The sequence below is a fragment of the Apodemus sylvaticus genome, chromosome 19 (assembly GCF_947179515.1).
Source record: "Apodemus sylvaticus chromosome 19, mApoSyl1.1, whole genome shotgun sequence".
Taxonomy (NCBI): domain Eukaryota; kingdom Metazoa; phylum Chordata; class Mammalia; order Rodentia; family Muridae; genus Apodemus; species Apodemus sylvaticus.
In genome coordinates, this window is record NC_067490.1 from 909760 (window position 1) to 1051730 (window position 141971).

Genomic DNA, 141971 nt, shown 5'->3' on the forward strand with positions numbered 1-141971 from the left:
GGTGATCCTTCTTTCTAAGCCTCATGAGTGCTGGGACTGTAGGTGTATGCCACCAGGTACAGCCCAGACAGTTTCAAAGTGTGGCTGAAATGCAGTCTGACGAAACACATTACATAGATGATTCTGGCTCCAGGTAGAGAGCAGATGGGTGGGGGTGTGAGAGAGCAGAAGGGTGCGCAGGCTGGACTGTGGGGAAGCAGAGGGGGAGGAAGGGAGTGTGTGACTCTCACCTGAAGGGGTGGCTGAGTGGTGGATCCCTCCTGACTGGGGCATAAGGACCACACAGCACAACTGATTATTTTCAGATTTTGAATAGAAGAAGTAATATGTAGAAATAAATGTCAAATAATTTGGAAGAAGTAAGTAGAAAAGCATAGCAATTCTTTCAACACCTTTATCTGATTTGGAGTGGTTTTTTTTTTTCTTTTTTGCATTAAATTCTCAGTTCGTAACTATCAGAATTATATTAGTAGTCTCTACTACTTTAAACTCTTTCATCTGATTTAGGGTGTTTTATTTTTTTGTTTGTTATTTAATTCTCAGCCTGTAACTATCAGAGTTATATTTTAACATTAGCCCTTTCAATTTTCACCATTATTGATAAATTCACTTTTAGGAAAGATATAGTAGCCATTAAATTAAGAGAAAATTATCTCATTTAACTCACAAACATTTTCCCATCCTCATTTTCTTACTTTTTTTTTTTTTTTTTTTTTTTTGGTTTTTCGAGACAGGGTTCCTCTGTGTAGCCCTGGCTGTCCTGGAACTCACTCTGTAGACCAGGCTGGCCTCAAACTCAGAAATCTGCCTGCCTCTGCCTTCCAAGTGCTGGGATTAAAGGCGTGTACCACCACTGCCCAGCCTCATTTTCTTATTTAAAGCTGTTTCAAAAGCATGTGTATCTATTCTTAATCATCCATATAAACACATGAAAAGAAACAGAAAAAAAAGTCCTTTGAGACCTCAACCAATTGTTATTCAAGAAGACAGTAGTTAAAGGAGACTTTCATTCTTCCAGTTCAAATTCCTTATCAGTGAATACACACATTAATTACTCTCATAGGCTGGGCAGTGGTGGCACACGCCTTTAATCCTAGCACTTGGCAGGCAGAGGCAGGTGGATTTCTGAGGCCAGCCTGGTCTACAGAGTGAGTTCCAGGACAGCCAGAAGTACACAGAGAAACCCTGTCTCAATGCCCCCCCCCCAAATTACTCTCATAGTTAAAAAGAATCCACACAGTAATACTAAAAGGTAATTATTTCACGTGGCTCACAGATTTGAGGAATTTATTCAAGGTTTTACAATAAGCGAATATATCTGATTAAACATACTTTTAGATGTGACCCTAAAGGAAGAAAATCCAGGGCAAGAAGACCTGAAAAAGGAATCCAGGAGTGTGTGTGTGTGTGTGTGTGTGTGTGTGTGTGTGTTTAGGGAGGTATGTTTGGAGAGCTTCAGGAGACTGAGACAGGAGTTTGAGAGCAGCCTGAGGTACGTAGCAAGACTTTATCAAGAAAGAAAGGAAGAAAGTAATAAAGAAACAAAAGAAAAAGAAACAAACAACAAAAAATAAAGAAGAGAGGAAGGAAGGAAGGAAGGAAGAATAGAAAGAGAGAAAGAATTAGAGGGCCAAACTTTGGTTAGAAAGGAATAATGAAGACAGAACAGCAAACAGCATAGCTGTTTGGTTTAAATGTTAAAGGACACTTGAGGATTATACTAGGGAAAGAGTCATCAACAGTCAAGAGCACTGCACGGAAGGGTGACAGGTCATGGCCCCACATCCTTAGGGAGCTCAGGAGCCAGGCATGTGCCGGCTGTTGATTTACCCTACAGTGAGTCACGGGATCCCTGAAACTGACAACCAGGGTGAGGTCACCACCCCACAAGACAAGAGGCAGAAACAAGAAGGCCCTCTCAGACTGAGGAGATGAACCTGTCTGGTCAGAGGCCACGATCCCAAAACCAACAAAGAATTCATATCTGACAGGTTTTCCTTGGGGCTCAAATGAATAAGTAGGTCTGGGAGTTACTGGGAGCTGTGACAAACAACTTTGCCAAAAAGATAAGCTACAGTCTGCCCTGGGAGAACAAGACATATTAGGCAGGAGAGGTGGCCAGGTTACAGAGCCAGCAGTTGTAATCATAACCTAGTTTCCACAGCATCACCTGAACCCTTTCATGGACAAAGAAGTGGTGACCTTGGAGATTGAAAGTGTATGTCCTTGGGCTGGAGAGACAGTTGGTGGTTGGGAGCACTGTTTGATTTTCCAGAGGACCCAGGTTTGATTCTCAGCATTGACATGGTAGTTCACCAGCCATCAGTAATTCCAGACTCATATGCAATAAATAAATAAATAAATAAATAAATAAATAAATAAATAAGGTACCCTGATTCCGGGAACATGCCTTTAATCCCAGCACTTGAGAGACAGGCAGGTTTCTGAGTTCGAGGCCAGCCTGGGCTACAGAGCAGAGTGAGTTCCAGGACAGCCAGGGCTATACAGAAAAGTCCTGTTTTGAAAAAGCCAACACACACACACACACACACACACACATTTAAGCAAAGAAAATGTCTGGCCTCTGACATAAGGTTTTATCGCCATGTTGGAGAGTTCTTACAACTGAGTCAATTCTACAAGTATAAACACATATGTCCTAACCACATTAATTCATTTCCTCATCTCCCCACTGAAGACTCTGCTATTCAGAATTTGGCTGAGGAATAGCAAGGTGGCTCAGTAGAGAAAGATGCTTGTTGCACAAACGTAAAGACTGAGTCCAATCATCAAACGCCCCTAACTATTACTACTATTACTAAATAAATAAAACAATTTGTTTTTCAAAGAAGGGGAATGACAATCACCTTAAGCCCTGTCCTCTTGTACATAAACTCTCCTATATAATGCTAGTCTTGGACAAGCTTACTCAGAGACCAGAATACAGTCATAGCAAGGTCATGATCACATGATTAGTGATCCACACAATAAGTACCAAACAACTCTCCTCTCAAACCAAAGGAAAATAATATTTTGACCAATTTTTAAAATGACTGCCACCTTTATTTCTTAGTCAATTATAACCTTACCTTCATTATAGTCTTCCCTATGTATAGATGAAATTGCTTGAGATATTCATTCTCATAATCTATGTTGTTTTCTGACAGCATTAATCTAAAGCACTCTCTTCTCATGTTTAGACCCACCAGAAAATCACCTGATTCACTCCCAACTCTAGGACAGGTTCTTACACTTACTAAGACGCCCCTAATTTCTAGTGAAGTGTAGTTTTATTCCCTGTAAGAAACACTAAAACCAGCTTGGGGAATCCTTCGCTGAGGACATCTTTCATACCCATTATTTTTTTTAATTTTCTGGGATGCGCAGAGAAGACCATGCTGGTGGGAGAAGATGGTACTAAGCAGGGCGTGGCGTCAGAAGAGACAGAGAAGCCATGGATTCACTCAGTTCATATTTACAAAGTTCTGGTGTGAGCCATAGACATTCAAAGTGTCAACGACAATAGTAAACATTGGCAAGATTCCCAGCTTTTAAGGATGTACTCAGTTGTGGTGTCAGGAAGAGACATATAAACAGATCATTGTTGTTTGTGGGCATATGTCACTGTGCCTGGGACACTGTGCCTGTGTCTCCATGCTCACCTAGGTAGGATGCTCACCTAAAGATCTGTGGAGAAGGAGGCAGGATCTAGGAAGGGTTCTCTGAGGAAGAAGAAATAGGAAGTCAGGTGTGATCAAGCACACACGAACTCTCATCATTCAGGGGTTGGAAGCTGGAGGATCAGGAGTTCAAGACTAGCCTCAGCTACACTGTAAAGCTGAGGCCTGGCTTTATAAAATTCTGCCTCAGACACAAACAACAAAACAGTAGGAGGAGGAACACACGCAGGTCAAGGGGATATTAGATATTTAGCAGTGTAGGGGATGAGCATTTGGTGCGATATGGTCTCTTAAGGTGAAGAATTGTAACTAGGCAGAGTGAATGATTAGGCTGGAGACACTTACAAACCCCAATAAGGACTGAGACCTTATCTTTTAGAGAAAGGAGATGTTAACACAAGCCCAGAGAATCCTGACATGATGACATTAGATTATAAGAAATCATTTTTATAATCTCTTTATACATATGGTTAATTTATTGCTGCTTTTCTGGGCCTTTGGACCTGCCTGAGCTCCATTTCACACACTCAGAGTAGAGAATTGAATTAGCCATGTCTCAGGAAAGGAAGAAACAGGCTTGGCCTGAGGACTTCCAGGACAGGATGGGGATGCTCTGTCCTAAGACTCTGTCTTCCTCTGCTTCTTTCAAAAAGCTTCAGCCATTCTTGTTCTTATCACTGAACAATACCTGCCAAAACCAGCTCACGAGAGGTCAGGCTTACTTTGACTAATCATGGTGGAGAAGACCCTGCTAAGGAGTTCATGGTGGAAAGATCGTGTGGCCGGGACTCCTCTTGGCCAACTGGAAAGCAGAGAAGGGATGTACTGGCTGGTTTTGTGTGTCAGCTTGACACAAGCTAGAGTTATCACAGAGAAAGGAGCCTCTCTTGAGGAAATGCCTCTATGAGATCCAGCTATAAGGCATTCTCTCGATTAGTGATCAAGGTAGGGAAGGCCCATTGTGGGTGGTACCATTCCTGGGCTTGTGGTCTCAGGTTCTATAAGAAAGCAGACTGAGCAAGCCAGGGGAAGCAAGCCAGTAAGTAACATCTCTCCATGGCTTCTGCATCAGCTCCTGCCTCCTGACCTGCTTGAGTTCCAGTCCTGACTTCCTTTAGTGATGAACAGCAATGTGGAAGTGTAAGCTGAATAAACCCTTTCCTCCCTAACTTGCTTCTTGGCCATGATGTTTGTGCAGGAGTGGAAACCCTGACCAAGACAAGGAGGGATGCCTCTGCTCAGCTGGCCTTCTTCTTTCTCTTTTTATTCAACCCAGGACCCCAGACCAGGACTACCACCCACATTAAGTGTGGATCTGTTTTCTTCAATGTAATAGTCTTTTAAAGATTTGTTTTTATTTATGTGCATGTATCTGTGTGAGTATATGACATATGCATGTTAGTGCCCAAGGGGCCCAGAAGAGGATGTCGAGTCCCTTGGTGCTGGCATTATAGGCAATTATGAGCTTTCTGACATGGTTACTAGGAACTTAACTGGGGTCCTCTGGGAGAGCAGAAAGTGCTTTTAAACTGTTGAGCAATCTCTTCATTCCTATTTAATAAAAAACAGTGTGTGTGTGTGTGTGTGTGTGTTGTACATCTGTGTCTGTACCCATATACGTAAGTACAAGTCAGAGGTTGAAGTCTCGTGTTGTCCTCGGTTCCTCTCAACATTGTTTTTTTTTTTTAAATCAGGTCTCTTACTGAATCTCGAGCTCACTAATGAGCCTGACAGGATAGCCAGCAAGACCCCAGGATTCTTCTTCTGTGTTTATCTCCCTGCACTGGCATTACAAGTTCAAAAGCTACCCCAGTCGCTAACATAAGTTCTTGAGTTCCAAACTCAGGTCTTCAGGCTTGAAAGGCAAGCACTTCACCCACTGAGCTATTTCCCCAGGCCCTCTGTCCCTCTGTGTAACTTTCTTTCTTTCTTTCTTTCTTTCTTTCTTTCTTTCTTTCTTTCTTTCTTTCTTTCTTTCTTTCTTTCTTTCTTTCTTCCTTCCTTCCTTCCTTCCTTCCTTCCATCCTTCCTTTCTTCCCCCCCCTCTCTCTCCTTCTTTCTTTCTTTTTTTTTTTTTTTTGATTTGTTTTTTTTTTTTTTTTTTTTTTTTTTTTTTGAGACAGGGTTTCTCTGTATAGTCCTGGCTGTTCTGGAACTCACTCTGTAGACCAGGCTGGCCTCACACTCAGAAATCTGCCTGCCTCTGCCTCCCAGAGTGCTGGGATTACAGGCGCCACCACTGGCCTGGCTCTGACTTTCTTTCTTTGTTTTTCTGTTTCTTTCTTTGTTTCTCTGTTTCATTGTTTGTTTGTTTCTTTCTTTGGTTTTTTTTAAGACACAGTTTCCCTGTGTGGCCTTGGCTGTCCTGGAACTCACTCTGTAGATCAGGAAAACCTTGAACTTACCCTCCCAAGTGCAGGGATCAAAGGCATGCACTACCACCACATCCCTGTACAACTTATTTTAAAATGCATGGAATTATTTGATGTACTAGGATAAAGGATTGTACACATGTGGTACACAGACATACATGCAAGCCAAACACTCATTCGTCTAAACATAACTTTAAAAAGCAGAAGGAGAAGGAGAAGAAAGGCATGGTGGCACGTGCCTTTCATCCCAGTGATCAGGAAGCAGAGGCAGGGGAATCTCTGTGAACTGGAGGCCAGCCTGGTTTATATAGTGAGCTCCAAAACAGCCAGGGCTAAATAGAGTGACCCTGTTTCAAAATAAAAAGATGGGGCACAGTGACACATACCTGAAATTTCAGCACCCAAGATGAAGAGAGATTGCTACAAGCTGGAAACCATTCTGATTTATATAGTAAGTTCATAACAGCTCTCTCACAAACAATTACAACAGAAAAAAGAAAAAAATGACAAAATTGGGAGGTGCGGATAGAACTGAGAGAACAAGAGAAGGAAAGGAAGTGCCTCATATCTGTTTCAAATCTCGTTTGTATTTCTCTGGCCCATAGCCAAGAATCAAAGCACATTTGATTAAATTAGGCTGCTGTTACTACGCTTATAGAACCAGTATTCTTTTCTCTGAGATGTCTCCAACAAGCATGCTAAAGACATCTAATGCACCCGAATAAAGCCAAAAATGACCTTCAACTTAACTTTATCAGCACTTCTCTTTCATACCTAGGAGTAGCTGGCACAGAGTGGTTGTAGTATAAAGGATCCAAGCCCACTTTCCGGTTTGAAAAAAACACCAAACCCACCAATCCCTGAGCTCAAAATCTCACCAGTCCCTGGGCTTGGCTTGAAATCTCACCAGTCTCCACCCTGAGTTTCTCCACCCAGGAAAACTCCTCTCCTAACAATTCCTATATAACTCTGCCTCCTGCTCAGTTCCCTGCCCCTCCTCTCTGCAGAGGCAACCACTCTTCCTCCCTTGTGGCCCCTAATAAATCTCTGTGAAGCTTTTTGTGCGGTGTACCTTACCTTTAGAGCTGCAACATATACATAAGGGGAACTTCCACCTCAGACAGAGCTGCAACACTTCCAATGTGGAAGCCCTCCCACTAGAGCTACCTCTGCATTGGGGACGCCTTTTCCTCAGAGCTGTAACACTTAAAGTGGTGGCACACACTGTAATCACAGCACTTGGAAGTTGGAGACAGGGAAAATCAGGTTCCAGGGCACCCTGAGCTACATGAGAACAAGCCTTAAAAACAAAACAAAGCAAAACAAACAAACAAACAAAAACAAAAACAAAAAACAGCTAGAGAGAGAGAGATGGCTCTGTGATGAAGAGAGTATACTGTTCTCTAGTTTGGTTCGCAGCACTCATATCAGGCAGTTTATAACCATCTATAGCTCCATGGGTTTTGATACTTTTTGGCTTCTGTAGGCACCTGTAACTCATGATCCTATGCCCATACAGAAATACATAAACACATACATAACTAAAAACAAACCTTAAAAATAAAACCCGTTGGGATAAACAATGTGCTTTGTAATGCAGCTTAAGGTTTCATTTACAGGTTTGCCTAAGAGAAATAAGTAAAGGGGCATTGAATCAGTTCGGTGGAGTATAGGCATTTGGAACCTGATGACCTGAGTTTGATCCCCAGAATCCACATGGTGGAAGGAGGAGACTGACTCCTCAGAACTGTCCTCTGACCCCTGCGCAAGCACAGTGGTATTCGATTGAACTCCCTGCCACATACCGAAGTAAATAAATACATGTAAAAACTAGTAAAAGGGAAATAAGTAAACTACGTCATTTTTAAAACTTAATTTTAAAGCTTTGCCTGACCTTTGGACCTGGTTGAAAATTATATCCTTTGAGCGATGTAACTTCAAAAGCCACAAAATCATGCACATAGCCATTGTTCAGACAGCTAGGTGTGTCTCTTAATGGCTGCACTTAAAATCTGAAGCATTATTCTTTCTTAATAAATCCCAGCCCTGCTTCATGCTGACTCGTCATCAATTCTTTTTTGTGGTGTAAGTCAAGATCCAAGCTTCACATTCATAGAGGTCCTTAAGAGAGGACCTCCAAGGGTACAGGTAATAGGGCTGAGTCTCTCCATACAGGAGTCCCTCCTGCAAAGTCCTATTTCCCTGAAGAATATCACAGCAATTCACCCTGACAAAATGAATAGGGAACAGGGAATCAAGAACAGATCTGGGCAGAGGAACTAGGTGACTTCAGGGCTTAAGAAGTCTGTGGGAATTCTGGGCATCTGGTTCCACATAGGGCCCAGCACTATGACCCTCTTCTCTTGATGGTTATACCAGTTTCCACCGGCTTCCTCAAGAGCAGGAGGGCTCCTGTTCACTCACTGTTACCCCCTTTGGAACTTACCTGCTTAATCCCACCATGCTGGTTCCCCTTTGATTGTAATTGCCTACCGGACAGGGATGGATATACTCCGGAGAGACAGACTCAGGCTTTCAGACTATTAAAAGGATGGACCCCAAGAATCTCCTGCTAAAGAAAAAGAAGTCTGAAGTTATGGGAAAGAAGAGGAAGTTGTCTCCTGCAAAATACTGACAACTTGTCAGATGACCTTGCTGGGGAGACTTAGGGTTGGGGACGACATTCTGAATGGGAAGCTTAGTTACACAGACCTCTTGCTTTCTGATTCAACACCATGTCAGGAATCTGGAGATGGGCGGGCTTAGGGAGGTGACTGGATCTCTGCCTCTCTTTCCAATATAGTCAGAGTGAATAAATCGACCTTTTTCTGTTTTCTGGTCTTAATTTGGTTCTTTTAATTGGCTTATTGAAGAAGGGAAGCTGAACATGGTTTGATGGGGCACAGTCTGTGACCCCCAAGTTAAGCAGCAGCATATTTTTCTACAAGGGAATGAATGTTAGCGTCATACAAGTCCCACACTGATATCGGTTGTAGCGGATCTGATAAAGATGACTGTTGTTTTGTTCTACAGCACTCAGACACTTGTGTTGGGGTCACAGAGGTGTGTCTTGATGGTCAGTTTCAAGATGGCTTTCACATATATGTTTTTGGAGAGTTTGGGGGATATTTGTGTGAGGGTGTTGTGATACCTAAACCTTCCAGAAGTGGTGAGGAGGAACAGAATGATGTCTCTGAAACACTTACTAAACTGCTAAGCCCTATAAACAAATGGCCATGTGGAGGAGAGGGGGATTCCCCCATGTTAATTTCCAGCCAAAACCCCGATGAATTGCTGTGATATTCTTCAGGGAAATAGGACTTTGCAGGAGGGACTTCTTCCCCACCCAGAGGGGTATCATGGTTCATCTCTATTCTCAACTTGACTGGATTTAGAGTCACCTGGGAGATTATTGAGAGACCCATGGCTACATCTGTGAGGACAATTGTCAAAGACAAGGAACTGAGATGGGCTTGACCTATGCCAAGTATGAGTGGCACCCTCCTGTCCTTTGGGGTTCAGGACTGGCAAAGGGTAGCTTGGAACAAGTGAACCAGACAGTCAACATGTCCCTCCCTCTGCCTCCTGGCTGTTCTATTTCACCACCACGGTGAACAGAAACTTCTGAAGCCCGGAACCAAATAAGCCTCTTGGATTTTGAAGTTCTTTCCGTCAGATATGTTGGCCATGGAGATAATAACAGTAAACAATACAGAACCAAGAATGTAGCTCAGTTGATAGTGTTAGCCTAGAATGCGTAAAGTCTGGGGCAGACTCCCCAGCGCTCCATAAGCAGGGTGTGGGCTGCAGGCCTGAGATCCCAGCACCCAAGAGATAAAGATAGGAAAATCGGAACTACAAAGTCTTCCTTGGCTACTCGGGGGACTGAAGGTCAGCCTGGACTAGAGACCCTACCTGGAAAATAACCAGGCTATCAAGATGGCTTAGTGGTTAAAGGCCACCAAGATTGACTGCCTGAGTTTGATCTGTTGGGCTCACATGATGGAAGGACAAACACTCACAAGTCGTCTCATGACCTGCACTTGTGTCCTGTAGCACGTATACATACAAATTTACAAATAAAATAAAAGTGTTTAAAACAGCAAAAAGGAAAAAGGAAAAAGGAATTAATACAGAGAAGTTTTTGTTCAGGTCTTGCATGGAAGACTTTTACATTAAAACAAGGTGATATCTCATTTTTTCTAGCTCAAACTCTCCACTGCAGGAGAAGAGGCTCCCTCTGTCTTCAGGTCCCGAGCAGACTTCCCAAGTACTGCCTAGTGAGGGCTGGCCTCAGGAGCTTGGGAGCTGCACACTTTACTTCAGGAAGGAAGCCTTCTTCCTGGGAAGGGTTTTCTGGCCCAAGATAATGGAGAGGGATTTCAAAGATCCTGGCCATTAGTAGCAAAGGAGAATTGGTATATGGTTTCATTGTTGTGTTAATCAACACTTCATTCACCGGGTGGGGATGGGTAGAGAACGGAGAGCTCAGGGTATTGGCCCACTGAGGTCCTGATACCAGCAAGGAGGCTAAAGTTCACTACTGCAGCCCTGAGGATGTACCTGGGCATTCAGACAGTCAGGGGGTGGTGCTGGAAGAGTTGTTTGCCAGTCTGGGCCTACATATCCCCAACCCAAGGCTGACCCTTCAACAGGCAAGTCAGGGCCACTTATGTAACCGCCACACCTTGCAGGCAACTTGGGGAACTGGACAGAGGAGCCTGGCCAGGGGCTGACTGAACCTCCTGGAATCCATACTCCAGGGCGGGCCTCCGTGCAGACACGCGCGCACCAGGCAGCCAAGAGGTCCGCCGCCGGCCACACCCCATACAGCCCAGCCACCGACCTAACCTGCCTCCCTTTAGCCCGCCCCTCACCGTCAGCCTAAGGGAATCTGGGCAGAAGGCAGCTTTGCACCCAGTGCTTTTGTAGTCCCTCCGGAGTCACCTTGATTTGCCATTTGCTGGAGGTTGAAGGTCGGTGGTAGAATCTTACCATTTTACTCTTTTGTGGACTCACCTAGAGAACAGGGCAGATTTAAATTAAATTCCCAGACTCACATGACAAGCTAGAAATAATGCAGGCTTTGGGAGTGACTGAGATTTCGGGAGAAAGCACACAGCCCTGGGAGAATCATTGGGTTCTAGTATGAGAAGGGAAGGCAGGTAGGTTTGCATTTAAAAATGAGCCAATTAGTCCAATCCATTCCAAGTGAAAATCAACCTTTGATGATAGCCAAAATTGTACCAGCATCTCTGAAAAGATGTCTGGGTTTTGGCTCAAGTTCAGTTTCAAATATTGGCTCTGGGAGACTGCGCGCGCGCGCGCGCGTGTGTGTGTGTGTGTGTGTGTGTGTGTGTGTGTACATGCATATATGCGCATGTGTGTGAATTTCTATTATGGAAAACTTCAAATTTCTCTATACATGTAGAGAAAATTGGGACTCGGTAGAAAGCTCAGCAGTTAGGAGGGCTTGCTGCTTTTTTGGAGGACCCAAGTTTGCTTCGCTGAACCATTTTGCATGCGCAGGCTGGCTGTGAGGGCTAAAGGGAGGTGGCTTAGGTTGCTGGCTGGGCAGTGCAGGAAGTGGCTGGCCGACCGACCTCACTGGACTGCCCAGCTCCGGTCTGCACAGAGGCCTGCCCCGTATCTGCCCAACCTGAGCACGGATCCCAGGAGACTCCCGTCAGCCCAGGCCGGGTTCCTCTGTGCATGTGCATGCAACATGGAGCAGCGAACTGAACTTGGGTCCTCTCTGCACTCCCCCCTCCACACACACAAATAACAACACATACATCTTTATTTTATTTGATTATAGAATTACAGACTTATTGAATACTACTTTCATTCCAGAAATTGAGAGGTAGATCTAGAAAGATTAGGAGTTCAAAGACAGTCTGGATTATATGAGACTGTGTCTTTAAAATCCTTTAAAACAGCAAACAAACAAACATCAAAACCCAACCCAGCCAAATCAAACCAAACCAACCAACTAAATACCACTGAGATGCATGATAAATAGAAGAATATAGTTGGTGTTCCCTTTTCATGAACCTTATAAAGTCGAATCACAATTCATCGTAGGGAGGCTCAAACAAGTTTGCTATTGCTTTTGGTTAGTTTATCCTTCCATATCTTTTAATTCGTGCTTCCTGCAGCAACTTTTTGTTTTTCTTCAGATGGTTCTCTGTCTTTATGAATGAACATGCCAAAGAGCTAATTTGTTTTTACAAAAATGTGAGCTTTATTGCAAAACATGTTGCAACCTTAAAAAAAAAAAAAAAAAAAGCACACCTGGGAGGCAGAGGCAGGTGGATTTCTGAGTTTGAGGCCAGCCTGGTCTACAGAGTGAGTTCCAGGACAACCAGGGCTATACAGAGAAACCCTGTCTCAAAAAAAACAAAGAAAAAAAAAAGCACACACCCAAATTAACCAGACTCAAACACTATATATCTCCATGAACTTCTATGCAGTTGGATAGTCATTTGAAACAGATGTTGTAGAGCTTCATTTTGGATTTTATGCTTTTAGCTACCAAATATATGTTAACACTTATCCACCACAAAAAAAAAATGGGAAAAACCATGACAGAGTTACAACTACAAAAGCAATTAATCTTATATTCTCTTTAGTACATCTATTCAGTCCTTCCTCAGTCCCTAATTATTTAGCATTTCTTGGGTTTTTTTCTACATGTTATACTGTACACACATGTACAAATAAAGAAACTTTAGGGCTAAAATACACCATGGATGAACTGGACTTAATATATGTATATAAACATATATTCCACCTGATGGACAGATATTTTCCTCAACAAACATGATTTTCCTATTCAAGTTTAGGGTAATTCATTATGCATAATTTATTTTCTTTTATGTAATATTTGTTAGGAAAAAAGTCCCTCATCTTTTAGGTTAAGAATCCTGGTTTTTGTTTTGTTTAATTTTTGTGTTTTGCTGTTTTGTTTTGTCTTGTTAGGGTTTCTCTCTGTAGCCCTGGCTGTCCTAGAACTAGCTCTGTAGACCAGGCGGACTTCAAACTCGGAGATTCACCTGCCTCTGCCTCTCGAGTGCTGGGATTAAGGCGTGCACCACTACTGCCTGAAGAATCCTGAGTCTTACTGACAGTAAGAACTCATTAAGTGGCTTGACGACATGGAGCAGTTAAAGACACTTTCTGCTCTTGCAAAGGACCCTGGTTCCATTCCCAACACCCACAGGAGATCTGACATCTCCAAAGGTACCTTGTAATGCATATATATATATATACACACATTAAACTCATACACACATTAAAACATCATTATTTGTTTTGTCCTACCATATGTATGTGTATTGGGCATAATGGTGCATAAGAACAGCTCCGAGAGCCAGCAAGGTGGTACAGCAGGTAAAGACACTTGCCACCAAGCCTAACAGTCTGAGTTCAACCACTGGTACTCTGGCCTCCACACCAGTGCCGTGGCTCGCACATAGACACACAAGTAGTATTTTTTTAAAAGAACTATACTAACATTATTACTATTGTGATTGAAAAGTTAAGAACTGCAATTGCTTTTATTTATATCTCATTAAAGATGTAGCATCAAATCTGTACATTTTAAAGTAACTTTTTTGTTATTTGGTGGGGTTTTTGTTGTTGTTATTGTTTGTTTTTTGTTTTGTTTTCTTTTGTTTGAGATGGAATCTCACTTTGCTGCCAAGCCAGTCTTGAACTTGTAGGTTCAACTATATTCCTCTCTCAAACTATTTGTGTAGCTGGGATTGCAGGTTTTCAAAAACCTAAAGTAATTTTAACTTCGCTCTGCTGTGTAAGCAGCCCAATACCCAGATAGGCTAATTTTGTCTCACGCGTCTACCCATGAGACAGTTCCTGGTTTTGTCTTTTTTAATTATTTTTACAAAATGATGTGAATATTTTACATTAAATCAGAGTTAGAAAGCTGGTTAGCAGTTAAGACTGCATATTGCTTTTCCAGAAGATCTGGGTCCAGTTCCCAGCATTCTAGTTGGGGTCTCAGGATCAACTCCAACTCCATGGGATCCAGTGTTCCTGGTGTTTGCCAAGAGCCAGCACCCATGTGCACACAACCACACTGGCACATAGATACACAATGATTAAAAATAAAATAAAATAAAACCCTTAAAAGTATCTATATGAAATCAAACTTTAAAATACCAAAGTAGATACATCTAAAAGCAATGAATTTCTCTTCTACTTAGTTTAATATTCCCTATAGGTAACTTACTAGGTTTTGGGTTATCCTTCTACTTACATAAGAGGCCTGGAAGGGATGTACTTCTGTTTGTAGAGAGCTTTTGTAGTATGCACAAAACTCTGGGTTTGGATTCTGCACATCTGTAATTTCAGCCATCCAGGAGGATGGACTGTAGCCATGAACCGAGTGCAAGGCCAACCTAAACTACAGGAGACATAAACAGCATGCCTATGTATATTGCTTTTCCTGTGTGAAAGGTGTAAAATGCTTGTCTGTTTCTGTGCCTCCTTTTAAAATTATCTTTAGAAGTTGTCTCTTAGGTGTATCCAATCTAACATTCAACAACAATAATAAACTTAACTAAAAACATTATGGAATTTGAGGAGAGGGGATTTTAAACTCAATTTTCCATTTCTCCAGGGTAAATGTTGCAGAGGACAACAGTACTTTGCAATGTTAAGAGGTTGCATATCCCTTAGGATGTCAGCACAGCCAGAGCTACTTGTAGCTACATTGTAATCTTTGCTCATCTACAAATTATCTTTAGCATCTTCCAGGTTGTCACACAGACCTGAAGGTTTTCAGGTCTCAAGAAAATATAGGGTCCAGATTGACCAATACCACACCCTCGGGGCTTCTGGGAAACAGGGCAGAAAAGAAAGGGCAAGGACAGCTGAGGTGCAGCCAGATTTCCAACGGCATCCATGTCTTCTTCACCCATAGCCTGTTGAAGTTTGACTGCTTCTAGTCATGTCCAAGAATTCTGAAGCACTGTGGTTAAGAACCTTGTGTTTAGAGTTGGGTGTGCTGACTTTAACCTGAGCTCTTGGGAGGCAGAGACGGGGGATCTCTGTAAGATTGAGGCCATCCTGGTCTACATAGCAAGCTCCAGGACAGCCAGGACTACTTGCAGTGGTTCTTAACCTTCCTAATGCTGTGACCCTTTAATACAGTTCCTCATGTTGTGGTGAAATAATAAATTATTTCATTGCTACTTAATAACTGAAATTTTGCTACTGTTATAAATCATAATGTAAATATCTGATACTCATTTGGCTCCCAAAGGGATTTCAACTCGTGGATTGAGAACTGCTGGCTTAGTCCCTGACTCTTAGGTATGTTTGTTTGTTTGCTTGTTGGTTTTTGGGTTGTTTTTTTTTGTTTGTTTGTTTGTTTGTTTTTTTCAAGACAGGGTTTCTCTGTAGATCCCTGACTGTTCTGGAACTCATTCTGTAGACCAGGCTGGCCTCAAACTCAGAAATCTGCCTGCCTTTGTCTCCCAAGTGCTGGGATTAAAGGCATGCGCCACCACCACCCGGCTGCTTGTTGGTTTTTTAAAAAGAGGCAATGGATATAGTGGTGTAAGCCCAGCCCTCAGGAGGCAGAGGCTGGTGAATCTCTTTGATTTCAAGGCCAGCCTGGTCTACAGATCAAGTACCAGTGAGTACCAGTACAGCCAAAATTATTTAATAGAGACACCCTGTCTTAAAAAGGGGGGGGGGGGGGGGGGAAGCAGCCTGGTGGTGGTGGTGCATGCCTGTAATCCCAGCACTCTGGGAGGCAGAGGCAGGCAGATTTCTGAGTTCGAGGCCAGCCTGGTCTACAAAGTAAGTTCTAGGACATCAAGGGCTATACAGAGAAACCCTGTCTCAAAAAACAAAACAAAACAAAAGCCAAAAAAACAAAACAAAACAAAAAAAAAAAAGAGGGGGAGGAAGAGGGAGAGGGAGAGAAGAACTTTCGTGTTTAGTCTTTGGGGCATTCAGGTATTAGTTTTCTTCTTGCCTAAAAGGCCTTTGTTAGGTCAATCCTAGAACCAAACATCTTCACCTGCATCATGAGGAAAGATGGAGGGCGTGGCAAGGAACCAACCAACTCCATAGAGTTGGAGAAGGAGAGGGATCAGGGTGATCTGGGTACTGGAAAAAGGAGGGAAACGACCTGATTAAATAGGAGTAAAAGGTGTATTTGTTTATGGTGGTATCATGAACTTTCCCACAGTCATGAGCCACTTAAACGTCAACTTTTTTTACGGCTGACCAGTAGGTTCTCCCAGGGATAGCTGTGAGTGGCTGTCATTTGGAGCCAGAGTTGTGAGCCTAGAAGCCATTCAGAGGCTTCACTTTCAGATGACAATTCAGAGACCACGCCTACCACGTAGGTCCCGCCTACTCTTCTTTCCCCAAAACCCCCAGAGCTCCGCCTCCCAGACCCTGTGACTAAAGGAGCTGCCTAGAGACCCCAGCAGGTGGGGCAAGTGACAGCACGGGGAGTCTAAGTATTTCCCTGAATCACCCTGATGGACTGACTGTCTTTAGGTCATGAGAGAAGATGAGGTCTGGAAGGGCAGAGGCTACATCCCAGGATTAACGGGGACTGAAGGAATATAAAGAAAAGGGACAGTGTTAATCCCAAAGATGGGGAGAAGAAAGACCACTACCCAAATTATCATAGCCAAATTAATTAAAGCAAGGAATTAATTAAAGCAAGCTGCTTTGTTTGTGTACATGGGCTGCCTGCCTCCAAGGCAGGGTTTAGTGGTCTGCCGTGAATGTGAGGAAGACACGCTCAGAGATAGAGGATTTCCAGTAGGTTGGATTACAGGAGCAGAAAGTAAGCACAAGTTAGTCCCCACCACCCCCACTCCCTAAAACAGAGACATGGCTTCAGGGTGGGCACAGTGAGGTAGTCCTGACAACAGGTCGACATAACGAAGTAGTCAAAGGCAGTCACATAACTTTCTGGAACAAAGGCAGGGTTGCAAGATGGCTATAAATAGCTTTTAAAAACAAACACAGGATTTTCGTCCTAGAAGAGACAGGACAGAACCATTTTCAGTTAAGGTTACAGGTGACATGGCCCAATCCTTGAGAAACCGAGGTTTAATCATAAACAGGAATCTCCTTTGTCTTTACCGTAAAATGTCTTTACGCCTAAGATGGCTGGCTGGACCTTCAACAACCCCAACCCTCCACCCCCAAGTCTTTAGTATTTTACTTTTCTGTGTTGTAGCTGGGGGTGTGAGAGAGCGGTTTGGTTTTAGTTGTTGTTGTTTTGTTGATTTCTTTTTGCTTGTTTGTTTGTTTCAAGTCGCAACCCAAATCCCATGGAAGTATTGCCCCCCTCTCCCAGTCTTAAAGTTTTGTTTCCTTGTCAGACCAAAATGGCCTAGAACCTGCACAGCTAATGATGACTTTGGACTCTTGTCCTTCTGTCCAAACCACTGAAGTGATAGGATTATAGATGTGGGCCTCCGTGATCTACCCACCCTGACACTTTAAAATTAACCTCTCACTTTACCACTCGCTGTTGATTGTGTGGCAGCTCCCCCTGGTGGTAGTGTGATAAAGCTGGGTGCTGCCTTCCTCACCCATTGCCTCTCACTACTGGTCACAAACAAGAATGGAGGTTGGGTCTAATTTTCTAAAACGGAGTTCCTCAAACATAAGGATGATGGGGTTGGGGGTGGAATATGCAGAGGAGTACTCAGAACCTGCTGCCCTGTCCCATCCTTGTATTAAGGGCCCAGACATTGAATGAGAGGACAGTTCATCAAAGTTACAAAAGGCTCCATCTGTCTCTTACAAAGGCTTGAGCAGGGCCTGGAGAGACGACTCAGCGGTTAAGAGCACTGACTGCATACTCTGAAGCTAATAGAAAAGAAACTGGGGAAGACCCTTGAGGACATCGGTATAGGGAGAAAGTTTCTGAACAGAACACCAATAGCATATGCTCTAAGATCAAGAATTGACAAATGGGACCTCATAAAATTACAAAGTTTCTGTAAGGCAAAGGACACCATCAAAAGGACAAATCGGCAACCAACACATTGGGAAAAGATCTTCACCAATCCTACATCAGATAGAGGGCTAATATCCAATATATATAAAGAACTCAAGAAATTAGACTCCAGAAAACCAAACAACCCTATTAAAAAATGGGGTACAGAGTTAAACAAAGAATTCTCACCTGAAGAACTTCGGATGGCAGAGAAACATCTTAAAAAATGCTCAACTTCATTAGTCATTAGGGAAATGCAAATCAAAAAAAACCCTGAGATTTCACCTTACACCAGTCAGAATGGCTAAGATTAAAAATTCAGGAGACAGCAGGTGTTGGCGAGGATGTGGAGAAAGAGGAACACTCCTCCACTGCTGGTGGGGTTGCAAATTGGTACAACCACTCTGGAAATCAGTCTGGGCACCTCACTTCCAGAAGATCCTGCTATACCACTCCTGGGCATATACCCAGAGGATTCCCCAGCATGTAATAAGGATACATGCTCCACTATGTTCATAGCAGCCCTATTTATAATTGCCAGAAGCTGGAAAGAACCCAGGTATCCCTCAACAGAAGAGTGGATGCAAAAAATGTGGTATATCTACACAGTGGAGTACTATTCAGCCATTAGAAACAATGAATTCATGAAATTCTTAGGCACATGGATGGAGCTAGAGAACATCATACTAAGTGAGGTAACCCAGACTCAGAAGGTGAATCATGGTATGCACTCACTAATAAGTGGATATTAACCTAGAAAACTGGAATACCCAAAACATAATCCACACATCAAATGAGGTACACGAAGAGTGGAGGAGTGGCCCCTTGTTCTGGAAAGACTCAGTGAAGCAGTATTCAGCAAAACCAGAACAGGGAAGAGGGAAGGGGTGGGTGGGAAAACAGGGGGAGGGAAGGGGACTGATGGGACTTTTGGGGAGTGGGGGTCCAGAAAAGGGGAAATCATTTGAAATGTAAATAAATATATCAATAAATTTTTTAAAAAAAAAGAGCACTGACTGCTCTTCTGAAGGTCCTGAGTTCAAATTCCGGCATCCACGTGGTGGCTCACAACCTACTGTCATGGCATCCGTTGCCCTCTTCTGGTGACTGAAGACAGCTACAGTGTACTCATGTATAATAAATAAATCTTTTTAAAAAGGAGGCGGGGCTTAAGCAGCAGTGCTCCTGGCTTTGCTAAGGTTTAGAAATGTGGGCTCAGTTTAGCTCCACGTTTGTTGTTCCATCTCCATCTTGGCTGCAAGGCTAGTTCTCTCAGGTTGGGGCGGGGGTTGGGGGGGAATGTTGGGAAGATGTGGTGGAGCCCATGATCAGGTTCATAGGATGGGCTAGGGTTAGATTTATACATGTCTTACTCTTTTCTTTAGGAACTTAAAAGTCCAGCCTGGGTTATACGAAAGCCTATCTCAAAAGGGAGGGAGGGGTGTGGTAGCTCACACCTTAATTCCAGCACTAGAGAAGCAGAGGCAGGTGGATCTCTCTGAGTTCAAGAGCAGCCTGGTATATATAAAGAGGTCCAGGTAGGGCTACATACTGAGACCCTGTTAGGAGCAAACAAACAAACAAAAATAGAGGGAGGATGGTCAGGTGGCTCAGCATTTAAAAAAAATAAAGCAAATCTGATAACCATAGTTACATTCCTCAGGAACTGGTTCCTGCAAAGCAACACACACACACGTGAACATACAGAAGGAAGGAAGGAAGGAAGGAAGGAAGGAAGGAAGGAAGGAAGGAAGGAAGGAAGGAAGGAAGGAACAAAGGAAGGAAGGAACGAAGGAAGGAATGAAGGAAGGAACAAAGGAAGGAAGGAAGGAAGGAAGGAAGGAAGGAAGGAAGGAAGGAAGGAAGGAAGGAAACCAGGCTAAAGGGCTCAGCAGTAAATGTGCTTGCTAGCAAACTTGGCAAAATAATTGGAATCCATATGGTAGAATCTATATGGTAAAAGGAAAGAACCACCTCCATATATACACTGTAGCATGAGTGAGTACACACATATACACACTCATACGCACACGTGCATGCACACTTGCACACACACACACACACACACACACACTTAAGTGCAATATTTAAGACAAACAGAAAATAAATAATAGTTCCTCCCTGGCCTTCACGAGCTTCCCCATGATCTATGCTGATCTGGTGGCAGAGAGAAGCAGCCACCAGCTGTTCATTCAACAGGTCTGGGCGTGGCCTTTCCATAACCCCCATCCTCCAGACCCTCCCACTGAAAGCTGTGCTAACTAACGGAGTGGCTGTATCTGCAGAAGAGGCCCCAAAGAGGAGTGGAATGAAGTAGGGCGTGGAGTAGGCAGCGTTTGGCCACCTCAGTTTAGCTGATCCCTCTCCGCTAGAGGGAGGAGGAAGGAAAGGGGAGAGCTCTGTCACCACGGAGACCAGCTCTGGTGTTTCCTCAGGGAGATCACATTTTTGAAGCAGACGAGGTAGGATACCTGCCCCCATCTCTTGTCTACCCATCTCAGTCATCCAATGTCTGCAAAATTATACATCTCCTTTTTCCCGGCTTCTCCTCACTTAGGCCTCTAAGCTCCTCTGTGCTCCTTCTTGTTCTGGCCAGCTAAGACGGCATAAGAAATCAGAGTAATCATTCAATTCTGGGTAAGGGTGTCCCACAGGTTAGGAAGATAATGCTTCAGTCTGGCCTTCACATTTCTTCTGCTGTGTCAGTGCTGTGGATGGACAGAGCATCTTGACCTGAAGACCTGGAGAACCCCTCTCTTCTCTGCAGGAAGACCAGTGTGCTAGGGAGGATTCCTACCTGAGGACTCCACATCTTATTTTTCTCTGATAGCTACTCTAAAAGATGGAGAGAGAAAACGAATTTTGGCTTGAGAAGCAGAGTTACAAGCTAAACATGCACACTAGGCACCATGGATGACATTGCTGAATGGACCCAAGTGGGGTGCATCCTTTATTCATTGGGAAGTGTGGGGAACTGTTTGGCTTCCTCGTATGGCTGGTGAAGGGGGATTTCCTGAAGGCTCACAATACTGGGATGTAGGAAAGTAAACCTTTCCACAGAAGGGAAACAATGGCATGCAGTCTCTAGCAACTCTCCATGCACGGGAAAGCTAATGGAGGGAAAGAAGCCATGAATCTTCTGCATTTCTTCTGCAATGCATGATAAAGTTTCTAACTATGGAATAAACGGGTTTTCTTCTTTTCTTCCTTTTTCTTTTCTTTTTAAAAAGCTATTTATTCTCTCTCTCTCTCTCTCTCTCTCTCTCTCTCTCTCTCTCTCTCTCTCTCTCTCTCTCTCTTTGAGACAGGCTCTATGTAACTCACATGGCTGGGCTAGACTCTGCTTTGTAGACCAGGTTGGCCTTAAAACTGCAGCAATCCTCCTGCCTCTGCTTCCTCAGAGTTGGGATAACAGGCATATAGCACCAAGCTTGCAAGGCTGGATAAATAAATTCTGGTGTTTTCTAATCATCTTACAACTTGAGAGATGTCCCTCTCCTCCTTGGAGTTACGGGGGTGGGGGTTCACTATGAACAACTGATAGCAATCTCTACGTTGAAAGACAGTTGTGGGGTTTGATATTGGGTGTGTGATGCTCAGCACATAGGAGCTCCATAGAAAATAGCACTCTAGGGCTGGAGAGATGGCTCAGCAGTTAAGAGTGCCGTCTGCTCTTCCAAAGGTTGTGAGTTCAAATCCCAGCAACCACATAATGGCTTACAACCATCTGTAATGAGATCTGATGTTCTGGGGTGTCTGAAGACAGCTACAGTGTACTTAAATAAATCTGAAAGAAAGAGAGAGAGAGAGAGAGAGAGAGAGAGAGAGAGAGAGAGAGAGAGAGAGAGAGAGAGAGAAAGGAAGGAAGGAAGGAAGGAAGGAAGAAAGAAAGAAAGAAAGAAAGAAAGAAAGAAAGAAAGAAAGAAAGAAAGAAAGAAAGAAAGAAAGAAAGAAAGAAAGAAAATAGCACTCTGGTGTTACCGCCGAGTGGCAGTACGGTGGCTGCTCCAGCAGAATGGAGGTATGTAATACTAAAGGTAAACACTTGTTTTTCACTTTGGCCATCAATCTATTGGCCTCAAAGACCTCTTAAGAGACCTCTGAGAATTAAAATTTCCTCAGGAATTCCATGCTGAGGAGAGGCCACAGCCCCGGTTCTTGCCTCCCTGGAAGAGATTTCACTTGGTTCTGACAATTCATCAAATCACCTAACAGGACAGAGCAAAGACTGTGATGGCTCAGAGATGGGTTTAGCTGTGAATTCCATGTCTTCTCTGCTTAAACTCAAACCTCAAGTCAGGACCCCAAGGATGGACTGTGGAGTGACTGTGTCCCTTGTTCCTCTTTCCATTGCGTTGAGTTGTGACTGTCTCTCTGATTGGCATATTGGAGATTGCTGAGCCTGACTTGCTGGGACTGGCTCAGGAGGAATGTGAGACTCAGGGACTTGGTGTTTGAGCACTCTCTCTGTCTTCTTGCCACAAGAGAGGACACTATAAGGAAGAAAACACCAACACCCCAAATCTCAGAGGTAAGAGAGACAACCTGACCTGACCAGAGGGTCAAGACTAAATTCAAAATGGATGACTAGCTTTGTTTGTCTTCTCTAAGATGAGTTCTTTAGCATGCTAAGTCATTATCTTCTAAGATTGCTGGCTCTCTGATTAAAACACAGCTTAAAGATTTGATCCCTGATTTTATGCATATGACAGACAGATAAGCTATGAACACACACACACACACACACACACTCTCACAAAACAGAAAAAGTTGGGATGGAAAAGATGGCTCAGTGGACAGGAACATTTGCTGTTCTTACAGAGGACCAGGGTCTAGTTTCCAGGGTCTAGTCCACATGTGGCTCACAAATAGGTATATGCATGGTGTGTGGACATACAAACATCAAGCAACACACACATATATAATAAAATAAACTTTAAAAAATAAAACAAGTCTGGAAACTGCTCAGTTGGTAGAATTCTTGCTCATTATTAGTAAACCCCTCAGTTTGAACCCCCTTCGGCTCTACATGAAACTGGACTTATGTCACCAGCCTATAGTTCCAGGGGTCCTCTGGCAGAGGCAGGAGGATCTGAAGTTTAAGGCCATCTGTTTCGTGTAACTTTATGCTGCCCCATCTATGCTCCAGGAATGGGCTGTAGCTACCAGCCCCTGCCAAGCTTCCCTAGAATCCATTGATAAAAGACATATACACAGTTGTTTATTTTCAACTTGCCTTCTTGGCACAATTGCTGGGCACTAGTATCTCCCGCCTGGAAAACATACCCTTATCATTACTCTTAGCTCCATACATCCCACCTGTCCTAAATTTTAGTGGCTTGTCCCATCTGTCCCCTACTAGATGCCCTCTGACCACCACCTGTAGGAGCAGCCTATGTGATCATTCCATTTTGAGATCTTACATGGCTCTTCAACTTTTCTCCATCAGAAGCATGGTGAAACTGTTTCTCCTTCTTTGTGGCTCCCTTTTCCTCCAGGGACCTGGAAGTCCTGTCTGTACCTTCTGCCCAGCAATTGGCCCATAGCATTCTTTAATGTCAGATCAAGGACCAACTGGGGAACAGGACCTTAGCATCAGAACTGCCCCTACAGTCATCTTTAGCTACATATTAATTTCCATGAAACTTGGGCTATATTGTACCATTTAAAACAGTATCCTTCTTATTTCAAGATGGCTTCTCAACTTAAACTCTGCCCTTACATCTAGCCTCTTAGACTTACCAAAACAGCAATGAAAACCAATGACTCCCAGCCACCCAGCCCCAGATGCTGGGAGGTGTTGGTTAGTGTTACAGGTCATATCACCTTTGCTTTAGATTTATTTTTATTATTTTTAAACATGTGTATATGTGTCTATTTGTTAGCACGTATGCACATGAGAGCATGTGCCCTTGGAGGCATTGCATGCCCTTGGAGCCAGAGTTAGAGGCAGTTGTCAGCTACTTGATATGGGTGCTGGGAATTGAACTCAGGTCCTCTGCAAGATCAGTATGCACTCTTAACTGCTGAGCCTTCTCTCCAGTCTAATGTCTCTCATTTCTACTCGGGAATGTCTCAAGTTAATACCTGGAAAGGGTAAAGCATAATTTGCAGGCCTGTGCTTTGGGTTCGCAGACAGTGTGGGCTTCCTTACAGTCCTGTGGTGGCTGGAGGAGCAGAATATCACCCATGCTCTACTGACAGAGCAACTGGAGCTCAGAATAAGCCCAGCCCAGCCCAGCACTTCCTGCCCCTTTCTCAGATGGTGTCCTGGCCATGGTGTCACCAGGACTTTGTCCTGTTCCAAGTTCCAATCTCAGTGGGACAGGGGTCTCTAGTGGCCTGAAGATTTTGCTTCCAAGGAACAGCAATGAAGTGGTTCTTACCCTGAAGGTCTCAATCATTTGTTTGACTTGTGCATGCCTGTAGTCAGAGCACTCTGGAGGCAGAGGTAGGAGGATCTCTGTGAGTTTGAGGTCAAGCCTGATCTAATTTGTGGGTTCCAGCAGAACCAACTCTAAATAAGAGAACTTGTCAGGAAATAGAGATATCATATATTCACTATGTGCTTTTCTTTTTATTTTATTTTATTTATTTTATTTTTTTAATTATTTTTTATTCGATATATTTTTTTATTTACATTTCAAATGATTTCCCCTTTTCTAGCCCCCCACTCCCCAAAAGTCCCATAAGCCCCCTTCTCTCCCCCTGTCCTCCCACCTACCCCTTCCCACTTCCCTGTTCTGGTTTTACCGAATACTGCTTCACTGAGTCTTTCCAGAACAAGGGGCTTTTCTTACATTAGAAATAATGACTATATAACTCTGACTGTCTACTCTGGAAATACCACATATTCAACATATTAAATAAATAGCATCTTGGAGAAAAACAGTATCCTATGAGGCAATATTATCTATTTCATTATCTAGATCATTTGTCACCTGATTTCCAAGAATTGCCTCACTTTTTTTTCTGGGCACTTTATCCTAAAATGTCTAAGTTTCCTCTTGAACAAGTAATTGTATGCTGCACATTGACTGACAGTTCCCTGGAGCCAGTGCTGACAGCCTGGGTATAGGATGGGGTTCACTGAAGTACATAACTGCACAGCATTTAAAACCTCACGCTAGGTGTCACTGGCCACAATTGTCTGTCATTTCTGTGCCATAGCATTACTTTTTTTTTTTTTTTTTTTTTTTTTTTGGTTTTTTGGATTTGGTTTTTCTCTGTGTAGTACTGGCTGTCCTGGAACTCACTCTGTAGACCAGGCTGGCCTCGAACTCAGAAATCTGCCTGCCTCTGCCTCCCAGAGTGCTAGGATTACAGGCTTGCACCACCACCGCCCAGCTGCCATAGCATTACTTACAGATGTATTTTCTTCTGTGGTCCCCCTGCCCTTGCTAGTTCCTCTAAACAAAATCTTCAATTATGTCATTTTCTTTCCTCTTACCCCACAACATATTTCATGGATACCTAGCAACAGATATTTCTTGGCCTGGGGAGTTACACTGCCATTTTTTTTTCATTTTGTTTTACATATATATATGTATATATATATCCATCCATATATTTTATAATAAACATATAAAAACCAAATTAATAATTATTAATATAGAACCATATATTAACATTAATAAACATATAAATAACTATATATTTTATAATAAACATACACACACACACACATATATATATATATTTGGTTTTTTAAGACAGGGTTTCTCTGTATAACCCTGGCTGTCCTGGAACTCACTCTGTAGACTGGGCTGGGTTCGAACTCAGAAATCTGCCTGCCTCTGCCTCCCAAGTGCTGAGATTACAGGCATGTGCCACCACTGCCTAGCCCAGTCTTTTCATTTTAAAAAAACTGTCAACATGAATTTAAAAATCAGAGATGGGACTGGGATGTAACTTAGGTAGTTTATGTTTAGCATACCTAAAGTCCTTGGGCTCCCTGAACCACATAAACCAGATGTGGTGCCCAGGCCTGTCAAATAAACATTTAACAGGCAAAAGAAAGTTCAGAAGTTCAAGGTGTATATGTAGCTGTCTAGGAAGAGGGTTCAAGGCCAGTGTGGGCTGGGGAGAGTGGATAAGAAAACAGACATGTCCACATATATTCCTTTTTTTTTTTTTGAATAAGAAATGGAGCCAGTGGGGATGACTAAGACACCTGCCACTAAGCCTAAGGAGCTGATCTCTATTCAGGAAGCCACGAGGTAGAAAGAGAAAATGACCTTCCCAGGAGATCGTGGCAGATGGGAACACACCTGTACTGGGTAATATTTATAATATAGTTCTGCCCCCGCCAAGCCTCTGTTCCAAGTATCCGGTAAAGCATGACTCTTAAACTTGAATAGTTAGCCAAATATATTTATGTATATGAACTTCCCAATTACATAATGCCAGTTTACAAAGATAAAGTTTTATCCCAGTGTGTCTAGCCTCTCAGAACACCAGAAACATATCCGAAGCGATCTGTATATCCCTGTCTCCTTCTCTCCTCTCCGCTGATGCAGCCTCCCTCCCCAGACCTCGCTCTTCTTCCCCACCCCTCACTTCTCTTACCTCCTCCTCTCTCCTCCAATCACTGGCCCCTCACTGCCTCAATGTGAATGGATAGGAAATATCTTGCCTCACACGCCCTCCTCCAGTACAGAAATGTAAAATACATTAAAATTTTAACTATAAAATGTAGTGCTCTGTGTGTGTGTGTGTGTGTTTGTGCGCGTGTGCGTGTGTGCGTGTGTGTGTGTGTGTTCCCTTTGACTCCCATTTAACCTACTCTAGTGGTAACCAGCCTTAGGCTGGAGGGACAGATGAGGCCAAGAATATAGATATGACCTAACACAAAATTAGAAATTTAAATCAACGTGGAGGATAGTTGACAATTTTGTTTTAAATTTGAAGACAGAGCTGTTGAGGATGACAGCGTTGCTTTGAAATGTCAAAAGGTTACATCCCTGGTTGTAGACTGTCCAAATGTACAAACTGGTCATTGGCACAGAACTGGCTGACTTTGCACAGCCTCTAGTTCTCAGATCTCCGGAAAGGATAAGTCATGGGAGTTTTAGGTAGTACAGTGAAGAAAGCAACAGCCAGGATGGCTGGACAGTGCCTTGCACCCATGTCTCAGCCTGGAGCAGCCAGAAGCTCTCGTGAGGTCCTGCTACCAAGTGCAGTGCTGAAAAACCTTGGGTATAGTCTTTGGGGGCGGTATTCCACTGTCTTCTCTACTCCGGGGGAGATGGGGAAAGGAAACATCAGATGTGTGTATGGTGTGTAGAGTACCAGAATAAGGCCATATTTCACTCCTAACACCTTGTTCTCATCCCATCGCACTGAGGAACCCACAAGCAAACAGCCCTAAGGGCTCAGGGTGATATGACTGCAGGCAACTTGGAGCCCGAAAATGGGGAAGACCATCTCATCAAAGGAAGTTTGGAAAGTATAGATGTGTTTGCTAGTGGTGGCATCATAGAAGACGACCTCCCCAGATTGATGATTCACACACACACCCACTTTCTTAAGACAGACCGGGAGATGTTCCTGGGCTTTACAGTTGGTGAATGGCTGACATCCAGAGGGTGAGATCCGCAGTGCCCATATGCAGCTCTTCATGCTCAAGTTTTGACTCTGGGACCATGGCGCCGACGCTGTAGCCACGCCTACCATGCATGCCCCACTTGAGGGCCCCTGAATTTCTGCCTCCCATACCAGGCGGCCCGAGGAGAGGCCTGGGGAACCCCTCACACAGTGGAAAGGATAGAATGGCCGAGGTTTGGCCTGCCTACTGGAAGCTTTTCCAGCTGTAATATACAAGGTCACTTTCTTTGCATCCTGAGAAAAAGTGAGGTCTGGGTCAGCTGAGGCCTTGTCCAGGGTCACAGGGACTGTGGGAAGATAAAGAAGAGGAAAGAGGTGTAGCCTCAGGTCAATGCATCCTATCCCGTGCTTTTGAACTTCTCATAATGTAGCTGGAGAGAAAATTTCTCTTTCAAATCCCAAATCTAGTCTCCAGGACTACACACACACACACACACACACACACACACAAATAACCAAGAAAATAAAATAGGCAGGGGCAGGGGCAACATCCAGAGGAAAGTAGCCTATACCTCTCCCCATCTCTCCTCAGTAAGGATTCTGCTGACTGGGGTTACCTAGAGGCTCTTCCTTATTCCAGAGTTGTGCTGAAGGAGCTGTTGACTTACAAAGGATGTCTCAACATGGAAGAGGATGTAATAGGGCTGGGCATTAGGAGGCCTCAGTTTTATTGAATCATTGACATTTGGGACATAGGAAAGGAGGAAAAAAAAAGAGGTCAGTAGGACAACAGGCTGTGCTGAGCCCCAGAGACAACGGGAAGGACATGGACTAAGTAGAGGGACCACATTAGGGACCCCAGGGAAGGTTTAGGAGGCAGAAGAGATGAATGAGAAGCCTGCTCCTCACTCTATGTCTACCCATCTCTAGGGCCTGAAACCTGCACAGTTACACAGCCCAGCCTCCCCTCCTGAGGTTAGACTTCTATTTCTCTCTCTGTTCTCTTCTTATTCCTGTATCTCTCAGGGGAGCCGAGATACATTCGTGCAGGGTGTTCTGTAGTTAAATACCTCTTCTTGGGTTCTGGTCTTTTCCCTTGGGTTCAGGTACCTTTTCCCTGCTCTATCAGAGCTGTGTAATGAACAGAACATTTTGACCTGCAGACCTGGAGGTCTCTTGTTACCTTCAGGAAGACCAATGTGCTAGGCAGGAATCCTACCTGAGGTGAGCAACATTGAGCTATTCTTCTGTAACAGGCTCCCTAGAAATAGGAGATAGAAAGCAAATTTTAGGTTGATAACAAGAAGTTCCAAAGTAAAAGCCATCTGGATGATTGACAGCTGAACCTGGCTTTTACCCTAGCTACCCTCATAACTGGATCACCTCAGATGACATCATCATGGGCTATTGTGCAGATGATCACAGCTCCTCAGCTTGGCTGAGACAGCATGGACCATATGTCAGCTCCAATTACAGACTAAGCTGTCTCCAGTGAGCTTTATGCAACCAAGAAATAAACATATACATTTTCATTCGTTTTGAACATTTATTTTAATTAGTGAAGGTGTCACTATATTGTGATAGTCTCTAAATTTAAAAGGATAAAAGAGTTCTATAAGCTTGTTCCTTGCTGGTATTCACACACACTAGAGCTTCCTCAGCCTCCCAATGAGGAGAGAAGTCCCCTTTTGTATTTCTTATTTTCCCCAATGTACTGGCTGGTTTTGTGTGTCAACTTGACACAGGCTGGAGTTATCACAGAGAAAGAAACTTCAGGTGAGGAAATACCTCCATGAGATCCAGCTATAAGGCATTTTCTCAATTAGTGATTAAGGAGAGAGGGTCCCTTGTGGGTGGTGCCATCCCTGGGCACCATCCCTGGTCTTAGGTTCTATAAGAAAGCAAGCTGAGCAAGCCAGGAGAAGCAAACCAATAAGGAACATCCCTTCATGGCCTCTGCATCAGGTCCTGCTTCCTACCTGCTTGAGTTCCGGTCCTGACCTCCTTTTGTGATGAACAACAGTGTGAATGTGTAAGCTGAATAAACCCTTTCCTCCCGAGCTTGTTTCTTGATCATGATGTTTTGTGCAGGAATAGAAACCCTGACTAAGACACCCAAACAGCAGGACCAGCCCAGACTCACAGCTCTCCTTTTCTGCTCTATTCAGGCTGTTCGTGAATTCGCTTTTATCTTTCTTTCCTTCAGCATGCATATTATCTGTGAAGAGAGAGTAAAGAAAATGGACAGTCCACAGAGGTTTAGCAGGGACCAGAATCACACAGAGAGGCACTAATTTCTGGGAGACGTGGGTCTGGGATTTCTCTCATTGTCTCAGTGGATCAAGAAGGTGCCAAAGAGGAACAGCTGCCCCAGGGCCTCCTGACAGTGGCTCTCTAGGACAGCTCTATGCTGAACAGACTCCTTAGGAGCCACAAATATCAACCACTGAGTTTTGAACTTTCTAGAGGCCATTTTGAAATCAAAAGACTAGAGTGTACTGACATTCAAGAAGCTGAGACAGAAAGATGGCAACGTTTAGGCTAGCCCAGAGTACATGGCGAGTTCCAGAGTCTGGGCTGTTCACACAGTGTCTCAAAAGAAACTAAAAGGGGGGCTGGAGAGATGACTCAGAGATGAAAAGCCAATGCGTTTCATTGGTGAGTAGATTCTCAGCATCCACTGAAACTCCAATCCCAGGGGGTCTGACACTCCCTTCTGACCTCTGTGGGTACCAGGCATGCACATGATACACACACACAAAGCAGCCAGACAGATAAAATAAATAAATTAAAAAAAAAAAAAAAGAAATAGCTGGGCAGTGGTGGTGCACGCCTTTAATCCAAGCACTTGGGAGGCAGAGTCAGGCAGATTTCTGAGTTGGAGACCAACCTGCTCTACAGAGTGAGTTCCAGGACAGCCAGGGCTGCACAGAGAAACCCTGTCTTGAAAAACTAAAGACAAAAAACAAAACAAAAAAACAAAAAACAAAAACAAACAAAAAACAATGAATTTAAATAATATTCTTTCTTCAGTTGTTAAAAAGTATCATTTCAGCATATAGAATAAAAGGCTCGTGCTGCCTGGGTACAGTGCTGGGTGCTAGAGTCCCTACTACTCAAAGGCTGAGGGAGATAATTTGAATTCTTTTAATAAGAGACTACCCTGGGCAACACGGTGAGATCCTATCTCAAAACTTTGTATTGTTGTATTTCTGTTTGCTTTTGTGTTTTTTGCCATATTTTATGTTCTATTTTAATATCAAGTCTTTCAGAGTTGATGTGTATTCTTTTAGTACACTATGTGAGAATGCTATATTCTGGTGCCCAGGGGTACACGTGACTAGCAGCAACCAAATTGGGAGCATTCATCTAGTCCTATGTTCCCCACCTGATAAACAAGACAAAAATTCTGACATTATGGGTACTTTGGCTCTGGGGCTGTAACTCAGAGTGCTTTTCCTGAACTCCACCCTCAGACAACATTAAACCTGAGAGATTCCCTGTTACAACACAGCACAAGAAATTTCTGGGGGCTGGTGAGATAGCTCAGTGGTTAAGAGCACGGACTGCTCTTCTGAAGGTCCTGAGTTCAAATCCCAGCAACCACATGGTGGCTCACAACCATCTGCAATGAGATACACTCTTCCGGGGTGTCTGAAGACAGCTACTTAAATATAACAAATAAATCTTTAAATAAAAAAAAAGAAATTTCTGGATGATGATGCTTTGGAAATACCCAGAATTCGGTCTTGCTTTGGGAAGGCCCAGACCGAGTCTGGGGTAATGGTGAGAATCTCAAGGCTGGTGAGCACAGGGGCTGACAGCAATCCTCACCTCTGAGTTCTGTTAGGGTTTTTTTAATGGACTCATATCTTGCTTTTGCTTCACTGTGTTTTTTCTCCAGGTCCACAGGAACTGGAGTTGGGTTGAGAAACTGAAATTCCTTACCCCTGCAAAGATAAATTTATCTGAGCGTTAAGTTTAGGGGGTAGAGGGTGGGCAGGAAGGGCCTGAGACGGGTTCCTGGAGTGGAGGCACAGTGAAAAATACAGAGTCAATGAGTTGAGTGTCGAAATATGGGGCTGAGATCAGACCTGAGGCGATACGGAAATGAAAACGGGAGATGGATGCAGAGAAGAGAGAAGGCAAAGGAATGGAGGTAGAGGAGGAAACCTAGGACTCACCCACGCTATAGAAGAGGGAGCTGGAAAAGAGACTTCTGCAAAGCTGGCTGGGAACACGTGCCTTTACTCGACAGACCGCACGCTACTGTGGATAGCTTGGTCTTCCCCACCTCAGCCCAAATAGTTTATAGCCAAGTCATTGGGGGATGTGAACACACTTGGACATATGTAGAATGTTGTATGTGTGAGTGAATCTGAAACCACAGTGCACTGGGGATGCCCATCATACCTGCTCAAGTCGTCTTTAATATCCTGAAGGGAAAGAAAGAAAGAACAACATTAGAGCTCGTCTGAGTCACGGGCAGCAAGTGGGGCTCCCACTCAGCCGGAGCAAACTGAGGACACTGTTCCTTTCTCTTTCTTGTTCTCTCCCCTCTCTATCTGTCTGTCTCTTCTGTCTCTGTCTGTCTGTCTCTCTCCCTCCTTTCTGCCCTTCCTTTTCCTCCTCCTCCTACTCCTCCTCCTCCATCCCATTTTGGACCTCTGTCTCTCTGTCTTTCTGTCTCTCTGTCTTTCTGTCTCTCCCTCCTCCTCTTCCTCCTTCTCCTCCCCCTCTTCCCCTTCCTCTTCCTTCTCCATTCCATTCTGGACCACCACCCCCCAAACTCCTGATATATACTGGGCAGTGTTTAAACCTCAAAAGCAACAGAGCAAGCAGAGCAGGGAGAGAAGAAAGAGTAACATTTGGGAGACAGATTTTTGCCTCTGATAGGGAAACAGGGAGCTCAACTTGGCAGTGTCAGGATAAAGAATGGAGTGGCTCTCCATGGTGAATTTTTAAAGAAAAAAACAGAGACCAGGTTTGGCAGTCCCAGTTCTTGGGGTGTCCTGTTATTCTCACCTCTATTTTTTTTTCCAGTTTCATGTAGCTCAGGCTAGCACAAGTTCTGTGTAGCCAAGTGTAGTGACTGGTTCTGTATGTCAACTTGACACAAGCTGGAGTTATCACAGAGAAAGGAGCTTCCCTTGAGGAAATGCCTCCATGAGATCCAGCTGTGGGGCATTTTTTCAATTGGTGATCAAGGTGGGGAGGACCCCTTGTGGGTGGTACCACCTCTGGGCTAGTAGTCTTGGGTTCTATAAGAAAGTAAGCTGAGCAAGCCAGGAGAAGCAAACCAGTAAGAAACATCCCTCCATGGCCTCTGCATCAGCTCCTGCTTCATGACCTGCTTGAGTTCCAGTCCTGACTTCCTTTGGTGATGAAGAGCAGTGTGGAAGTATAAGCTGAATAAACCCTTTCCTCCACAACTTGCTTCTTGGTCATGATGTTTGTGTAGGAATAGAAACCCTGACTAAGACACCAAGGACGATAGTCTTGAACTAATGATCCCTCTGTGTCTGATTCCTGAGCACCAAGAGAATAGGAGTGTATCACATCACTACCCCAAATCAATTTTTACTATTTTAAACCTAATTTTAAAAAACTGAAGCATTGCAAATACCCTTTCAGTTAAATACCACTTTACTGGTTTAGTAGAACTAATTACATTTTACCTCCACAATTGATGCTTTGGCATCTAAATTGAAATGTACAAAAGATAAACTAGAGTTCAAAGACTCAGAACCAAGAAACACTCGAGAATGTGAAATAGCACATTAATATGTTTAAGCAGACTGAAATGATTACATTTGAAATACTGGGTTAAATAAAATGTTCAAAAGTTTTTATTACATGCATTTTTAACTGATTTTTTTTTGAAACAGGGTAGCTCTACTTGGCCTGGAATTCCACATGTAGACCAGGCTGACTTTGAACTCACAGAAAACTGCCTGCTTCTAGTTCCCAAGTGTTGGCATTAAAGGTGTGCCACTATACACGATTCTTTTTCCTTCCCTTTTAATGTAGCTACTAGAAATATAGAAGGAAATACATTGTATTGTATTTTATATTTTAAGATTTATTAATTTTTAAGACTAATTCTTTTGTACAGAGCTAAACAAAGAATTTTCACCTGAAGAACTTCGAATGGCTGAGAAGCACCTTAAGAAATGTTCAACATCATTAGTCATTAGGGAAATGCAAATCAAAACAACACTGAGATTTCACCTCACACCAGTCCGAATGGCTAAGATTAAAAATCAGGAGACTGCAAGTGTTGGTGAGAATGTGGAGAAAGAGGAACACTCCTCCACTGCTGGTGGGATTGCAAGCTGGTACAACCACTCTGGAAATCAGTCTGGCGGTTCCTTAGAAACTGGGCATGACACTTCCTGAGGATCTGGCTATACCACTCCTGGACATATACCCAGGGGATTTCCTGGCATGCAATAAGGACACATGCTCCACTATGTTCATAGCAGCCTTATTTATAATAGCCAGAAGCTGGAAAGAACCCAGATGTCCCTCAATGGAGGAGTAGATACAGAAAATGTGGTATATTTACACAATGGAATACTACTCAGCAATTAAAAACAATGAATTCATGAAATTCTTAGGCAAATGGTTGGAACTGGAAAATATCATACTAAGTGAGGTAACCCAATCACAAAAGAACACACATGGAATACAGTCACTGATAAGTGGATATTAGCCCAGAAGCTCTGAATACCCAAGACACAACTCACATATCAAATCATTCCCAAGAAAAAGGAAGGAGAAGGCCCTGGTTCTGGAAAGGCTTGATCTAGCATTGTAGGGGATTACCAGGTCAGAAAAGTGGGAGGGGGTTTATTGGGGAACAGGCAGAGGGAAGAGGGCTTATGGAACTTACGGGAAGGGGGGAACCGGGAAAGGGAAAATTATTTGGAATGTAAACAAAGAATATAGAAAATTAAAAAAAAAGAATAATTCTTTTAAAATATTTTATTTTTAATTTTTAAATTATGTATATATATATATATATATTTGTGTGTGTGTGTCTGTCTGTTAGGGTCTGTACATGTGAGTGCAGGAACCCTAACAGGCCAGAGATATCAGACCTGCTGGAGCTGGAGTTACAGGTGAAGGTCAGAGGAAACCTTGAGGAATTTGGCCCTGTTCCTCTACCATGTGGGTCTTGGGGATGGAACTTGGGTCCTCAGGCTTGATGGTTTGTCCCTTTGCACAATGAGTCATTTCTCTGGCCTTGAGGTATATGTCTAAGTAACATATATGTCCTAGGTTATAGCTCTACACTGTGAGTTGGGTGTAATGGAACGTGTTGAAATCCTAGCTCTTGAGGTAGGAAGAGTCGACAATGTTATCCTTGGTTATGTAACAATAACCTGTTCCAGGCCACCTGGACTGCAGGAGATCCTGTCTCAAAAACAAGAAAAAGTTCTAAATTTTGTGTGATTCTCTTTCTTTTCCTTCTTTCTTTCATGTGTATATGGTATGTGGTGCTGGTGCTGGTGTGTGTGTATGTGTGGTGATGCCTGTGTGTATGTGTGGTGGTGGTGGTGGTAGTGGTGTGTGTGTGTATATGTGTGTATGTGTCCAAGCTAGCCCTTAAATCCTCCTACTTCTGGTGTGCTAGAATTACAGGTGTGAGATATTATCTTATTTAGGGTTTCCATTGCTGTGAAGAGACACCATGACCACGGCAACTTTTATAAAAGACATTTAATTGGGGCTGACGTGCAAGTTCAGAGGTTCAGTCCATTATCATCAAGGCAGGAAACATGGCAGCATCCAGACAAGTGTGGTGAGGGAGGAGCTGAGAGGTCTACATCTTGATCTGAAGGCCACTAGGAGAAGACTGACTCTCTGAGGCAGTTAGGAGGAGGGTCTCAATGCCCATCCCTACAGAGACACTTCCTTCAACAAAGCCACACCTACTCCAACAAAGCCACACTTCCTAATAGTGCCACTCCCTAGGCCAAACATATTCAAACCACCACAGATAACATGCCCTACTCTTTGTGACAGTCTAGATCTTTGCTCATGCTAGCCTTGGACTAGCAACAGTGTTCTTGCCTCAGCATGCTGAGTTATAGGAGAGCTTTGGTTCTCAATCTTCCTAATGCTGTAACCTTTTAATACAGTTCTTGCGTTATGGTGACCCCCCAACCATAAATTATTTTCTAATTTATGAATCTAGTTGTGCTAGTTCACAACTGTAAATTTGCTACTGTTATGAGTTGTAATGTAAATATTTGATATTCCTGATGTTCTTTTGTGACTCCTGTTCAAAAGTTGGTCAAACCCCAAAAGGGGTCATGACCCACAGGGTTAGGTGAAGAAGAGCAGCAGTTGGTGGATTAATTCAGGAAAGTATGTGATTAAAAAAAAAAACATACTTTAAAAATGAGGCTGGAAAGATGGCTCAGAGGTTAAGAGCACTGACTGTTCTTGCAGAGGTCCTGAGTTCAATTCTCAGCAACCACATGGTGGCTCACAACCATCTGTAATGGGATCTGATGCCCTCTTCTTGTGTGTCTGAAGACAGCTACTGTGTACTCACATACATAAAATAAATACATAAATCTTTTTTTTTAAAAAGATGAGGCTTATTAGGAGAAAGGGTGTGGTGAGCACTAGGCCTTAGAAGAGCTATAGAAAGAAATACTGCATTATGTCAGAGACAACGTGGATGGAGCCTTATGGCAAGGAGAGGCTACCCTCTAAAACCTGGAGAGGAGTTTTTACCAAAAGTGATACCTTAAAGTAAGAAAGATAAGGGTCATAGTTGGAACGATGGCATTGGGAACTTCAGGGAAATTTCTCCAAACAAAGGAAAGTATCTGACTATTATATCATCTCAGGAAATAGTAGGACTTTTTCTGAAATATAGATTTATGCAACAAAAGGCCTGGAGGAGAGGAGCTAGGTATTTGGAGCTGGGTTTTTGTTTGTTTGTTTGTTTGTTTTTGTTTGTTTGTTTTTTCGAGACAGGATTTCTCTGTTTAGCCCTGGCTGTCCTGGAACTCACTCTGTAGACCAGACTGGCCTCGAACTCAGAAATCCGCCTGCCTCTGCCTCCCAGAGTGCTGGGATTACAGTGTGCGCCACCACCACCCGGCTTTGGAGCTGTTTATTAGACCATATTGTAACACAAATTCTTTTTTTTTTTTTTGTCGTTGCAAAAAGCAAGAGGATTTTTATTATTATCCAGCATGGGGGGGGGGGGCTTTTATACAGTTCTCAGGCAGCTGGGCAGCTGCCACTAGGCACAATGTGATTGGCAGAACAGTGTTACCTTTAAACTAATTGGTTGATAGGCCACTGGACTCTGGGCCTTTCCTAGCCGCAGGGAGGGACCTCCCTGTGGTCTGAGGAATGTAATTTAGCCCCACCCTTCTGGGAGGGGAAAACAATTGCCCTTCTGGGAGGGGTCAGGTAGCACAAATTCTTGACTGTCTTTCAGAAAACAGTAGTATGCGTGTGTGTGTGTGTGTGTGTGTGTGTGTGTGTGTGTGTGTGTGTGTGTGTGTGTGTGTGTGTGTGTGAAAGAGAGGGGTGGGGGGGGGAAGAAGAGAGAGAGAGAGAGAGAGAGAGAGAGACAGAGAGAGAGAGAGAGAGAGAGAGAGTGGAATCTATTCACAGAGGACTCACCTTTAGTAGCTCCATGGATGATGATTGCAGCCTTGTTTTCAAGGACTTAGTGAGCTTCCTTAGGGAGCTCAGTTGCTTCTCTGTTGCACTGACATATTGTCCCAACTGTTTGGCTCCCTGCTGCTCCAGCCAGCTCAGCCTGGACAGGAGGAAACTCTCTTCCTCGTCCAGTCCACGGCGCAGGAGCTTGAACTCCTCTAGGATCTTTAGTTTCTCTAGATCCACCTGGGCCTGGGGATGAAGGAAGGGATACAGACTCGAGGTGAGCATGAGAAGGGTCTTCCAAGCCTCCTTTAAACTCGGAGTTCCCATCCATCTCTTTCTCTCTAGGCAAAAAAGGAAAAAAAGAAGGCTTTTCAGCTTAAGTGCCTTCATACTGAATTTTCCATAGATGTACCAAAAACTAGCCAACAGCATCTGCGGAGATGGTAGAGGCATTACTAGGAAGGGGGTGGGGGCAGCATTTGGGATGTAAACCAACAAACAAACAAAAGAATGCTTTCAGCTCTTCCAGAATTCAGTTCCTGTCACCTTCGCAGGGCAGCTCACAAATGCCTCTAATTCCAGTTCTTTTGAATTCCAGTATCTTCATATGAGTGGCTTTTATTCATGCAGACATATATATATATACATATATAGAAATAAAAAAATAAATAAACCAGCCGGGCAGTGGTGGCACATGCCTTTAATCCCAGCACTTGGGAGGCAGAGGCAGGTTGATTTCTGAGTTCGAGGCCAGCCTGGTCTACAGAGTGAGTTCCAGGACAGCCAGGGCTATACAGAGAAACCCTATCTCGAGAAACTCTCCCCCCCCCCAATCCTTCCCCCCCAAAATGGTCTGGAGAGATGGCTCAGTGGTTAAGAGCACTGACTGCTCTTCTGAAGGCCCTGAGTTCAAATCCCAGCAACCACATGGTGGCTCAACCATCCCTAAAGAGATCTGATGATCTGATGCCCTCTTCTGGTGCGTCTGGAGACAATGACAGCGTACTTAGATATAACAATAAATCTTTAGCCCGAAGCGATGTTCCCCCTCCTCCCCCCCCCCCCCCCCCCCCCCCCCCGCAGCACTGGAGCAAGTGGAGCGGACGGGAGGTCCTGAACTCAACATTCCCAGCAACTACATCATGGCTCACAACCATCAGTACAGCTACAGTGTGCTCATATACATAAAATAATAAATACTCAAATAAATCTTAAAAAAAAAGCCTTTTTTTAAACATGTGAACAAAATCAGGTGGAGATGTTTGATGACGTCATAGTCTCTGTCTTTTCTTACTGTGTGAGTCTCTAGTTAGAAAGGGCTTGGGTGGCCAGTGTGTTCCTTACACAGCCTGCTGTGGGTGAAGGAGCAGAAGACCTCCTGGTACAGCATCCAGGCACTAGATCAGCACAGCCAGGAAGCACGGCTCAGGCACCACACACCCTCTGCCCTGCCCTCACCACCATGTCAGCAGGATTTTATTCCTGCTTGGTGTATAAAGGAAGACTAGGAGTTTCATCAGCAATGCCTCAGTTTCCCCAGAAGTGTTTGGAATGAGCATTTCTTACCCTGAATGCCCAGATGGCCCCTTCACCTCGTTTTTTCTCTTCAATTATTTCTTTGTCCTTTTGCCCCAAATCCCGGGCCTGTGACTCAATCTGCACCTGTAGGGAGAGGGTGCTTCAATCAGGCTGCCTCTTGGGAGGCAGGGAAGATGTCCCAGGGTGCTGATGTCAGTATTATTAGCAGTCCTCCCTGCCTCCCATCTCTCGATAGGAACAAGGAGGTGATGGAAAGAAACGGAACTTTAGTGACTTGAGAAAATACTACTAATGATCATGTGGATGGCACTGTGGTATCCTCAGGGGAAGACTTCTCCTCATCTGTCCCACCAAGTTCTTTAAGAGATAGGTTTCATCTACCCCACAGAGAGGCAAGGCCAGGACCAACCAGGAGACGGAGCCCTGTGGTAGAAGAGCACTGGCTTATCTGGATGTCTCAGGCTCTGCTTCTCATCTTTTGGAAATTATCAACGGCCACCTGGGAGAGGAAAAATGATCCCTTGAAGGTTATAAGTAGCCTGAGGAGTCTGGACTTGAATGAGACCTTCTGAGTTAAAGTTTGCACTTAACAAAGAGCACACGTGGGCTGGCCTATGGTCCCCACTATATATATATATATATATATATATCAGAGGACTGCCTTGTCTGGCCTCAGTGGGAGGGGATGTGCTTGGTCCTGTAGAGGCTTGATGCCCTAGAGAAGGGGGATGGTAAGGGCTGAAGTGGGAGTGGGTGGGGTGGAACACCCTCTTAGAGGTGAAGCGGAGGGGGAATGGAATGGGGGCTCGTGTAGTAGGTACAGACCAAGGGAAAGGGGAAGGGGGCAAAGTTTGAAATGTAAATAAATAAAATAATTAATAAAATTTGCATTTAAAAATTAATACATTATTGTGTGTGCAAGTTCAGCAGAGTGCCATGTTGTGAGTGTGTATAAGAATCAGAAGACAACTTTCAGGGATAACTTATCTTCTTTTATCTTGCATGTCCCAGGGATCAAACCAAGTTTCTCCTTCTATTATGTGGGTTCTAAGACCAAGTCTTCTAACTTGGTGGCAGGTACCTTTACCCTCTGGGTGTCTCAGCTGCCCCCAGGGTACTATTCTGATTCTCCTTCTTGCCTTGGTTACAGACTGGCATTTTCTAGAGCTCAGTTCTTTGAGCCCACTGGGCCTGGCTATAAATGACCAACTCAAGTACAAAGAGTACAGCAATGGGTGTCAATCAACTGGAGCGTCTCCAGTGAACTCTGCTCTGCTGGGTTGGGGACAGAGAAGGGCGCAGGTGCCTACCTTGTAGTTCTGGGCAGCCTCGTCTATCAAGGTGACATGGTGGGCTTTGTGGTCCTTGGAGTCACGACACACCACACAGAGGAACGCCCCATCCTTCTCGCAGAAGTAGTGTAGCTTTTCCTTGTGCTTCTGACATCTTGATTCTCCCCCTTCTAGATGGATGTCAGCAGGACCCATGGTCTGGATCTTCTCTGCGATACTAGCCAGCAGCTTATTGGGCCTGAAGGTATTCTTTTTCACAAAGCATTTGCAGAGAGGACATTGGAGATTTTCTGACGTTTTTGCAACATGACTGATACACTGCAAGCAGAAGTTGTGCCCACAGTCAATGGTGACAGGATCTTGTAGAATTTCCATGCAGATGGGACAGGTCACATCCTCCTGCAGTTGAGTGGCCAGCAGTTGGCCTGCCATGATGGAGCAGCAGGGCTAATCTGAGGTGAACGCCCCGAAATCCAAGGCAGACACGGGTGCCTGGAAGGGAGAAGAAAACAGGAGACAGAGGTTGAAGAGTATCTCAGTGAGAGGGTTAGAGGGAGATGAGGGAAGACTGACTGGGGTTAGGTACATAATGACAGAAAAGAGTCAGACAGAAATGGGAAATATTCTAAGGAGGAGAAAACAGATGGTCAGTCCTCCCTTACCGTCTCTCAAGAACAGATACTGGGAGTGCCTGCTGCCTGTAAAGAGTTCCTGAACCTTGAACTAATTAAACGTCTTTCCGAAGCAGCTCCAGAGAACAGAAAGATGAAGTGTCAAAGTCCACTCAGGTGCAATCAGGGAGTGGAACCAATCCCAGGAAGTTCTGGGAGTTCTCATTCCCCCATCTTCTGTTGGGCATTCCCTCTTGTCTCCGGTACCCCCAGCACCTTTGAGCCATCCTTTCTTCTGTTTGGCCTGTCTGTTACTTCCCCTGTCTCTGTACTTCTCAGACCCCCACCCCCACTCCAGCTTGCCTGTCCTGTGGACTTTATCTTGACAAGGAAAGTATCTGCAGGGTCACCCACATTCCCATTAGCAGCTCAACACTTCTTAACCCTTCCTCTTGCTCTTTTATGCCAAGGAGGACGGTGCTCCTTTCTCCTTCCCTCTCTATCCCCACTCACCTCTCCTCTCTTCTGTCATTAAAAAACAAACTGTTGGGCTGGTGAGATGGCTCAGTGGTTAAGAGCAATGACTGTTCTTGCAAAGGTCCTGAGTTCAAATCCCAGGAACCATATGGTGGCTTGCAACCATCTGTAATGAGATCTGATGCCCTCTTCTGGTGTGTCTGAAGACAGCTACAGTGTACTTACTTATAATAATAAATGAGTCTTTGCCCAGCAGTGGTGGCACATGCCTTTAATCCCAGCACTTGGCAGGCAGAGGCAGGCAGATTTCTGAGTTCGAGGCCCACCTGGTCTACAGAGTGAGTTCCAGGACAACCAGGGCTACACAGAGAAACCCTGTCTTGAAAAACAAGCAAACAAACAAAAAAAACCCAAACTGTTAATTTTTAAATAAAATGTTTTAGATTTATTTATTTTATTTTTACACACATGAAAGTTTTGCCTGCCCATATATACATAGTGTACATGCCTAGTACCTACAGAGGTTAAAAAAAAAAACAGATAGTTGGCTCCCCATGGAAATTAGGGTTATAACTGGTTATCAGCAGACATGTGGATGCTGAGAACTGACCCTGCATCCTGTGTAAGTGCTCTTAAACATTAAGCCATGTCTTCAGCCACTATTTTTAAATTGACTTAAAAAAAAGATTTATTTACTTGTTTTGTATATGAGTACTCTGTAGTTGTCTTCAGACACACAAGAAGAGGGCATCTGACCCCATTACAGATGGTTGTGAGCCACTATGTGGTTTCTGGGAATTGAACTCAGGACCTCTGGAAGAGCAGTCAATCCTCTTAACCGCTGAGCCATCTTTCCAGCCCCTCTTAAATTGACTTTTAAAGGTAGCATACAATGTAATGGGTTTCATTATGAACCTTGGCTCCCATCCTCTGTTTTTCTCTCCATTCTTCACATTCTTTCTCTCTGCTGCTGGCCTGAACTCAGACCTTTTCCTCCTGCTAAGCAAGCTCTATACTGTGGAGATCCTGTTAGGGCAATTTCAAAAGTCTGTCAGAAGACCAAAAGAGGGGGCAGGATACCCTGGAACTGGAATTACAGATGTTTGTGAGTCACTATGTACATATGGGGAACCAAACAAGTGTTTTTAACCCTTGAACCATCTCTCCAGCCCCTTGTTTTTTTAACACATAGTTCTAGGGGCAGGAGGATGGGTGTAGGGAAGAAACCACGTTGAGCTCAGTTACTATTAACTGCATGCAAATGGTATGGGACCATTCACTGGAGCTTAGGCCGTGACTGTGCCACAACCCCAGCAACTGCCAACTTCCCAATAGCCCCTCAGTGTGAGGCAGGGCCATACGAATCCTTTCCCAGTTAGATTGGAATGCTGATTGGCCAGTCTGATACAAACAACCAGTGTGTGCATAGGGCAAGGCCATTACCAGGTCACACAGGGTGTGGAGGATTTTATGGCTACAGCCCCAACAATTGTTCCTTCCCATTTGCCAGGGGCAGTCTTGGTTTCACCTTTGTCCCATCATAAATATCTGTTAATAGCCCTTCCTCTTATTCTCAAAAGTATCCACTCTTAATATAGAGGTCACTTTGATTATAGCAACTGCTGAAAGCAGAGCACTTTCAGAAATGCCACACCCTTCAGGCCTGTCTATTTCATTTGCTTTAGGGTTGAGTTAAAGCAAATATTTGTGTAAGGTTTTATACTTCATTCATACTCAGCCTGTCAGATCTGGAGCAAAATTTAATTTATTTTTAAATTAAATCATTTCTTTAATTTAAAATTTTCATCTCAGTATTGCTATTAATAATTTTTTATGTATATAGGTATTTTGCCTGGATGTGTCTGCAAACCACGGGCAATACTCATGGAAGCCAGAAGAAGGCATCTGGATCTCCTGGAGCTGGAGATATAGATGGTTGTAAGCTGCCCTTTGGTTACTGGGAATCTAACCTGGTTCCTCTGGAAGAGCAGTCAATGGTCTGAATCATCTCTCTAGCCCTCAGAATTTGATTTTTCAGGCAAGTTTTGTTTTATTTGTATAGTGCTTTAAAAGACAACAGAAATTGGAATACCCTGGTGAGGGTGACTCTTTGAATTTTTTTCTTGTATATGTATTATTTCACTTACATCTCACTTTTAAATCATCGATATCTGTTGTCCAGTAAACTGAGCATGTTTCAGGGTCACCTAGAATGTGTAAGGCCCAAGGCACCAAGACAGACATACCTGTAATCCCAGCACTGGGGAAATCGAGGCTAGAAGATTAGGAGGCTGTCCTGAGTGACACTTGACCCAGACCCATAACACAATATTTTATCAAAAGTCAACAAGAGTTCAAAAGGTCAGCAGTTGAGAGCACTGGCTGCTCTTCCTGAGGTCCTGAGTTCAATTCCCAACCACACAGTGGCTCATAACCATCCGTAATGGGGTCCAATGCCCTCTGGTATGTCTGAAGACAGCAACAGGGTCATACATTAAAAAAAAATTAAATAAATCTAAGATGTGGTTTTTCATTTGATATAAAACTTTAATTCAGTGTTTCTCAACCTGTGGGTCATGCCCATTGGAAAAACACATTTTCCCCATGGTCTTAGAAACTAAAATACTGCTCCTTCATAAAAATTACAATTACAGCAACAAAATAATTTTGTGGTTGGAAGGTCACCACAATATGAAGAGCTATACTAAAGGAAACTGTATAAAGAACTGTATTAGGAAAGAGAACCACGGCTTTAATTTTATTTTGTTAGAAACTGAAAAACTTTGTTTTGTTTTTTAAAAAAACCTTTTATTTGTGTGTGTGTCTGTGCATGTATATGCACAAGCGCATATGTGTGGGTGTCTGTGTATGCATGCCACATGTGTTGTGCCCATGGAGCTCAGAAAGATGAGTCCTATGCATTCAACTGGACCAATAGGCAGTTGTGAACCAGCTGATATGGGGGCTGGAAACTGACTTTAGTTCTCTGGGAAACCAGCAAGTTCTCTGAATTGATGAGCCGTGTCTCCAGTTCAAGATATTTTGTTATAATATAAAAATCTATCATTTTTCTTATATTTTTTGATAATTATATTAACCTTCACTGAATTTATGTGAGGAATGTAAGAAGTAGTTGCATCCCATGTTATACACAGTCTGTCACATTGCACTCCTGAGAAAGAACCTTTTTGACTAGACACTGACAAGTCTAGTTTATCCACAGATTTGTGGTGTTTCATATCACAGGTCTTCTGACTTTACCCTTTAGTCTCTGGTGTCAGGTGAGTTATCAGCAGGCAACAGTACTCTGGAAAAGCCACCTCTCCATGGAGCCAGTTGGCATTAACCCAATACACACCAGATACCTTAGAAGATGCAAGACACAGAGGCCCTCTTTAACTGCCCTTTCTCTGAACCCCAAATGTCAATCATTACAAGGAAAAGCCTAGTTAGAATGAATAAGCAAACATAACTATGAATACATTTCACAGGGCTGGAGAGATGGCTCAGCGGTTAAGAGCACTGGCTGGTCTTCCAAAGGACCCGAGTTCAATTCCCAGCAACTATATGGTGACTCAGCCATCTGTAATGGGACCTGATGCCCTCTTCTGGTGTGTCTGAAGACAGCTACAGTGTACTCATAAATAAAATAAATAAGCATATATATATATATATATATATATATATGTAACAAAAATAAGATAACTGTGTAAACACAGTGCAAAAGTGAGAACCTTGTCTTTGGATGCCACACACAGCCACAACATACCTCAGCTCTTGCCGGGTTCCTGCTTTTGTCTGACTCCTGATCTAACTTATTCTCTGCACTTTCCAACTCCTTTTGCTTCATCTCTGGACTCTGAGTTTGAAAGCTCATATGTTGCTCTGTTTCAAGGAAGTGTATAATGGCATAACTTTATACTTTTGTTGACACAGGTGTGTCTAACAGATCAGATGATGCTACCCATTCCACTCAAGAGGTAGAGACATACCTCTTTACAACATCTATAGCCCAGATATCCACACTGCTCCATCTGCTGTGTTTCTGCACATCTCCTAAGGCTGTAAATAAGGATTATTTATCTAGTGAATGACTAATTACTTCAATATACTTCAGGCTAATTAGATTTTTGTTTGTTTTTGTTATAGTGATAATACTTAAAATCTATTCTGAGGCAATTTGAAGAGACTGTGGCCACTACAGCTTTGTACCACAGATTCCTGACTGTCTCCCAAATGATGAGATCAGAGGCATGTTCTACTATCCCCTGATTCATTTGGGTTTATTATTATTGCTGTTGTTGCTTTTTGGAGATCAATCTGTGTAGCTCAGGCCAGCCTCCAACTTCAATATATAACCAAGAATGACCTTGAACTCCTGTCTTTAACTCCTTGGTTCTGGGATCACAGGAACAAGCCGCCTCACCTTGAGCTCAGTTTCTCACACTTCGATCTACTTGAGACCACTACTGAGTGTTTGAGGTTGCTCCTCCATCAGGCTGAGCTCTCCATGTCTCCTAGGCCCAAGAGCTGCCTAATTTTTCTAGGATCTTTATGTTCAAATTTAGAGCCTCGAACCTTTCTGTGGTTTCCCTAAGTGCTCTCTCGATTGTGTAGCTGTATTCAACATGCTGGCTGGTAGTTGGAGCTGGGGTTTACATTTTGGACAGAGGATGGAGTTTATCAAAGGACACAATTCCAGAGCAGCTAGGTTTTCTCACAGGTACACTCTTCTCCTTGGTCCAGCCTCAGGTTGACCTCCAACTCAATATATAGTTGAGGATGACCTTGAACTTTTGATTCTCTGACCTCCACCTCCTAAGTGGTGGGATTAAAATTATTCATTCATCATGATCAGCTTTATGTGCTGCTGGAGAACAAACCTCATGTCTGCTAGGCAGATACTCTACCAAGTGAATACAGCACAGACCTCACAGCCAGATTTGTTCTGCTCTGCTATGTGTGGGCATGTGTGTGTGTGCATGTGTGTATGTACATGTGTGTGTGCATGTGTGTGTACATGTGGATGTACATGTGTGTGCACGTTTGGGTGCATATGTGTGCATGTATGTGTTTGTGTGTGTGTGCTTGTGTGTGTGCATGTGTGTGTGTACTGACTATGCCTATATGACATAGGGACATGTAGAGAACAGAGGACAAACTTCAGAAGTCTGTTCTCATTTTCCATTCTGAAAGGTTATGACCCATTCTCCTAACTGTTTCCCATCTTGCCTTGCACGTATGCATCGACACCCAGCTTTTAAAATGTGTTCTAGGGATGGAAATATGATCATTTCGGTCATCAAACTTGTGTGACAAGCATTTTTATTCACTGAGCCATCTCTCCAGTCTCAGCCATAATTCTAAAAGAAATAGCCTGGAAACCTGGTGAACAGCACAGTATAGGAGCACTTGTTGCTCTTGCCGGGGACCCAGGTTTGGTTCCCAGCACCCACGTGGCTCACGATTGCCTATAACTCCAGTTACAGAGGATCTGAGATCATCTTATGATATCCACGGATATCATGCACAAGGTACACATACATACAAATAAGTAAATTCAGAGAGAGAGAGAGAGAGAGAGAGAGAGAGAGAGAGAGAGAGAGAGAACAGGTCAGTGGCAGCAGATTCTGAAGTCAAGTCCTAACTTGGGAGACAGCACCACCTACTGTCTGTGTAGAAACAATGCTAAAACATTTGGCTGAAGGAGCTGGCTCTATTTTGGGCAGTTTTGGACGGTTCAGGCTAGAACAATTTAGAAGGTACACTGAACTTGAGCTTGTGATATGACATCTAAGGATGCTCATATGTAAAGTTGATAAGGAGATTAAAACAGGAATCAAGTGGGGCTTGGACTGGAGAGGAGCATGGGTTCAAGGCTCCATTAACTAGTAATTAACCAGTAGGGTTAAATACAAGAAGCAGAGGAGTGAATTCTGAGCCTGGCTTTGTTTTGTTCACTTCACTCTACAAGGAAGGAGTGTGACTAAGTCCCAAGGTGAACTAAATCCTCCAGCCACATAGTTACCCTGTATCAGAAAAGGAAGCAGGAAACAGAAATTCCTTTTTTTTTTTTTGAATAGTCAGCTTCCTTTTTAAAAAAAAAAAAAAATTATTATATGTAAGTACACTGTAGCTGTCTTTAGGCAGCACCAGAAGAGGGTGTCAGGGATCATTATGGATGATTGTGAGCCACCATGTGATTGCTGGCATTTGAGCTCAGGAACTTTGGGAGCTCCTGAGCCATCTCATCAGCCCCGAAACAGAAATTCTTAAAGAAGAGTGGCTTTGTTTAGTTTGGCCAAAAGAGAAAGAAATGGTCTTACTCCCCTCCTCTTCTGAAGCACTCATAATTCTATAGCTGAACAAGCAAGGTCAAGGGATGTTAATTTAATAGGAAGTGAGTCTAGCAGAGATGTAGGAACCTCCTTTTCCGAATGGCACAAGGTTTTTTCCTTCCCCTCTTCTAGTGTGAGGCTCCTAGAAATTCTTTGGGGTCTGTATTAGTCAGGGTTTCTATTCCTGCACAAGACATCATGACCAAGAAGCAAGTTGGGGAGGAAAGGGTTTATTGAGTTTACTTTTCCACACTGCTGTTCATCACTAAAGGAAGTCAGGACTGGAACTCAAGCAGGTCAGGAAGCAGGAGCTGACGCAGAGACCATGGAGGAATGTTACTTACTGGCTTGCTTCCCCTGGCTTATTCAGCTTGCTTTCTTATAGAACCTAAGACTACCAGCCCAGGGATGGCACCACTCACAATGAGCCCTCCCACCTTTGATTACTAATTGAGAAAATGCCCTACAGCTGGATCTCATGGAGGCATTTCCTCAAGGAAGGCTCCTTTCTCTGTGATAATTCCAATTTGTGTCAAGTGGACACAAAACCAGCTAGTAAAGGGTGTGTTAGTCTGGGAGCTAAAGGGAGGGATACCCTGACTCTCTTTAGAGCATCTGGTCTTCCACCAGAATGAAAATTCCAACATGCTCAGAAACGAGGATGAACCAAGAGCCATCAGAGAGAATCCAAGGGAGACCAGTAACAATCCCAAGTGTCAGTCCTCACTGCAAGTGTACACTGATAAAATATCATGAAAATTAGTTTAGAATTGTCAATACAAATTCCAAAAAAATCTGAGCAATAAGGCTGAGGATGTTGATTAGATGCGAGGTACTTGTCTGGCATACATGAAACCCTGGTTTCAACCCCCCAGTACTGGTGACTCATGCCTGCTTGAGACGCAGAGGCAGGAAGATCAGAAGTTAAGTCACCCTTGGCTACATAGAGAGTTCAAGGCTATCCTGGACTACATGAGACTGTCTCAACTGTGACCACAAACCACAACAACCCCCTCTCCCCCCAAAAAAGAGAGAAAGAAATGCTTCTTGTGTAGTCATGGTTAGGTTAACATAGATCCATTTTGTTTGTATTCAGACAACTTAAACATTTCTCTCACAGTACTGCAGATTCTGAAAGAAAGGCTTGAGGTACCTCGAGCTAGGCTAAGTTTACAGGGTATGAAAGGATGGGAAGCTATTACTCTGCCTCCCCCAGTGCAGCACGGACAGCAGTCTTTGTAAGGAGGGGCAGTAAAACTGCCTAGGGCATCAGGGAAGAACACCTTTGGGTGTGTCAATAAGGGTATTTCCAGACAGACTTCAGTGAGGAGGGAAGACCTGACCTCAAATGGGTGGTATGGAGAAAGCCAGCTGAGCACCAGCAGGCATCTCTTTCAGATTCGTGATCCACCCAGATATAAACAACCACCCCTATGGTCTTCCAGCCACGCCTACCTCCACCCCTTCCCCATCATGATGAACAATATCCTCAAACATAAGCCCAGAAAAACCCTTCCTCCCTTAGTTTACTTCTTGATGGGTATTTGGTAACAACTATCAAAAGAGTAACATATAACTTGTGATATCCCCCAGGCACCGCCACTGTTGTAGCTGGGACCGTTAAGGACAATTATGTGGACTGTCCGCAGCATTACCCAGGTGTCACAGTCATGTGACACATCTAGAATCTGGTTCCACATCTATGAGGTCCTTGGGGCTCATTCTATGAGTCAAGGAGATTTGCATTGAAGTTCTGTGAGATTTGCATTACAGGCACTGAGACTTTCCTCTTACCTATAAGAAACTATGCCACACCTGCCACAAAGTCCATCTCACTGTTCACTAAGTGCAGCTCATGGGTATTTTCATTTCCCTGATAATTCAGTACCGAAGCAGGGAGAGCCTCTTCACTTTCTCCCTAGTTTTGCAGGCATGTGAGTGTATATAATTGGCATAATTTGAGAAGAACCAGCTCACCTGCTGGTCTCCCTAGGACTCCCTAGGAGACCAGGAAAACGAAGTTGAAAAGGAGAGATTTGAGGTAGGGTAGTAAGAGAGATATTTTGGGGAGGGTGCGCAGACAAGAAGTGGGATAAAGGGGAGGAGGAGGAAGCATTTTCTTCTTTAGGTCATCCTTGGAAGTTGTTTGAAAGGAAAGAACAAAGTAGTCTCATATGTTCTCTCTCTTTCTCCCTCTCTTCCTTCCTCCCTCCCTCTCCTTCCTCCCTCCTGTTCTCTTTCTCTTTCAACATGACATCATTGCAGCCTTAGACAACTTGATGGTTAATAGAGTCACTGACAGGGTTCCACCGTAAGAGGTTGGTGGTGTCAAACAGTGGCAGTGAACCCTGCAGGGTTCCAGCCTAGGAGGGGACACATAAAGCTCTAGCTGAGTTCTCCCTGCCAGACATACAGTAGAGAAGACTGTCAGCTTGCCATTGATAGTTTACTTCTGGCCTTGACAGTAACAGGGTGGCCTAAAATTTAGCTTTAAACTATAAAATGATTGCACAGAAAACTCTCAAAACAGGATTGGTGTTTGGACCACCTGCTTTTTCCAGGTGTATGGAAGAATAGTATAAAGAATAGTTTTAAGTTTAGTAAATGCTGAGTTTTTCTGAAATTCCTGAAGGGCTGTGTTTTTTACAGAGAGTTTTTACAGAGAGCCCAGATTCTGGACTCTCTGGTAGTGGACAGTGGCCTTAAGTCCAGGCCTGAGTTCAGATCTTGCTCCAGATCAACTTCTACTGAGCCCTCTCATCTGGGACTGTCTGGCCTTCAAAAGACCCAGTGGGGATACTAGTGAGGTGGGACCATGGTCTCTCTTGACAAGGACAACCAGGACATTTGTCCTATCTGCCTGGATCCCCTGAAAGAGGCTGTGAGCACTGACTGCAGACACCTCTTCTGCCGCATGTGCCTGACCCAGCACATGGATAAGGCTTCAGTCTCTGGGGTTCTCGGCTGCCCAGTCTGCAGGAAGCCCTGTTCTGAGGGGGTCCTTGGAGACAATTACATCTGCCACACCCACCAGAAGAGAGTGTGCAGGTTCTGTGAGGCTAGCAGACTTCTCTTGTGTGAGGAATGCCTCCAATCCCCTGAACACCAGTCCCATACTGAGCTCTCCATTGAAAATGCCATCAGCCACTACAAGGTAAGGTTGTGTCACCCCACTGGACCCCTTCTAAGCTCAGATCCCCACAGAGACATGGGAACTGTAACTGACACACTCCTTTGACTTTTCTGGTTATCCAACTCGGGGCCTTGGTCTTTGCTTTTCTGTGTTGATCTCTGCTAATATCAGGGTTTCCAGGTCGCTCTATGTGATCTCTGTAAGTGATCCTGCTACTGTGATGGTGAAGACCTAGGAAATATGGGCCACTGTGTTTATTCATGCTGTAGTAGATAATGTACTAGTTCATGAGATGCTGTACTAGACAATGAGATGCTGTACTAGATAATGTACTAGTTAATAAGATGCTGTACTAGACAATGAAATGCTGTACTAGATAATGTACTAGTTAATAAGATGCTGTACTAGACAATGAGATGCTGTCCTAGATAATGTACTAGTTAATAAGATGCTGTACTAGACAATAAGATGCTGTCCTAGATAATGTACTAGTTCAAAAGATTCTGTGCTAGACAATGAAATGCTGTACTAGATAATGTGCTAGTTAATAAGATGCTGTACTAGACAATGAGATGCTGTACTAGATAATGTACTAGTTAATAAGATGCTGTACTAGACAATGAGATGCTGTCCTAGATAATGTACTAGTTCATGAGATTCTGTGCTAGACAATGAAATGCTGTACTAGATAATGTGCTAGTTAATAAGATGCTGTACTGGACAAAGAGATGCTGTCCTAGATAATGTACTAGTTCATGAGATGCTGTACTAGAAATGAGAACCACTTCTCTCTCTCTCTCTTTTTTTTTGTTTTGTGTTTTTGGATTTGGTTTTTTCCGAGACAGTGTTTCTCTGTGTAGCCCTGGCTGTCCTGGAACTCACTCTGTAGACCAGGCTGGCCTCAAACTCAGAAATCTGCCTGCCTCTGTCTCCCAGAGTGCTGGGATTACAGGCGTGTGCCACCACCGCCCGGCTGAGAACCACTTCTCAATTAAGATTATACAGTTTCCTGTGGATGGTCATAGAAGCTAGTCTAGACATGCAATCAAGATTTATCCGTGCTGTTATCTTGCAAAGATTTGAAATCCGAAAACTTGTACATGATGTCCTATTTCCCCCTTTCCTTCCTTTCCTAATAATGACTGTTGTTTTTTATTTTATTTATTTATTTTTCTAAAAATTATTCACACTTTTGGTAGCAAAACCAAACAATACCAAAAGATAAAATATCAAAACTGAAACTCTTGCCTGTGAGATAGGAGACCACTGAAGGTAAAGGAATGTGTAACCAAGCTTGATTCCCTGAGTTTGATCTCTGGGACTCACATGGTAGAAGAATGGAAATGACTCCCACCACTGTTCACAAATCTCCACACAAGCTCTACAGTGTGTGCCCCCTTCCAAATAAATAAAATAATAATGAAATATTTTCCCTTGTCTTTACCCATTCACAGTCTTCAGAAGTAACCAGCATTAGATTTCTTTTGATCTATACGTCCAAAAAAATCAGTGTGTTTGAATAGTCTTTTTAAACATGCACACACACACACACACACACACACACACACACACGCACACTCACTCACTCACAAGAGAGACAGACAGAGACAGAGAGACATATACTAGGGATGTAGCTCAGAGGTAGAGTCCTGCTTGACATAAATGAAGCCTTGGGTTTAATCCCCAGTGCTTCAAAAGAGAAAACAACGATGAATTATTATTATGTGTCTATATGTTGTTTGGCAGGGGTGTGCCGCGGCTTGCATGTGGAGGCCAGAGGACAGCTTTGTAAAGTCAGTTCTCGCCTTTCACCATGTGGGTTGTGCAGACCAAGCTCAGACTGTGAGACACGGTGGCAAGTGCCTTTACCCCCCAAGCCGTGTTTCCAGCTCCCTCCGTTCTTTCCTACGTCCTTCCTACGTTTTGAACATTTCCCCATTTTTCCTATCAATGCATCCAGATCTCTTGAATGTCTTTCTGTCTGACCCCATGAACAGACCAAAAGTTAGAAAACTGGATTATTCACAGGCTATTGGTTTTGGGTTACACAGAATATCATAACAAGTACATTTTAGCGTGTATTTTGGAGAAGTTAAAATAGCCAAGATATTTGGTGAAAGTGTAAGGTAGAAATCTAACTTTACCGTTCCCAAATTATAGCAAATTGCCCCACCACTATTTATTGAATGTTCCATGTAGATCTTGTCCTGTTCCCGTCATTCCTCATTCCCTGCCTGTGTGCCGACCCCCTTCCTCTTCCTCCTTTACATCTTCCCCCTTCCTTCCTTTTTCACTCCTTTTCACCTTCCTCCTCCTTCTCCTCTTCCCCCCACAGTACTAAGGGTAAAGATTGAACCTAGGGCCTTGTACATACATGCAAGGTAAGCTAAATATACAGTCTCCTTTTTTTTACTTTTTATTTTGAGACAGAATCTTACTTTTTATCCCTGTGCTATAGCCTCCAGGGTAGCTGGATTGCAGGCATATGCCACCAGATTCACCATGTTAAACCATTTTAAGAACTGTACATTTGTAATATGGACAGGATTTCTTTAACTTTGTATAATTAACTTATATTTATTATGTGTGCACAAGTGTTTTGCCTGCATGTGTACCACACACATGCCTGTATATGAGGAGGCCAGAAAAGATCATCTGATCCCCTGGAACTAGAGTTACAGGCAGTTGTGGGCTACCACCTGGGTTCTAGGTCCTCTGCAGGGACAGTCAGAGCTAACCATTGAGCGATCTCTCCAGCCCCACTGTTTGTTTGCATTCCTCAAGACAGGACCTTACTCTGTAGTCTCAGTTTATCTGTAACTGATGGTAATCCTCCTGTAAATGCTGGGTGCTGGAGTTACAGATCGGTTACCACACTTAGCTTTTCTTTTTCTACCATTTTGCTCTGCCCAAAACCTCTTGCTAGGCTCCACCTTTTTCTTTCCAAACAAACCTTAGTTCTTTCTTTTTTCTTCCACTCTTTTCAAAAATAATTATTTAAAAAAAAAGTAGATCTAGGGCTTGAACTCAAGGCCTCACACATGCTGTCCCTCCTCCTCAGCATTGGTATTTTCTTGTCAATTACTCAGAAGATGAATGAGTCAAAGGCATATGTTGTACACCTGCTAATCTGCTGGAGAAACCTGCGTCATCTGAGGATGTTAAGATCGAACGGTCCTGATATTTCCTTATGATGTCATATCCTTAAAATGAGTTCTAGTTATCCAACGTCTCCCATGCAGTGGCCTCCTCCATCCCATCATCCTGCTGTCTACACATTGTGGTCGCATCCTCAGCCCTCGGATCCCACTCTCCAACTCCCCTCTGCTTCAGAAGTTCTGAGCAAGCATCTATCCTCATGCGGCTTCCTTTTCTGTTCTCAGCCAGATTTGCACATCAGTGCCTGTGAGTAAGAATGACCCTTGCCAAGCAGATACACAACCTGAAACTTCAGGGGTGGCATGGTGGAAGCCAAAGCTGGCCCCTCCCTGTCTGTCCTGTACATTCTTCCCTGTCAGGTCTTTCTACCTAATAATGAAGGCTGAATATTCTTTTATCCTTTTTCCCCTCTTTCTTTGTGGAGCTGTGGTTTGAACCCAGGGCCCCACACATGCCAGGTAAATGTTCTTTCTATCGCTGAACTTCTTTCTCAGCCCTGAAGGGTAAATTCCCAAGAACACTGTCACCATGTGGAACAACAGACGAGGGAGCCTAAATCGAAACAGAATGTACAGGATGACTCAGAAAGCTGAAAGAGCCGTGTTCTGCTGTGTCTACTAAGTCTACAGAAGAGGGGGTAGGGCTTCCCATGAGTCAGGTGTGCAAAGACAGAGCTCCTCCATCCTTGAATGATTAACCCAGGTCTGTGCTGTGTGTAAGGTGTCACGCCAGGCATTGGAAGGAAGTGCAAAGGTGATTCACGACTTCAAGTCCACACTTAAGTAATAACACTTATAAGGAAATTGTTCTTATAAGGAAAACAGTGTCTGCTGCACATATGTAAATAAGGCCAACTGCGCTTGTCAGAAAGGCAGGCAAGAAATCGAACTACAAGTGTTTATGATCTAAGAAGGAGAATAATGGGTGGTCCTTCCTAGAGTGATCTACCAAGGCCTGTCGGGAAGTGACATAGCAACTGAGACACAGACAAAGAGCTGCACCAGGACAAAGACAGGGTCTGGGGAGCAGATGCAGAATCCAAGTCCAGAGAAATCCTGTTGCACTTGGAGAATTTATCATCAGCATTTGTTTAAACTTTCTTGACTTACTTTTTCACATTAGCATGCAATAGGAATGGTTTGGAACCAGGTGTGGTGGTGCAAACCTTTAAGCTCCAGCACTTGGAGGCAGAGGCAGGCTGATATCTGAATCCCAAACCAATCCGAACTACACAGTGAAACCCTGTCTCTACAACAACAACACACACACACACACACACACAGAGACAGAGAGACAGAGAGAGACACACAGAGAGAAACAGAGACAGAGAGACAGAGACAGATAGACAGAGAGAGAGGTGCGTTTGCGGGAGTTAGAGGCTAAGCAGTGAAGAGGAGCTATTGCTCTTTCAGAAGACCTGTGTTTGGTTTCCAGCACCCACACCAAGCGGCTCACAAACACTTGTAATTCTCTCTTCATGAGATCTGGGGCGGGTGCTTTTCAAGGCCCTTGGGTGCCTCTACACGAGTGCATATTCATATACAGACAAATACTCATATACATAAATAAAAATAAAATCTTTAAATATGTTCATAAAGTTATAACTCTATCTTACTTATTTTAAACATGATAAATGATGGCCCCATCTTGTTTCACACATTTAGAGTTACTGACATTATTTATATTTGCTTTCTTTAGAAAATATTGTTTGTGTGTATGTGTGTGTGTCCTTGGAAGTCAGAAGAAAGGAAGGTATTGAATTCCCTAAAACTGAAGTTACAGGCAGTTGTGAGCTGTCTAATATGGGGATTGGGAACTGAACTCAGGTCTTCTGAAGACGAGCAAGTGCTCCTAAGTGCTGAGCCATCCCCCAGAAATGGCTTTATTTTGTTTTTTGAAACAGAGTTTCATTACGTAAACCTGGCTAGCCTGGAATTCACTGTGAAGGCTAGGCTGGCCTCAAACTCAGTACAGCTCCTCCGCCTCCCAAGTGCTGGGATTAAAGGTGACCAGCACCAGACCTGGTTTTGGTGTTAATTCACAGTCTCACCCAAGGGTCCTCTGTGCTCTGTGGAGGATTCCCCTGTGGATACTGCCTCATCCTCCACCTGTGTCTGTCTCTAGGAAAGACTCAATCGTAGAAGCAGGAAGCTCAGAAAGGACCTTGGGGACCTTCAACAGCTTAAGGCTCGGGAAGGGAAGATGCTGCAGGCTCTGCAGGTGGGTGTCTGAGTTCTGTAGGGCCTCTCCCTTGTTGTGAACAATTGTCCCCAGGGCAGCCACTGTCGTGGAATTGTGATCATGCAGGCTGAAAAACTGTTTTGGGCTTGGATTTGAGATTAGTCTTCAGAAGCCTTCAGATCTCTATGCATTTTTTTTCCTTAAGGAAAAACACGTATTCTCCCTGGCACTCTGTGAGAATCAAAATAGATAGTTCAAAATTACTACACACGCCATGAGACTCCGATCTGTCCTTGGCAATCACTCCTTCTATCCCCCTTGCTCACTTGGGTGAACTTTCCCCCTCACAGGGTTGAAAGCAGACATCGAAAGAGCGTAGCTGAGTGGTGTGTGTGTGTGTTTGTGTGCGCGCGCGCGCGCGTGTGTGTTACATTGTGGCCCAATATCTGCAGATGTGCTCAGAACTATGAGGTGGGAAGGAGAGAGCTTTGTGAAGAGCTTCTGAAGGTACAATGGCTGGTGAGGCAAGGCTGTATAGGAAGAGGGGTAGAGGACAATATTCCTGCCTAGCTGTTCAGTGCTTAGAGAGCCAGGGGAGAGCCCTCTCTCATAGAATCTCAGGGTAGCTCCTCTTCTGTGCTTTTAGGCGGATTTGGAGAGCCACAGGCTAAGAACTGACCTGCAGAACCAAGACCGAACCAAGGAACAACTGAAGGCTCTCCCTTGGCATTGGCTGGACCAACGAGGGGACCTACCGGAGGAGGTGGCCAAGATCTTTAACTTCTCTGAGGCAGTAACACAGCTCAGCATCCTGGTTTCTGGCCTGGAAAGGTTGGCTAAGGAACTGGATGCCAGCACTCTGAAGGTGCACTTCCTAAGACCCCCCGCCCCGAATTCAGAGAGGGATTCTTTGAGTAGTAAACAGCCTTCCTGCAGGTCCCTTCTGGGAGGTGTAAGGTGAGGTACTCCTGGTATGTGTGACTGTTTGCATGTGTGCACGAGAATGCGTGTGTGTATGTGAGTGCATGTGTGCGTGTGGTGTCTGTGTGTGCGTGTGTGTGTGTGTGTGTGTGTGTGTGTGTATGTGAGTGCATGTGTGCGTGTGGTGTCTGTGTGTGTGTGTGTGTGTGTGTGCGTTGAGTATGGAGAGGGTGGCTTGTACCGGGCTACACCGTCATACAACGGGGTGAGGAGGGGTGCTATGCTTTAGTTCTCATGGAAGCATGCAGAGTGACCCTCAAGCATGAACTAGGAAAGGTATTCAGTGGCAAGAACCTAGAAACTGACTGATTGTCATCTTTTCTTTCTCAGGATGCCAGTGACTTACTAGACAGGTAAGAGCCTCTTTCCCTCTGTCCCACATATGAAGACACATGCAGACCACATAACATAAATGTATATATGGGCTGAATTAAAGTCAAGGAGACACACCATCATACTATGTGACCAGCAGAAGATTCAGTAGACTATATATGAATTAATGACTGATTTCTTTGTCCTTAGGAGTGCACCACGGAGATTAGAAGGACTTCTCTCTCGTGTTTCTCCAGACAGTCCAAAGCTCCGTTAACCCTCCCGGTGTGTTCTCATCCCCACAGCTCCCATCTGATGCCTCAGCACATAGTCTCTTTCCTAAGCTAGATTTGAGCTTCTGACTCCCATTATTGTGGCCGGGCATTTCAGATCTCCATCACATCCAGGGCCATTTGCAGAATCCCCGTATAACTGTGTGCTGGTGATTGTACCTACTGCCCGTGGTCTGGTGGGCACCAGAGCATCTGGGTGGCACAGCAGAGTGTGCCACCTCAGCTTATGGAGCTCGGCAGGTTTATTGGGTAATAGTTCTTCTGACTCTGATAGAACCCCCTGCCTGTACAGCCCATATTGTTCGTTCATTGTGACTGGTGCATGCAGCAGACTCGAGGGTGACTTCCACAGTCCTCACCCTCATGTTCAGGTACATGTAACTTTGTCCTCTGGAGTATGAGTGGCATCGGTGACTTGCTTCTCATCAAAGGAATGTAGCAGGAGTGATGGAGGTCAACTGCAGTGGCCATGGACTCTTTCTTGCTAATTGATGCATTCTAGAGACTCTTCTTGCTGAACTTAGGGATGCTGAAGGGAAAGATATGTGGGCAGCTCCTGGTTTCCTAGAGCAGCCTCCATCTTCCAGGTGACAGGAATCAGGGAGCCTGGGCCTTACAGTTGCAGTAAACCCGTCCAATACCTCAAGTAAACTTGGAAGTAGATACTTCTGAGAACTAAAAATGCCCCTACTAATTACCCTGTCCCTGCCCCATAGTTTCCATAAAGCCTGGGAAATTGTAGAATTTTTTTTCTTATTTCTGCATCTGTTTTTATAATAAACTCTCCTGTTCTTTAAACCAACTGGGATGGGCCTCTTTTCTTTATAATAGAAACCTTTTGCAAGGTAAGTAGAGAAAAATCAGGAGTTAACCTGCCGATGTCAGGTAAAGTATGTGACACTTCTCTGGTAAAGAGCATTTGGGAGCCTGGGGCTTTAAGACAGACTGTAGCAATTCCTGGGGAAGCTAATGGAGTCTGACTCCAGCAAGAACAACCTGTAGGTTTATCAGTCACCTTACTGGGAAGCCATCAGATCCATCTACCCCCTTTAAAAGGAGTAAGGTTCAAGTTACCTAGGGAGGAGTATACACTGATAGGTTGAAAGAGTATCTTCCTCTTCCGGTGATGATGCTTAGAGGCACTCGGGATGGTCCGGAGTTTGACATACCATCGTAGGTTTCCTACAATACAGCCTCTAACAAAACTAGGCTGTCTTGAACCCCTGGCAACAGGATTGCTTACCTTTACACCAAGACATTGGGTAGGCACCTAAACTCACATGTGGTGTGTGCCCAGGAAGACCACGAGGGGTTCGTGCTGTGAGACCCAAAGTTCCAATGAGCTTGTCTAAGACGAAGAAGCCCATCAGCAGGGCCCGTGGTGGTTCCACGTGTGCCAAGTGTGTCCGTGACAGGATCAAGTAGACGTTCCTTATGGAGGAGCAGAAAATCGTTTGTGAAAATGTTGGAAGCACAAACACCAAGTCAGAAAGCAAAATAAATATGCAGCTTTTTTAAGTAATAAAAATCAAGGCTTGGAAAGAAAGAAAGAAAGAAAGAAAGAAAGAAAGAAAGAAAGAAAGAAAGAAAGAAAGAAAGAAAGAAAGAAAGAAACAAAGAGTATCTTTACACTCTAGCAGTTTTACTTCTCAGTTTAAGAGATACAAATTAAGGGACAGAGAGACAGCCCAGCTGTTTAAGAGCACTGGCTGCTCTTCCAGAAGCCCAGGGTTCAATTGCCAGCACCCTTGTAATGGCTCACAATTGTTTGAAACTCCAACACCTTCTTTGGGTCTCCACCAGTGGTACACACACACACACACACACACTTACACACACTTCCTCTCTCTTCTCCTTTTTAACAGGGATTAATGTAGCACAGGCTAGCTCAAATTTGCTATCTTACTGTGTAGCAGAGGCTGACATTGAATTCCTGGTCTTCCTGCTTCAACCTACAGACAGTATATGTATATAACACTACACACAACTGTTTCCTTTGTGTCAAACAGAGCATACTAAAGACTATGGAGATGACTCCATAAATAAGATGCTTGCTGTGTACGCATGAGGATTGGAGTTGGGATCCCCAGAATATAAGTAAAAGCTAAGCAGCTGCTTGTAATCTCAGCGCTTGCAGGGAAAAGCCAGGAGAACCAACCAGCTAGCTAGACTATAGCCAGAACTGGTGGTGAGCTCCAGGTTCAGCAAGAGTGAGATGCAGGTTTGGGAAGAGACACTTAGTGGAGAGTGATTGAGGGAGATACCCCACACCAACCTCAGCCCTTCTCCCCACCACACGCACGAGTACCACACATACAACAGTGCAGATGCATAAACAAAGCACATACTTCTAAAAGAGCAAAAATGGAGCCGGGCGGTGGTAGCACACAACTGTAATCCCAGCACTCTGGGAGGCAGAGGCAGGCGGATTTCTGAGTTCGAGGCCAGCCTGGTCTACAGAGTGAGTTCCAGGACAGCAAGGGCTACACAGAGAAACCCTGTCTCGAAAAAACCAAATCCAAAAAAACAAAAAACAACAACAACAACAAAACAACAACAACAACAAAAAAAAAGCGAAAATGGGAGATGATAATAGATCACACAGAAATCTACCATCTATAAGGACAATAAAGGGCATGAAGTTTTACATCAGGAAGAGAACTTCATATATGCACGTACCTTAGAGGTTCACAGTCATTTTAAATACTCAAGTAAAACCAGTTCAAAGAAACAGGAAAATACAGTCCATATTAGTGGAACTTGGGGGGCGGTGAGTATATTTTAGCATTATATAGACATGTGTTTATGTCATTATTATTTAGATATATATTTTGTAGGAAATATTGAACACCCTGGAGCAAGTCACTCCTCTGTAGCACCCTGACCTCTGCAGCACCCTCTCCTCTGAGCAGCCATTATCCCCAGGCAAATTCCTCCCACAGCAGCCAGCACACCTCATTGTCTCTCCAGTGCTCCTTTTCCATATTAGATTACCAGTGGCTACCACGGTTTGTTCATAGCTAGCATAGGGGGGGATACTTCTTTCTTACTGAAAGGCTCTACATACTGTATTACCCAACCAACTAGCTAGCCACTATGCTGCAGATAAAAGCACATAAGATCCCTGATTTAAACATGACCAAACTTTAGAGGTTAAAATAAAATCTTTCTGCTCTGTTGGGTTGGTTTGATGGATGACCATGATTCAGCATAGATAGCGAGTCATGCTGTTGTGTGTGGATCCTAACAAAGCCATCTTTGGCAGTCCTACAGTGTCTTCTCTGGGAGTAGTATTGAATCTGTTACCAGTTTTTATCCAAATCCACTGCGGGATAGGAAGATGTGGTGGTTTCAATGGGAATGGCTCCCATAGGCTCACATGTGCTTGGGTCCCAGCTGGTGGAACTGTTTGGAAAGGATTAGGAGGTGTGGCTTTGTTGGAGGATGTGTGTCACTGAGGGTGGGTTTTGAGGTTTCAAAGAGCTCACACCACTCCCAGTTAGCTCCCCCCCCCCCCCCCCGACCTCATGCTTGTGGATCAAGATGTATTCTCTCAGCTGTTGCTTCAACACCATGCCTGCTTGTCTGTTCCGGGCTCTCTACCATGATGGTTGTAGACTATAACCCTCTGAAACTGTAAGACCCAAATAAAATTTTTTATAAGCTGACCTGGTCTGGTGTCTTATTGTAATGGGAAAGATTAAAATATAGTACCACCCTGCCAGGCCTCTGCTTCAAGTCTCAGCGGGTCTCTCTCTCCTGCCCAGTACCCACTCCTTCCAAGTAACTGGCAAAGCATGACTCTTAAACTTGAGTAGTTAACCAAATATATTTATGTATATGAAACTCACAATTACATAATGCCAAATTACAATGATAAAGTTTTATCCCAATATTTCTAACCTCTCAGCACACCAGAAACACATCTGACACTTTCTGGATCTGTGTGTGTCTCCTCCTCTGCTCCCTTGAACAGCTCCCAGGCTCCCTCTCTCTCTGCCCTTCCTTCTCTTAGCTCCTCCTCCTCTCTCCCCTCCAATCACTGGCCTCTCACTGCCTCAGTGTGAATGGATAGGAAATATCTTTCATCATCTTATTGTAACAGAAAAGTAGCTACTAAGACAGACATTTTGCTTTTGTTTCTTGCCATGAATCTTTTGATTCTGAAAGTCCTCCCCCACCTCCTTTTTCTGCATTCAATGCCTTTTATTTTTGTTTGATGACAGCATTGACATACCAAGCAATCCCATTGGATTTTGCTCATCCTGGTTTCAGTGGGGACAAGACCCCCCAAAAACCCACATCTCTGAAGATGCACTGTGCGTAGTTTTGGACTGAGTGTCTCCTTGTTAAAACACTTATGGATGATATTAGCCCTTTGCCTTCCCCATAAGGAGGAAAACTAGCATGCTTTGCACAACTTGACAATATGGGGTCCACAACACTCCTTCCCAGATAGATGCTAGTACATCTTGCGCACGTAGTCATCCACTCTGCTTGGTAACCCGTGCCAGCCACCAGAGCTCCCAGGTGGTATTTTTTGTATAAAGCTGCCACATTTGACTTGCCATGATGATTATCAGACCTCTTGGTAAGAATGGGTTTGTCACACTTCAGTGGCTTGTCCCATTTGGTACCCCAGCCAGACGTAGCAAGGGAGGCTGGTGCCACTGGGAGGTCCAAAGCCCACTTAATCCAAGAGGACCCTGCTGCTGTTGTTGTCATTGTCTTTCATGATGGCCACCAGAAACTGGTGCCACTCCTTATATTTGGAGTCCTTTCTGTGCGGACCATATGGGTTCATGAGGACTAAGGTAGTTTCCCTGGGTCGTCCCCTGTATGTGATGGGCCTATTCTTAATTGTGTGGGTAGACACTTTGCCCAGCTCATCCATCTCCACCTGGTGCTGGGGCCACTCATCGGGCTTAGCAGCTCAGCTCACTGGCTGATGTCAGCGGGCACGGAGGTAGCTGGAACCCATGGGAGAGCCCACAATGTCCCTGAAAGTCTTGTGAAAGATGTGTTGACAAGCCATGTGAGAGGCATGGCATATAATGGCAGAACAAAGAAGATGCTTCCTTTTCAAATAATATTTTTATTTATCATTCCAGAATTTAATAAATATATACTGTATTTCGATCATATCCATGCCTACAAAGTGTTTCTTGAAGATACAAATAAATTAGCTTATATCTTTAGAAGAAAACAAAGAGGCGAAGTTTTGTTTAAAATCATGATTCCAGGGCTTCATCGGGAATCCAAGTCTTTAGGCTTAAAATCCAGCACTGTTTGTACATCTGTGTCTGTGCTCATTGATAACAATGATGAGAACAGCCAGCGGCAGCCAATGTCCCAGACACCCAAGTATCTGATGGGCACTGGGGATAAGCTTGAGCAATGAAGAAACTAAAGGTCCTACCACCTTGTCTCTTACTGACACACACCACCAATGTCTAAAATATTCACTTTTGTGCTTGGTGACCCAGCCGAGGGTCTGCTCCCAAGGGTGCTTGATACTCAGAGGTGTTTGTACTCAGAGGAGGGAAACTGCACCTTCCTGACAGCTCAAAGAAAAACTGGACCCTCTGCCCCAGAGTCCAAACAAGGGAAAGATCTTCTGTGTAAAGGAGGCAGTGAAGGTATAGATATGTTCTTGGGTGACAGCATTGACAAAGGTCACCCAGCCTACCTCATAGTCAAGAGACACCTGTACCTTCCGGGGTTGCTCCTCCAGGGCCAGCCTTGTGGGGAAGGAACCCAGAGCTGAGACAAAGCCCCAAGCCAGCCTCACTGCCCATATTCCCTCCTCTGGTCTCAGCCTCAGTTCCCCCTTCCGTCGTACATCTTCTCTGACCACACCTACAGTGCAGCTGCCTCCGTGGGCCAAGTCAACATTCACCACCCAAGTGTGTCTCCCCCCTGTAAAACCACATTGGGCCAGGACACAGGTGGCTCGATCAAAGCGTTGTGGGGTATCTGGTGAATTCTGCCATTTGTAGGAGAACCGAGCCCTCCGGTGGTCCTCAGAGAGGAGGAGCTTGGGGTGGGAAGTCTGGGGGTCTAGAGAGATATGAGCTGTGAAATAAAACAAGAAACATATATGTCAATAGGTCAATGCTACGACCTTCTAGGATGGCCTGAAAGCTTACATTCATACCTGGATGCTGCTGCTGAACCAGCTGTATGAAGCAGAACATGGGTATCACTAAGGAACTGGTTAGACCTACAGACTAAAAATCTGTACCCTAAAGGGATGTCAAGGGGACACATATGCATTTTAAAGCCAGAAAAGTCAGTTGTAGAGTACGCTACCCTTGCTTCGTCTGCCATCCTCTGGAAAACTGCATAGCTCACGACTAGTATTTAAGCCTCCTGTTGGTGAAGCACGCAGACTCCCTAACACACAACCAGCCTCACACACTGGCACCCTCACAAATTTCCCCTTCATATGTAGCCATCCTGACACTCTGTAGCCCTAGCCATGGCCTCCCACCTCTGTAGCTTCGCCTCAAGTACAGCTTCTTTGTAGAGGGCACACTGATACACACACACACAGCCACTTTCACACGTGTGTATCCTCCTTACACTCTCTCACACTTTCTCCCCACAAGTCCCAGCCAATGTCACACACAATCAGCCTCATACCAGCCTTCCTCACACAGCCAATCCTATATCTGTACACACAGTCTCCCCTCTTCACACAGCGCCCTCATACCTATCCTGTCTCACACTCTACTCTCACACAAAGCCAGTCTCACACAGCCTCGACGCACAGTGCCCCTTCACACACTATACTTCAGACATGGCCATTCCCACACACGGCTTCCCCTTACACCCTCCTCATACATGATCCCCTCACCAAAAGCTTCCCTTCACAACAGCCTACCTCACATACAGCCCTTCTGGTAGTCACCCTCCTACATAATCTCTCTTTTACACACCTTCCTCCACACACAGCCTTCCTCCACACACAGCCTCTCCCACATACAGTACCCCTTGAAATGAGCCTCCCTCATATACAACTATCATCATACACAGCAACTCTCATACATAGTCTCCTCACATAACCTCCCCTCACAAACAGCTTCCTCACACACAACTACTCTTTAAATCACCTCTAGGTTGCTTATGTTGTATAATATAATGTAAATGCTGTGGAAATATTTGCTATGCTACACTATTTAGGGAATAATGAAAAGGGGGAAATCTTACCTTATCCATTACAAACTAGTGTCTTTCTACCTGGGGTTGAATGTGGAATCTATTAATATGGGTATGCTTACATACACAAGTATGTATGCTACATGTCATATGGGTGTATGTAATAAGTGTGCGTGCATGTTTACATAATTATTTTAACACACTCTGCAGAACCCAGAAACACGGTTTCTCTTACTCAGGACTTTTTAAAATTCTCCCCATCCTAATACAGGGTTTCTTACCTGGCTCATAGTCCAACTCAAAGCAGAGTTTTTCTGTGAGGAGGAAATAATAACAAGATGAGATTTCATTGATCTCAAAACAGCAGACCACTCAGCGACGATGAGGAGGGAAGGAACAGAGAGGAATGGAGGTGGGAATCCTCGACCAGTGTTTCCAAGTCTGCTTGCATCCAAACCCCTTAGAACACTCACTGTGAATTCAAATCCAGACACCCAGGGCCAGGGCTGCGGATATGTAGATATCTCACGAGGGGTTACTGATGCTCCTGGCCTGGAACTCAGGGAGAAACCTGCTACCCCTCCTCTGAGCAGACAGGGACTATGGCTGTCTTACCTTCCTCTCTATTTTCACACACACATGTACTTAGGGAATAGATAATTAGGTTCATTTTTTTTTCTTGGAAATAATGTTTAGGCCAGTCAATAGTCAGCCTTTGATTAGAGAAAAACTTCCTCTACTGTCTAGCCCATTGCAGGAAGCAGGCTTCCAGAAATATCCTCCCAGGGGAATGTTTTCTGTGGGTGAGACATTTAGAAATATGTGGCATTGTTCATGACTTCCCAGCTGGTAGGGGAGCAGAAAGTCATAACTTACATCTCAAACTTTCTTGGCTGGCTGCCATCATGACTCCTTCTTCTGGGAAAGCGAGTGTGGCTATAAGGATGTCTCGGTTTAGACAGCCAATCCAATAAAAAGAAGTAGGGGAAAGGCTAGACACATAGGTCAGAGTAGGGCACTTGTCTACCATACACACGCCTGGGACTCAACTTTGAGGAGTGCAACAAAACCAGCAACAGAAAGCGAAGGAAGAAGGAAGGATCAGCTTCCACTGTGATACTGCCATAGCTAACCAAGGTAACCATCAAAACACACAATGCATCACACCTGCTCCTGAGAACCTTTGATGATGTAGAGTCAGGGATGCTGTTAACAGTTATTTTTCAACTGGTCAGATCTGTTTAATAGGTTTATCCCCAAGTCCCAAATCCTCACTTTTATTATGTCTCTTCTCAGCCACATCATCCCGAGAGTTAGATCTTATCATACTTTACAAATAAGAGAGTCAAGGGACTGAGGGAAATGAGATGTGTAAAACACATAGTACTGCCATTTGGCAGTGGAGGCAGGAGGCCATTCCTGAGGCCAGACTGGGGTCTCCTTACCCAGAAATGTCTTCATCTCCTGCCGCAGAGGGATGGCCTGTTGGGGGAAGTCCCGGATCCTTTGGCCCAGCTCTGGGGATATAGCTTCGGGTTTCCTGCACTTTCTAGTTTCACATCTAGGGGCACAGAAATGACAGTCTGGGAATTTAAAAAAATATTAAAAAAAATTTAACTTTTTAAATTAAAAAATAAATCTTTAAAAGATACTTAATTTTATGTGTATGGGTATTTTACCTGCATGTATGTATGTATATCACATGCATGCAGTGTTCATGGAGAACAGAAGAAGGTGAGGATCTACTAGGTATGAACTATTCTATGGGTTCTGGGAACTAAGCCCTGGGTCCTCTGGAAGAGCAACACGTGCTTAACCACTGAGCAATCTCTCCAGCCTCAGAATTATTCTCTTTTAACGATGTCCCCAGACAGCCATCTTCTTCTAACAAGGCCTGGAGGAGAGACTTCCCACATAGAGACCTGGATCCTCTCAGATGGACCCCACTGTTACAGCAGCATCTGAGCACACATTTGAGCATTTGTAGACTTAAACGTGACCGTACCCTAAACTGAGAATGTGGTTTATTTGCATGGTATATGGATGAATGTGTATGGGAAAGAAAGGAGTAGACACTTTGTCACTAACCTTATTAGAGTGCTTCTGATATCCTGGGGGGAAGAAGGAAGAAAGAAAAGATGGGAGGGAGAGACAGACAGACAGACACACACACACACACACACACACAAAAGAGAGAGAGAGAGAGAGAGAGAGAGAGAGAGAGAGAGAGAGAGAGAGAGAGAGAGAGAGATTAGGTTCTGGCTTTTCTCTCCCACTTTTGTTATGACCATAAAACCCAAAATTCCCCATTCCCAGCTTGGATGTGAGGACCAGAAACCAGACCTGGCTCCTTTGCTTTGTGGACAGAGTTGGTGATACGACCCACTTCTCCCAGTCATAGGCAAAAGTAAGCAAGTCCTACCCCTTAGTCTCTTTCCCAGTACCCAGTGCATCTCCCTAAGTCATGCTCCTGGAACCCCAATAACTCTCCTCCAGTTCAAGGAAGTAACACAGTCTAGGAATAACTTCCTGGCCGATGGAGGAGGATGCTCAAGTTATAAAAGTTTTGTTGTGGAGGCAGCACTTGGCAATTGTTTGCACCGTGTGATTCTCCCTGACAGCAACTTCTGCCTCTTTTTACTGTGATTCTCCCCGACAGACAGCAACTTCTGCCTCTTTTACTGTGATTCTTCCTGACAGACAGCAACTTCTGCCTCTTTTTACTGTGATTCTCCCTGACAGCAACTTCTGCCTCTCTCTTTTTACTGTCATAATCTCATTTCCTCTCCATTCTATGGAGGGCAGGAAAGAAAGACCAAGACCAGAGAGCACAGTGACCAGGCAGCTCTTGCGGAAGCACAGATTAGGATTCAACACCCTGTCTCATGTCCCACCTCCATCTGCAGTGCCTAAACATGTATGAAAAGGAGGCACCAATTAGGCAATGATTCCAGAGACCCCAGAGTCCAGGCCTCACTCACCGTCAGGAGCCCCCTCGCTGGCCGCTTGTTCTTCTCCTCCAGCTCCTCAATTAGGGTGCTGAACCGGCAGATATCCCCAGTTACCAGGGAATCAAACTCTTCCTGCTGCTTCAGGATGTCCTTGTCTAACCCCTCCAGCTGTGCTAAGAGGGCAGTCTGCTGTTGCTCCAGGAACTGGCTCAGATGTGCAAACTGTGAAATCACCTGTTGCCTCTTGGTGGCCACCTGAGTCTGAGAAGGGAAGATGAGAGCCAAGGAGGACATTTTACTCTCTCCACATCAAGATCTTCTCCCATCTTTTCCTCCTCTTTCTGTGGTGTCTCATCCCTCCTTTTTTCTCTTTCCCTATAAATTCCCACTTCCCTCTTCATCTATACCTACACCTCCCAAGGTTAGGTGGTAAAATCAGAGCCTCCCACCCCAATTCCTGCCTCTCCTCAGCCCTCATAAGGATGTGGAGCTGTGTTCTTTCTGCTTGTCACTCCATTTCTGGAGTTACACAGCCCAGCATGGCTCCCAATCATCGCTGTGTATAAGGAAGGGGCTCAGAGAAGACCCCAGAGATGCCTGGCCTCTTGCCCTGCACTGTGTACATACCACCAGGCTGTTAGAGGCAGGATTACACTAAGCCTGCAGTGATTTGATAAGAAAATGAACCTTATTCTCCATTTTACAGGTGGGTAAGTCAAAGTTAGAGAACCAATGGAAGAAATAATGTCAGAGACAGGATTCAGATTCAGAGAACTTTAAGTCTCTGCTCTGTGGGCCTTAGGCTCTGGAGGAAGGAGCTGGGCCTGGGGAGGGTGGAGACATACCAGGAGCACCTGTATTCTTTTGTTTTCTTTTGATTGGATTTCTTGAATCTCCTCCCTCTCTTTCCTTAGACACACGAGACACTTCTGTATTTGTTCCTGGGTAGGAGGAGCATGAAATACTAAGATGAGGAAAGTAACTGTAAGGGGATGTCACTCCCTTCTATCTGTGGAAGCAAAGTGCCCTGGAGATGAGCGGGAACCCCAGCACCTTGAGAGGCTCAGGGCCTTTATTCTCGTTCTGATTTCGAGGCTGGATCTCATGTTCTCCAGGCTTACATCAAACTCAGAATCTTCCTGCCTCAGTTTTCCAGACAATAGGATCATAGGTAAGCAGCACCAGACCTGGCCTTGCGTCTTATTGCTCTTGCTTTGTGTCCTAGAGATTTTGACCAGGGGTTCCCCCGTTCTTATGTACCATCAAAGGTCATGGCTTTGCTTCTCCTTTGAACCCTTCTTCTGGGTAAACACCTACCTTCTTTTGCATCTGGCAAGTGTCACCTATGATCTGAGCTCTACATGTTCTTAGCTGAAACTGAAATTATGTCACCCAGAAGAAATACATGCAAAAAACATCTCCCTTTTTTACTAGAACCAATTATCTAGAAATGATACAGGTGAGAAGAAATTTAGATGCAAAAATAACTGATGCACAGTTTTATAAATTGTTCTAGAATAAAATAAGGAACAAGCAAACCCATAAATATCTATGTGTGTGTTCGAAATACATACAGACAAGTCGGGGATGTATCTCAATTATTAGAGTGCTTAGCATGTAAGAAGTAGAAGTATCAGAAATTCAAGGTCATCCTAGGCTATATAATTAGTCAGAGGCAAGCTGGTCTCATTATCAAAAGATCACTAACAAATTGCTTCATCATACATTCAAAAACCTGCTTATAACAAAATATGGTATAAAAGCAACTGAAACCAGCACTGTACTCAGTTAACGAAAAATAAAAGTATATGCCACAAATATTCACCCAGCCAACTCATTGACAACAGGAACATTCAGTTATGTGCTTCAAATAGAACACAGTCAGCCTACCCCCCACAAACAAGGCATTCACTCTTGTAAATAATCAAGCATCGTCATTCCTTGAAATACAAACTTCAAGTACACTTAACTGATACAGGACACACACACACGCGCGCGCGCGCGCCCGTGCACACATTTGATGGCTCATTCGTTCAGAAAGCATTTATCTTGGTCCACAAGGAAACAACATAGAACTCTTAATTATAACCCTGTGCTTCTCTGTGCTTGAGTACGTGCCTGGGTGATCAAATAAGGCTAAACAATTTGGAGTCAGGATACTCCTTCCAGCCTAGAACCCACACCTCCTTTCTACTTCCGTTAGTCCAATCCAGCTCCCCCAGGGGTCCCCCAGAGCTCTTTCCTAGCCTGCAGGGATCCTCTCCTACCCTGTAGGGACCTGCTGCGTCCTCCAGGAAGCGCACAGTGTGAGCCCCATGCTGTCTGGTCTCACGGCATACCACACACAACTGTGCCTCATCCTCCTCACAGAAGAAGTAGATTTTCTCCCCGTGTTCTGGACAGGCATCCTCCACCTCCAGGCCTCGCGTAGATGCCAGCTGAAGGCGCTCGATGTTCTCCACCACACTGGCCAGCTGCCAGTTGGGCCGGAAGCTCCCTGGGCGGAAGGGCTCTTTGCAGAGCGGGCAGCTGAGGGACTCCTCCAATTCTGGGCCCGGGATCTCGCAGTAGCGAGTAAGGCAGCCACGACAGAAGTTGTGGCCACAGTCAATGGTGACTGGCTCCCTTAAGGTGCCTTGGCAGATGGGGCAGTTGACCTCATCTGCCAGGCTGGTCACAGAAGGAGCTGAAGCCATGTCAATCCCGCCAGGCCTTCTGACTCTGGAAGTCACCGTCTCTGCTTACCCTCCACACCCACATCAGGCCCGAACACCAACATAGTCACACACACTGGGACAAGGGGCCCAGTTACCTCTCTGGCACCAGAGCCCCTTGTCCCGCTCTCCCAGGAGCAGACACACTCCTGCCAACAGCATAGATGAAGAAATAGAGGAGCAAGGCCCAGGGGCTCAAAGCACCGTAAATTAACTCTCTGGACCAGTCCCCATGGCCTGGAGCTCACTGTGCCTTTCCGTCCACCCGAAGCTGCTCGCAGTCTCTCAGCAGTCCACTGTTGAAAGAGATCTTTCTTTGGGGGTGGGGGGTGGGGGGAGGAGGGAGGAGCCTGACTCACAGAGGACTGCTGCCACCCCAGCTCTTCAACACAGCCACCTGTCTCCAGGGAGATTGGAGGTATCAGCCAGTACAAGGCTAGTGGGCAGGGAGTGTGGGGACTCAGATAAGGCTCTTGAGCTTGGGGGTGCACAGCACAAGCAACTGGGTGACGCCTCCATGGGCCCAGGACAGGCTTTAAAAGACAGCTGAAAGAAAAACATGCATGAGGGAGGGAAAATGGAGTCAGCTTATTTGTTTATTTATTTATTTGTTTGTTTGTTTGTTTATTATCATGCCCACACATCTCCCACTGATCGAAGGAAGCATTTTAAACAGTTTATTTACTCCACCTCAGCTCTATCACATCCTGCTGTTTGGATCTCCATTTTGCAAGCTCCTCCAGGTTCCCTGGCCTCATCCAAGAGGAACTAACAGAGCACAGGTGATGGTGATCTATCTGCAAGTCAAAGCTATGAGTCTTCCAGGCGATGCAATTTACCAGAAACCCAAAGCACAAACAGATATGGTGGCACATGTCTGTGATCTCAGCACCTGTTATCCAGAGATGGGAGAATCGGGAGTTCAAGATCAGCTTCCACTTGCGTAGCAGCTCGGAGGCGGGCCTGAACTATTGGAAATAAGCCTTGAGGGAAAAAAAAATCAGTGAAAGCCACATACGCATATATACAATGTAAAAGTTTCTAGTTGTCAATATGAGCTGAACTCTGATGGAACAGAATTATAAAGGGACATTACTGTGAAACTGGGTGTTTTGAATATTGACAGTAAACTCATTAATAGATTGCTAAAATTCTTTAAAGTATGTAGTTATTATTGTATGTATTGTGCATGTGTGTGTGCATGTGAGTGTATGTGCATGTGTATTTGTATGTATGCATTTATGGGTGCATGCATATGTATGTGCATGTGTGTGTATGTATGTGCATATGTATGTATGTATGCATGTGTATATGTATGCATGTATATTCATGCATATGTATGTGTGTACATGTGTATTTGTGTGTGTGCATTTGTGTATGTGTGCATGTGTGTATGTGTGGTCACTGGTATCCTGGCATAAATGGAGAAATCCAGAGGGCAGTTTTGTCGAGTGGGTTCTCCCCTTCAATCATGTTGATCCTGGGGACAGAACTCAGGTCTTTGGCTTGGCAGCAGTTGCTTTTACCTGATGAGGTATCACTGGCCCATGTTAAATTTTTTAATGACACCATGGTTGTGTAGAGGAATTGCTCACTCTGAGGAGATGTATATTGTTGTATTTATGGAAGAGAGAGCAGATGGCCCAATACTTACAAAAGTAAAAAATGAACAAAGGCATTCATGCCATATTTCTTCACAAAAAATAAATTTGAATGTTTCTTATAATAAGGGAGAGAAAAATATTAAAAGAAAAAAAGAAAGAAAATAAATATTAGTAGTATATTTAAGTTAGTCCAATGAGTTATTATTAAATTGGTTGTTCTGGAGTAATTTCTCAGGAATGGGGGGGTGGTGGTGGTGAGTGCTTATTGCTGGAGCTGGAAAGATGGCACAAGGGTTAAGAGTTTGCTGCTCTTGCTGAGGACCCTGGCTGGGTTGTCAGCACCCACAGGAAGGCTCACATGCAGCTCCAGTTCTAGGGGATCCAATGGCCTCTCCTGCCCTCTTAGGTATTACATACAGTGGTGCACAGACATAAAGGCAGACAGAACAATCATATACATAAAATAATTATAAAATTGAGGGGTTGGAAGATGGTTCAGGCATTGAGAGTGGTTGGTGCATTTTCAAACGGGATTCACAGCACGCCATGTAGAGTAACTCACGACTGCCTACAATTTGAATTTCAGGGGATCTCAGAGAAACTGTATGTGTGGCACACATACACCCCAACACACACACACACACACACACTTTTTCATTTAAAAAAAAAAGGGGAGGGGACCCTACTAATGAAATCCAGTATCACAGAGGCTCTAGGTGGTGCTCAGCATGGGCCTTGGGAGTGCACTGGCGGCACAGGCTGGGGAGGCGGGAGGGGAAAGAAGGGTCAGAGGAGAGGACCGTGCACGAAGTCAGCCTCAACACCACAGGTTGGACTTTGATGCTACTGCTGGCCTCCCAGCCGGAACTAAGGCTCTTACCTGCTCAGCGTGACAGGAAGCGGCTCCTCCCCAGCGGCCCCACCCCTCTGTAGCCAAGAGATTCCAGGAAACCCCATTTCCAAGTGACCTCATGATGCAATATGCCGCTCCCCACCCAAGGGACGGAAGGCGACAGGAGTGGGGAGAGCTAGATCACCTGCCTGCCACTGAGAAACGCTGGGTAGTCAAGACGCCCTGGAGTTTGGACCTGTTGGGTTCTGGGAGTGGTTGAGCGGCAGAGCTGACAGTCCTGTCTTTCTTTCAGCCTCGGATTCCTTTGCTTCTGTGACAGTGACGCACTTAAAAGTGACTCAGTTTCAGAGAAAGGAAATTGGAGTGGACAGAGTCAGAAGACTGTGGGACAGACAAGAGAAGGCACAGTGATGCCCTCAACCCGGTCTCTGCGGGGACTCCACCAAGTAGCCTGTCCTGCCTGCACCCGGCCCTTGCAGGATGCGGTGACCATAGCCTGCGGACACACTGTCTGCCTACTCTGCCTCCCGCGCACCCCAATGGGATCCCAGCTGCTGTGCCCTCTCTGTCAGGGGGCAGAAGAAGAACAAACCCAGGCCGCAGTAGCCCCAGTGTCCCTAGGTCCTCTGAGCGAGACCTACTGCGAAGAGCACGGAGAGAAGATCTATTTCTTCTGCAAGACAGACGCGGAGCTGCTCTGCGTGTTCTGCAGGGAGGGCCCCGCCCACCAGGCACACACTGTGGGGTTCCTGGATGAAGCCATCCAACCCTACAGGGTAAGGAGCTGAGGCGCTGCTTCGTGGGGGCAGGATGGTGACCTGACATGGGTGAGTGAAGGAAAAGGGATAGAGCTTTGCCATCTACAAAACCTCTCTCAGTCAGTCCTCCTCTTTGCTCCTGGTCTCCCTGCTGGCGCACACACCTCACCACACACTTTCTATTTCCACAGTGCCACCCAACCCAATTCCTGCCCTAGATGGTGATACAGTGAGGTCAAGGATTAGGACTCTGTCAATTTGAATCCCCCAGCCTCAGTGGTGTGTTCAGAACACAGTACACAGTATTTGCCAGTGGGAGTATTCACCGACCCTCTGCTTTCTTTCTTCTCTCTGACAGGATCGTCTCAGGAGTCGGTTAGAAGCTCTAAGAATGGAGAGGGACAAGATAGAAGATAGGAAATGTCAAGAAGACCAGAAGCTCCAGGAGGTTCTGGTAAAGACCACACGCCTATAGCTGTCTGTCCCTTTGTTCTATTTTGTTTGTTTGTTTATATAGGTAGAATCTCATGTAGCTCAAACTGGCCTCAAAGTCACTACCTAGATGATACCATTTCCTCTACCCAGGGGCGGGATTACAGGCAGTGCCACCATCCTAACGAGTTGGGTAGATGGCTCAGTATGAACAGTAGTCGTGTAGACTACATGGAGCCCTACGTTTAACACTCAGCACCGAATAGAGGTGCTCTATAATTCCAGCACTTGGGTGATGGAGCTAAGAGAGTCAAAGGCTCCTCATAAGAGAGCCAGTGTCATCTTTGACTTCGCTGTGAATTGAGTTTGAGGCCAGCCTTGAATGCACGAGACATGGAACTGTATCTCAAGAAAAGAAAGAGGTTAGTATAGTTACTCGTGAGTCTAAAGAAGATATGGTAGGTGTGGTTAGTTTTGTTGTTGTTTTTGTTTGTTTGCCACTTGACTCCAGCAAGTCATCTGGGAAGAGGGAACCCTTCCCAAATGAGGAACTGAAAGGAAAAAAAAAAAGCAGCTGAGAAAAACATTTCTTGCAGATTGGCTGTTTGTGGTAAGTCTGTGAGACGTTTTCTTGATTGGTTATTGATTTGGGAGCATCCAGCCTACACTGGGCTGGTGGACCTGACGATATAAAACAGCAGGCTGAGCATGCCAGGGAGAACAAGATGGTAAGCAGTGCCTCTAGGTTCCTGTTTGAGTTCCTGCCCTGGGTTCTCTCAATGATGCACTGAGATGTGAAAGTATACAATGAAATAAACCCTTTCCTCCTCAACTCAGTATTTGTCAATGTTTTATCATAACAACAGAGAGGAAAACTAAAACAGTAGGATATCATAGCCACGAAAGGATTTTTTTTTTTTTTTTTTTTTTTTTGTAGTTCAGTGTGACTCTAAAGAGTTCTATATGGTATTACTACAATCCCTGGCTAAGACAACAGCACAGATCTCATCATCTGCAAAGTTTATCTTGAGATCTCTTTCTACCATTGTATTATTTAAAGAAATGAGTCCTGAAATGGCTTACTCCTTCTTTCTCTTAATCAGTAAGAACACAGATGATCCTTATGGGAGCCAGTTCTGAGTCTCTCTCTGCCCCACCCCACCCCTGATGTCCTCACAGATGCAGGTTGAAAGCAAGAAGCAACAGGTAGAAGCTGCTTTTGAAAGGCTGAAGCGGGAGCTTGTGGACCAGAAGTGCCTCCTGCTGACCAGGCTGGAGGAACTAGAACAGCAGATCTGCAAGGAGAGGGAGGAGTACATCAGGAAGGTCTCCCAGGAGGTCGACCGGCTGGGTGCCCAGGTTGAGGAGCTAGAGGAGAAGTGTCAGCAGCCAGCAAGTGAGCTTCTGCAAGTGAGAGACGCCACAATCCTACCACCTAGTGGGACAGCAGAGGGTTAAACAGGAAGGGAGTGCTGTGATACAGCTGGAAGGTGATGGGGATTATCTCGATTGAGAAGGTGTGGGGGAGGGTCTGCTTTTAGCTCAAAAGACTGGAGAACTTCCCAAGGCATGCATGAGGATTATGTAAAGATGACCATCATGAGACCATCTTGAGTTTGGTGTTGTCAGCTCTTCCAACCTTGTCACTCTTTGTCACTAAGAGAGTCACTGAGTGACTTAGTTTTTCTCTAAGCATTGGATGATTCTTTCATGGAGTGGTAAACCATGTAAGGAATAACCCATGAGTGGTGCTGAGCATGGTCCCTGATATACAGAAAGAGCACCATCAATAGCCTAGTGTGGTTACCACAATCCTGCCCCACATCAGTTCCAACTTGGAACTCAGACTGGTCTCTGTTCCCCACCATTTCTTAAACACTTGGGGGGGAGCAACCAGAGCAAAGGTACTGGCTGGCTGCAGAGTCCTACACACATCAGTCAGGAAACATGAAGAGAGCAGTGAAATGCACACTAATTAAAGGGCTCCGGCACTCTGGGTAGGAGTTTTTAGCTTATGTTAAGACAGAAAGATCTAGAGTCCCTGATGGGAAAGGCCATGTGGAAACTAAGTACATGTTTTTGTGTTTCTTTTGTAGGATGACAGGCTCAATCAGAGCAGGTAAGGCCTTCCCCCAGTTCTGCCTCCTTTATGTGCATCTTATGACACTGCAATTGTGGATGGTTCCAGAAAACACTGGATACACAGGTCACTCCCTCTCTTACTATCAGCTCGAACTCAGTAAACAGATGAGTTGAAACTGGACATTGTGGCTCATGCCTTTAGAACTTTAGCACTTGGGAAACTAAGGCAGACAAATCACAATGTTTGAGGCAAGCCTGGGCTACAGAGTGAGCGCCTATTTCAAAATAAACAACGAAATAACTAATAAAAATAAGTTTATTGGTTTTGGTTGGCCAATATCAATTACGTTGATTTTCGAGACATACTTTTGACCCTCAAAGCAAAGATATATATATCAGTCATGGATTTAGAATGATCCAGATTTTTAAAAAAGTATTTGTATTTTATGTGTATGGGTGTTTTGCTAACAAATATGTCTATGCACCCTATGCATGCCTGGTGCCAGAGGAAAACAGAGGAGGAAGAAAAGTGCCCTGGAACTGGAATTACAGGTGTTTGGGAGCCACCATGTAGATGCTGGGTACTGAACTATGGTGTTTGGTATGACCAGCTCCCAGAAGGCTCATGAAATAGACTAGTATTTTAGTGTCCATTTAAAAGTGTCTCCAAACATGATTATCAAAGAGTGTTAGGATTAAAATCAAGAAGGATATGGTGGGTCTTGTGTGAAGGGGAAGCTGAGAGAGAAGGGCGTATGCAAAGTCACAGAGCCAGAGTAATGAGGACTGCAAAGGGACCAGAATCCCCTTCCTTCCCAGCTGTTTTCCCATTGTACAAACTGGCATGCAGATAGAATATAGTGCAAGGCTGCTTCTCCATCACTTTTCCCTCTAGAGGTAAAGAGGGGCGTTGCCGATTGCCCCTTTCTGCTGGAACAGACTCAAGCTTCCACGCTCAGGAGGAAGTTAAAGTAAGCTCCTCCTGTTTAATGAAAAGTCCATCAGTTTGGAAACCACCCTTATCTAAGGATGGTAAATAAATTATGCTGAATCTAACTTCCATAGCAGATACTAAGATCATCCTTTAGTCTGTTTTTTCCCTGTATCTCCCAAGGATTACTTTTGAAGGCTGGAGAGATGGTTAACCATCATTAAAAACTGCAGCTTTTCCAGAATGCAGTTGGGATTCCTAGCTCCTAGATTAAACAGCTCACAACAAACTTTTAACTCCAGCTCTAAGGCATCTGCCATGCTCCTCTGACCTCTTAGGGAAGCCACACACTCAAACACACACACACACACACACACACACACACACACACATGAACAATGGTAAAATGAAGTATTTTATTTTTGGAATTTAAGTTTGACTTCCAACTTGTCTGCAGATATGAGCTAAAGACTTTTGTGAGCCCAGAGGCCATTTCGTCTGATCTTGTCAAGAAGATTCGAAACCTCCACAGGAAAATACTTTGCCTCCCAAAGATGATGAGGACATTTTCAGGTAAAGGGGTTCTGGATCCCATTAGGTGTTCTACCTTCCACCGGTCTCCATCTTCCCCCTACTTCAAAACGTGGTTCAAACCACCAAGTACAGCACTACATGCCTGTAATGCCAGCACCAGGGAGACTGAGGCAGGGGATCTTAAGTTCCAAGCTAGCTTGGACTACATAGTGAAACCCAAACGAAAATAAGCAAACAGCTGGGGTTACGCATCTTCTCTCCTCACCTTCCCACCAGACCTCACTCTACTCAGGGAGCAAATCCCCAGATTGTGGTTTCCTCTGTCCAAGGATAGAGGCACTGGAGTGAGAGTCCAGGAGGGTGAGGCACACCTCTCTAGTATCCCTGTCCCCACGCTGCAGCCAGGACACCCTCCCCTTGGTAGCATCTGTAGGAGATATTAAAGTCTCAGGGATCTTTGTCTCTGTTTTCTTCAGAAAACTTGATGCAGCATCTGGAGACAGATTCAGGTAATCAGCAAGGGCTCTGGGGGGGGGGGGGGTGTGGTTCCCCTGATATTGATTCCACCCATGGCCACAAAGAGCCACGCTGTGCTCACCTGCACCCTGATTGCTTGGGGTCTTGGGTCTATTAAACCTTTTCTCCCCACCATTGCTCCTACACTATAAATCCATTTGAGCATTTGAGGATTAAATGAATCTATGCAAGGAGCTCAGCACAGTACCTGACACACAGTGACTGGTAAATGTTTTCAGTTACATGTATAGGCATTCGTTCCAAATATGTGTTAAGGCCCTGAGCTCTGTGCAGAATTATGCTAGATTCTCTGTAGATTTGAACAAATATTGTGTATTAAAAGCCTAGCATTTGCTGGGCATGGTGGCACACAATTATAATCCCAGCACTCGAGTGGCAGAGGCATTCAGACTGGCCCAAGTTTGAGGCCAGCCTCAGCCACAAAGACCTTTTCTGGGGGCAGGATGTAGGAGGGGCTGGGCTTTAGGGATGTATTAATAGCTTCCTGCTAGAGTTTGCTTACCCACCATGCATAAAGCCCTAGAGCCACAAAACGCGGGACCAGGGAGGAAAGAGCAAACACATTTACTTTCAATTGAAGCTTAATTGTTCCCACAAGCACCTGCCTATTCTTATATTGATCTCTACCTTCTCTAACATACTGTAGAAAGTTTATCCAGACATCTGGTTAAAATGCAGACTTCTTTTTGGGTAGTCTAGGGCAGGGGCCAAGATTTTGTGTTTCTTAACAGACTCCTAGGTACTGTACTGCTGCTGTCCTGGCCACTTCACTTTAAGAAGCAAATCCTCAGACACAGCGGTCACTTCTGTCCTCCAGACACAGAAGCCTAGGAAGCAGGCAGCATGGACGGAAAGCACTGTCCTGAAGCAGGCAGCAGGAATCACTCTGAACCCTCAGACCACAACCCCAAGTCCAGGCCTCTCTGTAATGGCCACTTGGGTGGCAGCTGCACCATGAAAGTGGCCCCCCAAGGTGACCGGGGTGAGGGGACAGCAGGACCTGGGCACTGAGGACAGTGTCTGAGCCATGATGCTTTTGCTCCAACTGGCCAGCACCCACCTGTCATGCAAAAAGGGACAGCCATTCTGTGCGGTGTAGACGTGGATATGGACTACCAGGCATGGGAGAGACCCTGCAAATGTCCCATACCAAGGCATCAATCTCCATCTTTTTCCAACCCTATCCCACCTGGGAAGTAAGCTCCTGCCTTTGAAATGCATGAGGTGGAGCCAAGTAAGTGTGGCAGACACACCAGCACCTTGGAAACCAGCTCTTTCCCTAGCATTCAAAGAAATGAAGTTGGAACATAGGGTCTTGAAATCTTGTAGTTTTAAATTTGCACATCCAGTACCTTCAGCTCCCTGCAATCCTGTTCCTGGACATGCCGATCTCTCTGAACGGAGAGCCAGAAGCAGACAGGAAGGCATTGTCCTAGACACCAACAAAGCTATGAGCCAATGGGATTTGGAAGGGAAACAAAAAAACCGTAAAAGCTTCAAAATGACCATTGTAGGGTAACCAGGACTCTGTTTGGCTTGTATTAATTTATAATGACTTTTGGACACAAAGCTGGAGATGCTTTGGGGCTTCATCAACAGCTCTGGGTGGACCCCCAAAGCCCCTTCAGGCCATTTCTCTAGGTTTTGAGAGAATGTTTTAATAAAATATGTAACCTAAGGGCCTTTGTGTTTTGTGTCAGTTTATTGTGGCAACTTATGAGGACAGGCAAGATTCTAATTTCAATGTTCAAGGCCTCTGAATGATCAGGTGTCAACGGACTAGTCCTAAGGGCGGAGTGACTAGGAGGTGGTGTCTTTAGGTCACTAGGGTATTCTCTGGAAGGGGACCACGGGGGCCTGGTTCATTCTGTTTCCCTGCTGATGAGATATGTGACAAACACACCTGCCAGGATAGGTTACCATGACAGAAGCCAAAAGCATAGAGACCACTGATCATGGACTGCACCTTAAGAATGATGAGCCTATATAAACCTTTTTCTAGGTTGCCCCAGATATTTTTTAAAGTTTTTACCCCTCTTAGGTGTGACAATATAAGCCTTTAAATCTCACCCAGTGAGTCTGAGGCCAGCCATGTCTACATAGCGAGATCCTGTCCAGTCCCTTAACTGTATGTGTGCATGCATGCAGTTCATATGTGCTAGTGTAAGGAGTAAGGATACAGGTAAGGCTCCCAAACACATGAGGCAAGAGAGCCCTACGGGAATTCTGAAAATCAGGATCTTAAGGCAGAAGAACAATCCTGACATTCTAAAGGAAAAACAAATTTGAAGAATCCCTTAAGTGTATGAATGAGATAAACATTTTCAGACACCAAAGATTTTAAAAATTCAACTTCTAAATTCATCTCAGAAATTATTAAATGTGTGACAAAACCAGTTAAGTTAGGAGAGACACAGGGCCCAAAAATGGGACCAGGGCTTAGGATGCCACCTCGGAGAGTGCTGGCCTAGGACGCGAGAGACCCTGAGCTCAGTCCCCTGCACTGTATGAAACAGGCATAGTGGCACCTCCGTGAAATCTCAGACCTTCAAAGGCAGAGACAGTAAGTGTAAGGTCATCTTCAGCTGGACCAGACTTAGGCTAGGTAGGCCACAGGCCTCAGAGGGAAAAGATCCAGAAACCCCCAGCTTAGTGATAAAAGGGGATTTAAAAGCTGTCCAGAGGGAACAATCAATGGCTCAGGTTGAAGTTCACTCCATTAGGCACCAAGATAAAAACAAGAGACAGCACCAGGTGACTGTCTTGAAATTTCTTACCACTGAGAAGAACATGTAGTTTATTTAGTAATAAAGACACAGGAAACCGAGTAAAGGAGAAGGGGTAGAAAATGAACAACTCTAGGAACAAAGAGTGGTGAGAGAGCCACCGTGTATGTACTAGTGACTCAGGCAGCATGTGATGCACACCAAGTGTTCAGTCTCAAGATGGCGTGGTGACTCTGAGGCCACCAAGATCCAGTGTCTGGGAACAGTCTGTCAAGAGCCAAGAGGAGCTAACACTTGCACAGGCAGAAGAAATCTAGCATCATTTTGGCTACATGGGGGCTCATGTTCAACTATGGGCACCAGCTGGGTCAGCAGGAGATACTGCAGGCCCTTTCTCCACAGTAAGACCTAGGGCAGAGGGTCTCTAGATTCCTCAGTTCCTCTAGATGCTCTCCCCTTCCCCAATCTATCTCCTAGGAAAGTGAATCAGGACACTCCGTCGTGTCAGCAATGAGGTCTTGACTCCCCAGTCAAGAGTAAGATGTTGGGGTTGTTTTAAAAACTCCCTTCACAAGGACTACTCTGCAGAGGTAATTTATTGGCCACAGTTACTATCTGAGTCATAGTACCTAGATGCTTTCTGAGACACAGATGTCCAAAGGGAGTCCTATCTACTCGGGTCTGGGTTTTGAGGCTGAAAGCTTTGGTAGCCACTCCAGGACACAAACTTTCACAGCCTCGGGGACTTCGGTGGATCTTGACTATGTCCATTCTTGCATTTTCATATATTTAACTCTGGTGGGGTTGGAAAGTGATTTTAAGACGGGGGAAAGGTAGGCAACAGAGTGGTTTTGGGCAAGGGGAACCTCAAATTTGAGACCAGCAAAATGGCTTCAGATGTTACTCAACATTCCTACGGGCACTGGTTAACAACTGAACCAGAAAATGCCGCTGCCCTAGCCTTGCTCAACAGAGAACACAGAGTCAAGACAAACGGGTGCTCAGTAAAGAGGGGGTCATTTGGTCTTCGGAGCAGGAAACCTCAGAGGAAATGCTGAATAAGATCTACGGATAGGGCGACAGTGCTGAGAGAGACTTTGGCCATGGCAGTGAGGAGATGGGTGGTGGTGAATGTGAGGTCCCCCTCTCTCCTCCTCCTAATGCTCTGGCCAGTTTTAGGATCCCAGAGAAGGTAAGTTTCCATGAGTGTGGGATCCAGGCGATCGTTCTTCATCTCAGAGTTCTGGAATCTCAGAGAAGTAAAGTTTCTGTAGGGTGATCTAGGTGAGTTCTGGAGTTCAGGGTCTCAGCAGAAGGCGTGTTCCTGGCCACTTGAGCCACAGGAAGGGAACCAGGCGCCGGCTGAAGGTGGTAGTGAAGGTATAGATGAGTTCCTGGGACTCTGCATTGGTGAATGTCACAGTGCCCCCTTCATAATCCAGGGCGATGCCCACTCTCCGGGGCCGCAGCACCGGGAAGAGCTGGGCCTCTGGGCTTGTGTTGGCCCAGATGCCCGAGGGGGAGAGCCGGAGGGCCCACACACCATCCTCTGGCCGCAGGGAGACGTCACCTTTCCTCTTCACGGAGTCTTTGGCCACTCCCACCATGCAGCTTTCCTGAACTTCCTCCTCCTCTTCTTCTTCCTCCTCTTCCTCTTCCCCCAGTGATTCATCTTCTTCATCTGTTTCCCAGTCTTCATATCCGTCCCCATAGTCAACATCCTCATCTTCTTCCTCCTCTTCCTCTTCTTCCTCCTCCCCCTCTTCTTCATCCTCCGACCAGCCTTCTCTCTCCAACTCTACTTCCCAATATACCTTTCCCCATGTGAAGCCCTTGCTGCCCAACACTCCTGGCTCAAAGCCAAACTGCTGGGGGAGCAGGCTGTCACTCTGGTACTGGCCGGTATAGGTCACACACTTCCAGTCCTCTGAAAGCTGTAGGTATCCACTGGCCGACTGTGGGTCCAGGGTGACGCTTACTATGGGACAAGGGAGGACGTAACAGTGTCAGTGGTGGGCTGGGAAGAGGTGAGTAGTGTTCATAGCATCTCCATAGCACCTGCTTCACTGTGTAGCTCAAAGAGCACTCTATACCATGGTCTCTGTGAACTGTGTCCCTGAGGTAAGTGGTACACACAGCACAGGTCTGAGCAGAATGATCTCTGGCCTCAGGCTACTGCTCAAAGAAGGACCTTATGGTGTGTGACCTGTGACCTCGAAGGCTCAGCAATACTGCAGACTACACGGGAGACTGATCTGAAATAATGCAAGGGGGTGGGGCCACCTGTGGGCAATTCCAGTGAGGATTCCACAGGGTAAAATCTGAACGACCTTTTCACTCACCTGTCTTATATTCCAAGTCTCTCAGAAGCTGGCCTATGGAGAGAAAAGATAGACATGACTTGCAGATCCAGCAAACTCATTTCTTACTTAGTATTAGTTCTGGGACAGGGCTCTACTGGAAATCCCAAGGAAAAGAGATACAGAAGCCAGAGCTCCTTGGAAGGCTGAGATGGGGAAATCTGGTGGGGAGAAGCCAGGAAACCTCCCAGCGTGGCCGAGCCTCCGATCTAGTGCTTTTCTCAATGCTTACCCTGGAACTGCCTCAGTCCTCGCTGCAGAGAAAGAAGTTTATCTGAGAATTCCCCTGCCTTTCTTTTAACCATGTGGGGGATAGCTTTTCCAATCCAGAACTTCTTTCGTGGGTACCTGCAAGAGGGACAGACACAACCACCTGTCACTTGGCACTTCTTGCTTTTCTGTCAGTGTTTATGACAATTACAAGGGAAGCAGGGAAGGTCTGATTATCCCTAATCAAGGACAGGAAAACTGACAAAGACACTATGTGAACCAAGACAGGAGACTGCCAGCACACATCACAAGCGAGCAGTCTGTCTGCCAAGCCGGGCTTTTACTCTCTCTCTGTGCTCAGGTGAAGACCGTGAGCCCAGCTGGGACTCCAGAGAGCGTGTTGGGAGACTGCAATCTCTAATTCTGAAAGATTGCTCTTTCTTAAAAGCCACGGGATAAAACAAGGGCTGCTGTGCCGTTGGCACCCCACACTCTCACTGATTACTCGAACCATGGCCATGGAAGTGGGAGGAAAAGAATGATGAAAATGAGCAAATGAAACTCTTACTTGTTGGCGAGGTCCTTGGTGTCCTACAAGGGAAAAAACACAGGTACCAAAGTGAATTAAGTAAAACTGCATGTACATAGCACCATATAACAGGCAGGCACACACTGTGTCTACACAGTCAATACCATATATAACAAGCAGGCGCACATTGTGTCTACAGTCAGTACCATATAACAGGCAGTCACACACTGACCTATAGTCAGTACCATGTATCAGGCAGGCACACACTGAGTCTACAGAGTCAGTACCATATATCAGGCAGGCACACACTGAGCCTACAGAGTCAGTACCATATATCAGGCAGGCACACACTGAGTCTACAGTCAATACCATGTAACAGGCACACAAAAGCAAACAAAGCACTCATAGCTCCCTCCCTAAGGGAACTGATAGTCTAGTGGGGCATTAAATAAAAAACAGTGGGCTGGAGAGATGGCTCAGTGGTTAGGCATACTGGCTGCTCTTCCAGAGGACCCAGGTTTGATTACAGGCACCTACAAGGCAGCTCACTATCATCTATAACTCCGTTTCCAGGAAACCCAGTGTGGCCTTCTGGCTTCCACAGGCACCAGCATGCAAGTCCATATACATACATTCAGGTAGAAACACCCACACATATAAAATAACATAATATAAAGTCAGAAATGACCAGAGGTGACATGCAACCTGGCCTCTCAGGTTTGAAGAATGAAAAAGCCCCAGCTGGTGCAGATAGATAAGAACTGGAGAAGGGCTTCGAGACGAGGCAGGGCCAGCTCACACCAGACAGGATGAGGCGATGGTGAAGTTTACTCCACGCACAGTGGAATAAAAAACAAGTATCCCCCAGCACCCACCCCCACTCCCCACTTTAAAACATTTGTGTGTGCACCTGTGTGGTATACCACACTGTATGCAGAGGATCAATGGACAACTTCTTCCCTTCTTTACAATACTGAACTTCCTAAGCCCTGGCTTGTTGTGTGACTAGTCAAGAAACTACATTTCCCACATTCCCTACAACCAAGTCTGATCATGTGACTAAATTACAATGGGATGCAGGAAGGGAAAAAAAAAAAAAAAACCCCAAGACTTCTCAGTCTTGTCCTTTAAAAAAAAATGCTTTCTAGTTCCTTTCTTCTCATTTGGCTGAAGTTTGAACACAGGGATGTGCCCAATTCAAGTTGAATGGCTGAGAACAACATTCCCGAGACTAGACAGCCAGCTAGAAATAAGCCAGCTCCTGGATGACCTCAAGAATCTCTAGATCCTCATCTCTGAACTGCTGCAAAGACAGAAAGGAACTTCTGCTCTATATGAATTACTAAGCAGTGACTAGCTGAAGCCCAGTCACTTGGCTGCTTCTTGAGGAATGGTGGCAATAGGAACGGGGGAGGTCATCCTGGAGGTCGCTGTGGACCAGGGATCTGGAACTGGCAGCAGGGGTCACAAGAGAGAACCTGAGCATCCCGTGACTGTTTTGAAGCAAGATCACTGAGGAAAAGCCCCTTGTGCAGGAGGAAGGCAGTGGTGCTGTCTGCACGAGGGAAAGACGAAAGACGAGTGCCAAGGACACGGAGGGTGGGGCCATCTCGTGAGAGGATTCTCTGGTGAGTCTGAAACCTCAACGGTTCTGTGTTGACCGATCTGCTGCTTCTTTTCATTCATTCCACAAACCTTTGCTTAGTGATTCCTTGTGCCAGGCAGGCACTAATGTAGAAGCTAGAGGTAGCAATAAAAAATAAAAGGAAAAATCCTTACCTGTGTAGAGCAGGCATCCTGGCAGAGGGAAGCAGACAAGAAAGTAAAAAAATCAACATTAAAATGATTTATTAACATCATACCATGTTAGTAAGTGACTGGTGCTACAGAAGTCAGTAGGGTGAAGGGGGTTGGGGCAGAAGGCAGGCTGGCTTCTCAGAGAGGTACAGTTTGGAAGGCAGACAGTCGACACACTGGTCATTAAGGACTGTTCCAGAGGTTCAGGGGCTTTGCTCCAGGGAAACCTGAATACAGGCGAAATCTGCCAACGCCAGCATTCTGTATTTTAAGCAGATTTTCTCTCCACAGCACTCCTCCCCATGCCAGCTTCACTGGCAGTGCTCTCAGGTACAGACTGCATAGTAGCTACTCCTAGGGTACATAGTTTGGACATACTCGTGACAAATCCTGGCACTCTGAGCTGCTCTACTCACAACTCACACGCATACACGGAAGGGCTGCTGGGAAAGTCTGATGCGCTCTTGAAGGGGGAGAAATAAACAGGCTAGGAAGAGAAGACAACTGACTCAGAGTCTGATCAAAAATGGCGATGCCTGGAGCTGCCTGGAGCTGCGGAGGGGGTGGGGGAAGGAGGGGGCAGAGGCGATGCCTGGAGCTAAGGAGGGGGTAGGGGAAGGAGGGGGCAGAGGTGATGCCTGGAGCTAAGGAGGGGGTGGGGGAAGGAGGGGGCAGAGGTGATGCCTGGAGCTAAGGAGGGGGTGGGGGAAGGAGGGGGCAGAGGCGATGCCTGGAGCTAAGGAGGGGGTGGGGGGAGCAATGCCTGGAGCTGCGGAGGGGGTGGGGGGAGCGGAGGGGGTGGGGGGAGCAGCACTGGACAAGGGGGAAAAGTACAAAGCCTGAGAGCAGATACCAGCTGGAGCAGGACTTCATTCCTAATCTGCCCCAGGGTCTGGGCCAGCCAGTTCTCTTACACGTGGCTGCAAAGAGAGGCCTCCTTACATGCAGCCTGTGCTAGGCACTAGAACTGCCCACTCCTCTCTCCTGGCTGTCGATGTGTGCTGCCACTGGCCTGGAACCTCAGTCTCTATCTAGAGACCTCTGTGTGTCCTCTGACGGCAGAAAGGTTCATTTCTGACGTCAAACCAGGGGGGAGGTTGGAGGAAACCAGCAGAGGCCCTTCTCCTGGTTTATATGGAGGGAAGGTCCAGCCTTCCCCTTTTTGGTAGAATGCTAAGGGTGGTGATTCCACTGAAGAGTACAAGGAAGAGGTGTGTCAGTGCAACTGAACAGCCTGCTCTCACTCTGTGTCCTGAGGCACCCCTCAGTCACTGTCCTCCAGGTGGATGCTCTATGGTCCAGAGGAAACCTCCCATCTATCTATCTATCTATCTATCTATCTATCTATCTATCTATCTATCTATCTATCTATCTTCCTTCGCTTGCACTCCCTCTCCCACGCACCTTGGATCCTGACAGCCACAGCTCAGCCCATCTCCAGAAACATATAAGGCACCTATCAAATAAGTGCCTGTCTTAGCCAGTCATGGGGGTGCACGCCTATAACTCCAGCACTCAGAAGGCTGAGACAGGACCGCATTTAATTTGAGGACAGATGGTAGTTAGACTGTCTCAAACAAATAAAAAAAAAAATAGATTGTCTCAAAACCAATAAAGTCTGCCTTGTTACCTAGAGGGCTCAATGGAGGCCTCATGCTGAGGAAGGACAGTCACAAAGACCTTCAGTTCTATGCCACTTTAAACATTTCCAGATACCTTTTATACATGATTATTTTTCTAAAGTGATGCCGTGTTAATGTTTAAGCTATTAAATGTTAAGCTGTTACTCTGGAGTAAACAAAGAGGGTAAGACTAACATCCCCATATTTTACACCGTAAAACTGAGAGCTTGGGTGGCTTCTTCAAAGGCCACATAAAAGTGGTAGGCCCTGTCTCCCTCTTGGGCCCACAGGACTCTCACCTGCATCAGCTCTGCAGCTGGCTGTCGTGCCTTGCCCTCCAGCTCGGAGATGACCAGAGTCAGTCTGTCAAGTTCACTGACACCCCTGGTCTTGAACTTCTCCCTGCCCTCGGTGAGCAGTTGCTCCAGGGTAGCCAGCTGGTCTAGCAGGTGCCGCTCCCTCTTCTTTAGAAACTGGCGGCCCTGTTTAAATTCTGCCACGATGTACTGCTTCTGCTCCTGCAGCTTCGTCTGTAAGGGTAGGGAACAGGGTGTTTGTGTGTGACACCTCTAGGAACTGGGGCCCCGCTTAATCCTCTGGTGACTCTTGCTGTGAATCCTAGTCCTCAGCAGTCACTGGGACGCTCCTGATCTACCCTCTTCTCCTTGGGTCTCGTCAATGAGCCTATTCCCTTCACTGTTCTCAAAGCCGATTCTGCCTGGCTGCTCTGTCACCATCTGTTCTAGGTGACCAGTAAGTCTTGGGACAATGAACGGTAGCCTGTTTATCCCATCACTGACATGTCCTCCTTCATGATAATGCGTACGTGCTGTTTCTTTCAGGAGCTCTGTTTGAGGGATAAAGTTCAAACTCAATCAGTCTCCCTCCAATACCCCCACTACTCTGTATATATTAGGTGTACCCTATCCCTGCAAGTGGAACTCCACCGAGTACCCAGGAACCACATCCTGTCCTGAAGGCTGGAACTGCCTGAGTCCTCGGCCCCTCTAGGTAAGTGAGGGTGTCCACGTACACCATGATCTAGGGGTACTTTGTGGACCTGAGCTCTCTCTAGCTTTATTCTTCACAGCCTGGCTACACAGACAGGCCCGACCCCAGAATCCCTCCACTGACCATTGTCCCAACAGAAACACTCCCCCAGAACTGAACCTCCCCTATCAGCCATCCCTCCTGACCTTTCTAATCAAGAGTGTACAGTGTGCCACCAATCTTCTCGACTGCGCGTAGTGGGCCTGAGTGTCTCTCGGCAGCCCCAACCAGAACCTGCTCAGAGCTGCTCGCTCAGGCCCCCTTCCTTGTCCCTTTCTTCTTGGTCTCTAGCCTGAAGCCAACCTACCCTGTCTCCTTGGTTAATCCCCAGTTGGCCTAAAGCCAACCTAACAACCATACTTTCAAAGTCCTCCTAGAAATATTTCCCACCCGCCCGGCCCCTCCCTCAAACACATAGCAATGCTAGGCTCCGATTTCTACTTACCAGTGCAGCCAGAATATCAGCTTCTCCCTTGGCCTGAAAGCCCTGAATTTTGTCTCTGTCTCTCCTTAGAGTGTTCAAGTGGTTCAGAATTCTCTCCTAAGCAAAGATAAGCAGTGGAGAGAGATGACTGTCTTGAGCTGTGGTGTAAGAGGGACACCAGACAGAGCCTTCCCTCCCAGGCCCTGGCAGGACGGACTTACTCTGTGAGGCAAGGCGGCCTTCTCCACCAGGACTGCAGTGTGGGGGCGGTGCTCCCGGGACTCGCGGCACATCACGCACAACAGTTTGCCATCATCTTCACAGTAGTAATGTAGCTTCTCCTGGTGCCGCTCACACAACTTCACGTCCTGTGGCTCTCTGGCTGGCTCTCCTGGCTGCCTGCCATTGTCCACCTTCAGCCGTTCAATGTTCTCTACCAGACTTGCTAGCTGCCACACTGGCCGGATGTTCTCCTTCTTAAAGGGCTTCTTGCAGAGAGGGCAGACTGGGCGGTTCCCTGATATGGGGCGGATATCATTTGTGCAGCTGCGGCAGAAGACGTGGCCACAGTCAATGGTCACCGGATCCCGCAGGTAATCCAGGCAGATGGAGCAGGTCACCTCTTCCTCCAGGCTCCTCAAGGGGGCTGACACTGCCATTGCACCCTTAGCTTGGGGGTGTTTCCTGGTAGGGTCTTTCTTCCTCAGAGACTAGACCTGAAATCAAGCGCAGACTCAGCAAAAGGAGAAGAGTAGTACCCTGCAGATTGCTCAAGCTAAGATCACAAGGGAAGCTGGGAAGGGAAGCTTCCTCTTTGGCTGTCCTGGCTACTGCAGGTATGGCTCTTCTAGGTACACGGCTGAGCCAAAAAAAGCTGTTCCAATCAATCTTTGCAGCTCTGGCCTTCTTCCTACCCCTGTGACACCAGAAAGCTCACTTGAGTACTCCGAGTCTCAGTTTATCCATCCATAAAATGGGAGAAAGAAGCCTACAGAGGCTTCTAAATAGATTACATAAGACAATTCTGTTAGAAATACTAGGTGTACTGGCTGGTTTTGTGTGTCAACTTGACACAGGCTGGAGCTATCACAGAGAAAGAAACTTCAGTTGAGGAAATGCTTCCATGAGATCTGGTTGTGGGGCATTTTCCCAACTAGTTATCAAGGGGAGAGGGCCCACTGTGGGTGGTACCATCCCTGAGCTGGTAATCTTGGGTTCTATAAGAAAGCAAGCTGAGCAAGCCAGGGGAAGCAAGCCAGTAAGTAACATTCCTCCACGGCCTCTGCATCAGCTCCTGTATCCTGGCCTGCTTGAGTTCCAGTCCTGACTTCCTTGGGAGATGAACAGCAATTTGGAAGTGTAAACTGAATAAATCCTTTCCTCGCCAACTTGCAGGAATAGAAACCCTAAGTCATGAGGTACAGGCCTGGCTCACTGAAGGAGACCCAGGAGAGAACTCAGAGCCCTGGCTCCTCAATCACTGGATGAGATCTAAGAGCTGAAACTGAAAGCAGTATCAAGAATGCAGGGTCCTGCCCCACGCCCTCTGGTACACAATGCTGACACTGGGCAGGGCGGAACTCTGCTATGGACACCAGGAAGGTAACCATGCAACGTTCTGCAAGTTCTGCAATGTGAGGACAGTACACTATCACTGGCATTTACCATGGGAGTCCATCAGCAGAGCTTAGTGGACTCTTGCTAATGGTGACAGTAAATACATAGACATAAAGCTGCAGCCTATATAGCCCAAGAAATACAATGCTAATTCCTTAAAAGATTTAATTGGAAATATAGAAAAGTGCTCTGCAGGTGAGAAATGAACCAAATATGCTGCTGAGAACATAAACCAAAACACCCTTAGTTTAGACATGTGTGACTTTTCAAAAGATGTATTAATAATAATAATAATAATAATAATAATAATAAAGTATATATGCCAACTTGGAATGAAATTGAACTGGCAAATGAAGAAGTATCAAGTTCCCCAGAATGTTGGAAGAAGTGTTAAGGGTGTCTGACCTAACCTCTTGGTTTGCTCTTAAGGAAAAGGCCTGACCCAGTGTTCTCAATTTAGCACATTGCTGAGTTTGAAAATAGGAAAGGAAAGGAAACTGTGGGGTGCCTGTGGGCCAGAAGCTCTTGCAGAATGGCTTGGAAGTTTAAAAGCCAGGCCAGCTTTTTGTTGTTTTTGTTTTTGTGCTGGAGAGAAGCAAGTAGTTTTAAGGACAGAACTTAAAATTTCCTAGGATAGAGCTCAGCTACTATTCCTCTTTCTCATAAAATATGACACCTTCACCACTAGGCACTCAGATCAAACCAGCTCATGCTGGGTCCGGTGGGTCTTTAGTTGAATAAAAGCCACTAGGTACAAGTACAGAATATTATAGTTAACACTGCAGGGCTTACACTGCTAATCACTGTTAGAGTTAACAGAATTAGAGTTAATAGAATTAGATACTAAGGCATACCTCTTCGAGCACCTGACCAGTATTGTTTAGAATCAGGGATCCTTGATCCTCAGGGATCAAGGGAATGGGGAGAAATAAAAGCCTTCTGCAACTGCCAGGGTAACAATAAAACTGTCATCAACATATGTCAACGCCATTAGGCAAAAGGTGTGAAGTAGTTCCCACAATGCCACAGTGGATTATTTCCTAATGTGCCTTGATGAAAGAGAGATCCAGTGGTCACCTTACTCAAGTAACCAAGGCAGCCAATCTGGCACAGGTCTCCTGAGGAGGAACCATATGAGTTAAACACCATCACTTGAGGCTGGAGAGATGGTCCAGAAGAGCACTTGCTGCTCTTCCAGAGGACCCAAGTTTGATATTCCCAGCACACATACAGCAGCCCACAACTGGCTCTAACTACAACTCTAGGGGATGGGATGACCTCTTCTGGCCTCTTCAGACACATGACACACAGACAAACAAGCAGGCATTTAAAATATCCCCTGACACACACACAACAAAATAAAGTAAAAAACAAAACAAAAAACTAAAACAAACACTATCACTTATGAAGTTTATTTTCCAAAAATGTTTTACTTGATTGAACTTCACAAAAACTTTAGATTTAACTTCCAGTTTATGGAAAGCATAGGCAATTTTTTTAAAAAAAAAAAGCACACTATATTAAATTATCACATAGAATGTGATACTAGCACCAAGTTAAACCACATAGTGAGGAAATAATCAGACAGATTCAGAATTTGGAGCACCCATAGTCACAGAGCAACTGGCCTTTAAAAAACCCCAAGGTAGGGGTATTGTGATGGCCTGGGGGTCAAGGCATCTGTTGCCAAACCTGACAGCTTGAGTTAGCTCACTATAACTCATGTGGTAGAAGGAGAAAATCAATTCCTCTGAGTTACACACACACACACACACACACACACACAGAAGGGGGGGGAGCAAGCACACAGACTCAAGAACAATAAACTAAAAGAAAATCTCACAGTAATAATAAGTAGGTGCAAAAGACAAAATCTATCCTGATTCAGTCTTTAAAAGGTAGTTAACAACATTTCAGAGACTATCAAGAAAAATTTAAACGGGAGATAATCTAAATGGCACGTACTGAGATGACATGAAAATCCCTGCTTTTCAGCAGCAGATGCCACCATAGTTAGAGCTACAATATACATTGAAATGGTTTCTCAAAACTGTACAAAAAGAAAATTTGGGGAAACAAAGGTTATGTTTTTCTGCTACATTAAAAGGGTCTGTAACTACCCAAATTGTTGAAACCAGAGTATTTAAAACCTTGTCTAACACTCGTATTGAAATAATGAGTGGATTTAGAAAAACCAAAGCCAGTGTTACCTGTACAGTCTTTTTTGTTTCTGGGTCACCATAACTTGACAGCCCGACCTCACTGCCTGGCTGCAAAGACTTACTTTGAGTGTGTTATTTCTAAGACCAGAGTCATAACTTCAAAATCTTGAACAGTTCAGGCTCAAAGTTCAGGTTCTAGACTCCAATAATTGGGTGATTTCACACTCTCAATACCCCATGGGCTCATCTACACAGATGGCTTGGTAAACTGAGCAAAGAGGAGCACAGGAAAGGGGAGTGAGTGTCTTCTTCAGATTTGGTTGAAAGCGCTCTAGTCTTCACTACCAAGCAGTAACAGGAAGCATTCTTGTTAGACAGCACTTTTTGCTTTTCATGGATGGAAGGAGCGCAAGTTTGCGGAATTAAGAGGGAAAATGCTGGGGGACAGAGGCAAGGGAGAGAGAGGTGACAGAGAGGGCAAAACAGTCCACACCACTTTCCCATACCTATTCTGTCAGGCCCTCCACAAAGCTAGTGTTTTGTTTGCTGAGGCAGAGCCAGGACTAAGCAGCTCAGGCTGGCCATGAATCTTCTAACCTCCTGCATTGGCCTCCAGAGTCCTAGGGCCACAGGGGTGTGTGTACCTAGTCTGGATTTTAAAATTACTTTCCCATATCATGATCTCCTATCTTATCATACATACCTGACCTAGTTCACTCCGATTGCATCTCCCCACAAGTTCCTAAAAGATAAGACCATTATCCTCCCTGGCACAAGCACAGCCTGGAAGTCAACAGAAGTGAGCCATCCAGGTCTTGTTTCTTAGTGGCACTTTAACAGAACCTAGAGTCACCTGAAAGATGGAACCTCAACTGGAGAACTGCCTAAGTAAGACATGGGCATCTCCGTGCTGAGGCACTGTCTTAATTGTTAGTTGAGGTAGGAGGGCGCTGCCCGCTGTGGGCATTACTATCATCACTGAGGCAGGCAGTCAACAGAAGCCAGCAGGTGAGCTAGTAACTTGTACTCCTTTAACATTCGTGCATTCCTGCACTGACCTCTCTCAGTGATGGGCTGTGACCTGGAAATGTAAGCTGAAATAAGTTTTCTTTTCCTCTTCAAGTTCTTTCTGGTCAGAATGTTTTATTACAGCAGCAGAAAAGCAAATTAGAGCAGTTCACCACCACTCCCTTTACTTGGATGAATATTCTGAATAGACAGGAAATGACTGCATATTAATTATGTTGTGCCTGAAGTCACACAGCCCGGAGGCAGCAGATCTCCGGGCCCTCCGGTAGGCCAGAAACCAGCTACAATTCCACAGGAGCAGGGAGGCCGGCAGTATCCTGACACTCTGAATTGGGGATACTTTCTATCCTTTGCAGAGTCTCCCTTTATCCCCAAACCACCTCTCCTTTAGAAAGCTGAGGCTCCCAGAAACACCTAACCTACAACAAACTGGTCGGGGGCAGGGTGACACTCACTTCTGGCAACACAGTGGATCCTGGGCGTGATCCTTGGCTGTGAGAATACTGAGCTGCAAATGCTCTGAAGTGTTGTCGTGAGGGTCCACACCTCTGAGGCAGACACCTGAACTACTGCTCTTACCCCTGTGTATCCAAGCTTTGGTCCCACACTTCTTAACAGCTACATTTTTTGCTCTAGGTGCTAAATTCTCTCCCTGCTTCCTTAAACTCCTAAAGCCAGAGAGAGTCTAGAAGATGATGAATCCCCAAGTATGGACTTTAGCACCCAGAGAGGCAAGTAAGTTTGCAGCCTGACCATCAGGGCTTTTTCGATTACCCCAGTATCTCCTCAAACGTGTCCCTGGACCTCCCAACAGGAGCCCCTTCTTCCACCATTCCAGAATACTTAGCTTAAGGTTCCATGTCTCACAAGACCACCACCTAATTGTTCACAGGGTGCAGATTAAGGCCTATTTCTTAATCTAAAATTAGTAAATTCTTCCAGAAGTAAACTTCAACCAACAATCGCTAACAAACCTGGATAGACTCTTCTAAACAAATCTTCAGGGCAAAAATTAAGTGATCTAGCTATATGAAACGGCTACACTCCTTCCTGCTTGCTACCAAAAGTGGTATTCCCCAATGTTGTAGCCCTAGTCATGGGTATGGCAGAGTAGGGCTGTTTTGGGAATCCTGGAGACTGTGGTGCCACAGCGCAAGTATTTTGGATTCTAGCCAAGTGTGGTGGCACACATCCGTAATACCAGCACTTGGGAGGCTTAGGCAAAAGGTCTGGCATGCATTCAAGGTTAACCTGGGTTACACAGCAAGACCCTGTCTCGAAACAGTAACAACAACAACCAAAAAAAAAAAGAAAGAAAGAAAGACAGGCAGACAGACAGACTCCCTGCACTCCTGCTCTTCTCCCCTGGCCTTGGACTGCTTTCTCTGGCCCAGCTCAGCCAGATAAAGAATTCTGAATTTCATTCTAACAGTCTTGGGAAACTACTGACAGTTTAAAGCATGATTTATTGAGCGCCTACTATGTTTCAGGTTAGCTAAGGCTAAACAGGGAACAAAAAGAGCATTCCTTGCGATTTAACAGATTTAACATTTACATATGTCTAGTGATCACAACAATCAGATTTAACATCAGGAACTATAAGCCTGGAAGGGCGTCTCCACTTCAACTTTCCTCCTCTGCTGGCGCAGTCACTACAGCCATCTTCCTTTCTGTCCCTCAAATATACCTGGCCTAGTATAAAGTGCCAATGTGGTTGCAGGTGAAGACTCCAGAAATGGTTTTCTGGCACCTCAGGAATAAAGTCGAGACCCTTTCCCTTCCCAGTCTCCCCCACCTCCAACCCCAGAGCCTCCAGGTGTTACCCCCAGCCTAGTCCTATCTCCCAGTTCATTTCCTGCCACTCCTACCTTCAACTCTGCCTCAGACCAAATCGTGCTCAAACCACCATCCCTTTGCTCTATGACTCCTTTTCCTGCAGGAGTTCTCGGCTGAATACCAGCCCCTCTGGCAACTCCTGACCATAGGAGAGCAGACCGTGTGTCTTCATCATTGTCATAGTATACAGGGTTCCTTCCGTTCAGGAACTGGATGAGAAGATGGCTGTGGAGGAATTTACTTACTGTAATGGTAATGATCTCTCCCTTCCTTTTCTTTAGCTTTAGACCTAGGTATGCATCCATAAACAATGTGTGGTACCCTGCCACCTGCACACCCTGGTTTTCTCACGTTGAAGCATGGGGATCGCAATGTGAAATTTTCCCATTTTTTTCTCTTACTAACATGGCAGCGGGTTTCACTCATGTGACTGTGCTTATTTTGCTCATGTCACTTCTGTCCTGTGACTATAATTATTTACTGTTCTTACCTCTGATGGCCATCTAGGTTAAGTTTGGACATTACGAACACTGCCCCTGTGACCCTACACGTACACATACATACGTGGACTCTCGATTTTACTAGGATGAGCTGAGCTGTTTCCAAAGCAGCTGCGGTAATGAACGTTTCCACCAACCAGCTCCAGACTCACCAGCACCTGGTACCTCCAGCTTTACAAACTTAGCCAAGTCAGTGAATAGAAAGCAGAATCTCATCATGTGTGCATAACATGAAAAGAAACAAAGGAAACGGCAGGAGAGAGAACCAATCACAGAACAAGAGATTCAAACATGGGGAAGATACTGTGCTTTTTGATCCACTAGCAAATGTGGCTTTAAGTTTACCCACTTGTGATCAGAGGAGCCTATGACCTTCTTTCTTTTTTTCCTGTGGTAACTTTCTCTTTGGTTTCTGGAGAGTCCATGCTCATGGTGGAGTTCTCCCTCAGTTCCACAGTGAATCAAAAATATCAGTCTTAGGTATATTAATAACCCATACCCTTTAGTTCAAGGAAAAATACAAGTCCGTCCCAACCAGGCACAAGGAGACCTAGCTGGGAAAGGGGAGAAATTCTTGTGGTTCCTTGGGAACTCTCAAGAGGTGAAGTCATTGTTTTATAGCTTCTGGAGCAATCATCCTGCTGAGTGGATGGTTAATCTCTTGAGAAGTAAGCCAAACCGGGGAGATGAAGGGGAAAAAGCATGTTTTGTCAGCACCGTTTTAAATCTTGTGCCTAAAGCTAGCCCTACCCTTAAACCTGTCAGTTCCATGAGCCAATAAACCTTCTTTCTGCCCCACCAGCTTGGGACTTGTCTGTCACCTGTTTTGTTTTGTTTTGTTTCGGTTTTTTTGAGACAGGGTTTCTCTGTATAGCCCTGGCTGTCCTAGAACTCACTCTGTAGACCAGGCTGGCCTCAAACTCAGAATTGTTTGTTTTTAAGGGGAGGGGGACCTGACTGATACCAAGATGAAGTAACTGGGCTGAAATACACAATTTACAGGAACCCCTCCCCCCCCACACACACAAAAAAAAAACATCAGTCAGTCAACTGAGACAGGTCTTGCAACATAGGCAGAGAGAGGACAACCTCTAGACAGTAGACCTTTAGCCTGCTCTGGGACATCACAACTCCCGTGGCTCCTAGCAATTTGAGTGGGGAACACAAGCCTCATCTTCTACCATCCTCTGCAGTCAATCAAAGCCTGCACCAAAGAGCCCTAGAGAGTCACCTGGATTTTCACATAGTCTCAGCTACCCGGTTGTTCAGCACGAGTCTTGACTTTCCTGAGCTTCTATATTATCATGAAGAAATAAAGGTGTGGATTACAGTGCTGTTCACAAGACCAAAGAAAGGAAGGTTTAGCAGATATACCAGCATATTTAATGTGCAGTATAAAGTCAGTGCTATTAACAGCAGCCAAAGCAGAATATAGATGGCTGAAACTGTTGAAGCAGAAATGGGGGTGGAGGTGGGAAGGAGTGCAACACTTATTTCTGACAGACCGGCTATCAGGTAGGAAGGGACCACCAGTTCATTCGATGTAGTGGGGATTCGCTGCTGCAGAACAAGGTACCATCTTTTCCAGGCTAGCCTCAAACTTGCTATATAGTCAAGGCTGACTTAGACTCCTGTTCTTCTTCTCTACTTCCTGAGTGAGGGGCTCCAAGTGGGTGCTAGCACACCCAGCTAAACCAGTGTCTCTAAAATCACAAATGGTGGCTTCCTCAGGCTTAACAGGCTGTACTCTTATTCTGCCTTATAGAAAGAGAAGGCAGAGTAAACCTACCCCATGCACATCTCAGCCCAGACTACTGTACTTGGTATGTTTTGTGAAAGGGGAGACCTTGGGGGTTAGGGTTCACAAACAGAAGGTATGGTACAGTGGCACAGGGGTTGGGGGAGTCAGGTCAGAGGCAGGTGGATGTCTGAGTTCTAGGCCAGCTTGGTCTACATAAGTGTTGTAGGTCCGACGGGGATCAGTGAGGCTCTGTCTCAAAAATAAGTAAATACCCACAAATGGAGCCCGGGAACTCACCATCCCCCCATGAGGTGAGGAAGTTCTGACTATTCATACAGTGGGTGGAGGCATCTCAGCAAGCTAATAGGTAATTTCTACTTTTCATCAAAGTTGAGATGGCAACGACGTTCTATCTTAGCATCTCTGATATGTAATCAGTGACATATATATTCTTCCGTGTGGAACATAAACTAAGGATATGTAAAGCACTTGAAGCATCACATATTTGATGAGGGGTGGTGTATTAGGATTCTCTAGAGTCACAGAACACACACACACACACACACACACAGGATTTACTGTAATGACTTACAGGCTGCAGTCCAGCTAATCCAACAATGGCCAGCTGTGAATGGAAAGTTCAAGAATCTAGTAGCTGCTCAATCCCACAAGGCTGGGTGTCCTTATATAAACTTCCAGCAGAAGGTATGGCCCATATTAAAGGTATGTTTTCCTGCCTCGAGATCCAAATTAAAGGTCTGTGTCTTCCAGACTTAAAAGCTGGATTGAAGTTGTGTGTCTTCCTATCTCAAAGTTATGCACTACAAGTATATTAACCGCTTCAAACCAGACAGACAATCTGGTTGGAATGGTAGCTCATTCCAGATAGTCAGGTTGCCAAGCAAGAACAGTCACCACTTTCTCCTACAGAGTTCTGAAGGGATCACCTTTCTAATGTGGGTCTCACTCTTGCTATTTTCTTGCTTCAAAACACACAAGGCAGGGCATTCAGCCCCAAATCTGACCGACCTTGCCTAGTACTCCATAGTAAGAATGTAGCGAGAGAGGCCCTTCATGTGACACAATCCTCCCTTGTCTTTGTACACTCTGTTCTCTCAGTCTCAGCTTGGCCTTGAATAAAACTGCCCCCCACCCCCATCTCAGCTCCTTCCCAGTTAGTTCTGTCTTTCTATGATAACACTCTCACGAGGCTTTTTAATTGACTTTATTTTTTTGGTGTGGTGGATGGGTATTCTCACCTACTCAGAATGCAGAAACAAGAATCATACCTCAGACATCTCTTTATCTCCAGCAGCTGGCCCAGATCACAGAATCGTACCCATAAAACGCTACTCCCAGATTCCGAGCCCTGCCGGCTGGCTTGCTTCTCTGTTCCCAATTTTCACTACACCCTCAGATCCCAGCTTCCCAAACCTGCTTCAGCAGTAGGACTGAGTACTAGACATTTTCTGCCACACGGAACATGAATTTCCTCCCCTCTCCCACCCAGAGGTCAGTATTCTAATAGCCCATTTCCATCAATCTGGCCAAATTCTATTTCATCCTAAATGCCAATCTTAAGCTAAGCCCCTGTTCGCTACAAACAATGTCTCCCCACTGTGTATTTTCCACTGTAATCCTGGGAGTGGAAGTCCCCCCCCCCCAAAAGCCTTCACTTAAAAGGTTTTACCTGAGGTTTACAGAGTTCTGCAGTAACAGATCCAGTCTCAGTCTTGCTTGTTATCTCTTGTAGCAACTAACACCTACAACCTTTGTACTTCGATTTCCTTACCACCACCACTCCCCCACCCCCCATTTCTTTTCTTTTTCTCACTATGAGTCTTTGGCTGGCTTGCCACTAAGTAGATCAGAGGGGCCTCAAACTCACAGAGCTCTGCCTGCCTCTGGCTTTCAGGTGCTGAGAGTATAGGCAATCACCACTTCATCTGGCAAGACAGTTTCCTTTCCTCCTCCTCCTCTTCCCCCCCCCCTCAAGTCCTTAGACTTATTTTGTGGGTTACAGGTGTTTTCTCTGTGTGTATATATGTGCACCACATGCACGTAGTGCCTGTAGAGTTCAGAGGAGGGTGCTAGATACCCTGGAACTGGAGTTACAGATGGTTACGAGCCATGTGGAAACTGAAAACTGAGCCTAGGTTCTCTCTCTGAAAGAGCAAGAAATCCTGTTAACCCAGGAGCCAACTCTCCAGATACAGATTTTCTTATCTCTTGACAAAGGAAACTGTTTGGCCAAGTTGTCCGAAGTTTGGATATACATGACCTTCCACAAAAAAGGCATCATTAGAAGGAGAGACATGGAGGCAATTAGCTTTTGATACTCAAAGCTGCACTGATTCAGCAACAAAACAAAGCACTATTGGACTGTAATCCAATCTTGCAAGTATCAATACCTGCAAGTCCATACTGAGATAAATAAACTGGATGAACAAATTAATGAAGTGGACACATTTCCCACAGAGTATAATTTAAAAATTCATAACTAATTCCTTAGATGAACAAAGTGACTTCCTTCCAAGTAATAGTGTACACAAAGGGGGAAAAACCTGGAATGCAGAACTTGACACTGTAGAAAACCAACACATGCTCAGCTGGGTGAAGAGGTCAGTACCTAAATCTTGACAACATGAAATCCTTACTAAGGAGTGCTGAATATGGCAACCTAGCTGTATCCTTTTATCACACAAACCCAATCTTAAGTGGGGCTCTCTGAGTAACAACCACCAACCAAAGCACATACACAGGCTGGACCTAGGCCTCCTCCCTCTTATGTAGCAGATGTGCACCTCGACCTTCATGTGGGTCCTGATCAACTGGAGCTGGGGCTATCCCAAAACCTGTTACCTGTACTTGGGATATGTTCTAGCTGGGCTGCCTTGTCCGGCCTCAGTAGAAGAGGAAGCACCTAGTCTCTCAGAGGCTTGAAGTATTGGGGGTTCGAGGGGATCCCCAATCTTCTCAGAGAAGGAGATGGGGGAGGGATTGTGGGAGGGAGTAACCAGGAAGGGGGCAGTGAACAGAATGTAAAGTGAATAAGAAAAATAAAATAACGGGACAGTGGTGGTGCACGCTTTTAATCCCAGCACTCTGGGAGGCAGAGGCAGGCAGATTTCTGAGTTTGAGGCCAGCCTGGTCTACAGAGTGAGTTCCAGGACCGCCAGGACTACACAGAGAAACCCTGTCTTGAAAAACCAAAAAATAAAAAAAATTTTAAAAAAAAGGAAAGAAAAAAAAAAGAGTAAGACACACAACAGAAGGGAGAAGGGTACCATACAAACACACTTCCAGGTATTTATATCATAATATGCTTCAAAGGTCCACATGAAAAAGGCTTGTTCCGTGTACTGGCACTACTCAAACCCAGTTCAAAGTTTACGAGGTGGGACTCTTTAGGACATGGAGCCGGCATCACAGAGGGGCTGTGGGAGGCTGGTGGAGCCCCTCTCCCCTAGCACCACTCTCTGTGCTTGCTGCCTCAGCACAGGCCCAGATCAACAGGTACCAATGGATCATGTGCTGCAACTTCTAAGCCTGTGAACTAAAACAAACCTTTTCTCTTCCTGTGTTAATTACCCTAAGATATCCATTACATAAGCACCTCTGAAAACTCTGAAACCAAATCTAAAAACCTGGATGAGAATACGGAGGGATAAGAATCTGGGGGAGAAGGAAAAGGTAAATTAACACAGTGTGCAGACTCTGGCCAATAATAATGTGTAAGATGTTAACGAAAGGGAAATCTGTTGGGAGTTATATAGGAACTCTACACACCGTTTTCTTGCTGCCTTTTTGTTGTTTTCTGTTTTTGTTTTTTTCTAGATAGGGTTTCTCTGTGTAGCACTGGCTGTCCTGGAACTCACTCTGTAGACCAGGCTGGCTTCGAACTCAGAAATCCACCTGCCTCTGTCCTCCCAAGTGCTGGGATTAAAGGCGAGCGCCACCTCTGTCCTCCCAAGTGCTGGGATTAAAGGCGTGCGCCACCACTGACTGCCCAGCTTACACACCGTTTTCTTATTTTTTTCTGTAAATCTGCAACTGTTGTAAAAAAAATTAAGTGTATTAAAAAATTGCATCTAAGCATGCTTGCTGGCAGATGCCTGTCATTTTTGTAATCAAGAGACAAGAGGCTAACCTGGGCTACCATAGTCCGTTTCAGACCATGTTGGATATATGGAGATGCCCTGTCGTTATCATCACCAAATTTAAAAGTTGCAATTTTAAAGGCATTAATGAAAGCTTGCTTTTAGAAAATGTGTTTTTTTGTTTGTTTGTTTTAACTTGGGAGGAATACTCTAGGCATCAGGAATCCATCTCACTAACAAGGGGTTCAGGCATGCATGAACGCATGTCATTCTTCCCTTCTTTGAAGCACGCACAAACGGTTGTGTTGTCAAAATCTGGAATGTACTGGGAATTTTAAAATGTCTCCTCCCATTTACTTCCCAAAGTTAAATGCATACACTTTTTCTTTTCTTTTTTGGGGTGTGTGTGTGGGGGGTGGGGGGGGAAGAGTGTCGAGACAGGGATTCTTTTTGCAATCTTGGCTATCCTAGAATTCATTCAGTTTGTAGACCATACTGGCCTCTGCCTCCCAAGCACTGGGTGTAAAGGCGTGCGCCACCAACGCCAGGTTTATACACTTTTTTCCCTAAGCTAATTAGGCAGTAAATCATCAGGGATAACGCACAGCTCTTGGTACAACTTGCTAAACCAGTTTACTCTGACGATAAATAAATAATAAAGAGATACATAAGCATCAGACCTGCCTCTGGTCATGCAGGTTTTCATCCGGGTCCCACTCACTTCTGGCTCTAGAGACTAGAAGAGACTGAAGTAAATCTGGGTTGGACCTGAAGCGGAAGGAACACAGCGAGCTCAGGGCGAAAGGCCCAAAGGCGAGCCGGGGACGCTGCGCTCACCATCCGGCGCGCTCAGGCCTGGTTAGCCCTGCCCAGGGCCCGCGGCCGCCTTCACCGACCCCACCCGGTCGCACGGCGGCTGCTCCGCGGCGGAGTCTCACCAATGCAGACAGCACTCACCAGTGCAGACAGCACTCACCCGCGCTGCGCTCCGGGCCCGGTCACTCGTCTCCCAGGAGCTGCCCCGGAGGTAGGTCCTCTGCAAGCAGCCGGCACCACAACCCGGCACCACAACCTCCCAACCCATCAGTCTCCCGGCTCTCCGTGCCCTCCGCCGAGATTTCTCTGGGACCAGCCCTGGGATTGGCTCTTGCCGAACTCCGTCTTCCAATGGGAACTTCAGGATTCTTGACGTCACTGATCACTGGGCAAATCCCCGAGCAGCGGCCAAAAAGGTGGAGCGGCCGGGCCCGAGAAAAGGAAAGTGAAATCGGAAGCGGCCAGTGCGTCACTGCTGTCTTCTAGCTGCTGAGGTTGCAGGAGGCCTCGTGTGGGTTAAGGGTGCAGAAGCTCCCTAGCTTTCAAGACCCCGTTTCTGACTCCCTAAGGTTATGGGTGGGTTGGGGTGTCTGCAAGGGCTGGGTTTTAGATGGGGTTTCCTCCTCAGGGCCTATAAGTTTTCAAATTCTGACAATGTGGAGGCTGGAGAGATGGTTCAGTTGTTAAGAGTGCTTGCTGCTCTTCCAGAGAACTTAAATTCGATTATCAACTGTACTAAGCAATGTAAGCTTATCCCTGACTAGCTTACAAATAAATGAGACTCAGACTATGGTTATTTTATTTGGCTTTGATAATTACTGGGCAGTAACCCCTAATCTACCTCCCCAGTGGTATACCCCCAACCATGTGCTCACTGTCCATCTCTGGTGGCTTCCTCTTCTTCCTTTTTTCCTTATATAGGTCTCCAGGAGAGGGTGTGGCCCAGATTAAAGGTGTGTGCCACCACACATTTATTTATGTATGTATGTATGTATGTATGTATTTATTTATTTATTTATTGGTTTTTAGAGACAGGGTTTCTCTGTATAGCCCTGGCTGTCCTAGAATTCACTCTGAAAACCAGGCTGGCCTTGAACTCAGAAATCTGCCTGCCTCTGCCTCCCAAGTGCTGGAATTAAAGGTGTGCGCCACCACTGCCTGGGGCCACTGCACCTTTAATTCCAGATAATATTGAACTCGGAGATCTTGTCTTAATCTTCTGGAATTCATAGCTATTATGCATCAAGATCTCCATGCCAAGATCCAGGTCAGAAACTTGTATCTCTGAGCCTCCAGATTAGGATCACAGGTGAGCCTTCCAGTTCTTGACTGTAGTTCATTCCAGATATAGTCAAGCTGACAACCGGGAATAGCCACTACATACCTCAAGAGAAAGAAGTTACGGGAGGAAGAGTTTATTTGACGTTCAGTTTTAGGGGATATGGTTTTATCAAGGCTAAGGACGACTTGGCACCAGGTGCAGAAGGCAGCTAGTCACAATTTGTTGGCTGTCAGGCAGCAGAAAGCAGACTGGAATCGGGGCCTGGCAATGAAACCTTCAGTCCTGCCCCTGATGATACACTTATTCTGATAAGGCTCTGCTTCCTAAAGATTCCTCAGATCAAGGCTGGTCCCTGGCTACCCTTCCTTCAGACACTTGCTTTGAACGTATAGGTGATATTCAAGCCATGACAACCCCTGAAATGCTCACTAAATACCCTCAGGCCATTTGTAGAAAAGAAGTTATCTGTGTAAGTAATTCTTGGTCAACAGCAATGTATATGAACTGGTAAGAACTGCGTTCATGGCCAGAAGAGATGGCTCAGCAGTTAAGAACGAAGGTTGCTCTTGCAGAAGACTTAGGTTTGATTTTAGCACTGGTAGGTGGTTAACAACCATCTATAACGCCAGTTCCAGGGAATCTGCCACCTTCTGGCCTCTTGTGGTACTGCATGCAGGTGATTCACAGGTATACATACACTCAGGGCACACATTAAAAAACAGAATAATTGAAAATAATAGTAGGCTGGGCAGTGGTGGTGCACGCCTGTAATCCCAGCACTCTGGGAGGCAGAGGCAGGCGGATTTCTGAGTTTGAGGCCAGCCTGGTTTACAGAATGAGTTCCAGGACAGCCAGAGCTATACAGAGAAACCCTGCCTCAAAAAAATCTACTCCAAAAAACAAACAAACAAACAAACAAACAAACAAAAGTAATAAACTGTGGTGTCAAACCTCTCAGTGGAGGCCAGTGACTAACACTACTGCATTTCATGCACAGTAGTGAATAAATGAGGGACTGTAATCATACTCTTAAGAATGATTTATGTGAGCCGGGCAGTGGTGGCACATGCCTTTAATCCCAGCACTTGGGTGGCAGAGGCAGGCGGATTTCTGAGTTCGAGGCCAGCCTGGTCTACAGAGTGAGTTCCAGGACAGGCAGGGATACACAGAGAAACCCTGTCTCAAAAATCAAACAAACAAACAAGCAAACAAAAAGAATGATTTTGCGGGCTGGAGAGATGGCTCAGCAGTTAAGAGTATTGACTGCTCTTCCGAAGGTCCTGAGTTCAAATCCCAGCAACCACATGGTGGCTCACAACCATCCGTAATGAGATCTGATGCCCTCTTCTAGTGTGTCTGAAGAGAACTACATGTATTTACACATGATAAATAAGTAAATATTGTTTATTTATTTATGTATTTATTATAATAGTAGGGTTTTCTGTCAGGATTTACTTAGTCCCATGGTAATGGTTGCGGAGAGTGAGGAGAGGCCACAGAGAAGGTCTGCTCAGAGGTGGAGATGAGAATGGTCAATTGGACTTGGAAGAATGATGGAGAGAGATGGAGATCTGAAGTTAGCCTACCTGCTTCCCTGGCCAAAGTGGCCTGCAGATTTCCGGGGAGTGCTTGCTGGCACTGGGGCCTGGGATACACAAGGAGTGAGAGGGAAAGAAGTTTGCAGTAGAAGATCTGTGTGGAGCAGAAGGACAGCAGCTGGTCGGCTGTGGAGCTGGAGATGAGACTGGGGGTTGGATTTCAGGAAGCTGAGGGAGAGGGGAAGATCTGTAGTTAGCCTGTCTCTTTTCCTGGCTGGATTCTCTCTTCTTGATTTACTAGCCATTTGAAGTTCCTTCCTTGACCTCTTCATAATGACGGACGGAGACCCAGGATTGTAAGCTGAAATAATCCTCTTTATCCCCTAAGCTGATTTTTAATAATTTTAGGGTTTTTTTGCTTTTGAGATTATAATTAATTTCACTTCTCATTACTCTTTTTCTCTCCCCCATACACTTCACCAATTCTTTCCCAAATGGATGGCTTCTTTTTTTATTAACTCTTATTGTGTGCCTGCCCATGCATGTGTGTGTGCATGTGTACACCACATACCACACATACAACACACACACACACACACACACACACACACACACCTGCTCAGTCTGTATAACATTTCTAGCATATACGTTTTCAAGGCTGACCATGTGGTATTGGATAACCACTTGATGCTCTCCTCTGAAGACCATTCCTCCCACTCCAAGCTATCCTTGGGTGCCTGTAGTTTTTTTGTGCAGGGCTGAGGGACTTGATGGATGTAGCTTCTGATATTTCTATGAGATGCAATCTCACAGTAAACTCCCTGTCTCTTACATTCTTCCCACCCCCTCTCCATTCAAAAATATTTCCTTATGTGCAGGAGTGTCCAAGTTTTTTTTTTTTTTTCCGGTTAAACTTTTATCACATCAACTCTAATAGTGGCTTTACTCCAGGTACCTCCAGCAGCAAAGGAGAGTCCAATCCCTGATGATTAGGTAGTCAGATTTTCCCACTCCCAATGTCTTATTTATTCCAGGAAAAGGAATGTGCAAATGAGTGCTCACAATGTATATGTATAGAACTCATTAATATTAATAGTGATTTCAGAGTTTAACAGTGCCTTAGCCATGTTCAACACCTACCTTCTATCCAGAGAAAGGTGGGTTCTCATGCATCTCAGAATTAAAGAAAAAGCCAGCCAGGCAGTGGTGGCACACGCCTTTAATCCCAGCACTTGGGAGGCAGAGGCAGGCGGATTTCTGAGTTCGAGGCCAGCCTGGTCTACAAAGTGAGTTTCAGGACTACACAGAGAAACCCTGTCTTGAAAAAACAAAAACAAAAACAAAAAAAAGAAAAAACCTTGTTTAGTAACTCCCAGAAAGTAAAAAGTAATTTGCATGTACAAGGTGTTTGCGCTAGCTCACTTTAAACCATTTGATTTATGCTCTAAAGTAATCCCAATTTAACATTTGTGCAGTAGCAGATTGTGATGAATGGTCTTAATTGGACATTTAAAGTCACCATATGTTCACACCACCATAAGTCCGGATGTCAGAATTTAAACAATCTTTGAAATGTGTGAGTATCTCTTTAATATACCGATTACCAAGCCCCCCTCCCCCAAAAAGTGCTTTGTTAGTATTTCAGTGTAGCAATACCATCATGTTTCTATATTTAAAGTCCTGTGATCTCACTTCCATTTTTGGCTTACTAGAAGGTTCAGGTATTGCTCCCATTTTGTGAGAAATGATACTGCACCTCTGCTACAAAAAATGGTCCTGTGCCGTTAGATATGTTCTTTGCCTGCTGACACTCAAGTTTGCCAGTAGATGGCAGTGGAACACCATGAAGGGAAAGCACGGGCATTCTGTGCCTTGTAGGCTACTCGCCAAGTGCCTGCAAAACGAGCCTCCAGCATCTGCTCCCACAGCACCAGAGCCAGCTGCAGCGCCCAGTGTCTGCAGTGCACAGCAGCTCCAACAAAGGGCAGTTCTCTCAGACGCCCTCCTGAGCTTTCACTCTGGAGTGGTTTTGAACTGATTTTGGTTGGACTCTACCATAGTCGAAGTCCTCCTTTGAGGTCCTTGTTATCCTCTCCTTAGCAAGGCAAATAAAATTAATTAATTAATTAATTAATTAAAATCATAGCTCCTCCTATTTCTCATAGAAGAACTGTGATAGTCAATCTTCATTGTCAATGTGAGTGGATTTAGGGTCATCTAAGAGACAAGCCTTTGGGTGTGCCTTCAAAGGCATTTACAGAACTGTTTAAGTAAAGGACGGTGACACCATAATCATAGGCTGTGGCCCCCAGACTAAATAAAGGGGAAAAAGCAAAAGCTAGCTGAGCACTGCTTTCCTGATTCGTAGTGTCCTGATCATCTGAGATGCGAGCCAGCAGCCTCATATCCTGCTGCCACAGATAAGCTATACTGAAGTGGAAACTTAAGGCTTCCTTGGAAAGTCAGTTTTTCTAGCAGATGCTGTTTTGCGTGGGGCAAGCACAGGAAGGAGTGTTTTCCCGAAGCAGACACAGGTGAAGGGATGTTTCGCTGAAGCAGACACAGGTGAAAGGGTGTTTTGGTAGAGCAAACACGTGACAGGACTGGTGATGAAGGAAGGATTCTCCACTCATTACTTGCATGCATTGATTCATCTTACATGCGTTCTTGAGCTCCTCCTGTCAGGTGTCCACAGAGAGAAATGCACCCAAACCCCTGTGGTGTACTGGCAGCTTCGTGCTGCTTCCTTAGACTCCAGCCGACTGGCACAGTGATGCCAGCTGATACAGACTCGTGCAGTTCTGCTAAGACAGACTCATGGGCTGAGGCAAGACAAGCAATGTTTGGAGGACACATAAATCGGACTCGACACTCTGTGAGAGGGACTTGCTTGTAGAACTCACTTTGCAACAAGTCTTTTTTTTTCTTATTCGATATATTTTTTATTTACATTTCCAATGGTTTCCCCTTTTCTAGTCCCCCACTCCCTGAAAGTCCCATAAGGCCCCTTCCCTCCCTCTGTTCTCCCACCCACCCCTTCCCACTTCCCCGTTCTGATTTTGCCCTTTGCTTCGAACAAGGGGCCACTCCTCCTTTCTTCTTGTACCTCATTTGATGTTTGGATTATGTTTTGGGTATTCCAGTTTTCTAGATTAATATCTACTTATTAGTGAGTGCATACCATGATTCATCTTTTGAGTCTGGGTTACCTCACTTAGTATGATGTTCTCCAGCTCCATCCATTTGCCTAAGAATTTCATGAATTCATTGTTTCTAATGGCTGAATAGTACTCCATTGTGTATATATACCACATTTTTTGCATCCACTCTTCTGTTGAGGGATACCTGGGTTCTTTCCAGCTTCTGGCAATTATAAATAGGGCTGCTATGAACATAGTGGAACATGTATCCTTATTACATGCTGGGGAATCTTTTGGGTATATGCCCAGGAGTGGTATAGCAACAAGTCTTGATCTCTGATTTGTTGAGAAAGGCACAGATGAGAACTTCTCCTAGTCTTCCTAGCTGTCCTAATCTCTCCTGCTGATTTGTGTCAATTTGGTGGAGGCCTGGCTGTTCCTGCAAGGTTGTGCCACCACTTCTGATCTGGTTGGTATCTGGACCCTACCAAACTGAACTGCTTGTATATTGGTGAAGTATTTGCAAGTATGACAAGCTGCCACTGCTGACTTGTGAACTGAACTGATAAAGCACACAGGATTTGCTACAAAGAACAATTTTTAAACAGGTCCACTTTGCCTGAATCCTAATAACCTTTCTTTCCCACTACCTCTGGTGGGTGATGGACTAGAAAGGAGGTTAAAGCAGTTAAGAAACATTAAATGTGAGGTGGAGAAAAATGTAAGCCTACAGTATATCATCTTGTCTCCTCTCCCATGACAGATTGTTCTTTCCAACTGTGAGTCAAAATAGGCCTTTTATCTTAGGTTATTCTTCTTAGATGTATTTTGTTGTACCAACAAGAAATGTAACCAATTTTTAGGAAAGAAACCATTTTTCTGATCTCTAACTTCCAGTGTCAGGATAAATTAACTCAAAGTTCACTATTAATCTCCCAAGACATTTTTTTCACTCAAACATTATTTAAGATTAGTTGCAAATCTGTACACTAGGATCTAGGACGACAAAGCATTTTTTGGGAATTTTTCTGGTTGTCATGACAGATCTGGAAGAGCAGCAAATGCTCTTATTCACTGAGGTATCTCCCCAGCTCCAATTGTTTAGTTTTGGTTAAATGAGGCAAGTTCAGTGGAGCCTAATACCACATCTGGTTTATGCTATCTGGAGATCAAATCCAGGGCTTTCTGTGTGTTGGACAAAGCACTATACTAACTGAGCTACATCCCAGCTGTCCTCTCCCCTGCTGCCTCAGTTTTAAACCTATATGATTTGATTCTGTGCCACAACTCTTTCTCTCATTCTGTAGTTCATGAGGTGAATTAAATACCTGTCTTCTGTGTAACCCCAGGATAAGCCTGATACCTTTTAAAATTGTGCTCTTATTTTGTGCGGTTTTTGGCCTGCACGGCATGTATGCAGTACCACTAGCGGCCAGAAGGCAGCAGCCCAATCATGGAAATGGAGTTACAGACTGTTGAAGTACACTAAGGTACTGACACACTGATTTATTTAATAGTTTATTTAAAGCACTGAGTGTGATGTCAGGAGACATCATAGGACAAGCTAACAACTGGCATGTGATATTCCTGAGATAACTGCCTTAGATTAATATCTACTACAGAACTTGGGCAGGCAAAGCCCAGGAGAAAATCATGTTAGGAAAGATTCCTGCTATTAATATGCTTTTTCTGTTATTATTAAACATACAAAACAATCACTGTGAATTATCCCACCCATTTTGAGCAGATCTCTGCAGATCTACGAAGATGTGCTGTCTTGTAGCGATGCTAGATAGACAAATGGATGACTTCTTATTTCTTGATGATCCTATAAGAATTCCTACAATTATATTAGTTTACTAAGCTCTTTCATAGATGGACTGCTATTAGGTCTTTTCTGATAGTCAAAACTGCAATGAGAATTCTGTCAGACTCCCATGTGTCAGTAGTAAATTGCTTCTAGATAGTAGCCGGTCTTTCTAATAAACAGAACATATTCCAAGAGTCTGTAAAACCATGATAAAAAGCCATAAAACAGGAACTAATCATTCTAGGTGCTAGTACAGAAGATAAAATATTGACTGGGTTCATCTACACAAAACTTCACTAATAACTTAGTTATGTTTTTTAACTTTCAACCTGCAGAGCTGTGACAGGTGATGAATGTTTAGCCAGATCATAAATCCTAATGGATATGCATGTAAACATTCTCTGTTGTAAACTTCTATTTCAATTTATGATTTGAATTTGTGTAAACTTGTGATAAACTTTTACCATGTGATTATGTATTCTGAAAGGTATATAAGCACTGAAGACAAAGAGAACAGTGAGAGAATATTTTTCCCATCCTGTTTAAGATCTTTCCTCTTTCCCTCTTTTTCTTAGAAAGCTTTCATAGGTAATTTTTTTACAACTTAGAAATAAATGCTATAATCTCTTTTCTTTTTCTTATTTATTTTATGTATGTGAGTACACTGTAGCTGTCTTGGAACACATCAGAAGAGGGCATCGGATCCCATTACAGGTAGTTGCGAGCCACCACTTGGTTGGGGGATTAAAGGCATGCACCACCACAGCCTGGTGCCTAGGTATATTTTGATTGAAGTAGAATTTCATCATCCGCCTTGCATCCCTCTTCCCTTCCCAGTTATTCTCCTCCAACCCCTTCCACTTTCTCCTCAAATTGATAGCTTGTTTTTCTTTCATTATCATTGCTACCTAAGTGTGTTTAGGTAACAATGCGTGTGTGCCTGTGTTTACACATACAAGTGTATAAATGCAACATGCTGAGTATGTTGTTGTTTGTATGTCTATGGTGTCAGGGCTGACCACTCTCCACTGGCCAACCAGTAAGAGGCTCATCCCTGGAGAGGCCAATTCTAGCTCAGCATTCATCAGTTGCCTCCAATTCTTCCTCTAGGGCTGGGGCCCCACAGATGTTCCCTCTTTCACATTTTCATGTTTTGTTGCTGGTGCTCCTGTCTTGTTTATGCAGTTGTTTCTAGGAGAGACTGTTTCACATCAGACTTCCTGCTGTTCTGGCTTATATAATTTTTCCATTCCTTCTCTCCAGAGCCATAGGTGCAGGATCTGTCAATATGTCAGTGGGGACTGGCCTCCCCATGATAATTGATCTCTACATTGTGTCCAGTCTTGATTCTCTGTGTTGCTTTCAGTTTGCTTCTTTGATTTGAGTGATGGTAACTATGGTTATACAAAAAGGATGAGTCAGACACAAAGAGCACAACTATTTTCATTGACAAAGAGCACCGTGTCATTTACATAGTAACACTGATACTTGTATCTAGGAATAAGTGTAACTTTAATTTTAGGCTTATCAGTTTATTTGTTTCTACCTTTAACTTTGACATTGAAGTTAGTCCTGGGCCTTCCTTCCAGCCCCAGGTTCCCAGAAATAAAACTCAGAATCAAAAATAAATTTACACATACCTGGGCCATACAGCTCAACTCTTCTCTGACTAGATCAAAACTTAGAATAACCTACTTATTTTGTTCTCCATTCTGCCATGTGCCTGGTTACCTGTGCTCAAGTACCACATATCCATCTCCTCACACCTTCCCCAGGCAAATCTCCTACCTGGTCCTAGTCCAGAATTTTCTCTCCTTCCAGATGTTCCACTTCCTATTTCCTGCCTAAGCCACAGGTCATCATAGTTATTATTGACAGGTGCTAGATGCATAGAGACATAGGTGTTCTCTGTACACATCAATCAAAATGAATGAGAAACATTTTGAGAAATAACATTGTAATAAAAGTTACTTCCATAGCCTGTCAATATTTTAAAAAGTTGTTCCAAATAATTTCCTAGGTTATTGATCAGAAGAATTCTTTTTCAATAAAATGAAGAGGAGGCCTGGGACTTGAGAAACAGCTCAGTGGTTAAGAGTATACAGTACTCTTGAGGTGAGTGCTCTGAGCCTTTTATCTGCAAGGTGACTTACGGATATCTGTAAATCCCAGCACACCAAGACACCAAGTGTACTGGTTTGTTTTGTGTGTCAAGTTGACACAGGCTGGAGGTATCACAGAAAAAGGAGCTTCAGTTGGGGAAGTGCCTCCATGAGATCCAGCTGTGGGGCATTTTCTCAATTAGTGATCAGGTGGGGAGGGCCCTTTGTGGGTCGTGCCATCCCTGGGCTGGTGTTCTTGGGTTCTATAAGAGAGCAGTCTAAGCAAGCCAGGGGAAGCAAGCCAGTAAGAAACATCCCTCCGTGGCCTCTGCATCAGCTCCTGCTTCCTGACCTGCTTGAGTTCCAGTCCTGACTTCCTTTAGTGATGAACTGCAACGTGCAAGTGTAAGCTCAATAAACCCTTTCCTCCCCAACCTGCTTCTTGGTCATGATGTTTGTGCAGGAATAGAAACCCTGACTAAGACACCAAGAAAGCATACCGTCTCAGCAGAGAATTCTGATGTCTGCCGAGTCAGCCTCACACCGGAGGAAGTGGCTTCCAGGATCATTTACTCATGAGACGCTTACTTTGTTTTAATTAAATTAACGAATCCATAGAAGAGACTCCTGACAGATTTCTCAGTCTGCAAGCAGGTTTGGGTCCACCTTGAGCCCAGATAAACTATTGCTTGAGAAACAGAAGCTATTGATTATTGGAAGCTGAGGGAAATCTTTATTCTGCTTTCTTATAAAAGATGCTGGAAAATTCCATAAATTGTGCAGCGGTTTACAGTTACTCTGTATCCCCTGTGTCCTGATTAATGTGACCTTACCCAAGGGACCCCAAAGCACTAGACACTGACAGTGTGCCAGGAGCTTGGGCACCAAGCCATGGCTTTTCTGTAGAAGTCTGCATTACCTTATAAAGTAAGAATCTACTTGGAACCTGGCTCTCTCCTTCTAGCCAAGAACGTCTAAGACTCCTTTAGAACAAAATCCAGCCCTTAAAGCATTTTATTGAAGTATGGTTGACATGTGAAAAGCTGCTCTAATTTATTTTATTAATTTGTTAATTTTATCAATGCTTCACTAGGCACCCATGGATGTCCTGGAACTTGTTCTGTAGACAAGGCTGGGATCATACTCACAGAGATCCACCTGCCCCTGCTTCTGCCTCCCTAGTGCTAGGATTAATGTAGCACTGGTGAAGTTTGGTTGATTGCTATGGATTGAAATGCTAAATACTGTCCCCAAGACCTGGTTGTCTTCTGAGGGACAAAGGGATCCTCACATACACCTAGTGGTGCTATGTAACCTTGCTTTTTAATTTGAAACTATTGGTTAAATAAGCATACTGAAAGCCTGCATGTAGCTGGGGAGAAGAGAGATAAGCAGGGTTTTGATTTCTTATCTTGGGTCCGAGGAGAGAAGACAAGGAAAAATGAGAGAGAAGAGAGAAGACACCATGGGGTAGATAGTTCGTGAGAGCGTGGCCCTGAGAGCCAGCCAGTTGGAATAGGAGCGGCTTAGATGGAAGATAGGAAGTCCTATCTTGGGGTTATTGATAGGGAAGTAGACAAAACAGCATAGAAGGATGGTATCTTCCCAGCTCGAGTGCTTTTAAGACTTATAAATATAAAGGTTTTGAGTCTTTTATTTAGGAACCAAATGATTAAGCCCCCAATTAATTTTAACCACCCTACACAGGCCTGACTAGCTGTTCTATTCATGTGTACAAATCAGTTAGTTTGTGATGATATTGTACACTAGAACAAGGTCGCCCCCATCAGGGCCATATTGAAACAGCACCCTGCCAAGTCCTTTGTACAAGTGATGCTTTGTTAGCACCATTCTGACCTAAGAGCCCAGCCTGGAGACCCCAACACCTGCCAAAATGTGAGCAAAAACCAAATCCATCATAGACCCTAGGTCTGGGAAAGCGCCTAACTATACTAATGCTACACTTTGGCTTCTGTAGCTCGACTCCTTGCTAACTGTTCCTACTAACTGAAGTATGTCAACTGGGATTTGTGTGTGTGTGTGTGTGTGTGTGTGTGTGTGTGTGTGTGTCTGTGTGCATAAAAAGCTTTTTGGCTATATCATTTGGGCAAGTTCCCTCTATGGCCATGCCCAGACTTTCCTGATACAACTGAGATATGGCCATGCCCAGACTTTCCTGATACAACTGAGATCCAGGCTCTGATATTTACAAGCAGAGAGAGTCTCTTAGACACCGCCCCCCCCCCCCATCCTGAGGATCAGGGCTCACAGACACTGAGTCTGCCAAATAAGACAATATTAGTTAAGATTCTCTATAGAACAGAACTTGTCGAATAAATATGTTTGTCTATGCTGTGTTTGTATATGTTATGTGTGTATATATGTATGTATGTATAGTTTTGCATATGTATGTATGAGTGTGTACATGTGTGTATGTATATATGGATGGATGTATATAAAGGGGATTTATTAGAATGGCTTACAGGCGGTGGTCCAACTCGTTCAACAATCACTGTCTACTTAAGGAATGTACAAGAATCTAGTAGACGTCCAGTTCAGAAGACTGGATGTCTCAGCTGGTCTTCCACATACACCAGAATCCTGAGGTAGACTCTAATGCTAGTGAAGGAATGGATTCCAGACAGAGCAAGGGGAGGCAGACAAAGAGCAGAGAACACTCCTTCTTCCATGTTCTTTATAGAGGCTGCCAGCATAAGGTTTGGCTCAGTATAAAGGTGTATTTTCCCAATTCAGGAGAACCAGATTAAAAGTGGGTATTCCTACCATACCAAAGATGACCCCCAGACCGCCATCCTGTGACCCTGATGGACAGACCAAGCCCAAGATGACCCCTGCCCAGTGCCATTCAGAGGCAGGGCATGATGTTTCTTAGATGACCCCAGATTCCCAGAGCCCCCAGGTGGGACTAAGAGGAGGAAGTAAATGGTGGAGAGATGGAAGAGAAAGAGAAGCAGAAGGTTGTGTACACAGTGAAGAGAGGCAGAACTGGAGACTTGAGAGTAGTGAGGAACAGCCTGATGTGAGTAGCTAGTGATGCCACCTAAGGCAATGGCGAGGTCCTGGCCCATGTTGCTGCTAAGGGCCATGTCTAGACTCCTGGCTCTGCAGAAGAGGGGATATATTACCATCAAAGCCTAGGTGGATGTCCCTGCTCTGGGCTGCCAGCTGGAGCCATGTTGGTGTCTGAGGCTGTGTGGATCTTGCCAGTCCTTTGCCTAAGCGCACGAGAGCAGGAAAGCTGGCCCTGCGCCTCACCAGCTGCAGTACTCAGGAGAGCAGGCCACATACCTCTCCAGGGAAGCACAGGTTGCTGGCCCTGGTTGCAGGGGTTGTGGGTAAGCTGGCCCCAAGGGCATGAGCTTGGGAAAGCTGGCCCTGCCACACCTCTGCCATGCAGTGGTGTGGTTGAGGGAGAGAGGCCCTCCCTTTATCCCTTGCCACCTATGGCAGATGGAGAGAGATGGCCCCCAAGGTCCTGAGGGTGGGAGAGCTGGTTCTGTCCCTCTCCAGCTGTAACACTTGGGAGACTGGGTCCTGTACCGTCCCTGTGCAGTACAGTAGAGCCCTGTTGGCATGTGCACATGTGAACCTGCTCTAAGGGCATGACAGCTGCAATGCTAACTCTGTCTCTTGCTAGTTCTGGCATTGGGTGAGCTAGCTGAGCCATTGGTGGAGAGAGCTTGCCCTAAGGGAGATGGTGCAGAAGAGCTGGCAGGTTAACTACCAGCTCAGCTACCGTCCAGGCCCAGATCCAGGGCTTTGAGTTGGCCTACCCCAACATGTAACTCATCTATGAACTGCTGGAGCATATGAAGGGGTTGGTCCTACACATATCAAGCTGCAGGATCTCCATGACACAGGTCAACAACAGGGTATCCAAGAGGAGACCTGGTGAAGATCCAGTATTGATAATATAACAGAAGTCAGAGCTTTGAACCAGACTAGTGACTCATTCCAATGAATATTTGTAAATAAAGAGGTGTCGATAAATATACTGTGAGACACATTGTGACACACTACAGTTTCCACAATGAGATTCTTTCCCCCTTTTTCTTTTGGGAGGGAGAGGTTGCAAGGGCAGAGGGTGGGTATGGAGGGATGGGGAGATGATTGGGGTACATGATGTAAAATTTACAATGAATCAATAAATAAATAAAAATTGGGTCTTTCTACATCAAAATTTAATGAAGAGTAAGAAGAAAAAGAAGTAGAGGAGAAGGAGGAGGAAGAGGAGTTGAAGGAGGAGGAAGAGGAGTTGAAGGAGGAGGAAGAGGAGTTGAAGGAGGAGGAAGAGGAGTTGAAGGAGGAGGAAGAGGAAGAAGAGGAAGAAAAGGCAAAAGGAAGGGGAGGAGGAGGAGAAGAAAACAAGCAAGAGGGCTGGAGAGATGGCTCAGCAGTATTGACTGCTGTTCTGAAGGTCCTGAGTTCAAATCCCAGCAACTACATGGTGGCTTACAACCATCTGTACTGAAATTTGATGTCCTCTTCTGGACTCTCTGAAGACAACTACAGTGTGCTTACATATAATAAATAAATAAATAAAATCTTTAAAAAAAGAAAACAATCAAACAAATACCTCACAAGTGTACCTAGTCTTCTGTCGATTCAGTTAATTTCTGATGTACTATCAACAGCCAAGAATAACTATAATGATGGCCCTGGGTTCCTGAGTCACACTTTTTGCCCTCCGATTGCAGTTATTTGATATTGTCTTCAGTAAAGTAAATGTTGTAAAACTTCCAGTTTCTACCACAATCAATATAAACTGATACAGTACACAGGAGCATATTTATCATTGAGATCTTCATAAACCCTAAGCATGTATGGACATCTTTCCATGAACTGATTGAGAATTACTGACGTATTGGCCCCTATGCTGGGACTCAGCAGGGGTTATGAACAGGACTAGGTGGACAGAATTCTGGTAAAAGAAACTTGTACACAGACACTATTCCCAGGATTCTATGCCAAATATTTGGTCTGGGTGAGGAGGAAAGTTGCAGTAATGCCTAGTTTCCTGAAGCTAATCTTTCTCTTATACAAGTGCTGTGTCTTTCACCCCTATTGGAAAGTGTTAGAAAAGCTACACAAGGAGTCAGAGATATGGTTCACCGGTGAAGAGTAGCTCCTGAGTATCTGTCTGAGTTTGGGTCTCAGCATGTTTAATAAGGCAGTTTACAACTGTCTGAAATGCCAGCTCCTTGGACTCCACTTCCTTCTTCTGCCATCCATATGCACTATATCCCTGTGCACACACACTCATCTCCCATCTTTCTCTCTCCTCTCTCTGTCTCTTTCTTTCTTTTTCTCCCTTACACATATACACATAACCAGAGGGAGATATATACACAACACAACACACACACACACACACACACACACACAATTAAAGGGGCAAGAAATAGTGTTCAGCTGTTAGGAGCACTTGGTACTTGTAAGAACACTGGTTGTTATTCCAGAGAACTTGCATTTGGTAATATATATATTTGTTTACAATATGTCTACATTCCAAATGATTTTCCCTTTCCTGGTTCCCTTCTCCCCATAAGTTCCCTAAGCCCTCTTCCCTCTGCCCATTCTCCTATCAACCCCCTCCTACTTCTCTGTCCTGGTGCTCCCCTACAATGCTGGAACAAGCCTTTTCAGGATCCAGGACCTCTCCTTCCTTCTTCTTGGGAGTCATTTGATATGTGAATTGTGTGCATTTGGTTTTTAATGTCTCCATGATAGTTCCCAGCTGTCTGTAACCCCAGTTCCAGGGGACCTGAGTCCCTTTTGTGATACTCTTGGGCACTAGGCATACAAGTATTACACAGACAAGCATACATGCAGATAAAACAACCATGAAAATAAAATAAACCAGTGTGTGGATCTTCAGATAATGAAGGGGAAGGATCATAGGTAACCTGCAAAGCAAAAGAGCAGCTCAGTGATAGTCAAGCAACCTGACCAACAGTGTTTCAGAGACTCCTTTGTGGCCAGCAGGAGCTGTGGCGGTCCCAGTCTGATGTAGAGATAGCTCCATGCTGCATGTGTCAGGACTTGAGGAATTTTAATCCAGAAACATGGCTACTCTGGTGAGGGATCATATCCAAAGACATAATCTGGCTGGAATGCAGACACACCCTTAGTATACACATTTAATCCCTAATAATGAAGGAAAGGTTAGTTTGTAGCAGTAAGTAACCATGCTTGAAAGTGACATCTAATTGTGGGCCAGACCAAATGATAATTAAAGAAAGATTTGATAGAACAAGTCAGAAGTAGGATACGCCCAACTCTCATGAGAACAGCAGCCAGAGAGAAAAGTGTGGTGTGGAATGTGGTGTGTGTACTGCAGGCTTACAAGGACAGTTTTAGAAGTGAAGGGGGAGGAAGGTAGGTAACATGCAAACCAAAAGAGCAGCTTAGTGATAGCCAAGCAACTCGGCCAACACTGTTTTAGAGACTCCTTTGTGGCCAGCAGGAACAATGTCATTACAGGTGAAGACAGAACTACCCAGAGAATAAGAAGGAGCCAGAGGATTAGAACAGATGCCAAAGTTAGTATGAAGCCAACAAAGCAATTCAGGCAGAAGCTGAGAAAAGCCGCATTGAATCAGTCAGCTTGGATTGTATGGAGACTGGAAGCTTCCAGGTCTAGGCCTAGGTATAGTTAGAACAGAGGAGGACACACTCTATGCTCAGTCCAAGCCATGTATATGCACAGCTTGGGTCTAGCTCTCATCTTAGCTCATCATCTGAGGAAATAAAAGTGTCAATTACAAGAAACCTCTACTTAAGCGGAGATGAGATTCTTGACTTGGAAAGAAAAGAACTTAAAGACAACCAGTATGAAGCAAAGTTCAAGTTTATTAGGAAAAGAAATTAACAGATTTAAATATGAGGTGGAATAGAAAGAGAGGAACCTAGAAAAAGATGGAGAAGACCAAAATAACGAATTTCCATTATTCATTATTTTAAGACAAGGTTAATATTTTACTCATCTTGCTTTGATCAGGTTTACTCACTAAGTAAACCATGGGAAGAATTCACCGTAAAAAAATTTACCAAAAATCCTCATGTTCAAGAAGGAAGAATAAATTTATAGTTCATTGGAAACTAACGGTTGGTCTCTGATGAAGATCTCCCAAGACTGCCACTCTGGGGTCAGGATAAATGACTGTAGAAGACACACAGGCCAATGTGGAGGAGAGACATGCTCAGGTCTGGGCTGAACTCACTTCCTTATGTCATACTGACAGGAAACGGAGACCTGGACATGGATGCCAGCCATTGAAAGAAAGGTCAGGAGCTTTTGAAGTCAAACAAGGTAGGTATCTCACACTTTAGAAAGAAATAATGAAGAACAAATTCTGATTGGTGATTGTTAAACCATGATACCAAACAGGCATCTATACTAACAACATTTCCAATCTAGCAACTTTCCTAGCTCAGGAATATGTTCTCTGAGTACTTCCCATCCTACTGGGAGAGATGCATCAGATCCCTGGGTACTGTCCATGCCTGTGGCAGTACAGAATAAGACCTGTCAAGAGCCCATAGCAGTAGGGCCCAGAGAGAAAATATGCGAGCAGCCAGGCGGTGGTGGCGCACACCTTTAATCCTAGCACTTGGGAGGCAGAGGCAGGTGGATTTCTGAGTTCCAGGCCAGCCTGGTCTACAGAGTGAGTTCCAGGGCAGCCAGGGCTATACAGAGAAACTGTCTCAAAAAAAAAAAAAAAAAACCCAGAAAATGCGTGATCACCACATGGGTACCTGCCTTCCCTACTGCAAGGGTCTCAGGAACCAACTCTCGCTTAACTACTGGCAACAGAAGTATGGATGCCTCCTTCCCACCTGTGGGAAGAACATGGCCAGTGAGAGACTGAGGAAGCAGTAAAATTGTGGGAGTGGAAGAATCTCCTAGTCAAACCCTAGGAAGTTTCTAGAAGTGTGACTGTAGCTTCATGGACTGAGGAGAAAACACAATGGAAGATTGTAGGTGAAAAAGACCAACTGGCCTTCTGTAGGTCTGTTCTCAGCAGGAAATTTTTTTTTTGTGACATCTGCCTGTGGGGAATCAGAATCAGGTCTCCATCACCTCCATCAAGAGGGCAGTGGATCTATTATTTAAAGGTCCTAGCACCTGTGTGGATACATCTTTCCTTTAATGAGTCAGGCAGTGTACATTTATAGATTGGTCTTGAGATCTCAAAGGGGACAAGTACTCGGGCCCCACCCCTTTCTTACCTTTATTTCTTCCACACCAGAAAAATCACCACAGTTCCCACCAACAAAGTTCCAAGAACCAGGCCGATGAGAATTCCCATGATGGGGATGGTTTGTGGAGGTTCTGATGAGGGAAAGGAAGGAAGAGTGAGGAGTCTGACCCTAACTCTCAACCCTGATCCTGCTCTGTTTCTTCAAAGACCTCACACTTTTCCTGACAGCAGAGTGTGTGCTCACACCCACTCCTTACCCCATTTCAGAGTGAGAGGCTCAGGTAACCCTACATGGTGCACATGACACGTGTATCTCAGTTCTTCTCCAGAAGGCACCACCACAGCTGCCCACTTCTGGAAGGTTCCATCCCCTGCCGGCCTGGTGTCTGGCAGCTCCATGTCCTCGGTGTGGTTGTTCCCATCCCTCTGCCAGGTCAGGGTAATGTCAGCTGGATAGAAGCCTAGGGCCCAGCACCTCAGGGTGACATTCCCTTCAGGTCTTACTTGGTGGGTCACATGTGTTTTGGGGGCATCTGAGGGGAACAATTGGAAAATTCAGGTATTTTGCATTCCTCCTGGTAACTGCGCAGTGCTCATAGGGCCATCCCTGGAAAGGATGGGAGACTTGGGTGAGGGAGGGAGCAGAGTCCACACAGAAGCCTAAACTCAGGATCAGGATGATCTGTTCCTTGAAATATTTTATAATAACCATGAGGCAACACAGAGCAGGAGAGTTTGGGTCTCCCGCTAGGCAAATAGACTTCTGATTCTGACTGCAGAGTGGGCCTAAGGGACTTAGCAACCCTGGAGTCAGACATTCAGTGTCCATTGTGCATGGACAGTGAGCAGGCCTGAGAGAAGCCGTGATACACAATGCAGATGGCAGGGAACCACTGCTTAGTCCACACACTGAACTGTCCCGGGAGAAGGGTGAATCCTCTAGAGTCCTTCTCTCATGTTCAGTCAGGAAACTGAGAAGCTCTCTTTCTCCTTTGATGCAAGACAGTGTAAGTATTCCACCTGCTCCCCGCTGAGAAGGAGACAAGAGCTCTAATTTCACAAAGCAGAAGGGGTTGGCAAGGGCCTCACTTACCAGAGTGCAGCAAAGTCTTCCTTCCAAGGTCCAGGCATCTAAAAAGCCTTTCTACGCACTCCCCTAGCAGGTAAGTCCTCCAGCTTTCTGCCAGGTCTCCATTCTCCCAGTCTGTCTTAAGTTTTTCAGCTGCCTTGCCCTTTGCAGTCCAAGAGTTCAGGTCCTCATTCAGGATGATGTAATCATAGCCATGGTATGCGAGCCGGTATTGACCGCCAAGGAAGCTCCCATCATTCGCCACATTGCAGCCAAACACTTCCTGCAGGGTGTGATAATCTGCCCCACCCCCATTCAGCCTCTGGTCATTGTGAGGCTTCTCCCCCTCCCAGGATTTTATCCCCAGCTAAACCCATAACCAGGTCACAGACTATGGTTCTCTGGGGTCACAGGTCTCCAGGGGTCCCTTTGATAATGGCTGAATCTCTGACTTGGGGAACTAGAGTGGAGCTTATTGGACCAGACCAGGAGGGCGCTGAGAAGTTGTCACTTCAGACCTGAGATAACTCACCTTTCTTCCTGAGTCCATTTTCTGTTACTATGAATTTAAGCACTCTTTCTCCTGTCCGTGACAAGCTCAAGATTTGTGCTGTCTGCTTCTCCCAATATTCAGGTGGCTCCTGCTCCATCCAAGCAGCCCGAGGTTGCATCCTTGCCGACACTGCTTTGCTGTCGAATCCCTGAAACTGTATGGAGTCTACATAGCCGACCTGGATGAACTGGGGTTCCGACATGCCAGGTTCCGTAATCACAATGTTGAAAGTCTGCAGCCAGTGTGAGCCTGTGGGTGGTGCACATTGAGACCCTGACTCTTCAGCCTGGACCCAGAGCAGGTTGGTAGGGAGCAGAGCAGGGGTGGTGGTGTGTCTTGTGGATGCAGGAGAGGGTCAGGGGTCCTCCAGCTAGGGGATCAGGGAGGGTCAGGCTATGCAAGGGAGAAGATGCAGAGATGAGAATTTCAAGTGCCATCTTGCCCCCTAAAAGGCCAATCCCTCCAGGCCCAGCACCCACCTGCACAATACTGGGTCAGGTCTATGGCCACCCACAAGAGGAGGGGGAGGATGCAGGGTCCAGGGTTCCTCATCTTCAGAGATGAATGGAATCTCAATCGGGACTGGTATCTCTTCACTTTATAACCCTGATGTGGCTGATGCTGATTGGCTACTCTTAGATTTTCCCAAAGGTAGTGACGTAGACCTGATGGGGTGGGTCTTGAAGAGATTAATTCCTGGGTGTGGGGGATTCCTAGGGTCCTGCTTTCCCACCTTGCACCCAGTTCTGTAGCCTGGTATCCTGGCAGCAGCATCTAAGCACAAATCTGTCCTTCTGGTCCAGGTCACAACATCCTTGAGTCCAGAGGACAGTATGTCAGCAATTCTCACCAAACATTTCCATGTCAGAATCTCTGTACATGCTTAGATATTGTGTAGCCTTCTGTGGTGACTGTGCTTGTGTGGATTATAACAATCCATATCTATCATGGGAGTACCTGGAGGTTTTGAAAGTTTTGATTCACTGCAGATATTGTTAACTAATTGCATGTAAGCTGAATAAAAAAAGAAAGAACTGGTTTCCAAAAGGAAACGATGCTGCCAGCAGAGCCTTTTGGATATTTAACATTTCTGGGAGTCCTTATTTTCATCTTCTCTACTACAGATCATAGGATTTTGTGTCTTCATTTCAGCAGTTGTTTGTTTGTTTTTTATTTGAAACACAGAAAAATGCAGTTTCACAGGTATATTTTATGAAAAACAATCTTAAGACTCAGTTTTATTTCTATATATTTTTGTGTGTCTTTGTGTGTATGCAAGGAGCAGGCACTCATAGGTTCCAGAAGAGGTAGTGGGAAACCCTGGATATGGAGTTAAGGAATGTGTCAACTGCCAGACTCAAGTGCTGGGGAATCAACTCTGGTCTTCTGCAAGAGCAGCAAGGGCCCTTCACAATAGCTTTCTTTTGAAACAGCACTTCATTATGTAGCCCTGGCTGGCCTGGAAGTGGTCATGTAGACCAGGCTGGCCTAGCTCTCAGATACTCATCTGCTTCTAGCTCCAAATTGCTGCAATTAAAGGAATTCACTAACCAAGTGTGCCAACTGTAAACTTTTCTCATTGATAAGTCACTAATCGGCACAGGTGCTACTTCCTCAAGGTTTTTCACACCAAGGACTTCAAATGCATTTCCATCCACAGGAGAATCTTTCACACTGAATGGATGCCATGTTAATGAATGTTATTTTAATGTAGGATGTTCTTTGATTAAGTCCTTTTGGTACAAATTGTCAAAAACTCAGTCATTAATATGGCCACATATTTTCCATAGAAAACGTTGGAAGCATTAATAAAGCCTTAACTTGATGGTGAAGAAGTCAAGTGCTCAAAATCACTCATGCTATCTTGGGAGCTTAGAAATTATCTTTGTGGTAGTCAGCTGGGGAAGGGATCGGTTGGCAATGAATGAACTTTTACACTTTTTATGTTGTCTGAAATACACCACAGTTCTATTACAAGGGAGTTCAGGGTGGGCAGGAAGAAGAGCTCCACTAGCCCTGAGGGCAGCAGATGCAGGTTCAACATTTTGGAGAAATACCTGTTACTTAGGCAGGTCCTTTATTCAGCTTCCTGGAATGAGATCCGCCACCTGTGAATGAGGGGAGCTAGACTGGCTGCTGTACAGTTCTGTGAAGTTGGCCAGAACCTCTATTCATGTCATTTCCACTGATGTGTCTCTGAGTTCAGTCCTGGCTGATCGCAATTCAGTCCTGGTTGGAAGCTCTGGGGCAAGGCTGGGGATGCTCCTCTGAGGTGTCAGGTTCCAGCACTCTGCTGCCTAGATTTGCCTGGAGGCAAGGGCTCCATTTTGGTAGTCTTGGAAGAAGCTTTGGCGATTCCTTAGTGACCACCTGTTTTGTTTTCTTATCTCTTATTAATGGCCTTACCACTGCTGCTGCCAAATGTGACTTAGTGGATTATCCAGAGCAGTGGTTCTCAATCTTCCTATGTTGGACCCCTTTAATACAGTTCCTCATGTTGTGGTGACCCCGAACCATCAAATTGCTTTTGTTACTACTTCATAACTGTAAGTTTGTATTTTAATCACAATGTAAGTATTATTAGACACACAGGTTTACCAAGAGGGTTGCAACCTGCAGGTTGAGTGTCCCAACCCTCAGGACAGTCAGCAGGGTCCCCGGAACTACCTAGGGGGAAGGTGAGAGACAAGAGACACGGAGACAGACAGCAAGTCTGTATTCTGATCAAGCTGTCAGATAAGGAAGCACACAAGGTTTGGGAGGGGTAAAGGGAGAACAATCTCAGGGGGCTGGCATCATTTCTTAGAAACAGTTTCTCAGAATTTCTGGGAAAGACTATTTATTGCTGCTGGAATTTTGGCATGATAAAGGGGGTCATGAGGAGATGAAGTGGAAAGGGGTTGCTATAGTAACCTATCCACAGATGAGCTTCAAAAGGAGGGGGTTTTGACATCTACGTAAGAATGGCTCCTGGCATGGAGAACTGAGAATGACTGCTGGTATTGAGGTCTCCTGGCATCGAGATCTAGGTGGGGATGGCTCCTGGTATCAAGAGCTCTTGGCATTGAGATCTAAGTAAGGATGGCTCCTGGCAGTTGAGAACCACTGATCTAAAGCACTAGAGTTAAGTCATTGTTGAGAACTAGGTCATAGATAAGTGTGCAAGTCTATGGAATCCTAATTTCTTTTTGATTCTTTTAAATTGGCGTGGATTCCATGAACATGAGGCTATCTCAGTGTCTCTTCACAGCAATAGAAACCCTAAGACAATGTAAAATATCATTTAACCCTAAAAATATTCTCTAACAGAATTCTTCTAATGTAGCAAGGCATGACAGTATATGCCTGTAATTCTAGTCATTGGGAAGCAGAACTAGAGGGGATTCATTTCTCAAAGAGCTAAAACAATGACAAGAATTCACATAGCAATCAGAGGCAGAAACTAGCAACCAACTATTGGACTGAGCTTGGGGTCCCTAAAGGAGGATCTGGAGGGTGATCCAGAGGAGCTGAAGGGGTATATCACCCCATGGAAAGAACAATGACTTCGGACACCCAGACACCCCAAGACTCCCAAGAACTGAACCATCAAAAAAGGGTTATTCATGGTTCCAGCCAAAAATGTGACAGAGAAATGCCTTTTTGGGCATCAGTGGGAGGAGTGGTCTTTGGTCAGGTAAAGGCTCAATAGAGGCCACAACAAAGGGAAACAGATGGGCGGGGTGGGGGGGGAAGTTGAGGGGGGAGGTGGGACTGTGTCGGTAGAGGGGCATATATACATGGAGGCAGGGGGTGAGAGGAGGGGTAGGGAATTGTTGGGGAGGGGGGCTTTTGGGAGGGGGGAAATTGGGAAAGGTTTTACCATTGGCAATGTAAATGAAGAAGATACTCAATTAAAAAAAAAAAAGAAAGAAATACTTCCTGTCTACAAATCTAATCTCAAAAATGACTGCAATCTTTTCTTGTGGATAAGTAGACATACTTCAGACTGTCTCAGGTGACCTAGGTGTCATGGCTCACCCAAGCAAACCCAGCACTTGTGAGATGAAGGCAGGAGGATCAGGAGGTCAAGACCACGCAGATCCGTGGTGGAGGGGGAATGCGCAGGCTTACTCTGATGGAATCCCCAGAGATGAACTGGGGAAAGTTAGTCAACAGCTGTCAGAGGAGGTGAGCGATGGCCAGAAATCTCTAGCTTGTTTATAAATCCAGGAAATGATAAAGAGCAAATGAGGGAAGAGTCCTCCTATCCTGCATGTGAGCCGATCTCTCATGTTAGGATTCTACAGATGAACTTGGTGGTAGGCAGGACTTACCAACTGCCACAGACCACCCCAGCCAGGTATGGGGGGTCCCTGGGACAAGGGTAAGGATTCAGCAGTGACAAACAGAAACAAACACAGAGGCGGTTTGAATCTGAGTGTATTTTACAGCCCTCAAGCAGGGGATTTTATGCATTAAACCAAACATGACACAACGCTTAGAAACCATATCCAGCGAAACAATCATGAATACCAACAAGAATCACTTGGCATAGTAAAATACAAAAATCATCTAAGCATTATGACTCTGAACTACATGTTCAGTGAATCACAAACAGAACAGGTAATGTCATCATCAAAAAATATAACAATTCTAAAAGAATATATTCAATAGGGTGATCATCCAAGGCTAGTGACATATTCCCAAGAACAGGTTAATAAATCTTTATGGTCAGTGCTATTAACTGCTGAGCTAACTATCCAGCACCTGTGATTAATTATTGCTTAACATCTAATGCCTGATTCTTTATAAATCTTCAATGTGCCGGGTGGTGGTGGTGCACGCCTTTAATCCCAGCACTTGGGAGGCAGAGGCAGGTGGATTTCTGAGTTTGAAGCCAGCCTGGTCTACAGAGTGAGTTCCAGGACAGCCAGGGCTCTACAGAGAAACCCTGTCTCAAAAAAAAAAAAAAAAAAAAAAAAAAAAATCCAAAATACCCAAATAAATAAAATAAAAATCTTCAAAGCAAAAATTTAAACTATTTTAATTCCTTTTAATTAAGGCTTTCTTTACCATATACCAAAACCCATCTTCAAGGACACACGTGTAGCCATATGAAATTTTATTGTTGGGAAAGCTTTTATCTATCATAATAATTTCATAAACGATTTGAAAAGTAAAGCATTGGTTTCCCTGGGTCAGGTTAGTGACCCATCTCAAGGGGTGGTTTTGTACCCATTATTCTTGCTTAAGATCAATGTCTGGGATACCAGGAACCTGTAGGCAAGAAAAAGAATAAGAGAAAACAAAACAGAAAAATTGCCCTGAGACCTACGGCTCAATTGTTTTCTCCGGCCGAGAGTTCCACAACCAGTTCTAGGAGACCTCCTTCTTTTGAAGTCTAATGCCTCAGTCTGTGGAACTTGTCACACAGAGTCTTCTGGGGTCCATGTGGCAACTGACCTCTTTTTTCTTCTCCCTGTTTGGAGAACAGGAGAGTGAGCCTCCCTCATGTGAGGCAGTGAGCACAGGTCTAACTTTCCGTAGAAGCATGAAGCAAAACCAGTTGGGGCTGGGACACATGGGCACACATGGAAAAATCTGCCAGGAATAAGCCAGGGTGACTTGGGTAAAAACTCTGAGAAGCAGTGAGTGGTGACAAGAATCATGTACCTTATTAGCAAAGTATAAAAAGAAACATTACAGAGCATCAGAAGGGAAAAGCCCATAAAGGGGGGAACCGTGGGCCTAGAGAGCACCCTCACCTGGTAGAAGTGACCAGAGCTATGGTAAAGACAGAAGGCCCCTTAAAAATTCCACTGCGCTCCCAGTAGCAGATATTTTACAGAGAGGGAGCAAGGGAGACAAAAGTTGCAAGCACCACAGCAGCAGAGATAGTGGAAAATACTCTCCCCTCAGTACCCAACCAGAGCAGTTTTTTCAAAGACCTCTACTGAGCTGGTGGTTTGTTAGCCCCAGACCCTCCAGTAACCACACTCTCAGGACAGTCAGAGCGTTGGAATATATGCTGAAACCCGGCTAGATCGCATACACAGGAAAGAAGGACCATGCAGAATTCAATGTGGTAGAAATATGGTCAGACCCGGAGTCTGCACAGACCATTGACATGGGTTCCAAGTGTGTGCTCACAAGATGACAGGAAGATCCTTACAGAGGTCACACCATGTTTCAAAATGAGACTGCCAAAGACATGCCTAGAGTGTGAGCGGCATCTGAGACCTGACTCGTGGGGTGCTGCCTCGTGGTGGGATCACTAACTTCTGTGGTGTGAAACTGTGAAAGATTGCCAAGGGGCACAGCAGACATCTGGGAACCCAGGAAGGACTCCCAAGGGCATCAAGGCTGCAACCAGCAAGCAGGCGAGGTTGCATTCTGTCTTTATATCCCACAGGGCTGTCTGTCTCCCCAGCACACCTCTAACCCTCTTCAATTTATGATACATTTGCTTCTACACAGCTGCTGTCTTGTCACAGCAGGCAATGCATTCAGCACAGTGAACACAGGTTCTACCAGGACATCATAGTTCATTTTCTGTATCAGGTTTGATTCATGTTTAGTACATGAATCAACCACCTACCATGGTAAGAAATATCAAAACACTAGACACATGCATATCTTCAATAAAGACGTGAGGGTGTAGTTTGTTGAAAAGAAAAGTTTAGTCAGTGATGGAGATTTCTAAGCCAGCCTCTGCTGAGAGAGAGAGAGAGAGAGAGAGAGAGAGAGAGAGAGAGAGAGAGAGAGAGAGAGAGGGCTAGGAAGCAGACATGGGCCAGTGTAGGGAGGGCTCAGTGCTGTGAGCGTCCTGGAGACATTCCCCGACCAAGTCTCAGACCCTCCTCCATACCTGGGACATGGCAACAAGCTTCTGACAAAACAAAAGATGAAACCTAAGCATCAGCTGACCTCAAGCCCGTTGTATACTGCAAGGAGGGAACAACTGAGGAACAGGAAGTCTTTCTCATTCTGTAAGACCATTGTTTCCCATTTCACACCCTGCCATGCAACAGTCACAGAGCTAGGGAAGCTACCCCATGCCACAGATGCAAACACCAAGATAAGATCAGACCTAATAGAAGATGCCACTGTGAACACAGATGTGGGAAAAGCATGCTGCAACTACACAGTACCCAAGAAATGGATAAGGGTAAGGAAGCCTGGGGTCCTTAGTCTCTGAGATATGGTGGCAGTAACATGGGTGGCTGATCATTTTAAAAGGTTCCCAATGAATATGCAGAGTTTTGGGCTGCATGTTTGTGTCATGAGGGTCCGTGGAAGGTCAGGGTGGTATCATAGAGGGACACAGGAGAAATTTTGAGTGGAGGTCATCAGAGATCTGTCAGTAGTACATTATCTTTCTCATTTTCCTGCCACTTGTACCCTTGGCCTCCTATGGACATGACATGCATGGCCACTGACAGAGCAGCCAACTCCATCTTAAAGTTCTTGATTCTCTTAGGTACTGTGTGGTCTCTGATCACCAGGAAGCTGTGAATTAGTGAAGGAGGTCTCAGCACACCAGTTAAAGACCATGGCATAACAGTAGGCAGTGAAACCCTAGATGAGCAGCAGATAGACACATTTTTTGTTTTCCTTTCCTTCCTTGATTCTGTCAGTCAGATCAGCATCTGGGGTAGGACTCAGATGGATGTTGTCAACAGGACAGGTACTGGGATCAGGGTAAGAAACTTGTCCCAAGACACTGCTCCCAGGATGCCAGGGACCAGAGCTGCTGAATCTGTAGTCAGGAAGCAAGGCTCTGAAGGTTTGTCCCCTCTAGTAAATCCTTTCATGACCCTTCAGGTCTCTGTATCTCCTATTGGGTACTTTAAGCAAAGTCAATCAGCATCTTCTAGAAGCTCAGAAATATATGGTGAATAAAAATCATTCTGGACTAAATCTGTACCATCATTTAGGAGAAAGAGTTTGTTACCTCTGGCCCCCTCTTGCTGCTGGCAGCCATGCTGGCCTGGACTCTGACTCTGGCAAGTGAGTATCAGTACTGAGAGAGAAAGAACTGCAGTCTGAAGCCACAAGGATGCTGTACAGCACCACCACAGGCAAGGGAAGCCTAGCCTTGGCCCTGTTCCTTCCGGAAACTCCAGGCTTCCCATTTAGGGTGCCTGTGCCTGGCTTCCTCCATCATCCAAATCCGGAGCTGTGCTCCCTGTTAACCACCCAGTCTAGTGAACTTTCTCAGGTCCCGGGAGGAGGGCAGGGTCCCATTGCTGGTTGGTTTCAGGCTCCTATGAGCCAGATTATTTCTATGGCCTTTCTTCTGAGGCTGGCCTCCTGGAGTCCTGGGTCTAACTCATTGTTGGGTTGTATGTGAGGCATGCAGACTGTGGGAAACAACAGAGATCTTGGACTTGCTCTGCTACTACAGGCTGAGCAGGGATGGCGAGTGTCACTAGGTAGATAATAGACCAGCTTAACAGGAGTATCTGAAAAATGGCTTTGGCCTCTGTTCTGGCTGAGTCCTTAAGGGAGAATATTTTCCACAATCTCTCCTGTTGTGTTTATTTTCAATGTTTCTATTTTTTGCTCCCTTCCCTTTCTCCTTCATTAATTAATACATATTATTGATTTTATTATGTGTATGACTTTTGTTTCCCTGCACATATATCTAAGCACCATGTTGGTATCTGGTGGCTGTGAAGGTCAGAAAAGGGCTTCAGATCCCCTGTGTTTGGAATTAAATGGTTGTGTGTTAATGTGCAGGTGCTAGGAATTGAAGCCCAGTCTCTTGGAAGAGCAGTTAGTGCTTTTTATCACTGGGCCATCTGTCCAGCCCCATATTCCCCCAAATAATTCTTCCTGGAAACCTATAGCAGTATTCTGGAGTTCTTAGTAAACAGGCCTCTGGCACTGCCTTCTCACAGGATGGGTACATTATAGAGACACTAATCTCCATTTATGAAATGAGGACTTGTTTTTGTTCTGGTTTGTATCATTTCCTACTTTACTTTGCTAATATATTCAGGGATGGCTGTAGATCATTTCTAATTCAGACAGCTCTTACTGAAGTTACAGAGACTCTTCCATTGCTTCTGGACTATTCTTGTGTGTCATGCTGTGCTCTCCATCCTCAGGAAGTGGGCATCCCTGCCTCATCTGTTTTTGTTTTCTGTATCTCCATGGTATGAGACCCATCTTCAGTACTGAAGATCTGTGGTCTTTCTCCTCTAGTTGTCCCTAGTTCCTTACAGCAACAGGGGTGTATCTTTAATGGTCTCCAAAGCCCTGGACCCTTGAGCACACACAGCCTAAGGGTAGAATTATCATCAGAAGGTTTAGTATCAAAACCTGGTTTCTGACAATTGTAATGAGTGAATATCTGCCAAAACAGCAACAACAATGAAAAAGACACGTATAGTAAAATGCAGGGAAAGGAATTTATTTAATGTGGTCATATTTAAAAGAGAAGTGAGCCAGTTCTGAGACTCCATCAGGTCCTCCAGGTTTACCTTTACTATTCTGACAAGAGTTTCAGGTTTAAATATAGGAATTAGGAGACTCCCCTCCCCCCTTTATAGTTATTCATGTTTTAAAATTTTATTTTATTCATAAACTGGAGATTTCTGGCCTCCACTCACCTCTTCTGATGGTAGTTACCTAGTTCATCCCAGGTTGTTCCATGGAGGTTCTCTCAGACTGTGCACGTGTGTCCTCCCATATCATTCATTGGTCGCTGATTTTCCTACCCCCACCTTTCATGTGCTGGCATTACAGGTGTGTGCAGTGTTACAAAAGTCTTTTTGGAAGTTGAAAGCATTTCTACTTATCCGTGTCTATAAGAAATGTCAGGAATTTAGCAAGTAACATAGACATGTTGTAAGTGTACACTTTCAGTGTGCATTTTTGCTGTGGTTATTGCTGTATTGTGGTTATTGTATTGAGGATTCCAACAGCAGCTCTGGACTGTCTACAGGGAACAATTGGCATTCCTAGAAACTGTATACAGACTCTTTTTAAATAATGGCTTACCTAAAAAAGAGACACCTCAGCAGTTTATTCACATCTTGTACATCTTGTCTTCATGCCTACCCTGCACTCCTTTTTAATGCACTTCATGAATGTATTCTCACCCCCTCCAATATTAAAAGTGAATCAATCCATAGCCCAACAATATGCTCTCTAGTTAACTACAGAAAATATAAAGTATAAGCCTTCAAAGGAACAATTGTATTTGGGACCAGGAAGTCCCCATCCTGACACAGGTGAAGAAAGAGGCCTGGGCTTGGCTAAGATGTCAGGGAACGGGGCACATGGCTGGGGAGTATGTTAGGCCGGCATTGCTGGGTTAGGATAGCTCTGAATCTGCCTAGCTGTTGTACTTAAAACTTTAATAAACCAGCCGGGCAGTGGTGGAGCACGCCTGTAATCCCAGCACTCTGGGAGGAAGAGGCAGGGAGATTTCGGAATTCGAGGCCAGCCTGGTCTACAGAGTGAGTCCAAGACAGCCAGGGCTATACAGAGAAACCCTTTCTCGAAAAAACCAAATCCAAAAAAAAAAAAAACCCAAAAATTTTAATAAACCAAACAATCTTCATGTCATTATTCAGAGCAAGAGAAAGCATAGAAAAATGAACTTTTACAATTGACAACTGATTTTTTGATGTTTTTTTTTTTTGCTTCAATACATGAATGCAGAAATATCTAAGGACTTGGTCAAACCATGCTCTCTTTTAAAAATAACCTTTTCGGACACAACACACACTCAGTGTACAAGACAGTCTTATGGACATAGGTGGAATAGATGAAAAAGGATTCAGTGATGTCTCAAGTCCAAAGTGTAAGCATCCTTGAAGAAGTGCCTCAGGTGCAAATTCAGTGAAGTGTCACATGTACAACACTACCAAGTGCCCAGTGGGGTGGATCCTGCCATCTATCTTTAAGTTTTAATGATTTTCAGGGTGTTCTGCCTGTACGTATCGTATCACAATCTCTCCGGAATAGAGAATAGGGTTCTCAGGAACGGGAGTCACAGAGAGTTGTAAGCAGCTATGTGGATACTAGGAATCCAACACAGGTTCTCTGGAAGAGGAGTCAGTGCTCTTACCTGGTAAACTATCTCACTGGTCTCATATTTTTGCTTTTAAGCTCAGCATTGAGAAGGCAAATGCAAAAGGATCTTTGTGTTCTAGAACAACAATCTATATAACAAGTTTCAGGCCAGGGCGCTTCATATAATTAGATCCTATATCCAAAAAATAAACAAGACAAAACAAAACACACAACAAAACCCCAATCACCTTCTGATGATATTAATAAAATATTTATTTATAACATAAAATATTTTAAATGTATTAAAATAAATGTTTATATAATTATTTAATACTTTAAAATATTCTTCCTGTGGCTGCAGAGATGACTCAGCAATGAAAAGCACTTGCTGTTCTTGCAAAGGATGAGAACACTCCAGCATAGACATTAGGCCACTCACAACCTTCTATATTTCTATTTCCACTATTTATGCTGACCTCTTTGACTTTTACAGGCAACTGAATATTATCCCCCCCACTCACATTCATATACATACACACAGAGAGTGATCATTACAGAGACAGAGATACAGACAGAGAGGGAGAAACAGAGAGAAACACATGAGCACACACTGATACAAATAGGATATATATATATATATATATATATATATATATATATATATATATATAATCTTATATGTTTCTGTTAAGCTACATTTTCATAAAATAAGAAAAAGTTTAAAGACACAATCACCCATTAATTAGTGTGAAACATAAAGAAACTTAGGAGAATGTAAACATCAAAAAAGGTCTTTATTTCCCACTGTAATTATGCTTTTAAAGTGGTTAGTTCTCTCCTGAAATATCATTCTTGCATTCAAATAGTTACAATATCTTCAATATAGCAAATGCCTCAAAACACTTGGTCCATAGCAGGGTAAATATGGATTGGTAAATATCCACATATGCAATATTACATTGAGGTCCATTCACTTTCTACATGTGTAGAGATCCTGACATCAAAATATTGGAGCATTGCTTACTTCATCTCTCCCACACTGGATGCAGAAGGACGATGTCAACAGCACAGGGATTAAGGTGTGCAACTTGTCCCAAGATGAAGCTCTGAGGAATTCAATTTTCCATTACCCACCCACCTGTCCTCTCCCATAGAGACTTCTAGGAAAGGTAAGCATCCCTCCATGATACCAGGCTTCTGAAACGAAATGGGAACTGTCTTGAATCAATCTCTACTCAACACTCAAGAGGGCCCCTGTGCTCCATGGCTGCACTGGCTATGGGAGATGGCCTTCACCCAGAACCACACTAAAGCCCGTGAGTGTCATATCTGAAGGAGATGGGTTTGAGAAGTTGGGACCACCTAATAAGGTTCCAATGTCACCTTACCAAACTCTCCTGGCTGGATCATCCCTATCCAGCTTTCTTCTCCACCCCTTCTCCAAACCCTGAGCCCTATCACTTTTCTTTTCTTTTCTTTTCTTTTCTTTTCTTTTCTTTTCTTTTCTTTTCTTTTCTTTTTTTTCTTTTCTTTCTTTCTTTCTTTCTTTCTTTCTTTTCCTTCCTTCCTTCCTTCCTTCCTTCCTTCCTTCCTTCCTTCCTTCCTTCCTTTCTTTCTTTCTTTCTTTCTTTCTTTCTTTCTTTCTTTCTTTCTTTCTTTCTTTCTTTCTTTCTTTCTTTCTTTCTTTCTTTCGTTTTTCCAGACAGGGTTTCTCTGTTTATCCCTGGCTTTCTTGGAGATCACTCAGTAGACCAGGCTGGCCTTGAACTCAGAAATCCACCTGCCTCTGCTTCCCAAGTGCTGGGATTAAAGGTGTGTGCCACCACTGCCCCGCGCTATCCCTTTTCAAACTAGTGAATCTGCCTGAGGTCCAAGGAAAAGTGCAGGGGTCTTAGTGTCTGTACTCCTTCTAGTTCATACTCCATGATGTATTTATAAACCATTGTGAGAAGCCTGGACCTCTGAGAGCCTTGTTTTATTGCCCTAAAATTTGTTAGATCATGAGCTGTATGGGGCCCTACACTCAATAAACTCAAATAAAAGAGCCAAGATCCAGGAGCATGAAGAAAGGGTCAGAGAAATGGGAATAGGAGACAAAAACAACACAGGGCTCTGAGCAGTTTGAGAGGGGGCCTGTGGACCTGCTCTCCCTCTAGTACCAGAGTGAAGAATAAGAGTAAGACCTGCTACAGAAGGCTCCACACCAACAGCTGGAGGGAATAACCTGGAATTTCAATCTCGGGTTAAGCCCTAGCCTGTGGGAATAACAGAGACCTAGGACCTGAAAGAGATCCCCAGCCATGATTTAGTTTCCATTTTAGTTTATGTCCAAATTGCCTAGGTGTGAAGGACAGGGCAGTGCTATGTAGGTGACAGTGACTGCTATATCTAGCATAGGAATTTCCACAGTCTAGAAGATGTGTGGCTGCTTGTTGGCTGCCCAGTGATTCTATCTGTGGTACTTTGAATAAGAAGGTAGCCCATTGGCTTACATGTTTGAATGCTTGGCCCCCATTTGAGGGATACTTTGTGAAACATTAGGAGATATGGCCTTATTAGATGAGGTGTGTCAGAGGAAGTGGGCTTGGGAGTTTCAAAAGCCCACGCTAAGCCTAGTGGCACACAATTTGTCTCTTTGCTTGTAACTTGAGGATCAGATGTCTGCTCTCAGCTCCTTTCCAAGACACATGGTTTGACATCCTGATTTTATGCTCCTCCCCTAAGGTGAAGGTAAGGAAGGAAACTCTCCCATCTGCACTGAGATTGGAGCTCTGTCTCCTGAGGCTTCCCCCTCAGAACTGAGTAGCTTGAATAGTTATTATGAGTGGCATAAAAGGGAAGCATACTCATAGGTACCCTGACTCAACATGAGAGAGGAGCTCTCCAGAGAGATCACACTTCTCTCAGCTCAGTTTATTTTGTCACTTAAGTAGAAGTTCCTTTCCATCTGCATTGGAAACCATGGCCTCTCTCAGGCCTATTCACTGCCCGCACACAAAGACATTGGAAGTCTGAATACTGGGTTGCTTAGTGTCTTCAGTCCCTGCCCAGAAAGAATCAGAAGTCTGTTTTACAGAGTGAGATGCAGAGGCTCCTTATGTGTGCTGATTCCTGCTGATTATGCAAATATCCCAGTATAGATTGTCTGGGTATTGACTTCGGGCTGCTGAGTGGAGTCTGAGCTGTTCCTACAGCCTAGCTTTCCCCTTCTTTCTATGGATGGTCCCTCGGTCACTGCTGCCATTCCAGGATAAAGTCCAAATGCCTTAATTTCCCCCATTTTCTCTTCAGAACCTCCTTCAAACTCTTATGATGCAGTAACTTGTATGTTAAGAAAAATCACCAGAGGTCCTGGGTTCTGAACTTCTACTTCCTGATTTAGCCTGGGCTGGAAGAAGAATGGGAGCAAACATACTCAGGACATGAAGGAGGTGCTGACCAGAGTGGCAGGGGATGGAACCATCTAGCAGTGATAGCTGTGGTGGTGCTTTTTGGGGGATGATCAGAGACATACATGCCATGTGAATCATCAGCTGCTATCTGAGTCCCTCACCCCTGAGATAGGAAAAGACTGACAATGGGCAAGAAGACCATTCTCACAGAAAGTAGGAGTCCTTGAAAATACTGCAGCAATGTCAGAACTGAGAGATGGAGGTCAGAAAACTCTGTCTTACATCTGTGCCCCTCACCCCACCATCTCTACCATGGCAATTGTTTATGGCCGGTTCTTGGACCTCTGTCTGTGGTCATTTTATGATAATTAGAACAATGGAGCTAAGTAGTGGCCAGGGTCCTTGTATTTCCTACCCTGGGATTTCAAGCACAAGCACTCTATATGCTCTGTCCTTTTGGGGAAAGTTATATCCAAGTAGAAGTGCTTGCTCAGCCTGGGTCATATGTGAAATACTATAAGATAATAATCAGATTCATTATGCTGATGATAGAGGTGAGAGTACACCTAGGGGCAGATTAAAAAGGAAGGCAGTAACTTGTATGTTAAGAACAGACTTCCAGGAGGACAGGTGGTGTTATCCATGTTCATTGCTCCATCTTTTGTACATCCCTGACATTGATCACAGTCATAGAAATTTCCTTGGGATATGGAGCAGAGGATTCTTCATGATCTCATGATCCTGTTGCCTCTGGCAACTAAGTGTGACACAGGGTAAGTGTAGGGACAAGATGGAACAATGGATATGACCAACCATCCTTCTGTTGTGTAAATAACTTGTGGAATATGAACTAGAAGCAGTGCAGACAGTGAGACCCAAGCCCTGCTCCTGGATTCCAGGCAGATGCACTGGCTTTGAGGAGGGTAGGGCTAAGGGATCAAATGAGGGGTGGAGAAAAAGCTGGCCAGGGCTGACCAATAGGATGAGACAGGAGAATCTGGTAATGTGACAGTGGAGGCAACTTGCCTTTCCTAGAATCCTCTATGGGAGGGACAGGGACAGGTGGTAGGCAATGGAAAGACGGAATCCTGGGAACTGTATCTCTACAGTCCATTTTCTCTCCTCAGAAGCACCTCTGGGGACTGGTGTCCTGGAAGAAGTGTCTGGGGACAAGTTGATTATTCTAATTCTTGTGCTTGTTCTGTTGAAATCATCATTCTGACTCCAGCTTGGGGGAGAATAAGTCAGATGTTCCCAATCATTTTTACATCAGGATCTCTGCACACTTACAAAATGAATGGACCTCAATGTAATTTTGCATATTCAGTTATTTTTTAATCCATATTTACAATTCTATGAACTGAGAGTTTGAAACACTTTCTTTATTCAAGATATTGTAACTACTTGATTCTTTTAAATCAGTATGAATTCCATCAAATGGAGGCTAATACTGTGTGAAAAAGCTCTTTAGTACCATTTGGACTAAAAATGCTCCCTAGCAATGTATTTAATAATTCACAAAAGTAGCACATGGTAATTTTATTCCTCTAAACCAGCACTTCTGAAGAAAAGGCATAAGTACCATGAGATCAAGGACATCTTACACTACATTACGTCCTATTTCAATACATCAATAACCACAACCAAATTGTACACAGAAATTATTGTCTTTCTATCTGTATGTCACTTGCTAAATTCCTGCCATCTCTTATAGATACGGATAAGTAGACATAATTTAAACCTCCTCAGAAGGCTTGTGAGTGACAGCACAGACCAATAATACTAGCACATGAAATTTAATTGTAGGAAAATCAGAAGTTCAGACATCAGAGACCCATGATGTGTGAGGACACAGAGGCACAGTCTGAAAGAATCTTCAGGCAATAATTATGTAACTGCTATCAGAAGAGATTAGTGATGGCCAGAAATCTGCATTCATTAATACAATAAAATAAGAAAATTGAAATTCAAAAAAGGAGTGGGGGTTAAGGTGTGTGCCACTCCTACTTTGAAAAATTTAAACCTGAAACTCATGTTAGAATAAAAAGATGAACCTGTCGACTCAGCAGAAGTCTCTGGACCTGTTTCCCCCCTCTGCAAAATATACCATCATTTAATAAAGTCTGCTTTCTGTTTCTCACTGTACTCTTCTCTTTAATTGTCCTTTGGTTTGGTAAATCCTTGTAGTGGGGCCTCCAACCTACTTGCCTCAAACTGGAGAGGGTCCCCAGATGAGACATTGAGTGACTCTGTCCTCAGTAAATTATGATTGGTAAATATAGCTGCCAACAACCAATAGCTGGGCAGATAGAAACATAGATGGGGTTTAGTTTTCCCTCTGCTTGGGACCACAAGGAAGAAGAAGGATGTTCATGAGAAGAAAATTGAGAACTTCCATAACAAAAAGCCATGAAACATTGGCCAAGTGCATTGTCCAATTGGAGTGAAGAGCAGCCCAGATTAAACATAGTAAGTAGTAAGTAATAATTCAGGGTATCAATACAATATTTAGTAATCAATAGGCAAGTGGTTTCTAACAGCATGGAGAATAGGCAGCTGACTAATTCTTATGCCACTCAGGCTTATTAAAAATATAACGACAGAGTGTGTCATTCTAACGAGAAATCAATGAACAAGGGAGGGTAGATCCCTGGTCCTAGATTTTACTACATATCCTAGCTTATTATAGCTCTTAAAAAACATACTTTGATGGTAAAACTTCTGATGATATTGCCACCATGAAGGTGCTGTTGGTCATGGTTTCTCAGGCTTTCTAAAGAAATTAAAGACATACCCCTCTTTCTGTCAGAAACAAGGGACAGCATGAGGAGAATGACTCCAGACAGAGGCTCAGTACTGAAGACAGGTCTGGATCCCTGTAGATACAGGAAAGAAAAACGTATTAGGCAGGAATGTCTATTTCCTGAGGATGTAGTACAACATGACACACAGGGATAGTTCACTGCAACGTGCAAGGGAATAGACTATGCAGCTTCAGTAATAACTGTCTGAAGTGAGGGGTGATATACAGACATCTCTACAAATATTAGCACAGTAGAGTAGAAAAGCTTACAAACCAGAACAAAAAAAAATTGATCCTCATTTATAAGGATAATGACCCTCATTTATAAATGGGAATTCTATGGAGTACTCACCCTGTGAGAAGGGGTTTCCAGAGCCCTGTTTAAGAGTATAAATTAGAGAATATTGCAACAGTTTAACAGGAAGAATTTGGGGCAGGAGTGATGGGTCAGTGATAAAGAACAATGACTGCTCTTCTAGGAGACCTGACTTCAATTTCTAGCACCTGCACATCTACACGAAATCATCTGACCCCAGTCAAGGGAGATCTGAAGCCCTTTTCTGATCTCCACAGACACCTGGCACAATCATAGTTCATGGTGAGGCAGGCAGGAAACACAGTCATATACATAATAAAAATGAAAAATATATTCACTAAAGGGAGAGAAGTGCAAGGGAAGAAGAGATATACTTACTTGTAAGAATTTGAGTCCAGCCCAGGGGTGCTGCTGACACAGAGAGGAGGGCTAGGAGTGATGAATTCTTCTTCTTAAAGGTTGGTACCGATTCAGTCCAGAATGGTTGTTATTCACAATACAAGTCCTAGCTACAGGATGAGGCTGAGTGGCTTCTTTAAGAATTCCCAGTGGGGGGGGGGGTACAGAGATCTGAAGTGCTATGGAAAGGTTAACTGCTAGGAGAGAAGTCTCCAGAGCTCTGCTTCCCCACTGCAGATGTAGCTCTGGGCCTTGGTATCCTGGGAGCAGTGTCTGGGGACAAGTTGATTACATTGATGCCTGTTCCTGCCTGTTGACAGAATCGTTCTGAGTCCTAGCCCAGATACTGAACTGGCTGACAAAATCAAGGAAGGAAAGGAAAGTCACGTACTTGAGGTGTACACCTCTGGTTCCTGAGGCTGTGGTGTCATTGTCTCACTGTTAAGTCATAGTCCTTTCATGGTCAGCTCAGGCCACACACCTACATGAATCCTTGGCTTTCTGCTGATCAGAGATCAGAGAGACATGAAGTAATTTAGGATGGAGTTGGATGCTCCATCAATGACCATGGCATCTTGTTTTTAGGTGGCTAAGTGTGGACGTGTCTGGAGTTGAGAAAGAAAAGATATTACAGACAGATCTCTGATTTCCAGCTCAAGAATTTCTCCTGTTTCTCACTTTAGAACAGCCTGACCCTCCACAAACTCTCAAGACCCAGACCTTCAACTGGGTCCATGAACAGGGAGAGTGCATGAATGATACTCTCCCTGTTCATGGAGAACTTCTAAAAATATTAATCAACTATATTATGCTCGCCACTTAATCTCTAAACTTAAAGACTCAGGTTTCCTGTCCTTTACATTTCTCTTGGGTCCTATGCAGATGCAGGCTCCTCTTCCCATATCTGTGTTCAAATGGGCATCTCTATTAGTTCTGATCTTAACTTGGTGCCATAGTTTGTGTCTGAGCCTTGGGGCTGCTTTTGTAGTTCTATAGCTATTGCATGGCCGGGTAGTAAAAGGGAAGCAATAGTCATTCAGAGTGAGAAAGATTTCCTCCCTCCTTGCTGAATGTAAGGCCTGTGAGGTCAGATGTGGCTCAGATTTCATTTTTTTCCAGAGGCTTGATGCTGGGTCCCAGAAGTGTGGAGGGGCCTTTGGAACTTGGGGGATAAGGGCTTCACAACAGGAAGTCTTAATATATACCTGATAGAGAAGACTTCCACCAAATCCAAAAGCAACCTGATATTCCTTATCCAGACTCCATATGTAGGGAGTCTGCTTCTCAGATTTTCTCCTCAGTAAGTAATAAAGAACCTTCCAGGTAAATCAACCTATTCCAGACCCAGAGATCCAGCAAAAAGGGCAGAGAAAAATCAATACCCTCTAATTGGAAGGAAGATGTAATTTTAAAGGTGTTTCCTATTCTGGCAGTGGACCTGAGTTCATATCCATTCATAATCAAAGGGACACTCACAGCCTGCTGTTATTACAGATCCCTGGGATTATATGCATTCTTATGGATTCCATAGGAATCTCCAGTCAATTGGCATGCAGTATACACAATCACACCCATACACACATACAAACAAGATACACAAAAGTAAAAGACAAAATTAAAAATAGAAGCAATGGCTCTCTCATTGCTCTTGCCTCTTGGCCCTCTCACCTCTCAGCCTCTCTTGGGCTCTCCTCCCCTC

At 44.7% G+C, this 141971-nt stretch overlaps 6 protein-coding genes and 1 non-coding gene across 15 annotated transcripts; 3 read left to right on the forward strand and 4 right to left on the reverse strand.

The window, feature by feature from the left end:
- Window positions 1-27419: 27419 nt before the first annotated feature.
- Window positions 27420-40504, reverse strand: Trim31 (tripartite motif containing 31). Its single transcript, XM_052163953.1, has 8 exons — window positions 40091-40504; window positions 38808-38903; window positions 37257-37487; window positions 32013-32035; window positions 31434-31549; window positions 29743-29817; window positions 28819-28860; window positions 27420-27946 (listed from the first exon to the last, which is right to left on the reverse strand). Exons 1-8 carry the CDS (start codon window positions 40502-40504, stop codon window positions 27420-27422), a joined length of 1524 nt encoding a protein of 507 aa, XP_052019913.1.
- A 9809-nt stretch (window positions 40505-50313) lies between these two features.
- Trim40 (tripartite motif containing 40) lies at window positions 50314-57541 on the forward strand. The gene is made up of 5 exons (XM_052164422.1): window positions 50314-50652; window positions 55915-56010; window positions 56618-56836; window positions 57283-57305; window positions 57475-57541. Exons 1-5 carry the CDS (start codon window positions 50314-50316, stop codon window positions 57539-57541), a joined length of 744 nt encoding a protein of 247 aa, XP_052020382.1.
- Window positions 57542-62632: 5091 nt separating this feature from the next.
- Window positions 62633-70700, reverse strand: Trim10 (tripartite motif containing 10). 4 transcript variants are annotated; one of them, XM_052163950.1, is made up of 7 exons: window positions 70009-70699; window positions 68515-68610; window positions 67700-67930; window positions 66807-66829; window positions 66164-66279; window positions 65000-65032; window positions 62633-63632 (listed from the first exon to the last, which is right to left on the reverse strand). In XM_052163950.1, exons 1-7 carry the CDS (start codon window positions 70363-70365, stop codon window positions 63091-63093), a joined length of 1398 nt encoding a protein of 465 aa, XP_052019910.1. In that variant the 5' UTR covers window positions 70366-70699; the 3' UTR covers window positions 62633-63090. The 4 variants fall into 4 exon arrangements, with proteins under 4 accessions (XP_052019910.1, XP_052019909.1, XP_052019912.1 ...); XM_052163949.1 differs by having other exon boundaries at window positions 69937-70698; XM_052163952.1 differs by lacking the exon at window positions 68515-68610 and having other exon boundaries at window positions 70009-70700.
- A 147-nt stretch (window positions 70701-70847) lies between these two features.
- LOC127669765 (tripartite motif-containing protein 15-like) lies at window positions 70848-79792 on the forward strand. 4 transcript variants are annotated; one of them, XR_007974421.1, is made up of 7 exons: window positions 70848-71165; window positions 73133-73616; window positions 73957-74052; window positions 75210-75440; window positions 76127-76149; window positions 77501-78086; window positions 78846-79792. XR_007974421.1 is itself a non-coding variant. In XM_052163972.1 (7 exons), the coding sequence occupies exons 1-7, from the start codon at window positions 73251-73253 to the stop codon at window positions 78851-78853; spliced, it is 873 nt and encodes a 290-aa protein (XP_052019932.1). In that variant the 5' UTR covers window positions 72807-73250; the 3' UTR covers window positions 78854-79792. The 4 variants fall into 4 exon arrangements, 1 of the variants encoding a protein (XP_052019932.1); XR_007974420.1 differs by lacking the exon at window positions 70848-71165 and adding an exon at window positions 72801-73048; XM_052163972.1 differs by lacking the exon at window positions 70848-71165 and having other exon boundaries at window positions 72807-73616; window positions 77501-77616; window positions 78054-78086.
- A 1102-nt stretch (window positions 79793-80894) lies between these two features.
- Window positions 80895-102892, reverse strand: Trim26 (tripartite motif containing 26). Of its 2 annotated transcripts, XM_052163940.1 has the most exons (10): window positions 102794-102890; window positions 102498-102585; window positions 89054-89548; window positions 88854-88949; window positions 87658-87888; window positions 85719-85736; window positions 83979-84001; window positions 83433-83548; window positions 83183-83215; window positions 80895-82818 (listed from the first exon to the last, which is right to left on the reverse strand). In XM_052163940.1, exons 3-10 carry the CDS (start codon window positions 89489-89491, stop codon window positions 82139-82141), a joined length of 1635 nt encoding a protein of 544 aa, XP_052019900.1. In that variant the 5' UTR covers window positions 89492-89548; window positions 102498-102585; window positions 102794-102890; the 3' UTR covers window positions 80895-82138. The 2 variants fall into 2 exon arrangements, with proteins under 2 accessions (XP_052019900.1, XP_052019902.1); XM_052163942.1 differs by lacking the exon at window positions 102498-102585 and having other exon boundaries at window positions 102794-102892.
- LOC127670252 (small nucleolar RNA SNORA51) lies at window positions 97697-97826 on the forward strand. Its single transcript, XR_007974496.1, has one exon. It is a non-coding gene; the product is annotated as a small nucleolar RNA SNORA51 (small nucleolar RNA).
- Window positions 102893-120760: 17868 nt separating the features above from the next.
- Window positions 120761-122904, reverse strand: LOC127669782 (class I histocompatibility antigen, Gogo-A*0501 alpha chain-like). Of its 2 annotated transcripts, none has more exons than XM_052163991.1 (5): window positions 122832-122904; window positions 122332-122601; window positions 121824-122099; window positions 120988-121263; window positions 120761-120861 (listed from the first exon to the last, which is right to left on the reverse strand). In XM_052163991.1, the coding sequence occupies exons 1-5, from the start codon at window positions 122902-122904 to the stop codon at window positions 120761-120763; spliced, it is 996 nt and encodes a 331-aa protein (XP_052019951.1). The 2 variants fall into 2 exon arrangements, with proteins under 2 accessions (XP_052019951.1, XP_052019953.1); XM_052163993.1 differs by having other exon boundaries at window positions 122332-122471; window positions 122828-122904.
- Between the last annotated feature and the right edge of the window lie 19067 nt (window positions 122905-141971).

Coding starts and splice junctions, on each gene's coding strand:
- Trim31 (XM_052163953.1), bottom strand. CDS start 40,504: ATGGCAGGCCAACTGCTGGCCACTCAACTGCAGGAGGATGTGACCTGT. Junction 29,818..31,433: donor AACCCTAACAGAACTCAGAG/GTGAGGATTGCT, acceptor CTCTCTTCACAG/ATAATATGCATGCTGAAGGA. Junction 27,947..28,818: donor CTCAATGTTGCTCACCTCAG/GTAGGATTCCTG, acceptor ATCTTCCCACAG/TCCCTGTGACCCTGGACAAG.
- Trim40 (XM_052164422.1), top strand. CDS start 50,314: ATGGTCTCTCTTGACAAGGACAACCAGGACATTTGTCCTATCTGCCTG. Junction 56,011..56,617: donor AGATGCTGCAGGCTCTGCAG/GTGGGTGTCTGA, acceptor CTGTGCTTTTAG/GCGGATTTGGAGAGCCACAG. Junction 57,306..57,474: donor GCCAGTGACTTACTAGACAG/GTAAGAGCCTCT, acceptor CTTTGTCCTTAG/GAGTGCACCACGGAGATTAG.
- Trim10 (XM_052163949.1), bottom strand. CDS start 70,365: ATGGCTTCAGCTCCTTCTGTGACCAGCCTGGCAGATGAGGTCAACTGC. Junction 66,830..67,699: donor CAGCGAGGGGGCTCCTGACG/GTGAGTGAGGCC, acceptor TCTTCCCCCCAG/GATATCAGAAGCACTCTAAT. Junction 65,033..66,163: donor GGAGATGAAGACATTTCTGG/GTAAGGAGACCC, acceptor TCCTCCTCACAG/AAAAACTCTGCTTTGAGTTG.
- LOC127669765 (XM_052163972.1), top strand. CDS start 73,251: ATGCCCTCAACCCGGTCTCTGCGGGGACTCCACCAAGTAGCCTGTCCT. Junction 75,441..76,126: donor CAGCAAGTGAGCTTCTGCAA/GTGAGAGACGCC, acceptor TTTCTTTTGTAG/GATGACAGGCTCAATCAGAG. Junction 76,150..77,500: donor GACAGGCTCAATCAGAGCAG/GTAAGGCCTTCC, acceptor ACTTGTCTGCAG/ATATGAGCTAAAGACTTTTG.
- Trim26 (XM_052163942.1), bottom strand. CDS start 89,491: ATGGCAGTGTCAGCCCCCTTGAGGAGCCTGGAGGAAGAGGTGACCTGC. Junction 87,889..88,853: donor CTGATATTCTGGCTGCACTG/GTAAGTAGAAAT, acceptor CTACCCTTACAG/ACGAAGCTGCAGGAGCAGAA. Junction 83,549..83,978: donor ACCAAGGACCTCGCCAACAA/GTAAGAGTTTCA, acceptor TCCCTCTTGCAG/GTACCCACGAAAGAAGTTCT.
- LOC127669782 (XM_052163991.1), bottom strand. CDS start 122,904: ATGAGGAACCCTGGACCCTGCATCCTCCCCCTCCTCTTGTGGGTGGCC. Junction 122,100..122,331: donor AAATGGACTCAGGAAGAAAG/GTGAGTTATCTC, acceptor GGGGTGGGGCAG/ATTATCACACCCTGCAGGAA. Junction 120,862..120,987: donor GCCTCTCACTCTGAAATGGG/GTAAGGAGTGGG, acceptor TTCCCTCATCAG/AACCTCCACAAACCATCCCC.